The sequence below is a fragment of the Bos javanicus genome, chromosome 2 (assembly GCF_032452875.1).
Source record: "Bos javanicus breed banteng chromosome 2, ARS-OSU_banteng_1.0, whole genome shotgun sequence".
NCBI lineage: Eukaryota > Metazoa > Chordata > Mammalia > Artiodactyla > Bovidae > Bos > Bos javanicus.
In genome coordinates, this window is record NC_083869.1 from 112,720,887 (window position 1) to 112,849,825 (window position 128,939).

Consider the following 128,939-nt stretch of genomic DNA (forward strand, 5'->3'; position numbering starts at 1 on the left):
TTCTATGAACTTATTATAGACAAAAAGAAGTCACATATACCGCATACAGTGATATGCACAGCTGATAATTGCCAATTTTTCTCTTGTGCAGGATCTATAGAAGTTTCACATCAGATTCTCCACAGAACACTTTCAGAAGAAGCCAACACAAACTTTCACCAAAATACTCACCAAAACAATCACCTTTCGGATCCAAATCCGTCAAGTTCTGTCCACTGCCTGTCGAGACCACCGAGGACACACCAACACTCACTGGAAGCACGGGGTTTGGACTCAGAAACTCGGGCCTGAACTCCTGCACCTCATTAGCTCTAAGTGGGCTCGTGAGTTTTTAGATCACTAGTTCTGAGTTTTTTCCCATAGGATGTTGAGTCAAGAGGACAAAAATAAGTATTTAATACCATCTGGAGCAACCCAGCAGTTGATCTGCATTTCCCACTTTTTACCTAGTTAAAAATCAAAGGTCAAGTGATTTCATTTATAAAAGTATAAAATATACATAACCCTTATACCATATTGTCATCTCTCCCTAGTATGAAGTATGAATTTCATAAAGCTCAATTCTTCTAAGACTTTCTTTCAAATCATTTCGTGATTATTGTGCACATTCATCTGAGATTTACTGAGTGCCTACACCCACCACATGCCAGACATTATGCTGAGGCATTTCCTCAAGAATCACAACTACAGAAAGAATTTTAAGGCTTAAAATTTTAATTTTCCCACACTGTAAAAATTCCTACAGTTTTATGTATTATTTGAACTGTACTTTACCTGAATATTGAAATTTGACAATTTCACTGTGACTAAAACGTTAAGATTACTCTGAGCTCTTCACATACAGAGTTATTTTGGTGTGGCTTACTGGAGGTTCACTTTAGACCCCAATACTGAGGATCAAATCACTCAGATGACTCATTCACAAACAAACTGGCTATATCTAAAAATTATTAAATGAATGGGGTTTTAAGTTGTTGTAACTGCTCATGTTTCTCCAAGTTAGCTTCATGACCATTATTACTTGTTAATTTTTAGGTCTCCTTTTACTTCTGGCTAAATGATTTGGTACAGGACAGGCATACAAAAAGTAAAGTGTTTCTTTAAATCCAAGATTTAATTTTAAATAAAGCATCTATCCATGTTGCCCACTATAAGAAATTCACTGAGACTCCAGAATAGCAGCCATTACCTTCCCTATCACCCTTCCTACTAAAAACTGTGACCAACAAATAATGTTCAGTCGCTTAGTCTATCTGTGACCCCATGGACTGTAGCCTGCTGGCTCCTCGGCCCATGGGATTTTTTCCAGCCAAGAATACAGAGTGGGTTGCCATTTCCAACTCTATCAACAAATAATATAGACAATAAAAAAGTCTTTTAAGTTCCATGCTCATGGGTAACAGCCTTGTCCTGGTGAAGGGGTTGGTGCAACTCATGAAGCTATGAGCCATGCTGGGCAGGGCCACTCAAGACAGACCAGTCTAGTGAATTCTGACAAATCATGGTCCACTGGAGGAGGAAACGGCAAACCACTCCAGTATTCTTGCCGTGAGAACCCCATGGACAGTATGAAAAGGTAAAAACATATAACACTGGAAGGTGAGCCCCTCCAGGTCGGAAGGTGTCCAACATGCTATTGGGAAAGGTGGTGGTTTAGTCGCGAAGTCGTGTCCAACTCTTTTGACCCTGTGGACTGTAGCCTGCCAGGCTCCTCTGTCAATGGGGTTCTCCAGGCAAGAATACTGGAGTGGGTTGCCATTTCCTCCTCCAACTGAGGAAGAAGGCAGGGTGATTACTTATAACTCCAGAAAGAATGAAGTACCTGGGCCAAAGCAGAAATGACTCTCAGTTGTGAATGTGTCTGATGGTGAAAGTAAAGTCCAATGCTGCAAAAAATAATATTGCATAGGAATCTGGAATATTAGGTCCAGGAATCAAGGTAATCTGGACATTGTCAAGCGGGCAATGGTAAGAGTGAACATCGAAATCTTAGGCATCAGTGAACTAACATGGACAGGAATGAGCCAATTTAATTTAGATAACCACTGTATCTACTACTGTGGGAGAGAATCCCAAGAAACGGAGTAGCCCTCATAGTCAACAAGAGTCCAAAATGGAGTATGTGGGTGCAACCTCAAAAACAATACAATGACCTTGGTTCATTTCCAAGGCAAACCATTCAACATCACAGTAATCCAAGTCTATGCCCCAATCACTGATGACAAAGAAGCTGAAGTTAAGCAATTGAAGAACTAGAACTAACACTTGCACACACACAAAATGTCCTTTTCATCATAGGTGATTGGAATGCAAAAGTAAGAAGTCAATGGATACCCAGAACAGCAGCCAAGTTTGGCCTTTTGAGTACTAAATGAAGCAGGGCAAAGGCTAACAGAGTTTTGTCAAGAGAACATGCTGAGTGTTCATTAAGAACACTTTTCCAATAACCAGAGAGATGACTCTACACATGGACATCATCAGATGATCAATACTGAAATCAGGTTATGTTCTTTGCAGCCAAAGATGGAGAAGGTCTATACAGTCAGCAAAAACAAGACATGGAGCCAACTATGGCTCAGATCGTGAGCTCCTTATTGCAAAATTCAGGCTTAAATTGAAGGAAGTAGGGAAAGTCACTAGGCCACTTAAATACGATCTATGTCAAATCCCTTATGACTATACAGTTGAGGTGATGGGTAGATTCAAGGGATTAAATCTAAGAGTGCCTGAACTATGGACAGAGGTTCAAAATACTGTACAGTAGGCAATGACCAAAACCATCCCAAAGAAAAATTAATGCAAGAATGCAAAGTGATTGTCTTAGGAGGCCTTACAAATAGCTGAGAAGTGAAAGGCAAGGGTAAAAGGGAAAGATACACTCAATTCAATGTAGAGTTTCATAGAATAGCAAGAAGGCCTTAATTGAACATTGCAAAGAAATAAAGAATAACAATAGAATTGAAAAGACAAGATCTTTTCAAGAAAATTGGAGATATTGAGAGAACATTTCATAAAATGATGGGCACAATAAACGACAGAAAGAGTGAAGACCTAACAGAAGAAGAAAGAACTATACAAGAAAGATCTTTAAGACCCAGATAAACATGATGGTGTGGTCACTCACCTACAGCCAGACATCCTGGAGTGTGAAGTCAAGTGGGCCTTAGGAAGCATTACAATGAACAAAGCTAGTGGAGGTAACAGAATGTCAGCTGAGCTATTTCAAATGATGCTGTTACATGCTGTATTCAATACGTCAGCAAATTTTGAAAACTCAGCAATGGCCAGAGGATGGGAAAGGGAGTTTTCATTCCAATGCCAAAGAATGTTCTAATTATTATACAATTGTGCTCATTTCACATGCTACCAAGGTATGTTCAAAATCCCTCAAGCTAGACTTCAGCAGTATATGAATCAGTAACTTCCAGATGTACTAGCTGGGTTGCAAAGAGGCAGAGGAGTAAACGATCAAATTGCCAACATTCACTGGATCACGCAGAAAGCAAAGGAATTCCAGAAAAACATCTAGTTCATTGACTATGCTAAAGCCTTTGTGTGGATCACAGCAAACTAGAAAATTCTTAAAAGAAATGGGAATACCAGCTTACCTGTCTCCTGAAAAACCTGTATGCAGGTCAAAATGCAACATTAGAATCAAACGTGGAAAAACAGACTGGTTCAAAACTGGGGAAGGAGTACAAGGTGCCTGTGTATCGTCACCCTGCTTATTGAACTTATATGCAGAGTACATCATCCAAAATGCCAAGCCAGATGAAGCTAAAGCTGGAATTAAGACTGTCAGGAGAAATACCAATAACCTTAGATATGAAGATGCCACAACCCTAATGACAGAAAGCAAAGTAAAGAGCCTCTTGATCAAAGTAAAAGAAAGTGAAAAAAGCTGGCTTAAAACTCAACATTCAGAAAACTAAAATTATAGCATCTGGTCCCATCAGTTCATGGCAAACAGAAGGGGAACAAGTACAAGCAGAAAGATCTTCTCTTCTTGGTCTCCATAATCACTGCAGATGGTGACTGCAGCCATGAACTTAAATGATGCTTGCTCCTTGGAAGGAAAGCCATGACAAACCTAGACAATGTCTTACCACCACTTTGCCAGCAATGGTCCATATAGTAAAAGCTATGGTTTTCCAGCAGTCATGAATGGGTGAGAGAGCTGGGCCATGAAGAAGGCTGAATGCCCAATAATTGATGCTTTTGAACTGTGGTGCTGGAGCAGACTCTTGAGTTTCTAGGGCTCTAAGATCAAATCAGTCAATCCTAAAGGAAATCAACTCTGAATATTCATTGCAAGGATTGTTGCTGAAATTCCAATACTTTGGCCACCTGATGGAAGAGCCAACTCTTTTGCCCATTGATGCTGGGAAAAAGGATAAAATGGTTAGATCACCACCTCAACGGACATGAATCTGAGCAAACTCCAGAAGACAGGGGAAAACAGAGGAGCATGGTGTGCTGCAGTCCATGGGATTGCAAAGAAACAGACACAAGTGACTGAACACGCAGTATTAAGCTTGGGCAACACTAGTATAATCAACAGTTCTCATCTCATGGAGATCATGTTTCAACTACGTTAAATAACATACACAAAGCACTCAGAATAGTGTCTGGCACATGGTGATAAGTTATTACATCACTGTTTAACACCTATATATTTGTTTCTGCTTTGGGGAACAGAAATGATTTAAACTATACCTGACCTGCCTCTTGAGAAACCTATATGCAGGTCAGGAAGCAACAGTTAGAACTGGACATGGAACAACAGACTGCTTCCAAATAGGAAAAGGAGTGCGTCAAGGCTGTATATTGACACCCTGCTTATTTAACTTATATACAGGGTACCTCATGGGAAACGCTGGGCTGGAAGGACAAGCTGGAGTCAAGATTGCCGGGAGAACATAACGTCAGAAATGCAGATGACACCACCCTTACGGCAGAAAGTGAAGAGGAACTAAAAAGCCTCTTGATGAAAGTAAAAGAGGAGAGTGAAAAAGTTGGCTTAAAGATCAACATTTAGAAAACGAAGATCATGGCATCTGGTCCCATCACTTCATGGCAAATAGATGGGGAAACAGTGGAAACAGTGTCAGACTTTATTTTGGGGGCTCCAAAATCACTGCAAATGGTGGTGATTGCAGCCATGAAATTAAAAGATGCTTACTCCTTGGAAGGAAAGTTACAACCAACCTAGACAGCATATTGAAAAGCAGAGACAGTACTTTGCCAACAAAGGTCTGTCTAGTCAAGGCTATGGTTTTTCCGGTGGTCATGTATGGATGTGAGAGTTGGACTGTGAAGAAAGCTGAGCGCCGAAGAATTGATGCTTTTGAATTGTGGTGTTGGAGAAGACTCTTGAGAGTCCCTTGGACTGCAAGGAGATCCAACCAGTCCATTGTAAGCATCACTGACTTGATGGACATGAGTTTGAGTGAACTCCGGGAGTTGGTGATGGACAGGGAGGCCTGGCGTGCTGTGATTCATGGGGTCGCAAGAGTCGGACACAACTGAGCGACTGAACTGAACTGATTTTGCTAACCTGAAATGGTTTAATGTTCTTACTGATAGTGTACAAAATACTTATTGCCTGACTATATGCATCATACTGAATACATGATCTACAACTGTGGTACGTTAACTGCTCTCCTCCCTAGACTTGGACAAAAATAGCATTCATGAGATACCAGGTGATAATCAAGGCTATAAGGCAGGCAAAGATAAAACCCTGTAATGCTTATTCAAAATATGTACTTAAAACTGCAAACAAAAACAGCATTATTTGGAATGAACATACAATTATTTTCTAGAACTGGGAACTAAATACTTAGAAAGCTGAGATCATGCAAACTAGTCTCCTAGGGATGCAGACGTAATTGTAAGATCACTGCCTGTCACCTAAGCCTTTCCTGCTACCCAATGTACATTCTGGCGGGTGGAGCATCATCAGTGCTTTGCTGACAAGATTTTTGCCAAGAGAATACACCAGCGTCTTTGGGGGTGGTGGTGATACCGGTCTATGTTTACAGTGCTACATGGGTGATTTTAGTATATTCTTTAGCAAGAAATACATCCCTCTCCCGCCCCCTTTTAAAATTCACTGACATAAGAACCTTACAATCACAACCACAGTTTATTTTGTGAGGCTGTGTGTTCCCTAATTGCAATGAGTTTTCAATCTTTAAATAATATAACTATATAACAATTCAAAATAAACACTGTCCTGGATTCAAAAATGATAGCAGAGAATTACAATTAAACAAGTGAACAAAGAGTACATCATTTTTGCAGTTGAAAAACTATGTATCCATCCTCCTTAAAATTCTTCAAGTAAGTCACCAATATCTATTCACATCAACAGGATTAAATGAATGGTTAGGATCATTGTTTGAGATTAAGACATTAAAAAACAAAGAAGAAAAACAGCATGAATGACCTCTCCTGAAAAGAAAGCAACGTCAAAATGTATCACTATGAGCTTTATGAACTAAAATAAAGCCAATGCACTAAAACATTTAAAACATGTTGGGTGATCCAATTTTGTTTTTCAGTACAGCATCATTTTCTGACCATTCAACTCAACTGCAATTGACTGAAATGCAACTGAATGCAAAATGGCTGCATTCGCTGACTGTTCAACTGCAATTGAGAAATGTTTTAATGTATTTATAAGCATTTAGAAGCATAGATATCAAACCTGTTCTCCAAAACTAACAAGTGTGTCTCTGAATTCTACATGTGATTTGTATATCCATACTTGAGACAATGATACAAATTTAACTTGACTGATTTTTAATTCAAACCACAACCTAAATTTTTGTTTTAATGTCTCATTTAGACTTCAAATGGAAGTTTTTACATCTTTCATATTAACTTGACAGTATTCTATTCCCTAAAGTTTTATATATATATATATCAATCATTTAATTGGAAACTGAGACCAATAAAAAAAATAATGAAATGTGCAATACCAGTATTTTCTTGTAGATAAACACCCTATCATTATAGAAATTCCAATTGTGTAGTCTGAAAGGGAAACCTTTCATCTTCCCATGTCACACCTGACTGACTACCGCTCAAGTATGGTCAAAGCATCCTGAGAATAATGTTCATGATAGCTTTCACTTGTATTTTAACTCTATCATGCAAAACTGGAAAGCACTGAGAAGAGCAGGCGGCCTGTATTTCTACAACACAAATGGAGACGAAATTAAATGCAATAAGAGCATATTTCCAAGTCTGAAAGGAAAATTATAACCCAAGACGCATGGGGAAAAAATATTGACGTGGAGTTTTTAATCCATATTAGAATTCAGTTTTAACTTGACCATAAATTTAAACAGATATCATCTTCTGAGACATACATTCTAATAAATGTATCAACAGTTTACCATAGTCAACCAAGGGTCAGTTGGTTACTCAAACTTATTAGTAACATTTCATCTTTCTATCAACAGAAATCTATAGTGGTTTGCCCCAATTACATATCTGAAACATTGTCTTATGAAAACAGAATGAAACAAAATTAAATAAAATTGAAGATAAAAATACTCTGAAGTTAAAATAAAGCGAACTATAATCCTTGGCAGATCAGTCAGGTAAAAAATATTGGTGAAAGTTGGAAGCACAGGATAACTGACGTGAATCTTCAGCACAGAGCACATCTTTGAAAACATAAAATGATGACTCTTTGGATTATAAGAGCTAAATATCCAAGAATCATCATGTTTGAAAAATATTGCTTAATCACTTTCCAAATTGCAGCTGTAAGAACTGAAGATCTTATTAAAAAATATTAAGGTAATCATATTTATTGCATCTTTAGAATGCATTCTGAAGCAGAAAATTAACAGTGCATCCCAGCTTCACCAAAATATATATATTTGAGAGGGGGAACCTAAGATATTCAGAAACAAAGTGTAGACCACATGTGCTTTTCAGAAGGGCTGAATTAAATATAACCAGCTGCCAACTTTGTGCTCTGACATACTTGAATTAGTGAGTATATGTATACTAAACTCATTTATGTTTGCCTACAATAAATGAAATAAAACACTGCCCTATACAATCCACTATTAGCAGTGAGTACAACAGCAAAAAATTATTGTACAATTTATACATACTAAAATATTTTCTTTCTCTAGAAATAATGCAGAATAAAACCTAATCATTGTTAAGAATTTGGGACATCTCAAATTACAGTAGGGAAAAATCAAATCAGGGTGTGTACTGAGCCCAAAACAAAGGTTCCTGGTCATAAGGCTATTAGATTAGTAAGTGCAAGTGGTAGAATAAAGCATGCTCAAATTTTATGCTTGGGTCTCTGTATATAATCAAACCTTTAAATTAAACAAGACGAGCTAAAGAAATGCCTTAAGCAGAGCGAGATAACTGGGAATCGTGTCACTGCTTTTACCATTATTGTTACCCAACTTATACAATGTGCAAAGTGCTAAGCAGCGCTACAAAAACACAATTATATGAACACTGAAGACCTGGGGAAATGAAATCCAACAATTTTTATTTTAATGAGCTGTATTTTCTAAATTTTGTTTTATTTTTTCCTGTTTTCATACAGTATTGAAAACAAAACTCAGCACATTCACATTTTCCCGAGGAACTGTAAAGATGATCTCTACAGGGATAAACGCTGTAAAGCCTGAAGCTCAATCAACTGATGTTGAAAACTCTCAAAGGGAGTAAAGGCTTGATCTGAATGGTCTAGAACATGTACTGTAATTTAATAGAAGAGATGGTCGTCTTAATATTTAATGATTTAAAAGAACTTCCCAGTCCATGCGAAGAGTACAGTCCAATAATAAATCAAGTTTCTGAACGCATTTTATGCTACATATGTGTATACTTTGCGATCCTCAGGTGTTCGTGCCAAATATTCTCTCTCAATAAGTCCTTCAATACGTTTTTTAATAACAACTGGACTTGGTAAGAATCGAGCCTTCAACTGCTGAGTTACCTAAAAGAGAAGGTTAAAAAATAAACTAATTTCTACCAGAAAATCGGAAACAAAAAATATTTCCATATAAACACACAATTATCTTTGAAAAGAAATTGCACCGTTTTAAGACTCAGATCAAACTTCAGTAATTTGATTATGAAAATTAAAAATGATACTATTGAAAACGTCCTGTGTGGCTGGCTAGAACATATCTCCTCATATGAGGATGTGAATGCTCAAATGGATTAGTAGATGAATTGGAATATATTCATATCAATTTATACAACCTTATAGTTTATCCACTTTGAAGCTATAATTTAATGCCTTCTAAGTTACTATCCTAATTCAGAGATTCAAATTCCAGCTCTCTCACTAGCTCTGGGTCCTTGGGAAATTATTAACCTCATCAAGTTGTGTGTATTAAATGAGTTAATAGATGTGATGCAGAATAATGCGTTGTCCCACAGTTAAGTGCTACTGTTAGTATTCTTTTCTTCAACAGCTGTCAGGATTTCAGGTCTTGTTACATCAGTAATAACCAAACAGTAACTCCAGCACAGTAGCTGCAACCTGAGTATACACTCTATATATATGTCAGTTTTATATATATTTATTTGATACTCTTAACCCTGCAAAGTTGGCTGTCTCATTTTACAAAAGTGGAAAATAAGCCAGAGAAGACAAATGATAAGTTGTAAGTAGCAAACAGAACCAGAAGAGATGAGAATCTAAATCTTTCTGATCTTGCCTCCTTCTTTCATGTAAGATCACTTTAGCTACACTTGCAACAGTACCTTCAACTCCCTGATTCCTTTGGTTCTATTCCATAAGCACCCATTCTAGAACACTCCAAAAGCCACTATTCAGTACTTTACTAAGTTGTAGTTTTTATACCTTTTGTGTAGACCTGGAGTCAACAAATTGCACCCTACAGGCAAATATAGCCCACTGCCTGTTGTAAATTTTTCCTGGAACAGCCACCCTCATTTGTTATCTACGGGTGCTTTCATGCTACAACTGGCCATTTAAAAAAGGCTGCCAATCTCTGCTACAGACTGATAACACAAATTTATAGTATTCAAGTATAGCAAGTTTGCAAGCACCATAAACTCACATCCTGTTTTACATAAGAAAAGAAGTCATTTTCATTTGAAACTCCTCTAACTCCCACCACATTGCACTTAACCAGTTTATCCAAGCATGTATCCACCTTTCATTAGAACCACCCGTGCCTCCTGCCCTGGGTTTCAGGAAGAGGTATTCAGTAGCATTCATTAACATTGACTGCCTGTGCGTTCTCTACACAATTCTCTTGTCTTTCTTTTTCTAGACTTTAGTACATCAATTATCCCTCATCCCTGTTCTTTCCTTTTGTTTTTAAGCATCCTTTCTTTATCCTTAGACTATAAATGCAACACAAGGTGTTCCGTGTTCCCATTTGAAAAAAAACTGTTCAGATGCCCTCATCTCAACACATAATCCTCTAGATGTTCTTCTTCGTGCCCTTTCCCACGAGACAGCATCCCAAAGGACAAGCCACTCACTTGGTGGTTTCAGCTCCATTTATTCTCAAGGCACTGCCACCAAATGCTCACTCTTACCAGTCCAATGAAAATGGGAAAACTAATCAGTCACCTAATTGCCAACACATATTAAATGTTTACTTGATTTGGTTTTTAAATGATGTTCGAAATTACTAACTGACCACTCACCCATAATTCTCTTCCTTTGTCAACATAATACAAAGTCAACTTATAAAAAAGATTTTAACTGACCTGTGGAACACAGCAGTACATACCCACTCCCTTTTCAGTTAAAGAAACCAACCTCTATCTAGACAATCAAGCTAGGGGCCTAAGAGTCACCTCCACTCCTCTTTTTCATTTCCCATGCTGTCAATTTCTCTTCCCATTTGTCTTCATTCGGTTCTCTATCTTCACCCAATACTTTATTCAACCCTAATCACCTCTTTCCTCACTATTTCAATGGCTTCACATAGATCTTACATCTTTACTACAAGCATGTTTGTTTTTAAGGTGTGCACATAATTTGATGCTCAGCTATGTTTAGCTATCAAGAAAGTGCCAGATGTTTAATACTGTGTGAATTGACTACAGTTTTCAAATTTGAAGATTGTATTTTAAAATACAACAGTACTTTCCTAAATTTAAGCTGTTCAAGTAATTTTGCCTTTTCCACATCAGTGCTGTCTGGAAGAGTCCTCACCTCTGCTACTAACACATTGTGCTGCATCTTCTTCCTAGATTTCATTATCCGCACTATAGCAGCTTCTATCTCATGTTTTCTGTCGTCGTCTACTTTCTGCCTTGTTTCTTTCCTTTCTGGGTCGGATTCACCTTGCTTGGCAGCAACTAAAAGAGAAATAAAGACATTTACCATGTGATTATCATGCAAATTTCACACACAATGAAAAATTATTTATAAACAACCTTAACCTAAAAAAATCAATTTCAACCTCTGAATATACACTACACACATACTTCTATTCAAATAAACATACAAAAAGTACCTAATTCAAAGTTTACTGATTAAATTTAATTCTGGATTTTTCTTTTTAAATATTAGGAGCTTAAATTTATAGAGATAATAAAACCAATTTTATTTTTATAGACTAGAATGATTCCTTTCCTAGAAGAAAAATGGAAGCCACATTTAGTTAGCAGTAAAATTATCAGTAAAGAATTTTCACTGCTTGTGACTTCCAGAAGTTAAGTAGTATCTTACCAATATGACTTCAAGTTAAGTCTCACCAAAACCACCTCAAATGGGAGAAACGTGGGGACTTTCAGAGGACAAAAGAGCACGTATTGCCAAGATTTAGCTAGCTAAATTAAAAAATTTTCAAGTATCACCAGAATGTCTCTTAACAAAACTCCATTTGGACACCTCATCAATTATTTAACAATTTCTTGTTATTTATCTTAGTAATTCCTAAATGTCACAATATCACTAATTTGGCTCCAAAATCACTGGGGAGGGTGACCACAGACATGAAATTAAAAGACACTTGGCTCCTTGGAATACAAGTAATGACAAACCTAGACAGCACATTAAAAAGCAGAGACATTCTTTGCCTACAAAATCCATATAGTCAAAGCTATGGTTCTTCCAAGTAATCACACAGATATGAGAGCTGGACAATAAAAAAGGCTGAGTACCGAAGAATTGATGCTTTAACTGTGGTGTTGGAGAAGACTCTTGAGTCCCTTGGAATGCAAGGAGATCAAACCAGTCAATCCTAAAGGAATCAACCCTGAATATTTTTACTGGAAGGACTGATGCTGAACCTGAAGCTCCAATACTCTGGCCGCCTGATGTGATGATCCGACTCACTGGAAAAGACCCTGATGCTAGGAAAGACTGAGGGCAGGAGGAGAAGGGGGCGACAGAGGGTGAAATGGTTGGATGGCATCACTGACTCAATGGACATGAGTTTGAGCAAACTCCGGGAGATAGTGAAAAACAGGGAAGCCTGGCATGCTGCAGTCCGTGGGGTCACAGAGTCGGACCTGACTGAGCAACTGAACAACAATGTAAACTACATTCCACTCTTGCAGAGTAGTCTTGTCTTACTGTGTTATTCCCCAGTCTTCAAGCCAACTTCTCAAGAATTAAGTATACAAGTTCTTTCTCTTATAATTTGCTCTAATTGAAGTAGCAGAGAAACAAAGTGGTAACTGATGCAGTTTATTTGGTTACCAACAGTAGACAGATGTGAAGTTTCTGGAGTAAAAACTGAAATATTACAAAGAACCACATAAAATATTGCTGACTTAGGCCTGGGCACACCCATGAGACAGCAGACTACAATTCAGAAGATCATTCTGGTGTGCCCATTCAGTTATTTCTAATTAGAATTCCTTGGTTAAGAATTCTACTTTCAGGGTCTTCTCCCAAGTTATCCACAAACTAACAAGAAAAGAATAAAATTAGATTAAAATGCTCAACTAAAGGAGAAAAATGCTTTTCTTCAATAATTCCATACCATAAGGGGAAAAACAAAGATAGAAACAATGGTTTAAATAGAACTAAAGAAACATTAAAATCACTGTAATGTGGAGCTCTTGAGTGAATCCTGGACCCAAAAAATAAGATCATGAAAATTAGACAACCGTGGACATGCAAATATGGGTAATGCATATAGATGTTTGGAATTTCTAATTAATAATTAATTTCTAGGTCTGATATAGTACAACAATTTTGTGGTAAAATCTTAATTCTGAGATAAGTATATTCTCAAGTATTTAAGGGATAAGTGCTATGATGTTTGCAAATTATGTTATGATGTTTGCAAATTAAGTCCAAACGCTGTAGGAACTATAAACATGTATGAACGGAGAGGGAGAATGGGAAGGTAGAAATAAAGATAAATACTCAAAATTTAATTGAGTATCTATTACAGCATTTTTCACTTTTTCTGCTGATGTGAAAATAGATAAAACAGTGGAGGGAAAAAATTTTTTAACAACTCACTTAGTTCATCTAAATTTGGTCACCTAAATAAATATACTCCAAGACTGTGGATTATGTTTTTAAAAACGTGAGGACAGAGCTCACTCCCAGACGCTGGCATAATATTATGTGTTTAAGAGAAGCATAACAAGGATATTTGCTGCGTAAGTGGGTACGTAAGTATCTAGATGTATCAGGAGAAATATACTTAGCACCAGAGAGAAAATTTGAACTTCCACAAAAATCAGTAAGAGCCAAGATAATCTAAGTACCATTTCAAAAATAAAACATATTTTTCTTTACGGAATTTGATAGCTGAAAAGAATTGTAAAAAGGGTCATCTAGTCAAATTTTTCATCACATTTAACTGTATTTCATACTATATACTTAACACCAAAAATTAAAAATCTATGAAGAAGACTTTTTAAAATAATCATAATACTACCTGACAATATTAGCTGGGCATGATAGAATCTTGAATTACAAAGACATTTATTTAGGATTAAGCAGGCTGAGGCTAGGTAATTCAGATCTGTATCACCACACATCCTTCAAATCTGAGATACAAGTAACTTCTGAAATCCAAAACCTACCTCTGCCCAAAATTGCAGTCTTATGTCTTACACTAGTGAAAAAGATATTTTATTCCACAACCACCCTTTAGCACTGTTCTATTTTTTAACATACATCTGTGTCCCAAACATAGGGATCAATGATATGGTTTCCAATGAATAAACCAAGTAGTCATGGCTGTAAAAAGATACCACTTTGCTGTGAAAAAAATATCCTATTTAGAGTCAAAAAGAAAAACTAAAGTGTATATACAAAGTTCTTAAATCAGTGTATTCTGGCAATCAACTGTATACTTAATATTAAAAAAATTTTAACACTATCTTTTATTATTAATATATAAAAATCAGAAAAGTGAAGTCATTTTAAATGCTTAACTTATTTTAAAATATGGTTTTATTACACAGATACATTACATGTATTGGATAAATTATCACTGGGAAGCTCACCTAAAAACCAGGTAGCAAGCAACACTAAGACTTTTAAATATTCAGCAAAGGTGAAGTACCTTTTTGCCTTCTTAAATACATAGAAAATATACACCTTACACTGTTAAATATACAACAGATAGGATGTTTACTGTCATCCTAAAAAAAGCTGAAGCAAAAACTGTTCACAACAGGGTTATCTCTGTTTTTAAGTTAGAGAAATCATACGGGTTTTTAAAGTTTTGAAATTTAACAAATATTTATCAGAATATAAATAGCTGCATCGAAAGATTAAATTTTAAATAGATAACTCACAATTTTGAAAAATTTGTACATCAGTTTTAAAAACAGACTTCACTATTTGTTAACCAGTTAAAAACAATTTTTTTATAAGAAAACATTCATAAAATTGTATTTCACTTGCTGAAAACCATATGAAAACAATACTTGTTCACACTATGAATTACTTTTTCAAATGCTTACTGAACTTGGATTCAACTGCATTTTGACAGGAACATACAATGATAAAAGTCACTTTATCTTGTAGGTCTATGTATCATGCAGCACACAGAAAAACATTACTTTTTAAAAAATAGAAATCCAACATTAAGAACTTCTAAGAAAAAATATGTAATTTTTAAGAGAAAAAGATAATTTCAGATACCTGTTTGAATCTTGACTCTGTGTAGTTTGGACGTGAACTGATCATTAACTGTAAATATGTGACCATTTTCTATCTCCTTTGACTTGGGCTCCTTGGTGAGGACCCGCTGTGTTGGTTTACCACAGGCAAGGGATTGCAGGGCTCTAACAAGTTCTCGTTCAGGGATATCTGTCTCCTGTTGAATTTCCTGAAATTTCACCAGATTAACAGAGTTTAACAGGCCAGATTAACAGTGTGAAAGATTAAAATAGTTAATTAGTAAGTAAAATTGACCAGGCAATAGTTAAGAGAGTTAATTCCATTTAAGAAATAATTCACAACAAAAATCTTTCTATTATGACACTTCACTAAAATCTCACTTATTTGAACACACTAGAGAAAAAGGTGGTTCAAGTCACTGAACATCGAAAAGCTATGTTTTTTCCTGCAGGGATATAAAGCCCAGTCTAAGAATGTCATCCAACAGAGATTAGTAGGGGCCTACTTTAAAATTTAGGTAAAAATAAAGTGTTAACCAACATACTAATGCTAACTTTAGAAATAGTCTACAATCTTCCTCCCAAGTTTATCCATACTACTCTTTGCTTAGCAACTTTTTCCTAGAAATAACCAAAGTATACCATCAAAAATTTACAATCCAAGTTGACCATATTTACTGCCTGTATAACCAAATGAAAAAAAATTTAAATACTTGGTAATTTATATTAAACATGAAAAGCAGTAAATTCGTTGTATACTTTTTTATGTCAGTGGGACAGGAAGAGAATTGTACATGTATATGATATACATCGACAGGTACTGCATGGCTCAAGTCTTCACATTGGGATGTATCATTTTGATTCACTGTATAAGGCTGTTTTTTCCCCTCAAATGGAGCACAGGAAGAATGGGCATAAAGACGGTGTTATTTAGACTGTGTAACCGATCTGGAGCAAGTCGTCGTCCTTTCACAAGATCCTGAGGAAGAGTTTTAGGCTTTTTCAGAGGACTACAGGTAGGTGAGGACTGAGAGACATGTCAGTTTTAGTGATGATGATGCACATCCCTTAGCTTCCAATGATCTCAGTATGTCTACAAACTTTAGACACATCAATGTCAATCCTAGCAAATTAAATACGTGCTCTTAATAAACAATGTTAATTTTAATTATTATGTACATGCTAAAAGTGGCTTATTTATATTATTGTTTAACCAGAGTCAAAGAACCAGAAATGCCTTTTTAGGTAGAAATTCATGTTCCATCAATAAATTGGACAGTGTCAAATCTCTATTATCTCAATAGATCAGTGGAATTTGATTATGATTTTGCATTTAATATGACATATGGAACTACTCTCTTTCCATTCTCACAAATGAATTAGCAGTTATTTCAATTCCATTTATTAGAAATGGCAAATTTATCACATCCCAAACACTTCTGTATATAACACTCTGTTTCTGGACTCTGTTTTGTTCAAATTGAGTTATTTGTTCACACATGTTAAAAACAATTTAACTTCGAGTTATGTTTGGGTATTAAGACATATTCCTTTTCCTCTCACTGGGCTTTCCCATCTCCAAACCCCTGCCCCTCCTTGCCTATTCTTGTGCATTCTCTTGACCAGACGAATTTTGGGATCAGTTGTCAAATTTCATAGAAAATAAATCTACAGGTTTGGATTGAGACACTGAATTTATAGGTGACTTAAAAAAAAAACAAACAAATTCCTTTATAACACATAGCTTTCTCATTCAGATACATTTACCCTTCCGTATTCTTTTCTCTTATTGCCTTTTTGGTTTAAGTCTTGTACTTTCTGTGTTTAGAATGATTCCCATAAAGATTTTAATTATTAAAATATCTCTTTCCTCATGTTATTTTCCAATTAATTCTGATGCAGAGAGAAGGGACTTACTAACAGTAAGTCTGATTTATAGAAAGATTTTTCAACCCCAAATTCTCCTCAAAAAACAATTTCTTAGTTATTATACTTGACAATCATACTGTCTATAAACTTTGTCAACTCTTGATATTTGTAAATTTCATTCCTTTTTCTTTTTTAGTGTGTTCATTAGGACCTGCAGAACAAGGCTGGACAGTAGGAGTAAAGGCAGGTATAAATTGTTCCTAACCTTAAGGGGAAGGTGTCTAATATTTTAATACTAACTACTGCTTCCTTATTAGATCTCTCATTAGGTACACCTTTATACCATTAAGGTACTTTTTCTATTCTTAGGTGGCTAAGAGTGCCCCATCTGGAATTAAGAAATCAGGACTGACCTTTCTCATATGCTTTGCGTACATCCACAGACATCATTGATTTTTCTCCTTGAACTGATGTCTGCTCAGTTAATTGTATTATTATTATAAAATCTCAATAGCTCTCGGTTGACAAACTCCTTCTCTGTATTCCAGGAAGAAACCCCACTTGGACAGGGTGGATTATTATTTCAATACACTGCTGAATATAACCTGCTAATAATATTTTATTTAAGATTTGTATATTTATTTTGAATAACCTATAGCTTCCTTATCTTTTTTGTATTTTCCTAGTTCAGTTTTAGTAATAAGGTTATGTAGCCTAAGGTATTTCTCAAGAACAATTTGTGTATTTTGTTTTCTGGTTCAAAGTTCCCAGTATAACTTTCAATTTTAATTTGCTGTGTTAATTCAGATCTTTAATATCCTTTTTTATTGTATAGTCAGTACATATGTGAGGGCTTTCTGTAACAATGGAGTTAACCTATTTCTCCTTGTACTTCCAATCATTTTCCTTTATGCACTGTTATGTCACAATAATGATATAATTTCTCGGTGAAATACCACTGGCGTTTAATGATTGTCTATGCAAATTCTGTCTGACATTAATTCTGCTACTGTCAATAATTAGCTTTTAGTCTCATACTCAGAAATTTTTCAAAAGTATTAATAAAGAACATTCAGAAAAACATGTATTAATATCCATACCTCTTTCAAAAATTAAATGCTAGTTACTAAAATCTAAGGTACAGACTACCATTAAACATATATTTTGGTATTTTAGCTGTTCTACATCACAATATGGACTACATTCCAAAAAATACATAAAAAGAGGAAAAAGTCTCTGCAGCCTGACTACTATGGATTAAATGTGACACTATAATAAATGCTACCTTTTGAAGGCAGTTCTCAAGATGGCCCACAGTGACCTTGGTACGTTTTAATCTTGTGTGGTCCCCTCACTTTACTGGGGTGATGTTAGTGACCAACAAAATAAGGAAGTGATAATATGTGATTTTCAAGGCTGGATCATAAAGGCACTGCAGGTTCTGCCTGGGTCTCTTGGATCACTCACTCTAGGGAAAGTTAGCCACCAAGATACAAGGACAATCGAACAGCCATGTCTGGTAAAGACCACATGGAGAGAATCTAACACCCCCTAAGTTTGGTTAACAGCCAAAACAAACTTTCCAGTCATGTGGAAAAAGGTGCATACCAATAGTATTTTCCAATCCTGACAACATTAGATGACTGAAGCCCCAGCTGACATATTAACATAACCTCATTAAAGGTTCCAAGCCACAAGTCAATCAAGCCGCTCCTGAATCCCCAACCCAAAGAAACCGCAAAAGATAATAAATTGTTAGTAGCTGTTTTACAACATGAAGCTGAGATTTGTTATGTAGCATTAAATAAAAAATACTCTATTTTATGGAACTCATAAAGAATATTTGAAGAGATCAGCTTCCTTTAATAATTATTAAATACTTTTAACTATCTTTTCTAATATGTGAAGATTTTTGCAAAATAGCTGTCTAATAAAACTTATGCAGCAGACTCTAAGCACACAGTGTGAATGTGTGTCATGAGCCTTTTCACCATTGCCTGGTTCGAGATGCAAGCAGAGGTTTTGGAGCCACAGGAATGGCATTTTACATATGCCACTTATGCTCAGGATTCTGGTTTGACACAGCTAAAATTTAAAATATTAGAGCAATTTTCTACTTAATTTTTCCTTCTACCTAAGTCACTTCTTGTTAAGCCTCAACAATCCCAACCAGACAGGGAAGGAGAAAAGCCTGAACCACTAAAATTACTAGCAATTCCAATAATGGTTTAAGAAAATGCATTCATGATTTTGTTTATCCTATTATTTTTACCAGCTCTTTATAAAGTAGGACTCTGAAAACCAAATCTAGTATTTATTAAGCAGCCTATTTGTTTAAAATATATTATCCATGATAGCTCCAGACTAAAACATCCAAGCTGTTATAGATAATTCAGTTCTACCTGCCTGAAAAGCTTTACAATGTTTGGGTAAGGTACTCAATACTTACTTGAAATTAATATTCTTAGGATTCAATCACATATAATTTTGTGTTTGGAAATTAAAGTTATTCCCGAAGTTAATACACACCTGGAAATTTACAAGAGCAAAATCTCTTGGCTTAGCCACTGACTTAAAACACTAAGGTTTCAAAATATTTCTCTGAAGCATTATCATGTAAAAATAGTCATCTCTGAACTATATTATCATCACATCAAGAGAATATGAGTATTAAAATAGGCCTAGAATTTAATTGTTCATTTCAAATTTAAAACTTCCAATGTTCACCTGTATCTGAAAATTCTTTTTCAATTAAGTGTAAAAATGGCAGTAACTCTACAGCTTTTAAAATATTCATTATCTTTCATTTAAACTTAATTTAAAAATATCACATGATCCTCATTTCAACTCCAACCTACTCATTAAACATATGGGAAAAGACTAACTGAATATAATTCAATCAAATCATGACTTAATGGGAGAAAAAAGTAATAAGAAGTATATTTTTATAGTTACTCTAAAAGAAGAAAGTTGACACTATCAAGATAGTGTAAAATTACCAAAAGGACAGACAGAAACTAATGAAACAGAGATCAGAGTGTGTAAAAATACATACATATGGTCAACTGATTTTATTTTTTCTAAATAAAGGGGCTAAGGTAATTCAATGAGAAAAGAATAGTTAGTGCTTTTGACAGATGATGTTGAATGAACAAGTGAATATATGTGGGCAGAGGAAATAATTCTTAATCCTTCCTATAACCATACCAAAAAAATTAACTTGAAATTGATCATACATCTAAATGCAAAAAGCTAAAACTATAAATCACTTAGAAGAAAATGTAGAAGAAAATCTTTGAAACCACACAACAGTCAATAATTTCTTAGACTATCAAAAGTACAAACCATAAAACAGCGGCTACTGGACTTTGTCAATATTAAAAAGTTCTGCTCTTAGTAAAATTAAGAAAATAAAAGGGCAAATAACAGACTGTGAGAAAATATTCATAGTACATAGAGGTGACAAAGGATCTGTATCCAAACCTTATAAAGAATTTTTAAACAACCCAATAAAGTTATATGAACAAAGAACTCATCAAACAAGACACATTAAGTGGCACATGAATTAACAAAAAAATGGTCATCACCATTAACAATCAAAGTAAGAAATTAAATTCACAACGAATAGGTATAATTGCACACTAGCTAAAATGGCTAAAATTTAAAAGACTGAGAATATTAGATTTTGGAGAATATGTGGGGCAAGCAGAACTCTCCTACATTGCTGGTAGAAATGGAAAAAGTAAAATCACTCCAGGATGCAGCCTGGTAGCTCAGTGGTCTGTGATGACCTAGAAGGGTGGGATGGGCGTGGGAGAGAGGCTTAATCAAGGGGTAGAGGATCTATGTATACATACAGCTTGATTCATGCTATGCCGCAGAAACAATACAACACTGTAAAGCAATTATACTCCTCAATTAAAAAAATAATCGTTTTCAAAAATTGGATTTGCAAAGCACAGTAGTGCAAAGTGCAAAAAAAATTTAAACATACAGCTCTATTCACTACGATCTAAATTCAACCCAACAATCGAAATGCCTATCAAGAGGTGAGTGGATAAAGAAACCATAACAGATCCATGTAGCAGAGTTATCACTCAGCAATAAAAATAAACTACTGAACTATATACTCAACAACATAGATTAATCTTAAAAATACTAGACTACGTAAAAGAAGCTGTAAAAAAGTGCTATGTATCATTTGGTTCCAATTATAAGAAATTCTAGAAACCCAAACCTAATTTACATTGATACAAAGCAGACAACTGGCTGCCTGAGTCTGGAGATACTGTGAGGGAAATGACTGCAACAGAGTATAAAAATTTGGGGAAGATATTCTATGGGGGCTTCCCTGGTGGCTAGGTGGTAAAGAATCCAACCGCCAATGTAGGAAATGTGGGTTCCATCCCTGGGTGGGGAATATGCCCTGGAGAAGCAAAGGGCAAACCATTTCAGTACTCTTGTCTGAAAATTTCCATGGACAGAGGAGCCCGGCAGGCTACAGTACACAGGGTCACAAAAGAGTTAGATACAACTTAGTGACTGAACAACCAAATAATATTCTGTATCTTGAGTTCAGTGTTTGTTACAGAGGTGCATATATCTGTTAAAACTCATCAAACTGTGAACTTAGATGGAGTTATGTTTTACTATATAAAACGTACTATTTCAACAAAGTTGACTTAAAAAACCAAATGAAACATGACCCAAGAAGCGTATAACGTTCATAGTTTCATGGTTCCATGGTCCAATTTTATGCTATACATATTTCTCCGATTATATTCTGAAAGGTTATTACTCAGATCCTTTTCAATAATAATTCTGCATTAGGTTATTCAAACAAGAAAAAGACTCAAGTAACAACACAACAAGGTAAAATCCACAAACCAACCCATACCTCAAATGTGTATTTTTCTCTATTATTGAAAAGCATTAATATGGTCATCTGGAAAGTGGAGACTTGCAATATATGCTTCCGTGTATTAGAGCCAGTTACTTGTGCGCCTCCAACGCCAACTTCAGATCCATCTTCCTGTTTAATTTTTAAACATAAAAATAGAACCAAGATATAATTATCTTCTGATAAGTTTACCAGTATGTTTGTGAAATAAGCTCTGCATTGCCCAAACCCGCCTTAACAAAATGACAGGACTCATTCCTACATAAAAAAGAAATGTTATTTTAAAAGTGTATATGTATATATGTGTGTGTAAACACACACACACACACAGTCTTTATTTGGGACTGTCTCATTTTTTCCCATTATGAACACGCTAATGTATCTGAACAAGTAATGAATCAATAATTCCTTTTATTTATAGCTAAAATTCATGGTAATAGGACATACAAGGATAAAACTGGACTTTTAAGATATCACTGCCATTATACTGCCACCCTAAGTAATAGGGTTAGGTTTCTTTTTGCATGATCTGATCATTGTAAGAGATTAAATAATAGCATAGGGTGGAGAGGGGGGAATCTGTCATCCTTAAAGCCTATTGCTGCTCTATGATTTAAAAGTACAAATTTAGTCCTCAATAATTAACATATGAATTATCTTTTCAAAACCTACTTATCTGTTTAATAAAACTGCAGAAGCTAACATGATTATTTAAGAAAAAACCTTTTCCTTAAAAAGAAGCAATCAAGCAAGAAGAATTAAAAGCTGAGTGAGCCTCGGTAAATTCAAAAAAATAGAAATCATTCCAAGCATCTTTTTTGACCACAATGCAGTAAGATTAGATCTTAATTACAGGAGAAAAACTATTAAAAATTCCAACATATGGAGGCTGAACAACACGCTGCTGAACAACCAACAAATCACAGAAGAAATCAAAAAAAGAAATCAAAATTTGCATAGAAACTAATGAAAATGAAAACACAACAACCCAAAACCTATGGGACACTTTAAAAGCAGTCCTAAGGGGAAAGTTCATAGCAATATAGGCATACCTCAAGAAACAAGAAAAAAGTCAAATAAATAACCTAACCCTACACCTAAAGCAACTAGAAAAGGAAGAAATGAAGAACCCCAGGGTTAGTAGAAGGAAAGAAATGTTAAAAATTAGGGCAGAAATAAATGCAAAAGAAACAAAAGAGACCATAGCAAAAATCAACAAAGCCAAAAGCTGGTTCTTTGAAAGGATAAATAAAATTGACAAACCATTAGCCAGACTCATCAAGAAACAAAGGGAGAAAAATCAAATCAATAAAATTAGAAATGAAAATGGAGAGATCACAACAGACAACACAGAAATACAAAGGATCATAAGAGACTACTATCAACAATTATATGCCAATAAAATGGACAACGTGGAAGAAACGGACAAATTCTTAGAAAAGTACAACTTTCCAAAACTAGACCAGGAAGAAATAGAAAATCTTAACAGACCCATCACAAGCACGGAAATTGAAACTGTAATCAAAAATCTTCCAGCAAACAAAAGCCCAGGTCCAGACGGCTTCACAGCTGAATTCTACCAAAAATTTAGAGAAGAGCTAACACCTGTCCTGCTCAAACTCTTCCAGAAAATTGCAGAGGAAGGTAAACTTCCAAACTCATTCTATGAGGCCACCATCACCCTAATATCAAAACCTGACAAAGATCCCACAAAAAAAGAAAACTACAGGCCAATATCACTGATGAACATAGATGCAAAAATCCTTAACAAAATTCTAGCAATCAGAGTCCAACAACACATTAAAAAGATCATACACCATGACCAAGTGGGCTTTATCCCAGGGATGCAAGGATTCTTCAATATCCGCAAATCAATGTAATACACCACATTAACAAATTGAAAAATAAAAACCATATGATTATCTCAATAGATGCAGAGAAAGCCTTTGACAAAATTCAACATCCATTTATGATAAAAACTCTCCAGAAAGCAGGAATAGAAGGAACATACCTCAACATAATAAAAGCTATACATGACAAACCCACAGCAAACATTATCCTCAATGGTGAAAAATTGAAAGCATTTCCTCTAAAGTCAGGAACAAGACAAGGGTGCCCACTTTCACCATTACTATTCAACATAGTTTTGGAAGGTGTGGCCACAGCAATCAGAGCAGAAAAAGAAATAAAAGGAATCCAAATTGGAAAAGAAGAAGTAAAACTCTCACTATTTGCAGATGACATGATCCTCTACATAGAAAACCCTAAAGACTCCACCAGAAAATTACTAGAACTAATCAATGATTATAGTAAAGTTGCAGGATATAAAATCAACACACAGAAATCCCTTGCATTCCTATACACTAATAATGAGAAAACAGAAAGAAAAATTAAGGGAACAATTCCATTCACCATTGCAATGGAGAGAATAAAATACTTATGAATATATCTACCTGAAGAAACTAAAGACCTATATATAGAAAACTATAAAACATTGGTGAAAGAAATCAAAGAGGACACTAATAGATGGAGAAATATACCATGTTCATGGATTGGAGGAATCAATATAGTGAAAATGAGTATACTACCCAAAGCAATTTATAGATTCAATGCAATCCCTATCAAGCTACCAACAGTATTCTTCACAGAGCTAGAACAAATAATTTCACAATTTGTATGGAAATACAAAAAACCTCGAACAGCCAAAGCTGTCTTGAGAAAGAAGAATGGAACTGGAGGAATCAACCTGCCTGACTTCAGGCTCTACTACAAAGCCACAGTTATCAAGACAGTATGGTACTGGCACAAAGACAGAAATATTGATCAATGGAACAAAATAGAAAGCCCAGAGATAAATCCACGCACATATGGACACCTTATCTTTGACAAAGGAGGCAAGAATATACAATGGGTTAAAGACAATCTCTTTAACAAGTGGTGCTGGGAAAACTCGTCAACCACTTGTAAAAGAATGAAACTAGAGCACTTTCTAACACCATACACAAAAATAAACTCAAAATGGATTAAAGATCTCAACGTAAGACCAGAAACTATAAAACTCCTAGAGGAGAACATAGGCAAAACACTCTCCAACATACATCACAGCAGGATCCTCTATGACCCACCCCCCTGAATATTAGAAATAAAAGCAAAAATAAACAAATGGGATCTAATTAAACTTAAAAGCTTCTGCACAACAAAGGAAACTATTAGCAAGGTGAAAAGGCAGCCTTCAGGATGGGAGAAAATAATAGCAAATGAAGCAACTGACAAACAACTAATCTCAAAAATATACAAGCAACTCCTACAGCTCAACTCCAGAAAAATAAATGACCCAATCAAAAAATGGGCCAAAGAACTAAATAGACATTTCTCCAAAGAAGACATACAGATGGCTAACAAACACATGAAAAGATGCTCAACATCACTCATTATCAGAGAAATGTAAATCAAAACCACTATGAGGTACCATTTCACGCCAGTCAGAATGGCTGCGATCCAAAAGTCTACAAGCAATAAATGCTGGAGAGGGTGTGGAGAAAAGGGAACCCTCTTACACTGTTGGTGGGAATGCAAACTAGTACAGCCACTATGGAGAACAGTGTGGAGATTCCTTAAAAAACTGGAAATAGAACTGCCTTATGATCCAGCAATCCCACTGCTGGGCATACACACCGAGGAAACCAGAATTGAAAGAGACACGTGTACCCCAATGTTCATCGCAGCACTGTTTATAATAGCCAGGACATGGAAGCAACCTAGATGTCCATCAGCAGACGAATGGATAAGAAAGCTATGGTACATATACACAATGGAGTTATTACTCAGCCATTAAAAAGAATACATTTGAATCAGTTCTAATGAGGTGGATGAAACTGGAGCCTATTATACAGAGTGAAGTAAGCCAGAAAGAAAAACACCAATACAGTATACTAATGCATATATATGGAATTTAGAAAGATGGTAACAATAACCCTGTGTACGAGACAGCAAAAGAGACACTGATGTATAGATCAGTCTTATGGACTCTGTGGGAGAGGGAGAGGGTGGGGAGATTTGGGAGAATGGCATTGAAACATGTATAATATCATGTATGAAACGAGTCTCCAGTCCAGGTTCGATGCACAATATTGGATGCTTGGGGCTGGTGCACTGGGACGACCCAGAGGGAGGGTATGGGGAGGGAGGAGGGTTCAGGATGGGGAACACAGGTATACCTGTGGCAGATTCATTTCGATATTTGGCAAAACTAATACAATATTGTAAAGTTTAAAAATAAAATTAAAAAAAAAAAAAAAAAAAAGCTGAGTGAGTTCTTTAATATCCTTGACCTTCCCACTTACAACTAAACATGTAACAGTCTTAAACCTAATTCAACTAAATGAATTCTAAGGAATATTTCCCACTTCAATTAAATATAAAAAACTACAATATGTAGTTTTGTAACTATAGGCATTTTCAACAATATTAAAAAAAAAACCTTTGGTGTTACAGTGACATATAAAAAAAGTTAAGATTTTAATTAAAATGTTTAATGAAACTTACTTGCTGCCTAGATAACAACTTGGGTATTTTTTCCTTCAATAATTTTTTTAAAAGCTTTTTATTATTTTGCCATTTTAAGGCAAATGACTGATTTTATTTATACCGAGCAATGGAAGTAAATTAAAGCTCACAATTTTACATACAAAAAAGAAGTTACTTTTTTAAAAATGAAGGCAATTTACTAGTGTATTGCTAATTTTTAAATAATCACTTTGGTAACATTTTGCACATTTCACAAATCTTGTTAGCTTTCCTGATTTCAATTTATTGGAAATAAGGATTATAGGAGACTGAGAATTCTGAGAAAGGACTGATGGGTTTTGTATGCTCTCAAATCAATTTGCATTTTATTATCTTAAGCAATACTATCTCAAGTCTAACCTCATAAATAATGTAATTATATTACTTATTCCATAAGGAAGGCTACTGGCATAGTCTTCGTAATGTCAAAGGAAGTTAGTAACTGAAGGAATAGAAGTAAAGAATCAAAGCTGATGTTTCCTTCTTCTAAATATTTGAAACAGGCAGGGAAATAAAAGAAATAAATAATTTACCCAAATCAACAAAACTCACTAATCAGTTCTAAGTTATTAAGTAAAAATATGCTCAAACTATTAATATTTACCTTTTTAACTGGTCCATAGAAGGTGGCATTGAGATCTGCAGAACCCATGTGATGCTGGAGTGTGAGCTGTCGACCACTGTGTTTGGCTAAGTAAAACCTTCAGCAAATCAAACCAGGTTTTTGAGAATTACACAACTTATTTATTTGAAATTATAAACTTCCAATCTTTAACAAACATTTATGTAAGGGAGACTTCAAAAGCAAAAAAAAAATCTCAGGAATCAAGTTCAGTTCCAATTTTTTATAGAAAAGAAACTATAAATTAAGGGGTGGGGGAAAAGAGACAGAAAAAGACAGACCTAAGAAACTTAGCTAGACAGTAAGTGATAAAAGTAGTACACTAAATACTTTCTACTTGTATATTTATTTGTCCTGGCTGCTGCTCAGCCACCGCAGTTCTTAAGACAACCTTTCTCCATAATTAACCCCAAAACAATTCACCCCCACCTAGTGGAAAACATCAATACAAAATATACTCCTAACTATGCACTAATGCTGAAGAAGGGTATTAGTATTCCTCTGAAAAGAGATTATGCAATTCATCCTTACATATTGAAAGCATAAAGGGTAATAAGATTAAAAAATGGAGTATATTCCTCTTCAATCAGGGACACTACTAACTGCTCCGATTCATCTCAATTCTGGACAATTTGTACTTAAAAATACAAAGTTCGATCTACATTTACCTTCTGAATATCTCAAAAGCATGTCTTGGTGCTGGTGGGATGTTGCACTTTGGTGTGGCTGACTGAGTGGGCCAGTATCCTGTTGTGAGCACCCGGACTGTGAGATCAACACCACCTAAAGATACCTGCGGCAAAAAGAAGAAATTGTCCCCCCGCCAAGTTAGCTAGGATGTGCTATCTGTTGCCAAGCCACTGTGAGAGTTATCAGAGTTATCAAAGTAGTTATCTCCAGGTCCAACAGCCAGCAAATAAAACACATCTTCTTAAAAGTTAGACTCATCCAATGTTTTCCTAATTTTAACTATGGTAAATTTTATTGCTTAAGATGTTTGCTTAGTCTTACTGGTGTCACTGAAATGTACAAAGTTTGAGGCCTTTAAGATTTTTTCCAGATAAAATGCCAAGGGGTCATATCAGTATCATTTTAGAGAAAACTCCAGAATAATACCTTTCATCTCAGTTTTTAAGTACTCCTGCCATCTTAACACAGAAACAACATATTTCTAACATCCCAATCACATTTCAACTAAACTGACCAAAACTTTCAGGTTTTCACATGTAGCTCACATTCTATCAATCTCTGCATAGGACGCTAGGCCCAGTTCTACACAGTCGGTGCTCTGTAACTATTTGCATGTTTGACTACCTCTATAAAATACATGCTAGCATTACTGTCACAATGAGGTTATTTTTTCCCTTTAAACAGATCTCTTAACAAGATAATTTTTTAAGAAAACAGTAACAAAGCATATCAACAGACATTATTAAGGGGAAAAGCTCCAATACTCTGGGCCACCTGATGTGAACAGCTGACTCATTGGAAAAGATCCTGATGCTGGGAAAGATTAAGGGCAAAAGGAGAAGGGGCAACAGAGGATGAGATGGTGGATAACATCACTAACTCAACGGACATGAGTTTAAGCAAATTCCAGAAGATAGTGGAGGACAGAGGAGCCTGGAATGCTATACTCCATGAGGTCGCAAATAGTCAGCTGAACAACAATCACTGTTCAGCTTTATCATTAAGATTCACAGCTTGTTCCATTTTTATGTATCCTGAATGATTCAGTGAAATTTAAAAAAAGAAGAACAAGTTTATAAATATCAAGATGTATTCCACATTTAGATTACTTCATAATTATCTCTTAAATGGGTTACTCCATTTTAAAGAATTGAACCCAGAAACCTTAGATGACACATAGGAAAGATCACAGCAAAGATGCTTAGATGATGAATGGAAGAGGCCTGAGAACTGTTTACACATTTGCAAGCAGGGAAGGGGCACCCAAATAACAATGTCTTTTATCTCTTTTCTCATATCCCCAGATATCTTGCTCCCTAATCTTCCAAGTCTTTCTTCAAAATGTCATTTTTTAAAGGAGGCCTTCTCTGACCACTCTTCCTGGCTACAGTGTTCCTCTACATCTCCTACCACCAGCTGAAGTGTTCTGTAATTAGAAAGAAAGCTCCATCAAGGTAGGGATTCTTGCCTATTCTCTGCTGTATACCCAGTGCCTAGAACAATGCCTGGCATAGAAACAGTGAATTATTTGTTAAATTAAAAAGAGAAAGAACCTCAAGAACTATTGCTCTAATGGTTTGGACATTTATTTCTAGCTATTGTAGTAGTATTTTTAAGCCATTCAGCTTATTTTCAAAGACACTACATGACAGAGACAAGTACACAAAGACAAGGTACTAGAAAAGTCTGTCTGGATACAATTTGTTGATATAAATGAACAGAAATACGACAGCAAGGTGGTTTTCCTGTCCTTATCCCCATGAAAAAAGTAAAACACAGGAAATAATGCACAAATACTTAAATTTCCTTCAGCATAATAAATATGACTTGTCTAAATAAAGTATACTACAAGTATTCAGAATTTTAAGAAAGTACTTGTTACATGACTTCTGAAAGTAAACAGAAGAGTCATTCTATTTCAACAAGTCAGGAACCTTTAAGATAGTAACAGAAATATCTGAGGATTGGTGATGTTTTAAAAGGGCTCCAAGATTTCACAAAGTTCAAGATTTGTTTTTCTCTGTCACTTTTCATTAAATCTTTCTAATGAAAATAAAGGTTTAGGAGACTTAAAGCTTAAGATGCTTATTGTATAAACAATTACAAAATAGCCAGGAATTGTACGCAAATAATGGCTCTACAAAGTGGAAGATGCAACAAGACCAGCAGATATATAACTCTGAGCATCTCGACAAGTACTCTACTTAATGGGTTAACAATTATAAAAAAAATATTCCACCATAAAGTGCAGGATGTATCTGAACAGTCAAAATGAAAGAAGAGAAAATGCACAAACTTCACAGAAAGAAAACAGAAAACAGAATCTGATGAAATGATCGTGTTGAACAATCCCGGTGCAAAAGAATCAGTTCAGTTCAGTCGCTCAGTCATGTCAGACTCTTTGTGACCCCATGGACTGCAGCACACGAGGCCTCCCTGTCCATCACCAACTCCTGGAGTCTACCCAAACCCATGTCCACTGAGTCAGTGATGCCACCAACCATCTCATCCTCTGTCATCCCCTTCTCCTCCTGCCCTCAATCTTTCCCAGCATCAGGGTCTTTTCAAATGAGTCAGCTCTTTGCATCAGGTGGCCAAAGTATTGGAGTTTCAGCTTCAACATCAGTCCTTTCAATGAACACCCAGAACTGATCTCCAAAGAATGGTCAACAGTAAATAAAGATGGCAATTTTTCAATCAAAAGACCTTCAACTATCATAGAAAAGGTACTTGGACACTTAAAACAAACAAAACAAAACAAAACAAACAAACAAACAAAAAAACAAAACCTTAAGGTGAATGCAGAGTTGAAAAACACTTTAACAAAAAACAGAAAATTCTGAACTTCATCATACCCTACTGAAATCTTCTCAAAAACTTCACTGGACTCCAAAGTCTTACTGTAAGTTGCAGCTCACTGAACTTCTGGCAATCACAATACAAAAGCACACTTACAACACACCAGCATCAGCATTGCTATTCTCAGCTCACCCTTTACCAACTCTGAGGATGTCAGGCCCATTTATCCTAATCTTTCACATGAATAAGAATAATGAGGTACAAGAAGCTCAGGTAACAATTATAAGACAGTACCATCCTAGGGTAAAGAAAAAGTATTAAAACTCAATAAGCTTGCCTAGGGAGCTTCCTTGGAGGCTCAGCAGTAAAGAATCCGCCTGCCAATGCAGGAAATGCAGGTTCAATCTCTGGGTCAGGAAGATCCCCGGGAGAAGGAAATAGCAACCCACCCCAGTATTCTTTGGAGAAGGCAATGGCAGCCCCCTCCAGCACTCTTGCCTGGAAAATCCCATGGACGGAGGAGCCTGGTGGGCTGCAGTCCATGGGGTCGCAAAGAGTCGGACACAACTGAGCGACTTCACTTTCACTTTTCACTTTCATGCATTTGGAGAAGGAAATGGCAACCCACTCCAGTGTTCTTGCCTGGAGAATCCCAGGGACGGGGGAGCCTGGTGGGCTGCCGTCTATGGGGTCGCACAGAGTCGGACACAACTTAAGTGACTTAGCAGCCAGTATTCTTGCCTGAGAAAATCCCGTGGACAGAGGAGCCTGGCTGGCTAGAATCCACAGGGTCACAAAGAGTCAGACACGACTGAGCGATTAAGCAACAAGAAGTTTGCCTAAGCCTGGTATTGTTTCCATAATCTGTAAATGGTTATAACATAACTCTATTTATTAAATACTCAGCGCATTCCTTCAAGTAGGGAGGATAAACTAAGTTGTTTAAGAATAAGAGAATATATTTTAAGAATAGAAAAGTTAGAAAAACAGGTTGTATGGGTGAAATAATTTTTAAAGCACTCACAAATACATATGTTGTCTCTAATGACATTTAAAGAAATGACACCAGCAATTCAGTTATCTAAATGGATGAAAATGCCTATTACAAAAGACTATATATAAAAAACATTTACATAAGTAGAAATTAATGAAGAGTCTCACCCCAGTAGCCTGTAGATGTTGCCTGAACTCATCCATAGTTGTGTTTGAGATGCTCATATCCCTAAACATTCCTTCCAGTTTTGATGTGAATTGACATCCACATTCAGTCTAGAAGAAAAACACAAACATACACAAACAAATGATGGATTCTGTTATGAGGAAACATACAACCTCTTCCATGTTACTGTCATCCTTTCTAAATCTTTCTAATAATAGTTGTTCTATGCGTGTAGGCACCAACTTTAGTGGGATTAATAACCTAAGAATTTTATTTTAAAACGCAAATTTCCAGACTCTGAGATTTTCATAAAGCCAACTGAAGGTAGGGCCCAGAACTCTGTGTTTTTAACAAGAAACACCCGTATTAGGTGATATGTGTACAGGTGGCCTGTGGATCACACTGTGTGAAACAGAAGTGTATGTCATATTCCACTTACTGCTTTCCTTGTACTGATCCTCCCCCAGATCGCCATAAATGTATCTGCCTCACCAAGAGAAATTTCAGTACACTGTGAACGTCCCAGAACTTGAACAAATCGCAATACAACTTTCTCTTTAAAAAACAAAACAAAAAAACCACAGGTCCCTCAAAATCTAGCTTTGTTCATTTACAGAAACAAATATTTTAAATCAATTATTTCCCAATTACTTGTTTGTTGGTGCTCAATTATGTGATAAACATTAGTTAAGGGCACTCCATTCCATCCTAAATACACCTTACCTTTAACTTAGAAATCATATTTTTTTCAGAGTCATCAGAAACACTTTTATTTGTAAGAAGTCTCCTTGCCAAGTGTTGCTTATAATAACGTTCAAATACATCTTTTTCTTGCATAAATCTAAAAAGGACCATTGCCTTATCCAATATTGTTTCTACTTCTTGTTCTGTTAGCTGCAAATCAATTAGAAGACAATTAACAATTACATAGCTTTAATTCTACAAAAACAGTATCACAGTTCAGTTTTAAAACAACATTAATAACAAACATAAATATCTGGTTGACCATGTCAGAAAAGAGATCTAACATGAGAAAATATGGCCCACTTCCTACAGCTCGGTTCTTACATTCTGAACCAGTGCAACACGAATCAGAAGTTGGAATGGCACTCCACTCCCCAGTGGGCTAACTCTGAAAGGGAGAGGCTGATACATGGCTGGAGGATGACTGAGAATAGCTGAAATGAAATTTTAATCACATAAGAGAATTTTACAGTGCCCTTGTACTGTAAAACATATTGGCCAAAAGACAGTTATTTTTATATGAGCTCATTCAAAATCTAAATTGTTCAAACAGAAGCATAACAATATGTTATATTTCCCAAAGCAAAAAGGCCTCTTGCCCCTAATCTTTTAAACAAGGGCAAGATGATACTGTGGCAGGTTGTATTCAGTTTATATTAAAAATTACGGAAGACTATTTAGATGTGTCTCTTCTATTCGGTGTCCATGGTAATATTCCTTGTTTCTGTTATTACTACCTACTTGATGCTTTGCCCTTATGTCTCACAAATCCCAAGATGAAGTCAGCAAGACCAATTTACACATAATCCCAATCTGTTTATTTTGATTTTCTGTGCTATAGTGCACTTCCAAGATCCCAGATACATTATAAACACTTGAAACTGAGCTGCCATATATGCTATCAAAGTATTTTCTGATACTTATTCTAGACTAGGTCTTCAAATTCTTGACACTCAAGTACTACTGGATAGATAACCTCCGGAACCAGATAAGAGTAAGCAATATTCTATGTGCAATGTATACCTGTTTTCTAGTTTCTTATTATCACTTATATATAACCCTCACAATCTAAAAGTTTATGGCTGTGTGGTTGTTTCTGACGCCAATGACACATTAAGTGAAATGTCAAAGCACTTCTGACCACTTCAAGCACTTAAAACAAGCCTTTCAAATATCACAGTGCACATTTAAGCATAGCAAAAGTGAAAAGTCAAAGTGTCAGTCGCTCAGTGCTGTCCAACTCTTTGCAACACCATGGACTGTAGCCTGCCAGGTTCCTCGGTCCATGGAATTCTCCATACAAGAACACTAGAGTAGACTGCCATTCCCTTCTCCAGAGGATCTTCCCAACCCAGGAATCGAGCCCAGGTATTCCACATTGGAGGCAGATTCTTTACTTTTTGAGCCATCAAGGAAGCCCAAGCATAGCAGAAGACTTTATATATACAAAATTGTCTAACCTTATGTTTTATTTCCTAATGTTACATCTACAAATAAAACAATGTACTTTCAAATGCTTTAACACTTACCCCTTTGACTCCCTTTTTCAGCTTATCATCAATAAATAATGAGAGGTATTCAGGGGACCTGGAGTTGAGGTTGAGAAAATACTCAAAGTCACCCGCAATAGTCTGTTTAAAGAGCCTGTCGTTATTGAACGATTCCTGGAGGAAGCGATCAAACCTACTCTTCAGATCCAACAAGCCCTTCCAAATAAAAAAAGAAGAAAGAAATTTAGGATACATGTTAATATATGTTCTATAAACACCACATGTGTAACTACACATTTACCTTTGACTTCGCTAGTAATAAATGTGTGCACTCAGTGTTAAATTTACAGATTCTACGTTGTTATTTTCGAGCCTGTATCTAAAAGCCTGTATTAAAAACATCAGTGGTGAGAGAAGTATTCTATCTTCCATTTATGTATTACTCTACTGAAGGTGAAACAAAGATCCGTTTCACCGTTTCTCCCTACCTTCCTCTATCTTGACTGAATGGGTGAGCCTAAGAAAATCAGCTTTAAAAATACACACAGAGAAAGCTGACTGTTGATACTAAAACATGAAAAATTTGAGAGCATAATATATTCATAATACTGTTTGAAAGCAAAATATCTTGAAACAAAAAGTCACTAAAACAGTTATTTTTTCTAACACATGAGGGTATATAAACACTAAGGCATACAAAGAAGAACAAACTTTCATTCTTGACACTATTTAAATAAGGTCTTCATCAGATAAGCTAATACATAAAAAGAAGTGGCTGAGTTTGGCTCCCTGATATAAACATACGTACTTTCCAAAATTCCTGAAATATTTACGATAATTACACATATTAACCTACCACTGGAACAATTCAGTCAAAATACATACTACATCACTTTGTAAAAGTGATCTTTTTAGCACGACAAAACTACTTTATGATAAAGAGAATCTTCTGTATTTACTTACCTGGATATAGTCTACCGGATTCTTTCCTTCTCCTTCCTCAGAAACAAGGGCTTTACCTTGTTCCCTTAAATAGGAACTCATACACTCACACATCGTTTTCAAACCATTTGGCACACGACTAAATAACTTGTACATGCAAGCAAGGTCTGCAATCAGAATGAACACACAAATTGGCTACATTAAAGATTAAGAAAAAAAAAACTGAATATCTGTTCATGCTGATTTGTGATATTTAAAGAAGCTCCATTATGATAATTTGATGACCACATAAAAAAACTACTAAAAAACAAAATTGCAGCAAAATGGGGCTGGGATGGGGGAAAACTAGTTAATGATTATTATTGCAACTTACAAAATACATCATACAGATGAGATACTAAGCATCAATAAACGGTTGTGGCAAGTTTTGGTTTGCATGGAAGAGATGTCCAAATAGCATAAGAAACAAAGTCACAAAAAAGGAAAACTGAACTTTTGGGTTCCTATGTAATTTATCCAATATAATTCTAATTTAGAAACTAGTAATACAACAAAACAACTATCAAAAGAATAACTTTAAATTTGGTATGTCCAATTAAAAAAATAAATGTGGTTTAACTGACAGTTAATGTAAAAAGAGGAACTTTAAAAACCAAGAAAAGTCTTACAGGTATTTTTGAAGCATGTCTATCTCAAAAGTTCAATGCCAATAGTGGCAAGAAATAAATTTCATTACACATCATGGTAAAATTCATGTGAAACTTACAGTATAAACTCCTATGTTTTAGTATTTTCCTCGGAGCAATCCCTGGTATTTTTTAGGAGGTGATCTAAGCCAATATCTGTATTTGAAAAACTGGCGTATCTCACTACATTGTTTTTATTTAGAATGAAAATTCTAGACTGCCTTTTACAGAAATAAAAGGTGGAGTTGAGATACTGCTTTCCTGTATGTCTAATGTATCTCTGAAATAAGAACTTACTGGAAGAATACAATGTCAAAACTTTACAATGATATAAAAAAAGGTTTTATAACTGAGAACTTTTAAAAATGGAGTTAGAACAGCACCTTCTAGATCAGGGGCTGTTTTCTGTAAAGCATCAGACAGTAAATGTTTTAAACCATGGATCATATGGTTTTTGTTCCAACTACTCAATGTTGCCATTGTAGCCAGAAAGAAGCCATGGCTGATACATAAATGAATGGTCATGACTGTACTTCAATGAAACTTGATTTATAGACACTGAGATCTAAAACTTATATAATTTTCATATGTAATGAAATATTACTCTTTTGACTTTTTTTTCCAGCCTAACTGGTAGTGGGCCAGATCTGACAGGCTGTAATTTGCCCACCTTGTCTGTATTTATAAGAGCAATTTAGATCCTAAAAATACATGGATGCAACTTTTATAAAAAGGGCTTCAAAATTTGTTTCAATGACTTTCAAAAGTTTTTGGACAAACTTTTTTTGAAATGACTTTCAAAATGACTTTCAAAAGTTTTTGGACAAAATATTCTCATCAACAATGTATGTCCAAAATAATCCACACAGAGCAAATCTTATAGTATCTCACATTTGGTATAAATTATAACCAAGTTGGCCCATGTTAAAAATAAATATTACAAATGCAACAGAAATTTATGGATATGTACTACAGTAAGCTTTTGTTATCAAATACCTCTAACAAAACAGTTTCTAATTTTGTATTCTTTATTCCTATGCTATTATAGTTCTGTTTATATGTTGTATATTTAACTGTATATAAACTAATAAAATTTCATTATATGTAATCCACTGTAAATAAATGGATGGCATAGTGGAGAAAGTGAAAGAGAAGAAAAATTATTTGGCAAGCAATTAAATATTATTTGTTTACACTGAAACAATAAAATGATACTATGTGAACTTAATTTCATAGTGCCATATGCATTTCATGATCAATCCAACTAATCCTCTACTCATGGTGGGAAAACACTTTCACTTTCTGATCTATAAGACATTTGGCTTCATAATGGTGAAGTTGCATCTCTGACATATTCTTGACATATTGTTCAAGAGCAGGTCCTAGCATAATTAAGACATTTTGCAATTAGGTTTCTAGTGGAAAGCCAGGAAAACTGAAGCCATGATTTTTAAATTTAATTTAGCATCACAGAAAGCTGCTTACTTGCTGAGAACATTAAGCACTAAACAGAAACTATGGTAAGTGGCTATTCTGATACTCCACCATTTAGGTGCTTATTAAGCAGTTGCCACGTGTTAGATATACTTAATGCCTTTAACACAAGTCTCCATGCAGGCTACAGATACTATAATTCAGGTGTGCTCAATCATCTCTCCATCAAACATTTCCTAGCCTCTTAATCTTCAAGCACATTTAATCTCCCAACTCTTAGCCACCCCCACCAAACATGAATAAGAAAGCATTAACTCAGTAACTAAACAATACATTAGAAAATTGATTCTCATTCTGTTTAAGTAAGGAAAATTGCTTTTCATAAAGTCCTAATCTGCCAGAGATCATTAAGATTGGGGTCATCAAACTATAGCCCATGGAACAAGTACAGGCCACTGCTTGTTACTAAACAGTTCACAAAATAAGAATGCTTTTCACATTTTAAATGGTTGAAAAATAAAAATCAAAATTTTATAAGAATACAAGTTTATTCATTTATGTTATTGTCTATACCTACTTTCTATTATAGCAGAGATGGGTAGTTTACTGTATGGTCCACACCCCTAAACTATTTATTCTCTCTCCTTTTAGAAAAAAATTTTGCCAATCCCTGACTTAAGACAATGGGCATCCAGGAGTAGCTTATTTTGGAAAATATCCTTAAAAATGATTTTTGTTTTGCTTTTACAAAAAAGCTTTATCGGAGTGTTTTTAAAAAGTAACTTTCTCTAGCTTAATAAAGACAACAAATTTACACGCAACTTTTCTGGAAGTTAAAACATATATAGAAACATAATCATCTGAAAATACAAGGCAAAGATTCCACTAGAAGAAGAATGGAACAACCTCTCTTCCTACTATCTTTCTTTTCCCTTCTCTTACGTCTTCCTGTCTTTTAAATTATTAACTTAAAAAATTGTTTCACTCCCTACCTAGGGAGTCAAGGTAGGGTCATAGGTCATAGGCAGTATGTATTTCTTATAAGTACGTGGCTATAATGTTGCTAAGACTTCACCCAGCACCAGATTTACTTTTTAATACCATGTGCTCTATGTGCTCGTCTGCTTAGTCATGCCCGACTCTTTGCAACCCCACAGACAGTCCACCAGGCTCCTCTGTCCATGGGATTTTCCCTGACGCAGGGACTGAACCCACATCTCTTGTGTCCCCTGCACTGGCAGGCAGATTCTTGATCATTAGCACTACCCTTTTATTACTGTATCAGTGACTTAGCAAGTTACAGTTTTAATGCGAAGCTTCAGAAATTAAGAATGAGGACAACATAACTGTTCTTCGTAATTTGTCCCAGGGTATTCCCTATCACTTCAGGAAAATAAGGTAAATAGTCAAAAAAAGAGTAAATGTTAGTTATCTCCAAAATGTTTACTTGTAAGCAATACTCCTTTCTCCTTGTTCAGTCTATAACTTAAGAGTTCATCTAAACATGTCAACATGGAAGACACACAAATTTTTGCATTTTTGGTACCCTTATCACAACCAACTCCCCAAAGGAATGCATACAAAAATTTAAGACTGGAACTTCAGACTGTGGAGAGTGTGGATGAAAAAAAGACTCTAAATGCCCTGGCATAAAAAAATAAAGTACAGGAGCAGGTCAGGAGCTCACCAGCCTCATCAACATCATTAGGCTTTATCTTCTGGGTTAAGAAAAACACAAAGTGAGGAGACTGAAGATGAAAGAAAAAATCAGCTATTCAATTCACTAGCAACATCTAGAAACCTTATTAAGTGTAAAGCTTTACTGTAAAATCCTATCAAAGTACCAACAGTGATAAAGTGATCAAACATCATGACTTCTTGAAAACTGATATTCATAATCTTCAATAGAAAAAAAAAAAACAACCGAGAACCTGGGAGACCTACAAGAATTTAATTGTTTTTCAATTGCTAACACTTACCTTCTGTCTTGCCATTTTTCAACATATGTACTAGTCCCGAATTCTCCATTTCTACTATAGTTTTCATGTGCTTGGAAATGAGTTCCCTCTCAACCACCTTTACAATCGGCTCTTCAGTTGATTTGTCAAGGCAGTGCATCACTCGTTCTATTTCTTCATTAATTCTAGCTTCTACTTTCTTTATATATACTGAAGCACTGTTTTCTGCTAGAAATTTCTGGCTTTCCATCTGCAAACAAAAAGCATGATTTTTTTCTTTTTTAAACAAAGCAGCAAAATGTGCTTCTGCTTTCAACTCGGTTTCTACAGTGTTTCTCATAAACCAAACTAAATATCCCAAGCACTATTAACATTTTATGTACTGTCTATAAATACTCCTAGCATCAGCATATCCTTTAAAGCATTACATACAACTAAATTAATACATTATCCTTAAGCAGCATTTTTCAAACTTTGCCAGTGTATTCCGAATAGCAGAAAAAGTAAGCATATGCCAGTAAAAGTTGAAACTACACAATGAAGCATCTGACCTCAAGTGAGAGTGAAAAATTATTTGTTTTAATGTAAAATTATGCCTAAAAAGATTCATCCTATTTCTCACAGTTTTGCTGCCATACTGGTAGTTACTAAAGTCCTCCTGCCACCCTACTCCCACTCTCAAAGGAATATATATAAAGTCTGAGAAAGAGCTTTTCAATAACTATCAATCTTGTCTGCTAACACCAGTCTTACAGAGAAATCTCAGTAAGTTTTAAATGCTGACCCTGACTTTAACCTCATAATAAAATTAACAAATATATCTAAAAATTATATAATGTTAGACATATTAATATAAATGATATACAAATGTAATAGTATTTTCCATTCTCTTAATAAAAAGTAGTTTGAAATAATTAAGGTTTTTAGGTGTGTGTGATAATGGTGTGATACACATTATCACACCAAACAAAAATCATGGTGAGACAACCACTTCACTATTACATTAATATATATATCACTGTAATATATTTTGGAAACCTGACAATTTTCTACTTTATTTCTACACTGTAATGAAAGAAATTAAAACAAATGCAAATGTAAAAACACTGTAAAAAATATCCAGAACTAGTTGTTGCGTTATTAGAAAATAGTTTCCTACATCATAAAATTAGTATTTCATAAAGCATGGTTCAGGCTTACCAGTACAGGCCATAAAAATCTTCCTGATAGGTTACAAACTGATTTTTAAAAACCGTGGCGGGGGTGGTGGTAGGGTGATGTGGGCAGCAGTGTGCAAGTACGTTCGTTTCTTTATTGGTAAGTGACAGCAAAATTTCAGGAGTCCCACATTTATATACACCCAATGCCTGGAGATGGAGAAGGCAATGGCACCCCACTCCAGTACTCTTGCCTGGAAAATCCCATGGGCGGAGGAGCCTGGTGGGCTGCAATCCATGGGGTTGCAAAGAGTCGGACACGACTGAAGTGACTTAGCAGTAGCAATGCCTGGAGAATCCCAGGGAGGGGGAGCCTGGTGGGCTGCTGTCTCTGGGGTCACACAGAGTCAGACACGACCGAAGTGACTTGGCGGCAGCAGCAGGAGAAGGGGACGACAGAGGATGAGATGGCTGGATGGCATCACCGACTCGATGCACATGAGTTGGGGTAACTCCGGGAGTTGGTGACGGACAGGGAAGCCTGGTGTGCTACGGTTCATGAGGTCGCAGAGTCGGACACGACTGAGCGACTGATCTGAACGGCTCTTAAAAATGACCTACTGTAGAGTAATTGTAACTTTCTGCTTATTTTTAAAAAGTTTATTACTGAAATTGAATAGTAAAGTTTTAACTGAGTCTACTTTAGCAGTACTACAAAGCTCCTACTATAAACTGCTCAGATGGTTGAGGCTTTCAGGAAGAATGCCCAATTACCATGACTCTATAAAGACTGTCTTGTCTGTCACAGTACTCAGTCACTGTTATTTCATTACAAATCAGTACTAGTTTATCCTTACTTTTGGCCATTCAGTTGGTTTGGGGTTGTAGATACAGCTGCAAATTTGTATCTTATAATTTCCTCATCAATAGCTTTTAAGACATATAGATGCACTACGGGATCATACCTATTATCTTATCTATATTTACTAGTAAATTACCAAAAGCCTGAATAATAAGACTTCATTGGTGATGTACTGCCTGTGAATTTATGGCAAATTACAGTAACATATAAATATTATAAAACTTAAGGTTATTCCTTAGTTTCTATGTTTTAGAAACATATAAACATAAAATTTGTTAAAGATTTTTCTTTTTGATGGAGACCATTTTTAAAGATTTAATTAAATTCGTTACAACACTGTTTCTGTTTTACATTTTGTTTTTTGGCAGAGAGGCACGTGGGATATCAGCTGCCTGACCAGTGACTGAACCCACATCCCTGCACTGGAAGGCAAAGTCCCAACCACTGGACCATTAGGAAAATGCATATAATTTCAAAAAATCATAAAACAATGAAATCCTATAAAGCAATTATCCTTCAATTTAAAAATAAATAAATTAAAAAAAATCATATGTCTAAGTCCAACCTCTTTGATTTATTTCCAATAAGCTCCTTCACTGGAATGTGAGCATGTAGGGTTGGTGTGCTGAAGGGTATAAAATTTGCATTCTTTTCCCCAATGGGCCTCAGGACATAAAGGTCAAAGTGTTTAAATTAGTAACTATATTTGGTAATCTTAAGAACATCTTAAAAGTATGTATTTATATCTTATACAAATAAATACATAAGATATTTGTATCTTATAACTGATTACCTGAAAAAACTCTGCAGACATTTCCAAAAAAGGAGCCTCAAAATCTTCTTCATAGACTGATCGTCCTTCGAGACCTAATATCATTAACATCTGGCAAGCATTTCTTATTGCGCCTCTGTCAAAAGAAGTTAAACCACTTGATAGTAAAAACACATTAAAGATTCACGTGAAACATGCAACAGAAGTAGCGAGAAAGACTTTCAGAACAACTTTAACGAAAGTGCTCAATTTCCCATAAGCAACCGATTTATAACATGAGGATTTAGAACAATTTTAATTGGAAAGCACACGGTACAGTTATTTATCTCGAGTTGTCCTCATGCTGTTGTAACTTAGAATACGACTTAACAAAACGGGTACAAGTTCTCAGTCATTTTAGACTATGTTCGACATTTTTTTCTTCACATACATTAAGAATAAATGCTAACCAAAAGCCCCTTCAAAAAAAGACAAAGAGACAAACATGTTATCAAACAGAAAAAAGAAAAAGAACAAAATGTCAGCATTAAAAAATACACAAAAAATAAAAAAGATTAATGGTTGATTTGCTTCTTAAAGATATATTAAACAAAAGCTTTAGGATGGTTTCTTCTAAAAATAAATGTCTGCTTTTCAGTTAAAATCTAGCTAACTTTGCTAACTGTGACATAACGTTTTTGAGTATTTTTATAACATGCTGCTGCTAGACAAACTTAAAATTAAGACAGTGAATCAATTCTCAAGATATAACCACTAAAAACCGAAACCCAAAGAGTTTAGAAAGACTGTCATACCGGTCTACAACCTCTCCTTTCCGCTCCCTGGCAATCATATCCAATAGCGTCTGCCGGAGATGATCCCTAATACACCCATAGCGTACAACTTGATCTCGGAAAATAATTAATCCCAAATTGTAGACATTCTCCACATTATTTTGTTGTACATATACACGGTCCTGCAGTTAAAAGAAAATCGTAATATAAACATTAGTAAACTCTTGCGTACAGAAAAATAATCATTTTGTGTTACAAAAGCAAAGGAAATACAATTTCAAAAGTGGTCAATTTTTCAGGTGAGAAACACTTCAGGCAGCACGGAATTTTCTAGTACCTCCCAAGTTATATAAAAGTTATACATAGTTAAGTATTTACTATTTACAATGGCTACTGAAACAATGGTGATAGGTGAAGATCACCTATTTACCATAAGTAAAAGGGAGGGAAAAAAAGCACTCCACCCAGGGAGAGAGACAAGTCAGCAGAAAGGAGACAGGAGAAAGGTAGACAGCAGGCAGGCAGGTCTTCCCTTTTCCCCAAAGCCATACCCTGCATGAACATGGTTCTTATTTTCCTAAATACTGTACCTGAAGGTGATATTCTTTAAATAAAATCGAGAGCTAAATGAAATAGAGATACATGTGACTTAAGCTGGCTGCTTATTGGTAAATGTTGCTGCTAAGTCGTTTCAGTCGTGTCCGACTCTGTGAGACCCATAGACGGCAGCCCACCAGGCTTCCCGTCCCTGGGATTCTCCAGGCAAGAACACTGGAGTGGGTTGCCATTTCCTTCTACAATGCATGAAAGTGAAAAGTGAAAGGGAAGTCGCTCAGTCGTGTCTGACTCTAGTGACCCCATGGACTGCAGCCTACCAGGCTCCTCCGTCCATGGGATTTTCTAGGCAAAAGTACTGGAGCGGGGTGCCGTTAAATGTTAAAAGTTCCTAAATGCTTGTAACAGAGCAGCATTCAGTATTACATAATTAAAACACCCCTGGCTAATGCCATTTCGGATTATTTACTAGTAGTCAGTCATCTAACTTTCAAGTTCTTACCAGCATGTTACCAGTGTTTCACTTAATATAGCACAGATAATCCAAAATTATTGGTCATGGAAGGCTCATTTTGTGAAATACTTAGAAATCTGTATTTACATCAAGATACACTGAAATAAAACTACTCTTTTTCATTCACAAAAGGATTAGTAACAGAATTCCATTCTGTTCTTAACCAGGATGTCTCTGGGCTTTGGTGGGCCTGCAAACTTTGGAAGTTTTAAAAATTATTTTGTGTTTGTTCATATTAATACGTAAGTATTTTGGGAAGAGTCCATAGCTTTCACCAGATTCTTAAAGGAATCTGTAATCCCCAAACAAGATCCACTAAACTGTATCTCTGAACTTTCAAAGGAACACTGTACTAAAAGCAATACCAAATAAAGTACAAGCTAAGTAAACATGAACATCATATCATAATAGGCATTAAATGGCACTCATCTTTTTTTTTCCAATGGCAGGAAATGACATTTCTGTTTTTATGTAAAAATACAAATATACAAAATGCAAACATATAAAATTATAGTTGTACATAAAATATACATGTACTCATGACCTTTCTAACCAATTTTTATCTAATTTTTTGAGAGTAGTATAGCCTCTCTTCACAGACACTATTCCTCCAACTTTCATTCATCTCAAACAATGGTCCATTCCTACGCTACAAGGAAAGCTGCTCTTTTGTTAATCTTTGGTGCTTACTTTCTACATTTTATACCACATTTTTCAAACTGTGGTAGCAACTTCAGTTAAGTTCAAAATTTTCACCGGTGACTTCAATAAATTCCTGAATTTCACACTTCTTTCCTTGAGATCTTAAATTCTAAGTTTCACCCTGTGCACATACCTCTTTTTTTAACGGACTCACTTTTACTGAAGCTTACTCATGAACTTCAAGGTCCAACTCTCCCCCACCCTCCAGTATCATCCTGATTCTGGCTTACTTTTCAGCATAAAACAAAACGTATTCAATGAAAACTGACAAAAACCCAGTAATTCATAAAGCAATGAGAATTATTTTTATTATAAAAATAGTCACTCCAATTAAAGCATAAATTATTTATAAATTTTTTTCAATTTTGAACATAAATATCTATGGCACAGAATCTGGACCAAATATAGAATCACTCTTACCCAATGCCACCAAAACCAGTTAACTGATTAATTAAAGTGGTGAAACAGGAAAACCATTACATACATACACACACCACACTTGCACCTTAAACATTTTACTTTAAAACATGTGCGTGTTCACTAAAATACTTTTTATTTGAACATGCGTCCTGTTATTAGAGGTCAATGCTGTCTTTTTCAAATATACTCATTCAATGTAAATTGTCTAGCATTTCCACTTTCAGTTTTATTAAGATGGATCGTGACCAGAGACAATCGTGAGGCAATCTAACTGTAAAAGGCCTTCTAAATTTTTAGTTTCCACCCTAGACTTTTAAATTACCAAATAACCCAATACTTAGCGATTTGCCTTTGTCAAGTCTTTCCAAAACATTCAATCTAGTCTGCCAAATAACAAACTGTATTGTTTTACACACTATTCTACTGATTGACACAATATAAAATTATGTAGAAACAGGAAGTACAATTAGCATAATTTGAAAACAAATACAACTGACTCTCAGTAAGGAAAGCTCAACTGAAAAGAACAAGACAAAGATATACTGAAAAGTAGTGGGATAGCACTGAGAGAATGTCTACCAATCAGGCTTTTCACGGCTAGAGCAGAAAGTACTGTCAATTCCAGCAAGTACTGTCAAGCTTCAATGTATTACATGCCTCTGTAACCGTCAGCACATCTTGTAGGAGATATATAACATATATATACATAATACATATTAGCAAAGTTAACATATGCCTTCTAAAATACCTCTTTCTTAAGAAACCAAATGTTTCTAATTTAGGATAAGAGAAATGTCAAAGAACTAGATCGGATTTTATTGGTTTTGGAGAAAGGCAATTACCTTTAAGAATTACAGAACAAAAGATGCAGCAATGTAACCTTCAGAGTAAATTAAAAGTGTTAAAGTGAAAATTTTTAACGTTCCCCCTTTTGGCTTTATTGTAGTTAATTTATATGCCATAAAAAATTCACTCATTGTTAAGAGTATGGTTGAATAATTCACAGTCCATTTCTATACTGTGTAATCACTGCAATAATCCAGTTATAGAATATAGTTCCGTCACTCAAAAAATCCCTCCAGCCCTTCTGACATTAATTGTCACTATCAGCACCTCTGCTTTTTCTATAATTTCCTTTCCTGGACATTTCATAGAAGTGGAATCATATAATATGTAATCTTTTTGAGTCTCATTTTTTACTAAGCGTTAAGATTGCTAAGGTTCATTAATGTAACACATATTAGTATTTCTTTCCTGTTCAGTGCTGAATAGTATTCCACTGCATGGATATGCCACATTTAGTTTACCCATTTATCAGCTAATGGATATCCAGGGCTGTTTCAGTTTACCAGTTGTTTCCAGTCTCCTACAGGTAATGTTGCTATGCACACTTGGGTACAATCTTCTTGTAGGATGTATGCCTTTTTTTTTTTGGATAGATTTCTATGAGCAGAAGTATTGGCCACATGGAAATAGCCAAATTGCTTTCTAGAGTGGACATGTCAGTTACAGAATTCTTCTTAAGATGTCTGGCCCTACCATTAACTGCTGGTTTGATTCTGAGTAAATCATTTATCCACTCTGGTCCTGGGTAACACAAAGGGCTGGTAAAAATACTCTCTAAAACTCTGATTTCCTTTGAAGCTTAACTCTCTGATCAAGACTTAGCATATACTAGGGATCAAGACATGTATCACTATTACTTCTTTCCTTCTGTTATCAGTCTCCTCTGGCCTGGGTTTTTCCCCTCTCAATCCTAAACACAGTGATGCTATCATTCTATAACCATATGGCCTATGCTATGCTATGCTATGCTAAGTCACTTCAGTCGTGTCCGACTCTGTGCGACCCCATAGACGGCAGCCCACCAGGCTCCCCCCGTCCCTGGGATTCTCCAGGCAAGAACACTGGAATGGGTTGCCATTTCCTTCTCCAAATGCAGGAAAGTGAAAAGTGAAAGTGAAGTCGCTCAGTCGTGTCTGACTCTTAGCGACCCCATGGATTGCAGCCTAACAGGCTCCTCCATCCATGGGATTTTCCAAGCAAGAGTACTGGAGTGGGGTGCCATTGCCCTCTCCGCATATGGCCTATAGAAACTGCTATCTTGAGTCTTCTGGCAAAAAGACAGAAAGGGAGCCTGGTGCAGCTAATAAGCTCTTCAGGTATACTGCATACAGAGACAAACAATGCTTCAGAGTAGGAGAAGCCAGGTATAATGGGATCACATGGCTAGGGTATTCAAGGAAATCACACAAAATTTACATCCATGGAAAATAACTGAGGACATGGGAAATACTGATGCTAAACCCTGTCTTTCAATGTGAGACTGTCAAGGTGTATATAATGATCATAATTAAATGACATAATATTAAGAAAACCTGTTAACCCTGAAATTTGACTATGGATACCAGAGAACTAACAAATAGAGAAGGAAAACCTGCAACCTTGAGTGTGGCTACTTAAAATGAGTAATACCAAATGGTCATTTATATTGTTTGGTACATGTGATTGATAGCCATCAAGCAAAGTAAAAGCTACACATGCACACATTTAGGTGTTTACATGTGTATGAACAATAACGCAGGCACACATTCACAATAAACTTGTGATCTGCACATGATAAATATTAAAATATTTGCTGAATGAACGTGCTAAATCTTTTTACTGTTTATTAAGCACTATCAGAAGGACTTCAGCCTGTGGGTACACAAGAGCATTTCATAACAGATTCTAATAGAAATCTTTGTTAAAAAAATAAATGGCTAACTTTATGTTAATACAGTATCTATTTAGCTGTAATCATTTAAATCACTGCAGGACTTTTTATTTTGTATATGTGTCTATGTGATATCTAATTTGACCAAAATGTAATTTGTATGAGTTCAACTTCAGTCAGTTATCTACTAGAGAGATAAGCACAGGTAGAAAGTTGGTGGTTGCTTCTATTTGACTTTTTAAAGCCAAAATAAATTCCTTTTTAAGGCATTTTGAATTCAAAAATGTTCTGAAAAATCCATGTTTCATCACTACAGAGATAAAACTACATTTAAAATCTCTATGGTTCCCTCTCGGGAACTGCTATTCCTAGGCTAAGCAAACCTTTTCCCCTTAACTGACAGCTTCACCGAGACACCTAATTCACCTCGATACCTAAATACCTAACTAATATATAAGAGGTCAAACTCAGAATGCAAAAGTATTCTCAGATGGTCCAAGACACACTATGCAAAAAGAAAATTTTTTAGGAAAGCTAAATCTATGCAAAGTCAAGAAATGACTGTGTAAGTGGGCTAAACAGTTTCATGGAGTCAGGGATAAATAAAAACAGTAACAAAAATTTGGTAATGAAGTTCAAAAAGTAACTCATACTATTTAATTTACCCACAATAAATGGTTTGGGAAATATTTTCAATCAACAGTCATCACGTCATGAAACAGCCAAGGAAAGAACAAATTATAAGCTCTTTCAGTATCATTCATATCTAGTCTCACCGAACAATGTTTTCTTGTAAGATTAAATGGGTACTCAGGGAGCAAATTCTAACCTTTGGGTAATATTCAAGTCTGAAAACTTAGTACTATAAATATATATACAACATTCCTTTGCCTCAATTATAAAATTTAGGGCAGATCTTCATCATTTTTTTGCTTCTAATTCCAGTAGTTCAGTACTTTCGGTAACAACACTAAGGAACTAGGAGCAGTTATGGTTTAGTACTCGTTTGTCTACACTTCCTGCTTGATCCCACTTATGACCAATGACAGCTCTTTAGGCAAAGAGCACTTTTTGAATCTAAGTGTATAGCTCTGAAAGTTGGTTTATCAAGTACATTGCCAAGATGGTTAATAAAACTTAATTCTTCTCTCACTTTCACTCATTTTTCTTTCCCACATCTCAAGGCAAGATGACCTATAACTGCTTTCATTTATTTTTTTTTACAAGAGAACAGAAAAATAGGAATGTAAATCAGGTTAAAAATCTTTATCAATACTAAATATTTATCCTACTCATAAACTAGAGATAAATCCTGAAAAATTAGACTCATTTAAAAGAAAAGACACACACAAGAAAATACCGCTATAATAAGTAGCTACTGTAGGTTTGAACCTACTTTCCCAAATTTAATCACCAGGCAATCTTTTACCAACAAGTAATAAATTTAAGTGTTTTCAAAAACAGGGTTCACTTTCTAACCACAAGTTAAGATGGATTAACACAATGAAGATAGAAATAGAAAGTTTAAAAACAAAACAAAACCCCAGAAAAGCAACAAAAAGGTTCTATGGCAGAGTTTACAGTAGGGGTAAAAAAGTCTAATCAGAGCAACGGTTGAAGAAGTGTCCCGATATTTTTACAGAATGCTAGTGTCTGACTACATTGCTGAAAAGGCATCCATAAGATATGAAATAGTAAACTGCCCAGATTAATACTTCTGAATTTAACAGAAATGTTACTGGTTAATTCTGGATAAAGTGAATGAAAAAGCACAGGATACAGTGTCCAAAAACCTGGCTTGAAAACTTAGCTGCATAACTAAAGTTCAAAGTCATAATTTCCACCAATATAAAATGGGCCCCAATCTCCCTCTTGGGAACATGAAGGCCGTTTAAGGCTGTGCAGCTCCAAGAAATTCTATTATTTAAAAAAGTCTTTTTACTGAATGTTACAATATTACTTCTGTTTTATGTTTTGGTTTTTTGGCCATGAGGAGTGTAGGATCTTAGCCCCCTGAGGAGGGATGGAACCCACAGGTCCTGCATTGGAAAATGAAGTCTTAACCACTGGAACGACCAGGGAGGTCCCCAAGAAATTCTACTTTAAAATAATTCCCGTTCATCTCAAGAACTGTATCTTAGGATATGTGACAAAACAAACCCCTAGTCATGTTTCTCTAAAGCTATATAACTTGCACCGAATCACAAAATAAAAGCACTGTTTCCTACTGCAAAATTTCACCAATGTAATGGTGGGGAATAAAGCAACAACGCTAGAATACTGTCCCTATTAGAACCATACCAATTTTAATAATGTGATTATAAGATTTTTAGAAAAGAAGACCTGTATCAGAGAAGCGATATCATTCAGTGTTCATAAGCACAGATTTATGAGCCAGACAGGCTGTCTTGATCCTATCTCTACCATTTACTAGGTGTGACCTTAACATCTGTGTTTGTTTCTTCAATATAAAATAACACCTATCTCAAAAAGCTATTATCACGTACTTTCACTCTTTGTCTTGAAAGAATACCCTTTATAAAACAAACTCCTTTCACAATAACTATAAAAGTAAGCTACAATATTACCACCTCACAGCCATCAAGATAGTTACTATTAAAAAGGAATAATTATTCAAAAAGATACATGTACCCTAATGTTCACTGCAGCACTACACGGAAGCAACCTAGATGTCCACTGACAGATGAATGGATAAAGAAGACGTGGTATATATATACAAAAGAACATTGTTCAGCCATAAACCGGACTGAAATCGAGCCATCTGAAGGGATGTGGAAGAACCTAGCGGCTGTCATACAGAGTGAAGAAGTCAGAAAGAGAACAACAAATACTGTATATTAACACACATATATAGAATCTAGAATAACGACACTGATGAACCTATCTGCATGTAGAGCATGAACTTATAGACATAGCAGGTAAAGGAGAGGGTGGGATAATGAGAGTAGCACTGACACATGTACATTACCATGTGTAAAACAGATAGCTAGCAAGAAGTCATTATATAGCAGAGTTCAGCCCAGGAGGAAATATACTATGTATACATACAGCGGATTCACACTGCTGTACAGCAGAAATTAACACAATATTGTAAACCAGTTATACTGCAACTTTAAAATAAAAGGTAAAGAAAGGAAAAACAACAAGCACATAGTGAGAATACGGAGAAATCGGAATTCTTGAATATTGCTGGGAATGTAAAATTGTTCAGCTGCCATCGAAAAATAAGATGGTAGTTACTTAAAAATTAAGAATAGAATTATCATGTAATCCAGCAATTCTACTGTCTGGGTTTATACTCAAAAGATGGGTCTTAAAGAAATATTCTTACACTCCTATCCATAGCAGTGTTATTCAAAATAGCCAAAGGGTGGGAAAAAAATCCAAGAGACCATTGACTTGCGAATGGAAAAGCAACTGTAGCATATCCATATGACTGAGTATTACTCAGCCTTAAAAAGAAAGACAATTTTAAAAACTGACGTAACACATTTCACGTGTAAAACATTATGACTTCTGTATACACTACAACGTGCTCACCACAAGTTCAGTTTCACCATCTTGCCTTGCCCTCACTCCCCTTTCCCTCTGTTAACCACTAATCTGTTAAGGAAAGAAACTCAGACTCAGATTACAACATGGATGAAACTTCAGTTGCAAAAGGACAAATATTCTATGATTCCACTTTTAAGAGGTAGCTAGAGTGGACTAATTCATACAGTCAGAAAGTACAGTGGTGGAGACCAGGGGACTGAGGAATAGGGTCGGGGGGGATGGGGAGTTACCGTTTAATGGGTATCAGTTTTGCAAGGTGAAATTCTAGAGATGAATGGAGGCAATGATAGCTGTGTAACAGTATGAATGTATTTAACATCATATGTATTTTAAAATAAAACAAACAAACAAATACTGTTTAAAAGCATCAAAGAGCACCAAAAGCCATCTGGATTTGCAGGACCAATGTTCTGGGAAAAAGGCAAGTATACTGAGAAGAGTCCTACATTTGCCTTCACTCATTCCCTTGGGTCATCTGTTGTTCTCACAATACTTGGAGGCCAAGCAGAAAGTCACAGGTGGAATGGCTATCAAGTAGCCAAGGCTTCTGAGGCAAAAGTCTAAAGAAAAGAACCAAAGTTGTGCAAGCAAACTTCACTGAGACGTTTACTGACACATCATCTAAGCATGGATGAGACACCAAAACTCCAAACAGAAAGCAGCGCAGGGAGACTAAGAGCTGAACAGAGACTGCCAGAAGACCTGCAGTGGGGTCAAGTCAGTGTTATCTTAAGGCGCACTAATGTGGAGACCAAACCGTAAACAACTCAGGCTTCTGACTGAGACCCCAGAAGGGATGGTCTGAAGAAAACAAAAAGGCAAACTAAAAACAGATCAACCTTAACAAAGCCTAAAAGCCAGTTTCATCTAGATTATGGTGATCTGCCCATACTGTGCCTGTCTGCCAGAAGAAAACTGCATTTCCTAAGAAGGAAGGTTATCATCACTCAGGGCCTCCACAAATTTTCATATACAATGTTGGAAAAGTTACCAGGCACAACAAAACAAACACCCCAGGATCCAATGTCTAAAAACTAAGAGGAAAAGGCCCCCAGAAGTCAAAGTATTCTATACTCAAACTATCCAGAAGTGTTTAAGAACAAACCAACGACAAACAAATTTAAGTAAACTGTAAATCAAGGGTCTGTGTTTTAATCTCTAAATCCCTAAAATGATAATAATAAAAGCATATATAAATAATAGCTAATGGGGGAAGGGGGTATAGTAATAAAACATACTTGACTCACCTAAAAGAAGTAAAGAAAACTGAAAGAAAAAAATCAATAAAGAACAGATGAGACAAATAGAAAAAAGAAAACCACAGCAGGATGGCAAACATAAACCCCAATGTGTCAGTAATCACATTAAACATAAAAGAACTACATGCTTCATTTTAAAAACAAAGATAATCAGATGGGGTTAAAAAGCATGTTACTATTTGGTACTTACAAGTGACACACCTTAAATATAAGCAGACAAAAAGGTGAAAAGCAAACAGTTGGATGAAGTTTGCTATGAAAACATTAATTATAAGAAAGCTCATACTAATACTAGACAAAGTAGTCTTTTAGCAGGAAGTATTACTAAAGATAAAGAAGGATATAATCCTAAATTTATATTCACTGTATAACAAAACTTAAAAATATATAACCTAAAAGGAGAAATAAGACCCAAATCAAATCTGAAGATTTTAATATTTCTTGGTAGTTGATAGAACAGGCAGACAAAAAAATTAGTAAAGATGGGTAAGATCTGAACTTGATTAGTAAATCTGACCAATTGATATATACACAACACTTTCTCCAACAACTGCAGATTGAAAAACTGAAACCAACTGAAATTAAAAACTTCTCTTCAAAGACACCATTAGGAAAAAAGATATCTAGAATGAAAGACAATATCTCACAATACATTTATTATTTGATGAAGTATTTTTATCCAGAACATACAAAGAACTCTCTCAAATTTTTTAAAAAATCAGAAAACCCACATTAAAAAAAAATGGGCAAATGTGTAGTTTAATTTGTTATACACAAGTGTTCATCATTCAGTCATCTCCGACTCTTTGTGACCGTATGGACTGTAGCCCGCCAGGCTCCTCTGTCCATGGGATTCTCCAGGCAAGGATACTGGAGTGGGTTGCCATTTCCTTCTCCCTGTTATAAATTGTTTTTAAAAAAATTAAAAGGGGACTTTTGAATTAGTGGTTAGAATAACTGCTGTAACTGCTACAGTATCTAATATTTTTGCTGAGTTTCTAAGTATTCTAATAATAATGGTTTTAAATAACTTCTGATGACAATTTTTGTCTAAATCCTTAGAAAATCACTTCTTTAATGAGAATTTTACCATCAGATTCAAAATTTAAAAATGAGAAAACAGTGCTAAAATTTCTAATATGCTTTCTTAGCTTACACTTGGATCATTGATAAAAATCACTTTTCTTAAATTATAGGCTTGGGAAAACAGGATTATCTACCCAAATGCGATGTCCACATCATAAAACTGCCCAATGACAGAAGAAATTGGAAAAAGAAACCCAGTTGTTTAGATAGTGTTTGACATATAATACACATTCACAGCATACCTGCTGAGTGAATTTATCCACATAAGCAACAAAGGTGAATAAATGTTAGCTCAACTCTGTGTAAATAAATTATCATAAACATATAAGTGTGTGTGTATGTGTCAGTGTGTGTGAGTGTGAAGTCTCCTTTATTGACAAAGTTTCATCTTCCTTTCCTACACCAAGGTATCTGTGCTCTATGAGTGCACCTCCACAGGACCTACCCATGATGGATTAACCTGCTTGCAACCCACTCCTGTGTTCTTGCCTGGAGAATCCCAGGGACAGGCAAGCCTGGTGGGCTGCCGTCTATGGGGTTGCAGAGAGTCGGACACGAATGCAGCGACGTAGCAACAGCAGCAGCAGCAGTAGCAGTAGCAGCAACAGCAGCAGCCTCCCTCCCTAAACTCAATGTCATGGATTGCTACATCATCACTGCACACACAAAAAAACAGTTCACAGGGCATAAGTAATCAAAAGTGTTCATGGTTCTGTTAATTTGCTGAAAGGGGAACTTAAATGGATGGCAAGGAAGGAAATCCAAACTATCAAGCCCAATATGCTTAACCTTTACAGTACTTATGATGTTGCCCTGGTTTTATTTTACATAAATGCCCAGTACTCGGCTTCTGAACTAACCATAAAAAGACACCAAGGTATTATACTATCAGTCACAAATGCAAAAACTAGAGCACATATGGGGAGCCCGTCTTGTACAGGCCCTTCTTGCAAAAGGAGTAAGTTAAAGAAAAAAAAAAATTAAAAAGTGTGAAGCTTAACAGCCCAAAAGCCACATCCTATTTTCCTCTAAGATATCATTTTGAAAGCAGAGAAAGTACCAAGAAGACTTTAAACAACCTATCTGTGCTCCTCTAGAATACAGCTGTTTTCAAACTTTCCTCAGTGCTCAATCTAGAATACAGTAAAGAAGAAATATTTTTTTGGATCTAAAAAGTACCAAAATCTACAAAAGAAAATGCAGACTCTCAAATTCTGTGATCTCCATGTTCTCATCCTATCTTCTGGTATCCAAGGACATACAAATCCTTGGTAGCTTTAGCAAACAGCTTATATTATCTCTCAACTTGGTTCCTTGATATCACCTCTGATAACTGTAATTTCCATAATAATGACCAATTTGACACACTCCTTACAGATGCCTAAATTTTCATCTCCCATCTTATCAGGAATCCCTTCACCCACATATTGAGATGGACAGACTTTCAGCTTCATCATTATAAGACCTCAAATATCTCTTGTATTAAAGGTCCTCTTTTTCCTCCCACCTCTCCCTGTGTACATTTCAACAGCTCCTCACTTCAACTAGAACTTCATGTCTACTGATCTCTAACATGGAACACTTGTTTCCTGGGAACTTGTGATTCAATTGCCCGCTTCTTAAAATAGCACAGATTGACAACCAACAATTTTAACAATGCTACGATCTTAGAATTATTCCCCGTACCCAATAAGCCAAATTGAATTCGTAGGTTTTCCTTAGCTTTTGAATATTCTTCTCTGAGATTGCTAAGTCCCTCCAAAGAAAGTATGAAGGCTACTGACTGCCGTCACTATACAAACTTTGTGCCAACTTACTTAAATTATCCCCTCACAATTACAGATGACCCACTTAGGTGGCTGACCCAGCACAGGGGATATTCCAAACCTCCCTGTGTGTTAGTTTCCTATTGTTGCGGAACAAATGACCAGCTTCAGTACCTCGTTTACTCTGTAACAGTTCCAGAGTTGACAAGACTGAAAACAGTTTCACTAGAAGAGATTATGATGTTAGTAGCACTGGTTCTTTCTGGAAGCTCTGAGGAGTTTCACTTCCCTGTCTCTTTCAATCTCTAGTGGTCACCTGTATTCCTGGACTATAGCCCCTCTATCTTCAAAGCGCATCACTCCAATCTCTGTGTCTGCCATACTGCCTTCTCTTACTCTGACCCTCCTGCAACTCTCTTATAAAGACCCTGCAGCAGGATAACCTAAGACAACTATCATCTCATGATCCTCAACCTCACCACCTCTGCAAAGTTCCTTCTGCCGAATATGGTGACAACCTCTAGGTTCCAGAGATTAGTCGTGGGCGTATCTGGGAGTCCATTACTCAGCCTACCACATTCCTCAGCACCTCACATGATTCTGCGACCAGTAACGACTGTCGCATGCTCTACTTTATTAAGGAGACCATCCTCGCTTCTCTCCTCTTCACAAAGTTCTTCCTACATTCTACTTCACCTCTTTACCCATTCTAATGACTTTCCTAATAGCTCAAAGAAGCAGTGATCCATTTTTAACCTGGGTCAACTCTCCCCCCATGACTTTGAATTTATAGCTTCTAGTCTTTAAGGATAACCTCAACAGAACTGTATCTTTATTATTTGTAAAAATGACTGGGAATATAGATAAATAAGTAAAAATATGAAAGTATCTTGGAAAATCATCACAAAGTTTTATGCAGAAAATTCTATTAACCTTCCACACAATAGGAAATGCTTTTCTATTTCTTTTGAAATGAATTCTAATTGCTCCAAAGCAACCTACAGAATGCCATCCATATAATAGCTATTTTATAGTTTACAGGGGGAGAAATGCATGAATATTAATATATCTGTGGATTATTTTGATAATTAAAGCTATTATATAACCTATAACAAATTTTCTTCATAAAATTACAAAACTTAAAAGATAACATACTAAGTAGCCCCAAACCAATCTTAGAAGTTTAACATGTTAACTTTTCTTAAAGAAAAGGATGAATTAAAAATAAAGCAGATTACAAACTCCAATGCTTTCAGGGACAAAACAGGTAAATTAAGTCTCAAATGTTAGAAAAAGTATAGTGGCAGAATCACATGTTCCATTTTGAGATATGTGTACACTTTTCTTTCCAGAACGCTGAACCTGCCAACAAAGTGTTCAGGGACAAATTTTGACCAATAGCTGCCTCCATGTAACCTGTGATTCCATTTTCACTTTTAAGAGCCAGTGTTTCCCACGTTATCTATACACTGAGGCTGGTGCAGGGCACTTTAGATACAGACATCTCCCTGTCAGAGTAAAAGTCAGCTAGCTGAGGAGGAGGAAGGTGGAAGACAGTGCAGCATCTTCTCTTCTCCCATGAGCCTAAGTTCTAATATTCCAACAGTCAGAGCCAGTCTTCACAGGAAGAAGAAATCTGCCTAGGTATATGTCTTATCTAGCAGGTAAAGTGATCTGATAAGTCTGGAATGAGGGTAAAAAGCTTCATAGAAAATAACGGGGATGTCAATATAAAAAAATTGGGGGGGAGGAGAGGAGTTTTGGGAAAATTAGAAGAATTTATCTTGACTGAAGCTCTGGTTACACATGTGCATACATGTGTCAAAAATAACTTTGTACACTTTAGTTCTGCACATTTCAATGTTAACTGAAATTAATTATACTTTAATTTAAAAAAAACTTATTTAGTTAAGCCCAGAATACTACACATAAAAAGGCAAAACGAAGAGAATGAAAGATGAAAGAATTATACCTGTGGAATATGAAAATACATTATCAACACTTTAACCTCTTTCTAAATCTAAAATTTTGCATTTTTTAATAAGCATTTTGAAAAAAATGCACCATCTATTAAAACACAACGTGTATAGTAATTCTAAGATGTAGTGAGTGCCCAGGGTGTGCAGGAGGCTGTGCTAGGTGTTGGAGACAGAGCCGTGATACAAACACTGTCCCGTCCCCACCCCTCCCAGTCCAGTCTAGTGAGGAACTGAGGCTTTAAGCACTTGTTAGTAATGATAAATACTACAAAGGGAGTAGCGCTAGGTACAATGAGAGCAGCTGGGGCCACGGGCAGTACAAAGCATGGAGCAAGGAAAGCTTACCAGAAATCTAAGCAAAGTCTTAAAGGATAAGAAGAAACATATGACAAAAGAGAGGAAACATTCTGGAAACACTTCCCGACAACACAGGTATGAAAATTCCAAGATGAGAGAGAAGGATAAGAGAGAATCACGCACTTTAAAGTAATAATTCTAGGAACCATGTGAAAAAGAAGAGAGGAGAGCATGGTTAATGTTCTATGACTAGCTACTGAGAAATCAAAGTGCTCTGGTCTTGAGTGGCAGATATGAAAATAGAGAAATTACACATTCTAGAAATATATGATGTGGGAAAAAAGGGAGAAGAAACTGACAAAATAATTCCCAGGTTCCTGTCATGACCAAATGGAATAACACTGATTATGAGCTCACTTGGAAATGCCAAGTTTGAACTATCTCTAGACAGTGAAGGGAGCCACCAGCTAGATCAATGAATTTATGAGTCTGAATCTCAGAGCATGAGACTGGAGAGATAAGGTGAGAATCATTTACACAAAGGCACTACAGAGAGTCAAGGTAAGTAAAAACCATGTACCAGGAGAGGGAAGCCTAGGGTAAGCCCCAAGAAAGGCTCTATTTTAAGGGGCAAGAAGAGAAAGAAGAGTGACTGAGAAGAAACAGTCAGAAAGGCCAGAGGTATACCAAGGGAGTACTTGATGACAGAAATTAAGCACTCAACCATGCCAGAATAATAGTACTCAAGTGTGCCAATGCTGCTGGGAAATCAAGGCAAGTGAGGATTAGCAGTGTGCTTTGTTTTCAGAGATGTGCAAACATGGTGATCCTAGTAGGAGCAAGACAGAACAGAAGAGCTGAGGTAGAAGCGTGACTGAAACATACTCAAAATGAATGGTGGTGGTTTAGTCGCTAAGTTGTATCTGACTCTTGCGACCCCATGGACTTGCCCACTAGGCTCCCCTGTGCATGGGATTTCCCAGGAAGAATACTGGAGTGGTTTGCCATTTCTTGTTCCAGGGGATCTTTTTGACTCAGGGATCAAATCTGGGTCTCCTACCTTGCAGGCGGATTCAAACCGATGAGAAAAGAGAGAAGCAAGTGTCAACACTTCCTATGAGACATTTAGCTGTGAATAGCAATGGGAGATCCCGGGTGGCAGTGGAGGGAGTCCAAGAGAAAATTTAGTGGGATACTATTCTGAGAAGGGGGAGAAAATAGAGGGAAACTTGCAGACTCAGAGGCAAGAGATGAATACAGCTTCTACCTGATGCTTTCTCTTTCTCTAAAAGGCAGATGAGATTGTTTATTAAGAGTAAGGGGACCAGCAGGATAGCAGGAGGCTTGAAGAGAAAGAATTGTTTCAAAATGGTAGAATGAGCTGACTAGAGACTTCTGGGCAGTGTGGAAGGTTGATAGAGGACGTTCACGAAAATGGACACATAGTATGAGGTTTCCCAAGTGGGGTTTCTACCAGCAGAAGCCCAGGGAAGGCAAGTGGCTGGGTTTATCCAGGGCTGTTACACTACTAGATGGATTCGATGAAAAGATGAAGGGAAATATTACTACCAATTTTTACTGAACACAATACTGCAGTCCAGGCCATATAAATGCTTCACATGAAGGGCTCCTTTAAGCCTCACGGCTACTCTACCCATGAGTACAATATTATTTTCATTTTATAAATGAAGCTAAGGAATAATAATTAGTTCCCTGATTATCATAATTAGCTCCCTGACTACAGTCACGTAACAGCTAGGATTCAAAGTGTGAGATTTCTTTTGTGCCCCCACCAACAAAAAATGTGGTGTGTGTGCTGAAATAAAATAGAAATTCTAAAAAATCACAGGGTATAAAGAGTAAGTATATATTATTTCAAAATACTCATCAATAGAGCAATGGACTATAAAATCACAAGTGATTTTCTATCTCAGTGTCTGTGTTGAAACTCAAAGACTCAACAAACTGGAACTTAAAAAAGACAGTAGTAAGCGAAGTCATTTCACATTTAAATCCTAAACATTATAATATGTTTTCACAGGCTACCTCATTTACCTCAAAATGTCTACACTGCGATCACTATTGTGAAAAGGAAAATGAGGCTCAGAAAGGCTAAATAATCTGCTAAACCTTTCCCCAAAACCCTGAAAAATGAAGTAGCCCCTCTTTGATGCTCTTGCCAATCAGTTCAGTTCAGTCACTCAGTCATGTCCCCACTCTTTGTGACCCCATGGACTGCAGCACTCCAGGCCTCCCTGTCCATCACCAACCCCCAGAGCTTACTCAAACTCACGTCCATAGCATCAGTGATGCCATCCAACCACCTCATCCTCTGCCACCCCTTCTCCTCCCGCATTCAATCTTTCCCAGCATCACAAATCCTGGGGTAAAAGGACTGATTGAATTCACTCAGCAGAACAAAAAACTTTATAGTTCTTTGATCTCACTGGAAATTCTTTTCAAAGACTGCCTCATTCTACCAAGTAAAGAAACTAGGATCCACTCTCACCATTACAACTAATAATCAAAAACTAAAGAAACTGAAAATAAAAATTCCAAAGCAGAGAGTAAAATCTTAGAAGAAAATCATTAAGTCCAATTCCCAAACATAAGTTCAATTCCCAAGCATAAACACTGAAGAAACAAGTTATTGGGCTTGGTGACTCTGCAGACACAATAATTAAGCTTGACGAATCTTTAATAATTGTATTAAAAAAAAAACCTGACAGTTTTTAATCTCCTTGAAAGCTATTAAACAGTCTAGCTCAAGTCAATGTTTTCCTAATTGTTCTGATCAACAAGGTATTTTTTTTTGAATGATAAAAACAAAAAAGTTATACGTGAAAAAGGGAATACATATCTGAAGAATATATATATACATATGTGTGTGTGTGTATGTGTGTGTACATGTACACATATACACACACATCCCTAGAGGAGAAAATGGCAACTCACTCTAGTATTCTTGCCTGGGCAATTCCATGGACAGAGGAGCCTGGGAGGGCTACAGTCCATGGGGTCACAAAGGGTAGGACACAACTGAGCACACACACATACCACTGGGAGAGACAGATGGCAACTATTAAGAGTACAGTTATTACAAAAAAAGTTGCATTAATACGGTAACTGAAAACATAAGGACATTAGGGTTTAAAAATCTGCAAGAGAATATTTAGCTTTCATCTCTCATGTTGTCACTCAACTCCCCTTACTCAGAGATGGGCTTTTCAGTATTTCCCATATTGAAGCGTAAGTGCTTGATTACATCTTTTCCTTTCTAATCCTTAAGTATACGAACTAAGATTTTATTCATATAAGCTAAAGTTGGCCCTTATGACATAAATGGTATTAAAAAAAAGAAGAAAAGTTTCCCACACCGAGTTGCACAATCTAACTAAATGTGACAGAAATAAAGACAATGTGTTTTGAAATGCTTAATTTAAAAACAACAAAGCTCTACTTACCATATACATTAGTATGTCTCTAATCATCACCATAGCTGTCTGATGATCATTCCAAGCTTGATTTAGCGTTTGAAGAAAGTTGTTATTCAATGAATTTAGTACATCTTCTCGCACCTATTAACAGAAGGGTTCATTACAGTTTGTTTATACACCTAACGCACACTCATATGTATACGTGCACATTATCTGTTCAACAAAATAATGAAGTGAAATCTTCGATTTTAAATCAAAGAAACATGTTACAGACCAGTAGAAATATTTTAAGCTATAATATAACCTATATACAGATAACTAACAAAACATGTTTTGTACAGTCCAGACAGGTCTCTTGACCTCCAGAATCATAAAGCAATCTCCTGGGCATTTCTCAACCCTCCAATGATGTAACTTGTCAGCATAAAATCCTAAAGACTTACAAAAGAACTACAAAGGTGCCACAGAACTGGTCCCAGGCTCTATCGCTCCAGTTAAACCTTCTACTACACTACCCCTCCCCATCTTTGAAAAATGGTCAATAACACTGACTTTGGAGTCAAACTACCTGGGCTTGAATCCCAGTTTCCTCATTAGGAGTGCAACCTTGGGTAAATTATTTCATCTCCGTGCTTCAGCTGCCTCATATCTAAAACAGTATCCATTTTATAGGACTGTTTTAAGGACTGAATTACCACTTGAAATACACATAAGACAGTGCCTAACACTCAGCAAACACTCAACAAGCATAAAATACATTAACTTAATGTACTCCAGCTACCACAAAGCTGCATACTGCAAATGTGCTCTGCCATCTCCTCTGCTTAGTTCACACAGCTCACTCCCCTCCTTTTCTTCTACTGAAGTTTAACCTCCACAAAAAGGTCTTTCCTGACTATCCTATTTTAATAACAATACCTCTACTTCTTCACCCTGCACTTTATTTTTCCTCACAGTATTTGTCACTAATTACCAGTATATTACATATTTATCTCTTTACTATTGCTCCATTGCAGCAGGGATTTTCTCTTCTCCGTGTGTACCTCCCACATCTACAACAGTGCCTGGCATATAAAAGACCCTTTATTTCATACCCACCCTCCAATACCATGATTCACCTCCAACAAGGTATGTTCTTTCACCATTTCCGCCTTTGCATAAAGTTCCTTCCAGTCTGAAATACCCTTTAAAGGCAATTCTGATAAGAATTCAGGAATTTTTTTCCACAATCCACAAGTATATTCACACCTTCTCCAGTAACAGGTTACTGCCCATTACTTCTTCCTGCTATGTTATCAGTTCAATGGAAAAATTCTTTGACTAGGAAACAGAATCTAGACTCTGGTTTTGGCTTCGTCATGAAGTACTGCATCTGTCCTCTAAGTTCCTATGACACTTTGGGACTATTAATGCCAGTTTTTCAAATCCAACCAATCTTCCACGGTCCACCTCAACTCTCAGTAACTCCAGCCTAAAGAGACATATTTTTTTTTTTTAATCTCTAAACATTCTTCACCACAGATAATCTACAGCAATGGTTTAACTTTTTCAGGCTGGAAGAATCTGAAGGCACAGTACTTTCTGACACCTAAAACCCAAATTATAAACACATGTAAATCAAATGTCATTGTGTATTAGAACTAGAATAAAGTGATTTTAAGTGCCAAAGATTAAAACACACACACGTTATTCTGAATACATGGGAGAGAAAGCTGCATCTGAGAAAACTGTAATTTATTTTTTCTTACATGTAGAGGAAAAATAGTGGGAGATTTTTACTGGTGGGACAATTAATCTCTTCTACCAAACATACAATATGAAAACCACTAGTCTATACCACATAATTCAAAATTTCATTATATACTCTTGTTCACAAGACTCAGCTACTTGACTTTAAATATATCACTAAGAGATTACTCTATAAATATGTTGACAATATTAAAAGTGATAAACACCCATGTCAGTTGACAGTACTATGTTAAACATTTTCATGCAAAGTGGTAAAACATCATATTTCAAGTAATTAAGTCTACCACACATCATATGCAAGCTCCCATATGCTAAACAAATAAAAAAACCCAGCAAGCTGAAAATGTACCTATTTACAAAATTCTTCATCAAGCTTCATATTCTTTAACTGACCCTCTAAACTCTGAGTAGCAATTAAATTAAAATCATGACAATACTAGAGAAACTGTATTAGACATTCTAAACACTGGAAAATCTAGAAATTAATCATTTGAAAGGATTTAAGTGAAAATATTCCCTTTCTTATAAAATCAAGTTATATGTTAACTCTATTTATAAAGTCATTCTGATTTTGGAATGCAAAAACATGTTTGGTATATTTGCTGAATAAATGAAAAATTTACCTATTAAATTTAAAAGTTATAAAATAACGCATGTTTTCTAAAACCACTAATTTATACACTAAAAATATTATCAGCAAGTATAAGATACTGCCTTTCAACAACATTAAAATGTAACCAACTAGCACAGTGTGTCAGAAATAATAACACTGCTTTATTTGCATTATACTTCAAAAAATTATCCTGACAAATCAGTAATAGTGAATTCTACTTAGCAGAAAGGAAGTTGCTATTAAGAGTTAATTTTGTTAATACTTATTTTTGAATGATCACACACAGAGATGACTAAAAGATGAAAGATAAATGCCCTTAAATATACTTGCTGCAATCATCTCTTATTCAGATCACTCTATGATCAAGAAATTGTTCCTTTAAAACTGTTTCAGAAAAGGATCTTTGTACTGATACATGAAAAGTGAAAGATTATTTGTCCCAACTTACAATAAAATGGTAGAAGGAGATGAAAATTTAATGTTTATGAAGATCAAAACAGGCTTTTTCAAGACTAAGCTGGCATATAAAGCAAAATACACATAAAGTGACAAAAGATTTAACCTTTATCTTACAAATTATTAACATAACAATACAGAAAGTTTAAACCAGAAAGTGGGGGATATGTAACATTATCAATCTCACACCCTACCAAAACCATAGTTAGTTTTTGCACTAGCAAAGGCAAAGGGGAAGAAGAACCCTGAGATAAAGGTGGTACCAGAACCAAAGGGTCCTACCAATCATATTGTGACCCGATCCATTACTTAAAAAATCTATATGAACATTATGCAGATGAAAAGCTGTAATGTGAAGAATGAGATGATGAACAAGTTTAATAAGATCATGGAAGCTGAGAGCAGGATGATGCACCAGCTGTGACAAGAGCCTAAAGTAGTAGCTGAAAACTGATGACTTTGCAAAGCATCTAGCCTTGCAAAGGAGAAAGCAAGACACAGTAATTTAAAACAATAGATCATAAACCTGGCAAAGAGACAGAATCCCATAGAGACTAAGAGATTTCAATCAAGAAAATGAAAAGATAAGACAGACTGGAAAAAAATATTTACAGAAGACACATACACCTGATTCGATTCAATTCAGTCACTCAGTCAAGTCCTACTCTTTGCAACCCCGTGAACCGAAGCACATCAGGCCTCCCTGTCCATCACCAACTTCCGGAGTCCAGCCAAACCCATGTTCATTGAGTTGGTGATGCCATCCAACCATCTCATCCTCTGTCATCCCCTTCTCCTCCTGCCTTCAATCTTTCCCAGCATCAGGGTCTTTTCAAATGAGTCAGCTCTTCGCATGAGGTGGCCAAAGTATTGGAGTTTCAGCTTTAGCATCATTCCTTTCAAAGAACACCCAGGACTGATCTCCTTTAGAATGGACTGGTTGGATCTCCTTGCAGTCCAAGGGACTCTCAAGAGTCTTCTCCAACACCACAGTTCAAAAGCATCAATTCTTCGGCACTCAGCTTTCTTTATAGTCCAACTCTCACAGCCATACACGACCACTGGAAAAAACCATAGCCTTGACTAGACAGACCTTTGTTGGCAAAGTAATGTCTCTGCTTTTTAATATGCTATCTAGGTTGGTCAATAGATGGGGAAACAGTGGAAACAGTGTCAGACTTTATTTTTCTGGGCTCCAAAATCACTGCAGATGGTGACTGCAGCCATGAAATTAAAAGACGCTTACTCCTTGGAAGGAAAGTTATGACCAACCTAGATAGCATATTCAAAAGCAGAGACATTACTTTGCCAACAAAGGTCCGTCTAGTCAAGGCTATAGTTTTTCCAGTGGTCATGTATGGATGTGAGAGTTGGACTGTGAAGAAGGCTGAGTGCCGAAGAACTGATTCTTTTGAACTGTGGTGTTGGAGAAGACTCCTGAGAGTCCCTTCGCCTGCAAGGAGATCCAACCAGTTCCATTCTGAAGGAGATCAGCCCTGGGATTTCTTTGGAAGAAATGATGCTAAAGCTGAAACTCCAATACTTTGGCCACCTCATGCGAAGAGTTGACTCACTGGAAAAGACTCTGATGCTGGCAGGGACTGGGGGCAGGAGGAGAAGGGGACGTCAAAGGATGAGATGGTTGGACGGCATCACTGACTTGATGGACATGAGTCTGAGTGAACTCCGGGAGTTGGTGATGGACAGGGAGGCCTGGCATGCTGTGATTCATGGGGCTGCTAAGAGTTGGACATGACTGAGCAACTGAACTGAACTGAGGTTGGTCATAACTTTCCTTCCAAGGAGTAAGCATCTTTTAATTTCAATACACTTGATAAAGGACTGTTAATCAAAATACACAAATAATTTCTAAAACTCAGTAATAAGAAAATAAACAATCCAACTTTTAAAACTGGCTAGACCTGGACACCTCACCAAAAAGATATTCAGATAGCAAATACGCATATAAAAAGATGTTCAACGTCTGAATTAAAATAATGGGATGCCACCACACATCTATTAGAATGGCCAAAATCCAAAACAAGGACAACGACAAATTTGGTGAGGATGCAGAGCAATAGGAACGAACACTCAATCACTGCTGGGAGGGATACAAAATGATACAGCCACTTGGAAAGACAGTGGCAGTTTCTTACAAAACTAGACATACTCTTACTATGTGATCCAGAAAATTATGCTTTCCAGAATAAACACCAAAGGAGTTGACAACGTATGTCGACATAATGTTTATAGGAGCTTTACTTTAACTGCCAAAACCTGGAAGCAAAGAAAATGCCCTTCAGTAGGTGAATAAATAAACCGCAGTACATCCAGACAATGGAATATCACTCAGCACTAGAAAGAAATGAGCTATCAAGCCCATGAAAAAAAAAGATGCAGAGGAACCTTAAGTACATACTACAACGTGAAAGAAGTCAATCTGAAAAGGCTACATACAATATGATTCCAACCACATGACATTATGGAAAAGGCAAAACTAAAGAGACTGTAAAAAAGATCAATGGTTGCCAGGGCTTAGGGTGAAAGGAAAAATGAATATGCAGAGTACAGAGGATTTTTAGGGCAGTGAAAATATTCTGTATGCTATTGTAATGGTATTTCATTATACAGTTGCCAAAACGCATAAACACCACCAAGAATAAACATCATGTAGATGATGGACTGTAGGTGATAATGATAAGTCAGTGTAAGTTCAATACTGTTCGCACCACTCTGGCAGGGATGCTTGTGGTGAGGGAGACTGTACATGTGTCAGTGGACATATAGGAAATCTCTATTACCTTTTGCTCAATTTTGCTGTGAATCAAAAACTGCTATAAAAAATAGAGTCTATCTTAAAAAGCTTCTCTGGCAGCTCAGATGGTAAAAGAATCCACCTGCAATGCAGGAGACCTGAGTCAGGAATATCCCCTTAAGAAGGAAATAGCAACCCACTCCGGCATTCTTGTCTGGAGAACTCCATGCACAGAAGAGCCTGGCTGGCCACAGTTTCATGGGGCCGCAGAGTTGAATACAACTGAGGGACTAACACACACACAAAAAGTCGGGGACACACACAAAAAGTCGGGGGCCCACACAGAATCTAAGAGAAAGAGAATCTGGGTATTCTTGTTTTTAAAGAGCTACCCAGGTGATTCTGATATAACAGCCAGGATTAAGGGACCACTGACTTAAAGAGCCACACCAGCTATTTTTGTTCCTTCCCTTTGCAAAAGTTCCTCAGTATGAATGTTTTTATATAGTTATAATACCTATATGTGGTTCTAAGTCCTGATTTTCTTAAGCCACTGTTAAAATTCAACATTAACCTTTACTTTAGGAGACAAGTTTCTTGCTTTATCATTTCATTTCCAAAGCACAATAATTCAAAGAAAAAGGGTATAGCAGAATGAAATGTAAGGAAAAAAATATTATCTGAGATTTAAACAGTTTTCAACCTAACACCAAAATCATGAGCTATAAAAGACAAAAATGATAAAATGGGCTCCATCAAAATTGAAATCTTTTGTTCTGCAAGTACTGTTAAAACAATAAAAAGACAAACTATTGACAGGGAAAAAGTATTAAATGACTTGTACCAAAAATAAAAACAAAAAACCCCAAAACTCTTATAAATCAATAAAGAAAGCAAACAGAATTTTTAAATGGGGAAAAGACTTGAACAGACACTCAACCAAGTAAGATATAAAAAGGCAATCTGGCACATGAAAAGATGTTCACCAACATTAGGAAGGAAGGAAAGGCAAATTAAAAGCATGATGAGATACCACTACACACATCCATTACAATGGCTACAATATTGACATTACCAAGTGCTGGCAAAGATTCTGAATAGCTAACTTTCATACATCGCTAGTGGGAATACAAAATGGCACAATCCCACAAGCAGTCAGGCAGTTATCTTATGAAGTTAAATATACACTTACCACAAGACCCAGCAATCCCACTCCTGGAAATTTATCCTAGAGAAAGGAAAACATGTATCCACACAAAAACTTGCACAAAAATGTTCACAGCAACTCTATTCACAACCAGAAGAAACTATACAACCCAAATGTCTTGCAATAAATAAATAAGTAAAAGGATAAGCAAACTGATACACTGATAACAAGAGTATCATCCAGAAATAACAAGGAACAAACTATTGATACACACAACAGACTGGTTCAATTGTAAAATAATTATGTGAATGAAAGAAGTTAGTCTGTATGATTCCATTTATACAACATTGTTGACAAAACAAAACTACACAGACAGATCAGTGGTTGCCAAGTATTAACGGTGGAAGAAGGACGTGACAACAAAGGAAAAACAGAAATTTTCTGGGGCTGAAGGATATTCCATACTGGCTGTGATAGCAATTACATAAACCTATACATGGGAAATAGATGGGGAAACAGTGGAAACAGTGTCAGACTTTATTTTTCTGGGCTCCAAAATCACGACAGATGGTGACTGCAGCCATGAAATTAAAAGACGCTTACTCCTTGGCAGGAAAGTTATAACCAACCTACAAAGCATATTGAAAAGCAGAGACATTACTTTGCCAACAAAGGTTCGTCTAGTCAAGGCTATGGTTTTTCCTGTGGTCATGTATGGATGTGAGAGTTGGACTGTGAAGAAGGCTGAGCACCAAAGAATTGATGCTTTTGAACTGTGGTGTTGGAGAAGACTCTTGAGAGTCCCTTGGACTGCAAGGAGATCCAACCAGTCCATTCTGAAGGAGATCAGCCCTGGGATTTCTTTGGAAGGAATGATGCTAAAGCTGAAACTCCAGTACTTTGGCCACCTCATGCGAAGAGATGACTCATTGGAAAAGACTCTGATGCTGGGAGGGATTGGGGGCAAGAGGAGAAGGGAACGACAGAGGATGAGATGGCTGGATGGCATCACTGACTTGATGGACGTGAGTGTGGGTGAACTCCGGGAGTTGGTGATGGACAGGGAGGCCTGGCGTGCTGCAATTCATGGGGTCGCAAAGAGTCGGACACAACTGAGCGACTTTTCTGATCTGATCTGATACATGGGTTAAAATTCACAGAATCGTACATAAAAATTAAAAGGCTAATTTTATTGTATATTGATTTTTTTAAATTGCAACGTTTATGTTCTCAAATTGGGTCTTGTTTCCTTATTGTATAAGCTATGATGCCACAATTATTATTCATAAAAGCAACCTGAATGCCAAACAATGAAGAATCATTATTTTGAGTACACCAACCTTTACAGAGTCCTCTGCAATAATTCAAATGGACATACTACATCCTCCATTTCTGTGAACATAGCTTTCCCTGTCCTTTTTATTACACCCTCAGCAAAGATTAAAGTGGATTAGTAAATCAAAACAAAACCTTTATTTTTCAATGCCATAATAACATAAGTTCACTGTGTTCAATGATAAACTGACATCCAAGTTGTAAGAAATACATTCTCACATCAATCAAATTACTGGCGAAGGGAAGAAGGTGGAAAGGGTAATGACAGGAGAGGGCAGCAGGTAGGAGCATGAGTGGGAGCTCAAAGGACAAGGAGGCTGCCCTTGGGCCAGCAGCTCATGGCTAGAGAGTTGAAGGATTATTAATAATCTATACATTAACTCCCCACCCTCTAACACACACACACATATTTATTCTTAATCATTAATTAAAACTTTTTCATGCTCTAAAGTTTAAATGCCTGGGGCAAATTCCAGCAAGCCCATCCTAATATCTAGGTAACACCAAGAAATTTTATCAACTAAAAGTAATAACTAAGATTTTAATTCTCAACTTTACTGAAACCAGAACTAAGCCATATAATTAATGATGATATGGAATACTGAGAAGGACTTTCTTCTTTAAAAAATCTTCAAACTCAGGACAAAACTTAATTCCAATATAGATAAACCTATGAAAAATACGGACATTTGTATTTGACATTATTTTCCACTGAAACATACACCATGTATTAAAACATCAAAAGGTACATGACTAATATGGTTCATGTGCTAAAAAAAAAAAAGAAAAAAGAAAACATTTAAGGATACCACAGAGAGACTATCATGTGACTTCTTAGAAATCTGTAGCATTTCAGTGTTCACTCAGGAACTAAAGAATCAAATTTGTATTTGCAGACAGTTACCCAGGGCAGTTACAAGGACTTTGATCAAGTTACTTAACCTATATATTCTGTAGTTCCTCTTCCTGTAATATGACAGGTTGATCAGATCAATGGCACTCATGCAATGCCTTAGAACCATTCCAGGGTGGGCTGTTTCCCCTAATTAATATCATTTATACCAGTGACTATGCCGAAGCCTTTGACTGTGTGGATCACAATAAACTGTGGAAAATTCTGAAAGAGATGGGAATACCAGACCACCTGACCTGCCTCTTGAGAAACCTATATGCAGGTCAGGAAGCAACAGTTAGAACTGGACATGGAACAACAGACTGGTTCCAAATAGGAAAAGGAGTACGTCAAGGCTGTATATTGTCACCCTGCTTATTTAACTTCTATGTAGAGTACATCATGAGGAACACTGAGCTGGAAGAAGCACAAGCTGGAATCAAGATTGCCGGGAGAAACATCAATCACCTCAGATATGCAGATGACACCACCCTTATGGCAGAAAGTGAAAAGGCAGAAACTAAAAGGCCTCTTGATGAAAGTGAAAGAGGAGAGTGAAAAAGTTGGCTTAAAGCTCAACATTCAGAAAATGAAGATCATGGCATCTGGTCCCATCACTTCATGGGAAATAGATGGGGAAACAGTGTCAGACTTTATTTTTGGGGGCTCCAAAATCACTGCAGATGGTGACTGCAGCCATGAAATTAAAAGACGCTTACTCCTTGGAAGGAAAGTTATGACCCACCTAGATAGCATATTCAAAAGCAGAGACATTACTTTGCCAACAAAGGTCCGTCTAGTCAAGGCTATGGTTTTTCCAGTGGTCATGTATGGATGTGAGAGTTGGACTGTGAAGAAAGGTGAGCGCCGAAGAATTGATGCTTTTGAACTGTGGTGATGGAGAAGACTCTTGAGAGTCCCTTGGACTGCATCCTAAAGGAGATCAGCCCTGGGTGTTCTTTGGAAGGAATGATACTAAAGCTCAAACTCCAGTACTTTGGCTACCTCATGCAAAGAGATGACTCATTGGAAAAGACTCTGATGCTGGGAGGGACTGGGGGCAGGAGGAGAAGGGGACGACAGAGGATGAGATGGCTGGATGGCATCACTGACTCGATGGACGTGAGTCTGAGTGAACTCCGGGAGTTGGTGATAGACAGAGAGGCCCCGCGTGCTGCGATTCATGGGGTTGCAAAGAGTCGGACATGACTGAGCGACTGAACTGAACTGATACCAGTTTTGTGTGATTTTAAAAGTAGGGTTTTCCACTGTTTTAAAAATATAGGCATACCTTGAAGATACCATGGTTCTGATTCCAAACCACTGCAATAAACTAAGCATTGCCAACAAAACAAGTCACACAGACATTTTTTGTTAAAGCAAGTCTCATGAATTTTTTGGTTTCCTATTGCATATAAAACTTACGTTTACATTATACAGTAGGCTATTAAGTGGGCAATAGCATTATGTCTATAATAAACAATGCATATCTTAATTTAAAAATACTTTGTTGCAAATAAATGCTAACATTATCTGAGTCTTCAAGGTGTTATAATCTTGTTGCTGGTGAAGATCTTGCCAAGGTGTTGATGGCTGCTGACTGATCAGGGGTGACTGGTGAATGCTGGGATGGCTGTGGCAATTTCTTCAAATAAGATGACAATGAAGTGTGTCACGTGAATAAACTCTTCCTGTCAAGAATGATTTCTCTGTAGCATGCAACGCTGTTTCACAGCATTTTACCAACAGTAAGAAGTGGAGTCAGTCCTTTCAAACCTGCTTCATTAACTAAGTTTATGTAACAAATCCTTTGTTGTCATGTCAACAGCCTTCACAGTATCTGTACCAGAAGTACATTTCATCTTAAGAAACCATTTTCTTTGTCCACCCATAGGCGTCCCTGGTAGCTCAGCCAGTAAAGAATCTGCCTGTGATGCTGGCGATGCAGGAGACGTGGGTTCAATCCCTGGGTCGGGAAGATTCCCCTGGAGAAGGAATGACAACCCACTCCAGTATTCTTGCCTGGAGAACGCCATGGACAAAGAAGCTTGGCAGGTTACAGTCCTTGGGGTCACAAAGAGTTGCACACAACTGAACGACTAACACACTTTAAGGTTCCAATTGTAATTCTAGTTTTTCTGCTACTTCCACCACACCTGAAGTTACTTGTGAGCCCTTCAAAGTAATCCAAGGAATTAACTTCTTCCAAACTTGTGTCAATATTGGTATTTTGACCTCTTCCCACCCATCAGGAATGTTCATCAGAAACACGCTGAAGAGGGTTGCCATAAACCTTCAATTTGTAAAAAATGCTGTCATCCGCTAAGTGCAATAAAGCAAAAGCACAATAAAACAAGGTGTGCCTGAGACTGACAGAGCCACTGGATACGCGCTAAGTATCTTTTTCTTGACTCTAAATTTCAAAGCACACTGCTTGTTTCACTTGATGAAACCAAGTATTTACAAAAATATGAAACATTTACCATGACCAAAAATAGCATTTAAGTTCTCACAACATTTGAATTTTTCAGAGCCCTGTGTATATAATCTGGGAACTTATCATTTTACAAATTTTACCAGTTATATAAATCCTGTTTTTCCTAAAAATGGACTACCCTGGTGGCTCAGTAGGTGAAGAATTCGCCTGCAACGCAGGAGTCACAGGATACACAGGTTCGATCCCTGGGTCGGGAACATTCCCTGGAGAAGGAAATGGAAACCCACTCCAGTATTCTTGCCTGGAGAATTCTATGGACAGAGGAGCCTGGTGGGCTACAGTCCAAAGGGTCACAGTCAGACACAACTAAGCAAGCAGGCAGGGATTTCCTAAAAACGTCATTAAAAAATAATTCCTGAAGATCTCAAAATATGAAGTGATGTGATATAAACCTATCAATAAACATGGCTTAATATATAAGCGAATCTCAACAGAAGCCAAGCCATAAAGTGTAGAAGATATCTCTCCTAATCTGATGCAGCCTTTGAAAAAATGCTCCACAGCTTTTCCCCTTATGCAAAGATTCTTGATCTAAAAGATTACATGGTAAATAAAGGCAACACAGGAATACAGATGCTTTTTAAAAAGCCCATCTGCCTGATTCAAATCATAGAGCTGACATCAGGTAGATGTGTGACCCTGAGACTTCATTTGTGTGAAAGTGATAGTGTGTGTTAGTCACTCAGTCATGCTCGACTCTTTGCGACCCCATGGACTGTAGCCAGCCAGGCTCCTCTGTCCGTGGGATTCTCCAGGCCAGACTACTCGAATGGGTACCTGTTCCCTTCTCCAAGAGATCCTTCCAACCCAAGAATCAAACCCAGGTCTCCCACACTGCAGGCGGATTCTTTACCAAGCCACCAGGGAAGCCCAAGAACACTGCAGTGTATAGCCCATCCCTTCTCCAGTGGATCTTCCCAACCCAGGAATCAAACTGAGGTTTCCTGCATTGCAGGTTGATCCTTTACCAACTGAACTACCAGCGAAGCCTTCATTTGTATATCAGTTTTTATAAAACAGCACTTATTTCAAGGAGTTATTGTGTGGATAAAATGAGTCAACATGCACAAAATACTTAGTGCCTAGCCCACATTAAATGCTACATAAGCATTTGCTTCCATTAAAATATTACTTGTGTTACATTATTTATAAAATTATTGGAATCTTGCTGAGAGTGTCGTCTGCACAGGGTAGAATCATGGTCAATATCCTCATCACCACATTCATCATCTGTAAGCTTGACCCACTGAATCATAATCTGCATTTTAACAACATGCTCAGAAAATTTTCTGAAACACAAACACACATACATATATATTCACATATTTTATACACTGTTGATTCTCAACTCTCCATTTCCACTTGATTACTGCTTTCTTTCTCTTCTTTTAAAGAACAAAATCTCTCCATAACTAGAAGGAATTACTTTACTTCATATTTTGAGGAGTTCATAATGCAGCCAACCTCCATTAAATCTGATGAATAGATATAGCTAATTCAAAATACATATAACAAGCTTAAGACTTGTATTTCAAAGCAAACTTCTACTAATGGTTGCTTTGTTTAGTTGACCAATCGTGTCCAACTCTTTGCAACCCCATAGTCTGCAGTATGCCAGGCCTCCCTATCCCTCACCATCTCCCAGAGTTTGCCCAAGTTCATGTCCATTGCGTCGGTGATGCCTTCCAGCCATCTCATCCTCTGATGCCCTCTTCTCCATCTGCCCTCAATCTTTTCCAGCATCAGGGACTTTTCCAATGAGCCGGCTGCTTGCATCAGATGACCAAAATAGTGGAGCTTCAGTTTTAGTGTCAGTTCTTTCAACAAGTATTCAGGGTTGATTTTCCTTAAAACTGACTGGTTTGATCTTGCTGTCCAAGGCACTTTTCAGGAGTCTTCTCCAGCACCACAGTTCAAAGGCATCAATTCTTTGGCGTTCTGTCCTCTTTACAGTGCAGCTCTCACAACCACATGTGACCACAGGGAAGACCATAGCCTTGACTATATAGACCTCTGGCAGCAGAGTAATGTCTGTGCTTTTCAATACACTGTCTAGTAGGTTTGTCCTACTAAAGATTAGGAGAATTAATTTTAACTTTTGTAGATACTTTAAGAATTCACTAATGACAAGAGATTCCTGAATGGAATAAAATCCACTGCCCTTTTGATATCTTCTAGATTCACAGTACTGTTCTCATTATCTTCACTTATTTTTAGGATAAAAGTTGGCCACCTTTATCAGAGGATTTAAACCAGTATCATCAAAACTAAAGACAGCCATTTCAGGGAAACGTTTTTTGACCGCTGTCAAAAGATTCTTCTGTAAGTTTACTAATGTATACATAGTTATTAACTAAGTTTAAGAATTTCACAAAGTGTCCAAAATGAAGGTCTTAATTTAAATGGATACATAAAATTTTTTCCCCGAGCTGACAATTCTAATATTTAAAGATTAGTTTCAACAAGCAAGCAGGATGTTAGGCACCATGGGGAATATAAAATGCACTCACTCAACAATCTCTACAAAGGAGGGTAGAAGGGAGGAGCTTAATATTAGCATTCATATGACCTCAATACAAAGTAGAATTCAATGAACAGTACTAAAGAAGTCAAAGCAGGGGCACATGATGCCTATTAGGACAACAGGTTTTCATAGTTTCATAAAGAAAATCTGCTACATGTTAAAGAAGATTTAAAAAAAACACCTAAATCTGGGATTAAAAAAAAAAAAATACATTCTTACTTCAAAAACATTCTTCTTAAAAACTTTAAAATAACACAACTTGGAAAACCAGGATTTAAGGATGAAGTCATGCCCTGAAAAATGGTAGCTTTTTACCTAATGGATGGAAAGGAAAACAAAGAACAAAGCAGTATACCACAGGACAATATGATTATCATTTGTCAAGTACTTCATTCCCAATGTTTAAGAAATACATTAAATACATTACATTAAATACATTAAAAGCACCAGTACATTATAGCATTAATGCCATAGTTCAACTCTGAACAACAGGGACACTGACAAAACAAATAGTAAAACATATACAAAGTATGGCAATAAAGCAACTACACTCTCCTAGGTATCATGAAGAGAAAAAACACAGTTCTGCAAGATCACACAATCTAGAGTTCCCACCAAACTGACAGACTCCTGACTCAAGAAATCAAAGGTAGTCAGCCCCAAAACTAAACTGCACTTTAAAATGGTGAAACACTGCTTTATAGTAGTTAAGATTCAGTAACGAACTTGGGTAAGCAGAAGTATTACTTCATATACAGAAGACAAAACAGATGTCAGCGGTTCATACGGTTCATAGATATAAACCATAATGGCTTCCATTTGACTACTAGTGTTCTTAGAGATTCATTTCAATAGACAATTATTGATGCTAAGTATATGGAGAGCAGAAGACACAAAGATGAATGAAACAGGCCCTAGCTTAATAAATATTAAAAGAACATCACTAGAAAATACAATCAAGATTATGAGCACTGAGCTCACAGAATTTATAGTCTACTCCACAATTTAAGTAGGAATAGCTGGTGTTTAACATGGGTGAACTTAACTAAATAACACTCTAAACTTCGCTCTTCCCCAGCATTTCTCTTTCAATCCTTTTAAAGTAGAAACTACTCAATTTCCTACCCGCCTCATATTCTGACTGCTGTCTTTCTGATTCTCCATTAATCCCTACTCCTCACCCTATCCCTATCCTTAATAATCTCTATCATCCTATTTATATTCAAGTTATTCTTTCCACTCCTATTCCTTAAGGGTTTGTACACCTAGCTGAGAGCCTTCCTCTTCTTTCTGACTGTCAGTGTCACCCTAAGTGACTCTAACATTCAGTGGGTTCTTAAGTTTCTTCCAACAACTTTACATTTAGAAAAAAGGACAAGATGGCACGAGAATGAAAGACAAGTAGCAATGAAGGACTGAAAATGGAACTTCTATTTAAACCTTTTACTCCATCTTTTCCACTTCAGGCTTTTTGAAGATTAAAACCCAATAGCTCCTAGCACCCACAGAATAAAAGCCAAATCCCCTACAAAGTTAGGCCAGCTAACTTTATCATTCTCATTTCCTACAAATCCAAGTGAAGTCCTTTATGTTCCCTTTAAACTTATACTGGTCCACCATACTATGCTCCTACCTACCTACCTTTTTATTTATTCATGCCATTTCCCTTACTGAGATTATCTTTTGCCTATGTTTAACATGATGAATCTTCTATAATACTTTAGGCTCATCAAACATGACCTCCTCTTTCTACTTTGCCCTGAATTCTTCAGGCAAAATAATTCCCCTTCAAATCTGATTACCTCACTAAAACTGGGAGGTGAGGTTTCCTGCTGATAGGCACTGTGTCTTAATTCTTTTCTGGTGGGTAAGCCACAGGAGAGACTCAGTATCTGTGGGACCTCTGAACTTTGCTAATGAAAATCTTATTCCCTAGTGTTTCTATCAATGTCCTTTTTAATTCACAGCAATCACTATATTTACGATATATTTTGTGCATACAATGCTATTTAAAAGGTGCCTCTACATCCATTTATATTTCCCTAGAAAGGAAAAGCACCAAAAGAACTTTATTATAAAAGCTAAGTCTACTTAAGTAAGTGGCCTACAAAACAGTCTAGAGCTTACCATAAAATTACCAACTTCATTCTCTCAGGCAATTAGTACCACTATATAAACATTTAAATTTACCTATGAATAAACATAGTATTTAAAACTCCAGTTCTTCCCATTCTCCCTCTAAAGATGAGGAGAAACATTAATAAACTGAGCAAGTAGTTTACATAGAAACATCATTTTCAGCAAAATAAAAGCAGTAGCATATGTTATTCTACAAAGAGAATTTACACACACACACACACACACAAAATCAACAGGAAGTCACTTAAAAATTGAAATTATTCTCCTTCGAAGCATCATTTTTCCTACCTGAAAAACAGAGTGCTTAGAATTGATCAGGATTACAAGGCACAGATTCAAGTATATAAGTCTGTAACCTAAGTTTCAGAAAGATGGAGATCTTTGATTTAACACAAATGCATAGCCCAGTGCCTGGCATTAACAGGTCCTCAATAGGCAGTTTTCTGAATGAATGAAAAGTGAAGAGGATGAAGCTCCTCTTACTCTGCCTTGCTCACACTGATTCCAAAGTAAGACATTATTTGAAGAACAAGATAGGACTTTGAAAACCACTGGAATAAATATTTCTTTTAGCAATAATAAACTTTCTAGTAGAGTTGAAAAGTCAGCATCTTTTCTGTTCAGCTATTTTCCTAAAAGAACTAACTTTTACAGTACAGAAATTAGTTTTTATAAACTCACTTATGAGGCTATCTTACTATTATTACTAAAAAGTAGAAATTTGGGGAAAAAGGAGGAAATTAACCTTAAGGCAAATCTAAGAAACTTGTTATTCATAACAAGATTAGGATAATAAAGTTTTTTCTATATTAAAACCAAAGAGTTTCTCCTGACCTTAAGAAACAATTAAAAATGGAAAAACTTTTATTCTAAACATGTATTATGGCACATGAAAGGACAACAGTAAACTCAAAAACTATCATTTTCCTAAGGAACCAAAATTATCAAGGTACATAATCATTATATAAATTTAATGCTCATTCAGGCTAACTAATTCCAATCATTTTATACATTAATAATCTTAAGTTCAGAAAAATTTAGTAATTTGATTCAATATTTAGTGGTAGAATCAGGTCTAATGCCTCATTCTCCCTACTTTCTATCCAGTACTTTTTTCACTGCATCTACTTCTAAATTATTTATTATTAAACTATTATTATTTATTATTACGGAGTTCTTAGCAGTGTATAGAAGAAAAGCTAAGTCCTCTGTAGAGACTTTCTATGAACTTTGATACCACAGAACCCTAAACCATTCTCTTACCTTCCAGGCAGAAGGTGCAATGTAGAAACAGGCACTATTGATTTACATGCAAACTCTCTCTCTGCACATTGTATCAGTAACATCCCTAAGTCCTATTTGGGAGAACAAATGGACTTCCTGTATCAGAGGACAAACATTTTACACTACTGTATGATGGCTCTGTCAGTTAAGACTTCTGTAATAGTGTCCCCTTTAGACAGTACTGTATTTGTATGATTTTTTTCAAGTGTCTTATAAAATCAAACTAAAAATGAAATAAGATCAACAGGAAACAGAAAAATGAAAGCACAGATATCACCAGAGGTTCAAAAACTTAATTCAACTGAAACAAAGAAATCATCAGATATGCCGATACTGGCACATTTCCTAGTCAGAAATTAACTAGCTTAACGTGGTCAAATGAGTATTTGTGAAAGAAAAAAAAAATTAAAGAACATCTTCAGATGCTGCTGCTATTTCATTAATACTTATAGGAGAAATAAAAGTTCAGCAGATTCACTTTTTAATTCTTTAGCATAATCAACTTGAATACATGTTCTCTGGAATATAATGTAGAGAACTGGCTATATTTTGAAATAACAGTTAATCTTAGATATGGGACCACTTTAAGAGACTATATGAAGCTCTTAACAATTACCACAGAGTTATTGTTCACATGACTCCAATTTCCACCTAACCATGTTTCAGAGTCCAAAAATCTGTCACATTAACACTGACCTCTCACTCTGACCTTCCCTCCTCTCCTCACTTTTTGAATCAAAGCACATAAATATGGAGGTTTTTTCCCCTGCATCTGTGCCCAAGCTGCAAAGCACTTCTTAAAAAAAAGAAAAAAAAAAAAAAAAAAGGAAGAAAGATAAATCATACATTCAGGCCAACTCCCACAGAGATATCTTTTCCCTCACTTGCCAATTCCTTAGTATATTCCCCACAGGAGCTACTCCAAGCCTCTTCATCTCATTTTCAGAAGATACACTGCTTAATTATTAGATTTGCAGTAGTTTTAGAACTAAAGCATCTCAAAGATACTCCTGCCAACTCCTTGATTTTAACCATAAATAAACCAAAAACTAAAATTTAAAGGACTACAGTTTTATAAACACTGAGGCAATATTCATGAAACTCCACATGCACCCTCAATTTCAGCATCTTCATCCATTCATTATGCCTCAGGAGCAGATTTATAGAAAAGTTAGGGATTCAGCCTGAAGCCACACTGCTTGAATACTGTTTTCAGCTAGGATACTTACTAACTTTGTGAAAGTGAAATGTTAGTCGCTCAGTTGTGTCCAACTCTTAGTAAACCCATGGGCTGTAGCCTGCCAGGCTCCTCTTTCCATGGAATTCTCCAGGCAAGAATACTGGAGTGGGTTGCCAATCCCTTCTCCAGAGGATCTTCCTGATCCAGGGATCGAACATGGGTCTCCTCTATCGCAGGCGGATTCTTTAGAATCTGAGCTACCGGGAAGTCCCTAACTTCGTGTATTTGGACAAATAACCAACACTGTGTGCCTGGGTTTCTTCATTTTTAAACAGAGGTAATAACAGTAGTATCTGGCTCCTTGTGTTGTGACCATTAACTAAGTGAACACATCCAAAAGCACTAAAAGTGGACCTAGCACATAGTAAATGCTAAATAAGACTTAGCTGGGATCATTATCATCATGCCCTGTGAGAATCTGCTCCCCTTCTACCTTTACTTCTCCACTGTTCCATTTCACATTCCCTTCATATCCAAACTTCAGCTGCTCCAAACTTCTCTTCTACAGCTTTAAACAAACCTCTTCCACTCTACTTTTGTTTTTTTGATGCCAAGATTCTTAAATTAGTCTTCATTTCTCACACCTGTTTACCATAGTTTGCTTTTGAAGATTCATCCCTCAGCTCTGGGATTTTCGTTTTTCAACTCCCAACACGTATTCCTCAGTGCAAGCTACCAAATGTCAGATCTCACTCTCCAGTTCTGAGTTCCTGCCAAGCTCCAAACCCACCATATCTCTACTTGGACACCTTATTATAATCTCTCACACAAATTTCCTCACATGTAAAATGGTTTCTAAGTTGACTTCTAACTATAAAAGTTTCCAATATTAACCTAAAGCAAAATTTTTCATCTCCTCTACCCATTCTAAATCCATTTTCCACCGAAGTTCACAATAATTCTTTTGGTAGCACCGTAATTCTCTCCCAGTAACTAAATTTTATCTTATTTCAGAATTGTTGACATCACATTTTTAGACTATCATCTTAATTAGCTTTTTCCAGGTCTTCCTCTGTTTCTAGCACACACATTCCCTCAATTCTACTTTATATCACTCTCATCTTAATCTTAAAATATTCTGTCATATTATCATCCACTTAAAAACCTCCAATAAACCTTCATTGTAAAGTTCAAATTCCTTAGCTTGGCACTCAAGTTTTTCTCCAATCTATTCCCAAATCAACTCTGCAACACTACACTCCACTAATCCCCATAAATTGTTACACACCTCAATCCAACTCTACTTACCACCAAGTTTATTTCTGTATAATCATGAGACATCTGACATCCTGGAAACACCTGCTGCATCGTTCACTTATATTCGAAATTTTTCATGGTTCAGTTCAATTTCATCCTTTCCTATGAAATGTTACAGCCCACGATAGTATCTCCCTCATTTGAATAACTAAGCCATTTATTGCCTATACAACTCATTTGCCCTTTAATTATGTAATGCCACACACTGTTATCTAAATATGTATATCATCTCTCACATCAGAATAAAAACAAAAACAAACCTGGAAAGGGACAGCATCATATCTGTTTGCATCTACTACATTTTCTTAGAAAGTTGTACAGTTAGGCACTTAACAACAACAAAAAAAACTACTGAATGAATGAAGAACTTAATCCCCTTGCTTCATGAGACACTAGCTAACTGCTCATGTAATTCCATTTAAGAGAAAAGAATTACAGAAGAGTAGAAATATAAAGTGATTATTTTGTAACCATTGTAGAAATAATGATTCATGCAAGAATCATCAATGGATGCTAAAACCATCACACGAAAAGTTTCTTGGGGAACAGGATATTTACACAGTCTCAAAATATATCTGAACAAATTACTTATGAATTACAAAGGGAAAAAAGGTACCTTCACAGTGGAGAAATCTGGCGGACACCAAGTGATCAAAGTTAACATCACCAATAATGGGATAAACTGACATCATGTGCCTCCTGATGTGCTGCACTGAGGACACAACATCACTTATGTATAATTCCTGCCAAAAACGCACAACCTGAAACTAGTCATGAGGAAACAATCAGACAAACCAAAAACCGAGGGACAATCTACAAAACAACTGACCTATACTCTCAAAAATGTCAGTGTGCTCAAAGACAAAAGCAGGCTGAGAAATTGAGTCAGTGATCCTGGATGAAGATCCTGGATCAGGAAACATACTGCGATAAAGGACATCACTGCCACAAAGGACACCGGTGAATCTGAATGTGGATCATATTAGGTAATAGTTTTATGTTCATGTTAAGCTGCCTGGTTTTAAATATTGTTCTTTGGTTAAGTGAGAGAATTTCCTTGTTCTTAGGAGAAATATTCCAAAGCATTTGAGTGTAAACGAATCCAAAACTAATTCTCTGTCTGGCAATAATAATAATACCAATAATAGTAATAACAAATACCAATAGAAAATTGGCTAAAATGTGGCAAAATCTTGACAACTGGTAAATCTACAATATAAAGAAATTATTGTACTACTGATGCAACTTTTCCATTTTTTTTTTTTCAGAACAAAATTTAAAAAACAAATACCCTAATACCACGCAAAAACTCTGAGATGTTTTTATTTATCTGTGGTATTTTACATCTTATCTGACAATCTTAAAGCAGGACATACTTATAGTGGAAGAGTCTGCTTTATAAAAAACATTTGTTCTAAAAAAAAAACAAATACATCTTTTTGGAACCAAAGAACCATTTTATAATGTTAACACTCCAACACTAATTTATCTTAAAAAATTCCTATTCGTTGTAATAAAACTCAGTTAAAATGAATAAGGCCAATTTCATTTGTAAAAAGTCTTAGACATCATTTTTTAAACAATGTAGTCATCTTACTTTCAAATATACAAAGACGACAAAACTAAAATGGGCAGATAAGCATTTTAAAGAAAATGATAATCTATAATTAACTTATTCATAAACAACCATATGTATATTAAATTTATTTCTGAAATTATACTTATCAAAGATCACAAATTCCACCTTCCCTTAATTATCAAAAATTCTAATTTAGCTATATATAAGTTTTTAAGTGAGGTTTTACAACATTGCTACTATTATTTCTATAGGCTTCCTGGAACCTTTAAAAATAATTCTTCTAGGTTCAATACAGTTAGCAATAGTCCTTTAAAAGTTGGATACCTTATTTATGAGATGTTCGGTAACAACTTCTCTTAGTCCAGTGTAGAGCTTTTCTCCATGTTTATGCAAAACCATTGTATATGCATTTCTATAGAGCTCCTCAAAACTAAGACCACTGTTATTCTTACGCTGGATTTCTTGAATTGCATTTTTCAGAAGGTCCCAAATGCTGTTTACATATTTTTCATCCATGGTCATCTGTAATATCCAAAAGAGAGAGAGAGACAAAAAAAAAGAAAAAACCAATGGTTGAAAATCTTTCTATATTTGTCCATATAGTAAATATTTTATTATATGATTATGATTTGTCCACATAGTAAATATTTTATTATGATTATGATTACATATCTCTATGACTTACAAGGATGCTAACAATCTATTTTAACAGAAATAATTAAATTTAAAATACATTTAAAATAGTTTTTAGAGCTGAAAGAAGCAATTTTAAAATTTCATTTTAAGACCTCCCTCCTTCCTTATCTGCAGCACAACCCTCCACTTTAAATAAAATCGTAATTCCAGATGTTAATACTTGTTTTAGCCAAAAATATAGGACATCTTTTCCCTAAGTTTATTTAGTAGATACAAGCTCATATGTTCCTTGATGAAAAAACATTGGGGACATGAACACTATTTTCCTCTCCTGAAGATCTGCAGAGCTCCTTAGCAAATTAAAGATGAGGAGATCTGCAATTAAAAAACAAAACAACAATAAATCCACACATTTTCTTTGTTTAACCTAGTATTCTCTCATTTTCCACCTTTCCCAGTTTAGATTCCATGGTCTGTCATTTCTGAGCCCTGTTGCATACACCCATAAATAACTCGTCCCTTTCCCCCACTTCAAAATACTTGCCATTCTACACCCCAACTGCCCACCTACCCTCACAGGCACTCACAAAGCTGAATGTAACTACAGACATACATATATACAACCGTATTCAATCCATCTCAATTTAAATTCATAACCACAAACCATATGTGGGCCCTTAATACAATCCCACGGTTCTACTTTTCTAGTCTAACTCTACTTTCCTAGATGATTTTATGCTGTCTCCTCCATCCTCAACCCTAGGATAATGACTTGCTTCCTGTTCCACTGAGAAAACAGAAACAACCTGAAGAGAGCGTCATATCCACTAACCTATATGACTGTACACCAACAGAACCTGCTAGCTCTTGTGCTTGAAGTGCCAAGTTCTTATACTCAAATTACAGCACAGGTACCAGAAACAGACATCATCAAGGGACTTAGAAATGCAGAATTTCAGGCCCCATCCCAGACCAATGGAACTGTATCTGCAGTTTAACAAGCACCCCAGGTGATACCTGTACAGAACAAAGTTTAACAAGTACTACTCTAGGTCCATCCCAAGTCACCTATTCATGGACCTCCCTATAGCAATCTACCTTTCCAGCATCATCAAAATTTTCCTCTGTGCTAAGTAATTTCCATCTTCAATTTATATCCTCAGTTTCCCACCTTAAAAACAAATCCTCACAATCCCACATATTTCTCCAGCACCATCAGAAAACCTTTTTTCATTTACAACACAATCACAGAGCTAGGGAGAGGACTTCTATATCTATTATCCCCAGGTCACATTTTCCCCACTGTATCTTGAATCCATTCTAATAAGGCTTTCATATCTACCATTTCACCAGCCCAGGTGGAGCTAGTGGTAAAGAACTCTCCTGCCAATGCAGTAGACGTAAGAGATGCAGGTTCGATCCCTGGGTCGGGAAGACTCCATGGAGAAGGAAACAGCAACACACTCCAGTATTCTTGCCTAGAGAATCCCTTGGGCAGAGGAGCCTGATGGGCCACAGTCCATAGGTTCGCAAAGAGCTGGACACAACTGAAGCGATTTAGCACACACGCACACTCCACCATTTCACAGAAACTTCTCTACAGAAGGTCACCAGTGACCTTGCACACTGCTATTTCTAACAAAGTCTCACTTCTCATCTTACTTGACCACTCTGGTAGCAATTCAAAGGCCCAATTATTCAGATTGATACAGATTCCTCCCTTGCCTTTCAAGCACTACCATCTCTTGTTTTTCTTTCTATTCCACTCGCTCCTATTTTGCCAGCCTGCTTACTGATTCTTACACATCACCACAACCTCCAACTCTTGTCAGAACCTCTTATCTATCCAAACTCAGTTTTCAGGTGAAGTTAACTCATCTGGTCTCCTGGCTTTAAGTCAACCTCAAAATTTACATATCCTGTTGGGAGCCACCCTCTCCCACCAACCACTTAATACCAGGTTCCCATATCCAGCCCTCTAACTCAATACTGATACTTGAAAATCTACTAAGGGTCTCAATCACATCTAGAACAGAATGGCTAATCTTTCCCCCTAAGTTGGCATCCCTACAGTCTTCTCCAGCGAGAAGACATCCACTCCATCTTTCCTGGTGCTAAGGCCAAAAAGTTTGCAGTCAGTCCCCTTTAGTCTATCACCTCACTACTAATCCAAGAGGAATTTCTGTTGTCTCTATCTTCAGTCTTCAAGATGGCAGAGTAAAACGATGTGCACTCATCTTCTGCTGCAAGAACTCCAAAATTGCAACTTGCTGAAGAACAATCATCGACAGGATAATGTTGAATCCCACCAAGAAAAGATACCCCCCACATTCAAGGGCAAAGGAAAAGCTCCAACAAGACAGTTCAGTTCAGTCGCTCAGTCACGTCTGACTCTTTGCGACCCCATGAATTGCAGCACGCCAGGCCTCCCTGTCCATCACCAACTTTCGGAGTTCACTCAGACTCACGTCCATCAAGTCAGTGATGCCGTCCAACCATCTCATCCTCTGACGTCCCCTTCTCCTGCCCCCAGTCCCTCCCAGCATAAGAGTCTTTTCCAATGAGTCAATTCTTCACATGAGGTGGCCAAAGTACTGGAGTTTCAGCTTTAGTATCATTCCTTCCAAAGAAATCCCAGGGCTGATCTCCTTCAGAATGGACTGGTTGGATCTCCTTGCAGTCCAAGGGACTCTCAAGAGTCTTCTCCAACACCACAGTTCAAAAGCATCAATTCTTTGGTGCTCAGCTTTCTTCACAGTCCAACTCTCAAATCCATACATGACCACAGGAAAAACCATAGCCTTGACTAGACGGACCTTTGTTGGCAAAGTAATGTCTCTGCTTTTCAATATGCTATCTAGGTTGGTCATAACTTTCCTTCCAAGGAGTAGGCGTCTTTTAATTTCATGGCTGCAGTAGGAGGGGCAAAATCAGATTCAGAATCAAACCCCATACCTGCCAGAGACGCTCAGAGGGCTCAAACAAAATCTCGTGTGCATCAGGACCCAGAGACCCCAGAGACTGAGCCAGACCTGCCTTTGAGTGTCTGAGTGTCTTCTGAGGAGATTTGGGTCAGCAATGGCCTGCCACGGGGACAGGGGCTCTGGCTGCAGCAGACCTGGGTCATGCAGAGTGTGATGTTAACCCCTCTTGGAGAAGGGCGCCATTAACCCCATCACAGAGCCGCCAAGCAGATGACCCACAAACTGCAGAACAATTGTACCAAAGAAATTCTAGCAATGTTAAGAAAGTTCTAGGACCCACAACAGACTCCCTAATCTGGGGATCTGGCTAAGGGACGGAGAACGCTCGGGGAATTTGACTTTGGAGGCCAGTGGGATTTGATTATAGAACTTCCAAAGGACTAGGGAAACAGACTCCTGGAAGGCACAAACAAAACTCTGTGCACGCCAGGAGAAAGGAGCAGTGTCTCCACAAAAGACTAAGCCAGAATTGCCTATGAGAGTCCACGAGTCTCTGGTGGAACCGTGGGTCAACAGTGGACTGCTGCAGGGTCAGGGACACTGAATACAACAGTGCATACACAAGTCCTTTTGAAGGAGGTCACCAAGACTGTAATTGCCCCTTCCATAGTTTGGCCTCAGGCTAAAAACAACAGAGAGGGAACACAGCCCAGCCCATCAACAGACAATTGGATTAAAGATTTACTGAGCATAGCCCCTCACCAATACCTTCTCCCACAGTCAGTCTCTCCCAACAGGAAGCTCCCACAAGCCTCTTATCCTTATCCATGAGGGAAGACAGAATGAAAGACAGACACCACAATCACAAAAAAATAACCAAACTGATCACATGGACCACAGACCTGTCTAACTCAACGAAACTATGAGCCATGCCGTTTAAGACCACCCAAGAGAGATGGGTCATATTGGAGAGTTCTGACAAAATGTGGTTTGCTCGCGAAGGGAATGGCAAACCACTTCAGCATTCTTGCCTTGAGAACCCCATGGACAGTACAAAAAGGCAAAAAGATGGAGCAATGAAAGATGAACTCCCCAGGTCAGTAGGTGCCCAACATGCTACTGGAGATCAGTGGAGAAATAACTCCAGAAAGAATGACAAGACAGAGCCAAAATGGAAACAATGCCCAGTTGTGGATGTAACTGGTGATGGAAGTAAAGTTCCATGCTGTAAAGACCAACATAGCATAGGAACCTGGAATGTTAGGTCCATGACTCAAGGTAAATTGGAAGTGGTCAAACAGGAGACAGAAAGAGTGAACATTGACATTTTAGGAATCAGTGACTAAAACGGACTGGAATGGGTGAATTAATTCGAATGACCATTTTATCTACTTCTGTGGACAAGAATCCCTTCGAAGAAAAGGAGTAGCCCTCAGAGTCAACAAAAGAGTCCGAAATGCAGTACTTGGATGCAATCTCAAAAACGACACAATGATCTCTGTTCATTTCCAAGGCAAACCAACCATTCAATCTCACAGTAATCCAAGTCTATGCCCCGATCAGTAACACTGAAGAAGCTGAAGTTGAAAGGTTCTATGAAGACCTACAAGACCTTCTAGAACTAACATGAAAAGAAGATGCCCTTTTCATCACAGGGGACTGGAATGAAAAAGTAAGAAGTCAAGAGTTACATGGAGTTAACAGGCAAGTTTGGCCTCAGAGTACAAAATAAAGCAGGGCAAAGGCTAGAGTTTTACCAAGAGAATGCTGGTCATAGCAAACATCCTCTTCCAACAACACAAGAGATAACTTTACACATGGACATCACCAGATGGTCAATACAAAATCAGACTGATTATATTCTTTGTAGCCAAAGATGGAGAAGCTCTACACAGTCAGCAAAAACAAGACCGGGAGCTGACTGTGGCTCAGATCATGAACTCCTTATTACCAAATTCAGACTTAAAATTGAAGAAAGTAGGGAAAACCACAAGGCCATTCAGGTATGATCTAAATCAAATCCTTTATGACTATACAGTGGAAATGAGAAATGAATTCAAGGGATTAAATCTAATAAGAGTGGCTGAAGAACTATGGATGGAGGTTCATGACACTGTATAGGAAGGCAACAGTGATCAAGACTACCCCCAAGAAAAAGAAAGGCAAAATGGTTGAGGAGGCCTTACAAATAGCCAAGAAAAGACGAGAACAAAAGGCAAGGAGAAAAGGAAAGATATACATACCCATCTGAACGCAGAGTTCCAAACAACGCAAGGAGAGATAAGAAAGCATTCCTCAGTGATCAATGTAAAGAAATGGAGGAAAACAATGGAATGGGAAAGACTAGAGATCTCTTCAAGAAAATTCAGATACCAAGAAAACATTTCATGTAAAGATAGGCACAATAAAGGACAGAAACAGTATGGACCTAAAAGAAGTAGAAGATATTAAGAAGAGGTGGTAAGAATACACAGAAGAACTATACAAAAGAGATATTCATGACCCAGATAACCACGAAGGTGTGATCACTCACCTAGAGCCAGACATCCTAGAGTGCCAAGTCAAGTGGGCCTTAGGAAGCATCACTACAAACAAAGCTAGTGGAGGTGATGGAATTCCAGTTGAGCTCTTTCAAATCCTAAAAGGTGATGCTGTGAAAATGCAGCACTCAATATGCCAGCAAATTTTGAAAATTCAGCAGTGTCCCTAGTGGCTCAGACACGGTAAAGCATTTACCGGCAATGTGAGAGACCTGGGTTCTATCCCTGGGTCGGGAAGATCCCCTGGAGAAGGAAATGGCAACCCACTCCAGTACTCTTCCCTAGAAAATTCCATGGATGGAGGAGTCTGGTGGTCTGTAGTCCATGGGGTCGCACAGATGGACACGACTAGATGACTTCACAGCAGTGGCCACAGGACTGGAAAAGGTCAGTTTTCATTCCAATCCCAAAGACAGGCAATGCCAAAGAATGTTCAAACTAGTGCACAATTGCATTCATCTCACATGCTAGCAAAGTAATACTCAAAATTCTCCAAGCGAGACTTCAACAGTACGTAAACCAAGAACTTCCAGATGTTCAGGCTGGATTTAGAAAAGGCAGAGGAACCAGAGATCAATTGCCAACATCCTTTGCATCATCGTAAAAGCAAGAAAGTTCTAGAAAAACATCTACTTCTGCTTTAATAAATACACCAAAGCCTTTGACTGTGTGGATCACAATAAACTGTGGGAAATTCTGAAAGAGATGGGAATACCAGACCACCTGACCTGCCTCCTGAGAAACCTGTATGCAAGTCAAGAAGCAACAATAAGAACCAGACATGGAACAACTGACTGGTTCCAAATTGGAAAAGGAGTACGTCAAGGCTGTGTATTGTCCCCGTTTCCTGTTTTTTCAACCTCTATGCAAAGTACATCATGTGAAATGCCAGCTGGGTGAAGCTCAAGCTGGAATCAAGATTGCCAGAGAAGTATCAATAACCTCATATATGCAAATGACACCACCCTTAATGGCAGAAAGTGAAGAGGAACTAAAGAGTTTCTCTTTAGTGAAAGAGAAAGAGCAGAGTGAAAAAACTGGCTTAAAACTCCGTATGCAGAAAACCAAGACCATGGCATCTGGTCCCATCACTTCATGGCAAATAGATGGGGAAACAATGGAAACAGTGACAGACTATTTTCTTGGGCTCCATAATTACTGCAGATGGTGACTGCAGCCATGAAATTAAAAGACACTTGCTCCTTGGAATAAAAGCTGTGACAAACCTAGACAGCATATTAAAAAGCAGGGACATTACTTTGCCAACAAAGGTCCATCTAGTCAAAGCTATGGTTTCTCCAGTAGTCATGTATGGATGTGAGAGTTGGACTATAAAGAAAGCTGAGTGCCGAAGAATTGATACTTTCTGAACTGTGGTGTTGGAGAAAACTCTTAACAGTCCCTTGAACTGCAAGATCAAACAGTCCATCCACAAAGGAAATCAGTCCTGAATAGTCATTGGAAGGAATGATGCTGACGCTCCAGTGCTTTGGCCACCTGATGGGAAAAAATACCTCACTGGAAAAGACCCTGATGCGGGGAAAGACTGAAGGCAGGAGGAGAAGGGGATGACAGAGAACGAGATGGTTGGATGGCATTACCGACTTTATGGACACGAGTTTGACCAAGCTCTGAAAATTGACTACGGACAGGGAAGCCTGGCATGCTGCAGTCTGTGGCATCACAAAGAGTCGGACACAACTGAGCAACTGAACTGATCTTCAGAATGCATCCAAAACTAAGTCCTCACTTCTTCCCCTGTTACTAGCCTAATCCAAACCACCATTATCTCTCAGATTACTACAACAGTGTCCTAACTGGTCTGCTTCTGCTCTTGGCCCACTATCATAAAGCAATCAGAGTGACCCTTCTGAAAAACAAGCCAAATCATGTCACTTGGTTGCTCACAACTCTCAGTGGGTGACTTCTCTTGGAGATAAGAGTCCTAAACACTATCCTACAAACTCTTACTCGACCTGACAGTCTCTGTGACTTCATCTATCCTTCCCCCTTGCTTTCTCTGCTCCAGCCCTATAAGCCTCCTTGTTATTCCTTGGAACATGATAAACAAGTTCACTTCAAGGTGGTTTTTGCTATTCTCTCTGTCTAGAAATGGTTTTCCCCCAGGTATCTGCGTGTCTCATCCCCCTATCAAACACAAACACTGCTCAACCTTTAATGAAGTCACCTTAAAATGAAGTTTTAACTGTCTACTCTAAAGCAACAGCCTCCTCCTACTTGCTGCTGTTGTCTCCCACAAAAACATGCAACCCCATGGACTGCAGTCCATCACGCTCCTGTCATTGGATTTTCCAGGCAAGAATACTGGAGTGATTTGCCATTTCCTTCTCCAGGGGATCTTTCCTGACCCAGGGATGGAACCCGTGTCTCCTGCATTGATTGGCAGGCAGATTCTTTACCACTGAGCCACCAGGGAGGCCCCTCCCTCCTACTAGTGACCATCAAATGCCAACTTCACATTATCTCTTTTCCTGGTCTCTCTCTTTCCAGTCAAATATCAGTTCCATGAAAGCAGGGATTTTCCTCACTACTGAATAAACTCAGCCATTAAAATAATACCTGGCATTTAACAAGCACTTGTTGATAAATTTTCTACTTATCTCTGACTTAAGCAGCCCTTTTCATGCCATATAAAACCTACAAGTTCTCTGTTCACAACCAGGGAAACACTACATCAATTACTCATCTGACTCATGTCTACTTCTGACTTGAAATGGGTAAGATACTGAACGAATAAAATCCTCTCCAAAGAGGGCTGTAAGAAAATTTGGAGGTGATGGATATATTTACTGCATATACTGCGATCTCTTCACAAATGAATACTTACCTCCAAGCTCATCAAATTTCGTACATTTAATATGTACAGCTTATCTCAATAAAGAGATTTTTAAAAAGACATTAAACAAAAAAAGAAAAAAGAATCCTCTTCAAGTCCTGTCCAAAGGGTATGAACGTGAAAAGAGGAAGGAGTAGGTAGGTAGGCAAAACAGTTTTTTCAGTCAAACAATTTCAACTCTCAGTCAAGAGGATTCTTAGGCAGATAACTCAAACTAAGTCTTATTATTCTAATCTTTTCTGGAGAGTTTAAAAAGGAACTCTTTAGAAAACAACAACTTTCTTGTTTCTCAAACCTTATTCAAATCCAGGTCTATCAGAGACTTCTCTGAAACAGCCTTAAGAGACTTTACCGTTGTATCTAAAGTACAACCTAAGGGCGGCGGCGGCTGCGACCGGCACACTAAGCGCGGCCGAGAGAAGCTACCCCACGTCCGAGGTCAGGGGCAGAAGCCAGGAGGACCCCATGCCCGAAGGGCGGCGGCCAAGAGGAGTTACCCGACATCCGAGGTCAGGGGCAGCAGCCGAGAATGCCAGGCTGCGTCGGCGCAGGAACGGCCTAGAAGAGCTACCCAACTCCGAGGTCAGGGGCAGCAGCCGGGAGGAGCTACCCCACGTCCAAGGTCAAGGGCAGCAGCCGAGAGGAGCTACCCTGCGAACTGCCAAGAGGAGCTACCCTGCTAACGAGGTCAGGGGCGGAGGCCGGGAGGAGCTACCCCACGCCCCAACGCCTGAGGCCAGGGGTGGCGGCCGGGAGGAGCTGCCCTACGCCTGAGGCCAGGGGCGGTGGCCAGGAGGACCAACAGAACCTCCAAGGAGCTGTGGCTGCGCAGGCACAGGAGGGCCTTGAGGAACTATCCCACGCTGAAGGTCAGGAAGGGCGGCGGTGAGGAGATACCCCTCGTCCAAGGGAAGGAGCGGCAGCTGTGCTTTGCTTGAGCAGCCATGAAGAGATACCCCACGCCCAAGGTAAGAGAAACCGAAGTAAGACGGTAGGTGTAGCAAGAGGGCATCAGAGGGCAGACACATTGAAACCATACTCACAGAAACTAGTCAATCTAATCACACTAGGACCACAGCCTTGTCTAACTCAATGAAATTAAGCCATGCCTGTAGGGCAACCCAAGACGGGCGGGTCATGGTGGAGACATCTGACAGAATGGGGTCCACTGGAGAAAGGAATGGCAAACCACTTCAGTATTCTTGCCTTGATAACCCCATGCTGCTGCTACTGCTGCTAAGTCACTTCAGTTGTGTCCAACTCTCTGCGACCCCATAGACGGCAGCCCACCAGGCTCCTCTGTCCATTGGATTCTCCAGGCAAGAACATTGGAGTGGGTTAACATTTCCTTCTCCAATGCATGAAAGTGAAAAGTCAAAGTGAATTTGCTGAGCCGTGTCCGTCTCCTAGCGACCCCATGGACTGCAGCCTACCAGGCTCCTCCGTCCATGGGATTTTCCAGGCAAAAGTACGGGAGTGGGGTGCCACTGCCTTCTCCATGATAATCCCATAAATAGTATGAAAAGGCAAAATGATAGGATCTGAAAGAGGAACTCCCCAGGTCAGTCAGTTCAGTTCACTTCAGTCCCTCAGTCATCTCCGACTCTTTGCGACCCTATGAATCGCAGCATGCCAGGCTTCCGTGTCCATCACCAACTCCCGGAGTTCACTTAGACTCACGTCCATTGAGTCAGTGATGCCATCCAGCCATCTCATCATCCTCTGTCATCCCCTTCGCCTGCTCCCAGTGCCTCCCAGCATCAGTCTTTTCCAATGAGTCAACTCTTCACATGAGGTGGCCAAAGTACTGGAGTTTCAGATTCAGCATCATTCCTTCCAAAGAAATCCCAGGGCTGATCTCCTTTAGAATGGACTGGTTGGATCTCCTTGCAGTCCAAGGGACTCTCAAGAGTCTTCTCCAACACCACAGTTCAAAAGCATCAATTCTTCAGCGTTCGGCCTTCTTCACAGTCCAAATCTCACATACATACGTGACCATAGGAATAACCATAGCCTTGACTAGACAGACCTTTGTTGGCAAAGTAATGTCTCTGCTCTTCAATATGCTATCTAGGTTGGTCATAACTTTCCTTCCAAGGAGTGCGCGTCTTTTAATTTCATGGCTGCAGTCACCATCTGCAGTGATTTTGGAGCCCAGAAAAATAAAGTCTGACACCGTTTCCACTGTTTCCCCATCTATTTCCCATGAAGTGATGGGACCGGATGCCATGATCTTCGTTTCCTGAATGTTGAGCTTTAAGCCAACTTTTTCACTCTCCTCTTTCACTTTCATCAAGAGCCTTTTCAGTTCTTCTTCACTTTCTGCCGTAAGGGTGGTGTCATCTGCATATCTGAGGTTATTGATATTTCTCCCGGCAATCTTGATTCCAGCTTGTGCTTCCTCCAGCCCAGTGTTTCTCATGATGTACTCTGCATAGAAGTTAAATAAGCAGGGTGACAATATGCAGCCTTGACGTACTCCTTTTCCTGTTTGGAACCAGTCTGTTGTTCCATGTCCAGTTCTAACTGTTGCTTCCTGACCTGCATACAGATTTCTCAAGAGGCAGGTCAGGTGGTCTGGTATTCCCATCTCTTTCAGAATTTTCCACAGTTTATTGTGATCCACACAGTCAAAGGCTCTGGCATAGTCAGTAAAGCAGAAATAGATGTTTTTCTGGAACTCTCTTGCTTTTTCCATGATCCAGAGGATGTTGGCAATTTGATCTCTAGTTCCTCTGCCTTTTCTAAAACCATCTTGAACATCAGGAAGTTCACAGTTCACGTATTGCTGAAGCCTGGCTTGGAGAATTTTAGGCATTACTTTACTAGCATGTGAGATGAGTGCAATTGTGTGGTAGTTTGAGCGTTCTTTGGCATTGCCTTACTTTGGGATTGGACTGAAAACTGACCTTTTCCAGTCCTGTGGCCACTGCTGAGTTTTCCAAATTTGCTGGCATATTGAGTGCAGCACTTTCACAGCATCATCTTTCAGGATTTGAAATAGCTCAACTGGAATTCCATCACCTCCACTAGCTTTGTTCATAGTGATGCTTTCTAAGGCCCACTTGACTTCACATTCCAGGATGTGTGGCTCTAGATGAGTGATCACACCATCGTAATTATCTGGGTCATGAAGATCTTTTTTGTACAGTTCTTCTGTGTATTCTTGCCACCTCTTCTTAACATCTTCTGTTTCTGTTAGGTCCATACCATTTCTGTCCTTTATCGAGCCCATCTTTGCATGAAATGTCCCCTTGGTATCCCTAATTTCTTTGAAGAGATCTCTAGTCTTTCCCATTCTTTTGTTTTCCTCTATTTCTTTGCATTGATCGCTGAAGAAAGGCTTTCTTATCTCTTCTTGCTATTCTTTGGAACTCTGCATTCAGATGCTTATATCTTTCCTTTTCTCCTTTGCTTTTCACTTCTCTTTTCACAGCTATTTGTAAGGCCTCCCCAGACAGCCATTTTGCTTTTTTGCATTTCTTTTCCTTGGGGATAGTCTTGATCCCTGTCTCCTGTATAATGTCACGAACCTCATTCCATAGTTCATCGGGCACTCACTCTATCAGATGTAGTCCCTTAAATCTATTTCTCACTTCCACTGTGTAATCATAAGGGATTTGATTTAGGTCATACCTGAATGGTAGGGGCCCAATATGCTACTGGAGATCAGTGGAGAAATAACTCCAGAAAGAATGAAGGGATGGAGCCAAAGCAAAAACAATACCCAGTTGTGGACGTGACTGGTGATAGAAGCAGGATCCGATGCTGTAAAGAGCAATATTGCATACGAACCTGGAATGTGAGGTCCATGGTTCAAGGCACATTGGAAGCGGTCAAACAAGAGATGGCAACAGTGAATGTCGACATTATAGGAAACAGCAAACTAAAATGGACTGGAATGGGTGTATTTAACTCAGATGACCATTATATCTACTACTGCAGGCAGGAATCCCTCAGAAGAAATGGAGTAGCCATCATGGTCAACAAAAGAGTCTGAAATGCAGTAGTTGGATGCAATCTCAAAAATGACAGAATGATCTCTGTTCGTTTACAAGGCAAACCATTAATTATCACAGTAATCCAAGTCTATGCCCCAACCAGTAATGCTGAAGAACCTGAAGTTGAATGGTTCTATGAAGACCTACAAGACCTTTAAGAACTAACGCCCCCAAAAGATGTCCTTTTCATTATAGGGGACTGGAATGCAAAAGTAGGAAGTCAAGAAACACCTGGAGTAACAGGCAAATTTGGCCTTGGAATACGGAATGAAGCAGGGCAAAGACTAACAGAGTTTTGCCAAGAAAATGCACTGGTCATAGCAAACACCCTCTTTCAACAACACAAGAGAAGACTCTACACATGGACATCACCAGATGATCAACACCGAAATCAGATTGATTATATTCTTTGCAGCCAAAGATGGAGAAGCTCTATACAGTCAACCAAAACAAGACCAGGACCTGACTGTGGCTCAGATCATGAACTCCTTATTGCCAAATTCAGACTGAAATTGAAGAAAGGGAAAACCACTAGACCATTCAGGTATGACCTAAATCAAATCCCTTATGATTATACAGTGGAAGTGAGAAATAGATTTAAGGGCCTAGTCTGATAGATACAGTGTCTGATGAACTATGGAATGAGGTCCGTGACACTGTACAGGAGACAGGGATCAAGACCATCCCCATGGAAAAGAAATGCAAAAAAGCAAAATGGCTGTCTGGGGAGGCCTTACAAATAGCTGTGAAAAGAAGAGAAGGGAAAAGCAAAGGAGAAAAGGAAGGATATTAGCATCTGAATGCAGAGTTCCAAAGAATAGCAAGAAGAGATAAGAAAGCCTTTCTTCAGCGATCAATGCAAAGAAATAGAGGAAAACAAAAGAATGGGAAAGACTAGAGATCTCTTCAAAGAAATTAGGGATACCAAGGGGACATTTCATGCAAAGATGGGCTCGATAAAGGACAGAAATGGTATGGACCTAACAGAAACAGAAGATATTAAGAAGAGGTGGCAAGAATACACAGAAGAACTGTACAAAAAAGATCTTCATGACCCAGATAATTACGATGGTGTGATCACTCATCTAGAGCCACACATCCTGGAATGTGAAGTCAAGTGGGCCTTAGAAAGCATCACTACGAACAAAGCTAGTGGAGGTGATGGAATTCCAGTTGAGCTATTTCAAATCCTGAAAGATGATGCTGTGAAAGTGCTGCACTCAATATGCCAGCAAATTTGGAAAACTCAGCAGTGGCCACAGGACTGGAAAAGGTCAGTTTTCAGTCCAATCCCAAAGTAAGGCAATGCCAAAGAACGCTCAAACTACCACACAATTGCACTCATCTCACATGCTAGTAAAGTAATGCCTAAAATTCTCCAAGCCAGGCTTCAGCAATACGTGAACTGTGAACTTCCTGATGTTCAAGATGGTTTTAGAAAAGGCAGAGGAACTAGAGATCAAATTGCCAACATCCTCTGGATCATGGAAAAAGCAAGAGAGTTCCAGAAAAACATCTATTTCTGCTTTACTGACTATGCCAGAGCCTTTGACTGTGTGGATCACAATAAACTGTGGAAAATTCTGAAAGAGATGGGAATACCAGACCACCTGACCTGCCTCTTGAGAAATCTGTATGCAGGTCAGGAAGCAACAGTTAGAACTGGACATGGAACAACAGACTGGTTCCAAACAGGAAAAGGAGTACGTCAAGGCTGTTTATTATCACCCTGCTTATTTAACTTATATGCAGAGTACATCATGAGAAACGCTGGACTGGAGGAAACACAAGCTGGAATCGATTGCCGGGAGAAATATCAATAACCTCAGATATGTAGATGACACCACCCTTATGGCAGAAAGTGAAGAAGAACTAAAAAGGCTCTTGATGAAAACGAAAGAGGAGAGTGAAAAAGTTGGCTTAAAGCTCAACATTCAGGAAACGAAGATCATGGCATCCGGTCCCATCACTTCATGGGAAATAGATGGGGAAACAGTGGAAACGGTGTCAGACTTTATTTTTCTGGGCTCCAAAATCACTGCAGATGGTGACTGCAGCCATGAAATCAAAAGACGCGCACTCCTTGGAAGGAAAGTTATGACCAACCTAGATAGCATATTCAAAAGCAGAGACTACTTTGCCAACAAAGGTCTGTCTAGTCAAGGCTATGGTTTTTTCCTGTGGTCATGTATGGATGTGAGAGTTGGACTGTGAAGAAGGCTGAGCACTGAAGAATTGATGCTTTTGAACTGTGGTGTTGGAGAAGACTCTTGAGAGTCCCTTGGACTGCAAGGAGATCCAACCAGTCCATTCTGAAGGAGATCAGCCCTGGGATTTCTTTGGAGGGAATGATGCTGAAGCTGAAACTCCAGTAGTTTGGCCACCTCATGTGAAGAACTGACTCACTGGAAAAGACTCTGATACTGGGAGGGATTGGGGGCAGGAGGAGAAGGGGATGACAGAGGATGATGAGATGGCTGGATGGCATCACTGACTCGATGGACGTGAGTCTGAGTAAACTCCGGGAGCTGGTGATGGACAGGGAGGCCTGGTGTGCTGCGACTTATGGGGTTGCAAATTGTCGGACACGACTGAGCGACTGAACTGCACTGAACCGAACCCTTATACAGAGGATGCCATCCATGTGAAATATAAATAAGATGTGACTTTTTACAACTTTGCACAAATAAAGGCCACAAGACAATGTGAGAATGATGGCCTCGAACAGTCCATACATGTGCAATGTGGTTTTCTTAACAGTTTGCTGACAGTATATATAGAGGTTACAATAAAGCAGACTAAGACACCATTCCTGAGGTTAAATCCTGAACATATAAAGAATGTTGAAAACACTTTCAAAGAAAGAAAAGTTAACTGTGGACTGAAAATGCCAGAGATAATTATACTGCTAAATAAAAGTTCAGCAAACCTTAAATGATCTTTTCAGGCTCTGTAACGAAGACCCCATGGAAGCTAAAAAAAACATACACGAGGGTCTCTACTCAGCATGAATTACTAAATTTTCTATTAGAAAGTAAAGTATTTTTAACATATTTTTAGTATAAAATATAGAAGTTACAAATATAAACTAAAACATAAACAAGTTTCAAATATTGTACAAATACTCTTAAAGAATCATTTCTCACACATATAAATTATTTTAAAATCCAAGATGTTATGTTTATTTTCCTCAGTATTTGTGCATTATAGGTACAAGTGGAAGACACAGGACAAAATGTTTCTTCTCATGATTGCTGAAGCATAAAAATGCTCAAAGACGAAAATAGACCCAGAGAAGTTAAATGACTTACCCAAAAATCACAGAGCTGGAATCAGAATCCATATTTTCAAATCTAGTCCAAACCACTGGACTCACCTACCATTCCTCTGTGCTAACTAGGTAAAGCAGCAGTATCAGTAATCACTGACAATCTTGGTAAACACAGTACAGTATATTATTAATAGTAGAGAACACAGATTTTGCTGCCCCCCATGCAGTGGAAACAGTGGCTGACTTTATTTTTCTGGGCTCCAAAATCACTGCAGATGGTGACTGCAGCCATGAAATTAAAAAGACGCTTACTCCTTGGAAAGAAAGTTATGACCAACCTAGACAACACAATAAAAAGCAGAGACATTACTTTGCCACATGCCTGTGGTCATGTATGGATGTGAGAATTGGACTGTGAAGAAAGCTGAGCATCAAGGATTTGATGCTTTTGAACTGTGGTGCTAGAGAAGACTCTTGAGAGTTCCTTGGACTGCAAGGAGATCCAATCAGTCCATCCTAAAGGAGATCAGTCCTGGGTGTTCAGTGGAAGGACTGAAACTCCAATACTTTGGCCACCTGATGTGAAGAGCTGACTCATTTGAAAAGACCGTGATGCTGGGAAAGATTGAGGGCAGGAGGAGAAGGAGATGACAGAGGATAAGATGGTTGGATGGCATCACCGACTCAATGGAGATGAGTGGGTGGACTCCCGGAGTTGGTGATGGACAGGGAGGCCTGGTGTGTTGCGGTTCATGGAGTTGCAAAGAGTCAGACACGACTGAGTGACTGACCTGATGCCTAGATTTGTCATGGCTTTGCTAAATGCATAAGCCACACAACCTTGGGCAAAATTACATAACTCCTCCAAATCTTTATTAAGAGGTTTCCCTAGTGGCTCACTGGTAAGGAATCTGCCTGCTAATGCAGGACATGTGGGTTCGATCCCTGAGTTGGGAAGATCCCCTGGAGGAAGAAATGGCAATCCAGTATTGGAGAATCCTTTAGACAGAGGAGCCTAACAGGCTATAGCTACAGTACACAGAGTAGCAGAAGAGTTGAATATGACTGACTAAATAACAACAAACCTTTATTTCCTCACTTTTTAATAACAACATCTATGTCAAAAGACTATCATGAGGATTAAACGCAAATGTTGGTAAATTCTGCCCAGGCCAAGGCACAGTATAGCCAGCCCTCCGTATCCACGGACCTCACAGATACAGAGCAGACTGCACTCCGGCATCTTATACAAGGGACCAGAGAACCCTCAAGGGCTTCCCTGATACCTCCGCTGGTAAAGAATCCGCCTGCAATGCAGGAGGCCACAGTCTGATCTCTAGGTTGGGAAGATCTGCTGCAGAAGGGATAGGCTACCCACTCCAGTATTCTTGGGCTTCCCTGGTGGCTCAGCTGGTAAAGAATCCACCTGCAATGCAGAAGACCTGGGTTCAATCCCTGGGTTAGGAAAATCCCCTGGAGAAAGGAAAGGTCATCCACTTCACTATTTCGGCGTGGAGAATTCCATGGACTGTACAGTATAATCCATGGGGTTGCAAAGAGTCGGACATGATTGAGCGACTTGCACTTCACTGAGCACCCGCAGATCCTGGTATCTGCAGGGGTCCTATAACCAGTCCCCTAAGGATACTGAGGGACTACTATATAATCCCTCACATGCTGACCATCAGTGACAGGATCTCTTGAACTCTCATCTATGGAAATCAAATGTCAGGGAAAAAACAGTTTTTCAAGCTTAGCAAATAAACAGCTAAAACAGAAGTACCTTAAGAACACAACTGTGATTCTGAAGCCCAAGAAAATAAAGTCTGCCACTATTTCCAGTGGGCTTTAGTCCATGAGGTAGCAAAAAAGTCAGACACAACTTAAGGGACTGAACAAGAGCACAACTATGCTAAATGCAAGTCAATAAAATGTAGCCTTCTTTCAAAAACAGTATCCCCCTACTTCATATCTCCTATTCTTCCAGTGTCATTTACATGATTTTAATCCCCAAAGCTCTGTCCTTGGTTCTTCTTTTCACTCTACACTGGGTCTGCATGCATTTCCATTTATTATAATGGTTACAACTACTATGAACACTTTCAGGATTCTAAAATGTACAAAGTTTTAGACCAGCAAGGGATTCTGAAGTCCCCTAAAACCACATAGAAAATTTTGCAAAATTTTGTGTGTGTACTTCTTTTCTGGATGGTGAGTCAATAGCTCTTACCAGATTTCTGAAGAAATTTGGTCCATATCTCAAAGAAGATAAATTAGTGGCTTACGTGTTAATTGCTCCCAAATCTATACTGCCAGCCCGGCAGTAACCCCTAAGTCTAAACTATGGTATTCAACTACCTGCTGGACATGCCCAACAAAATCCTCCAGACACAAATCAAATTTATCATATCCAAACTTTCTGGTAAACTCACTCTTCAAACCCACCCAAGTCCTCTTTCTATATTCTCTAGTTCAGTAGTGGCCAACACAAACCACCTAGTTATACAAGCTAGAAGCATAAGCCTTAACTTGTCTTCTTTCCTCTCTCTCATCCAATCATCAAGGGCTACCAACGTCAGGCTCAAGAGATTTCTCAAACATGCTTCCAATCTTTCAATCTGAATACTGCTGCCCTAAAACTTTCTTCTAGATCACTGCAACAGTCTTCCAGGCATCATGAAATGAACTCTAATAACCTTTTAGAATTTATTTTCCTCAAAATCCACCCTTTAAAATAAAACACTTGAGCATCATGGCCCTGTTCAAAACCCAGCTCCTATTAGCATGGGTGGGGGGAGGCAGTGGCCCTTTTAAAAGCGAACACAACACTTGATGATCCAGTCTATGCCTCCTTCTGGAACTTCATCTGTCACTCACTGCAACCTATCTTACATTCACTTCCTGCACTGTCACACCTCCCTTCCACACACCACCCTTTCATTCATTCTTTATACACCCCTCTTCTGCCTCTTGGTATCTTACATAGCTTCTGAACACAGTTCAAGTGTCACATCCTCCAAAAATCCCTCCCTGAAATCCTCAAGCAAAGCTAACAACTCTTAACTTTTTCACAACACTCAGGTTATATCTATCACTACACTCATACTACTCCATAATTATCCATTTGCGAATCTTTTTCCTCCATTAGACTATGAGATACTTAACAGACTGTGCATTTTTCTTCAATGTCACTTAGAAGGCCATAAACAAATGTCTGGGGAATGCTGTTTTATCTATGTTATACCAACGCAATTTTGAAAACACAAACATTTGAATTTACTAAGCACAATGAAACAGAAATATTTTGATGTGCTTATGTAATAGTGTAATTTTAATTTTAAAATAATCAACTATCTTTTTTCAAATAATGTACAAGCAAAGGATTCTCAAATTTCATATATCAAGTATTTTCATATTTTCCCATTCACCTAACTAAATGCCTCAGAAGGATGTTTAATCATTAATTTTATTAATTAACGTTAACTAGGAGAAGAATCAGAGAAGGCAATGGCACCCCACTCCAGTACTCTTGCCTGCAAAATCCCATGGACGGAGGAGCCTGGTAGGCTGCAGTCCATGTGGTCGCTAAGAATCGACACAACTGAGCGACTTCCCTTTCACTTTTCATTTTCATGCATTGGAGAAGGAAATGGCACCCCACTCCAGTGTTCTTGCCTGGAGAATCCCAGGGACGGGGGAGCCTGGTGGGCTGCCGTCTATGGGGTCGCACAGAGTCAGAACAACTGAAGCGACTCAGCAGCAGAAGCAGCAGCAGGAGAAAAATAGTGGATAAAAAAGCTCTTCAGGAGGAGTCCACAACTACAATCTTCCTCTAAATCAACTAAGTCCAAAAACCACACACCCAAGGAAATATGCTTCAAGTGCAGGTTCCTACATGCTTTGGTCTTGGCATCAGTGAACATGTCAACAACAGCAGCTAGATAACTGCACTGGTGATGAATTGATGCATGAATGTCTCACCCATCTTTGATAGAGAACACAACTTTAACTGCCAGCAAAAGTTAAAAGAACTAAATGTTAAACTCTGAAGTCATCAATGTTAACCATTAAAAAACACCAGAATCATTTAAAAGCCCTAATACTTTAAAGTAATTTTCCAAATTATTTGAGTAGAATTTATCCCATTGGAGAAACCGACTTACTCAGGTTGCAGTAACTGCAAATACACTCAGGAAGGAATGTGCTAACAATGCTTCAGCAAAACAATAAAATGCACACACACACACACACGCCTATATACACATTTAATGTTTGCTAATTTTAGGTATATGGAGCTTCCCAGGTGGCTCAGTGGTAAAGAACCTGCCTGCCAATGGAAGAGACATAGGTTCAATCCCTGTGTCGGGAAGATCCCCTGGAGTAGGAAATGGCAACCCACTCCGGTATTCTTGCCTGGAGAATGCCATGAACAGAGGAGCCTGACAGGCCACAGTCCATGGGGTCAAAGAGTTGGACACAACTAAGCACACACAATTGCAGGAAGACACTGCATGCTTCCCCAACAAGCTCACGTTACAAAGTGTTCAGCAAAATAAATTCATTTAGCAAGTAAAGAAAGGTTTAGTGAGACCTCTTAGAAACCAAATTAACACTATTTTTTAAAAGTAACCTTCAAACAAATAAAATATTAAAAAAAAAAAAAGAAAAAGAAAAAACGGACTTCCCTGATTGTCCAGTGGTTAAGACTAGAGCTCCCAATGCACAGGGCATGGCTTCAATCCCTGGTTGGGGAACTAAGATTTCACATGCCGTGTAGCCATAAATAAATTAATTTTTTTAAGTGACCTTTAAAGAGTAATAAAAAGAGAAAAGAAATAAAATAGTGAACTTCACCCCCTTACTGTACCCAATCCAGGATTATAATGTCCCCGCTAGTGAGCATAAATAAGAAAAATAACACTAACAGTCTCTTTTCTTTCACAAACATCTCTGCCTTTTCATCTACATTAAAAGATATAAAAGCATAACCTTCAAAATGCTACATTTAAAAGGATGTCAGTCTATTATATACTTACACATCTTGAAGATTCTGTAATTACTGAGAGCTGGAGAACTGCAGCATGAGCCAATTAAAACTAAAATGAAGAAAACTGTATTCTTCACATTCACTACACACAGAGGACAAGAAGTCTTTAGTCCCCTGTGAATAATTTTCAACAAGAAATTTAGAACAGGGTGGGTGGGGGGAAAGGGTGAGAATTTCAAATTCCAGGCAATTCAGAATGACACAGCTAGAAAAAAATAAACAAGGAAAAATGCTTGATTTTAATTTTGAGCTTCAGCTTCAAAAAAAAAATGTTGTTTTGGTACAAATATCTGAGGAATGGCAATATTCTAGACAAATACAACTAAAACTATAAATTTTGTAAGGACATTCCCTCCCAGATTATAAGCATCTCAAAGTAATATCAAGCCTGTTCTCTTATTTTACCGTATCCTTTTTAAAACATGTCATGACGCCTAGATAATTTGAAGGCAGTCCCGTTAAGAGTTAGTAATAATGATGAATCTTATTTAATGACCCATAGCTCACACAACGACTTATGATGTCTAAAATAATCCCATTTGCTCATCACTTAATCTTTAAGTATCCTCAACCACAAAAAAGATAGTCAAAGATCCAAGCTTTGAGGAAAACAGCGCAGTGGGACACACTCAGACTTTGGGCAAGTTATTTAAACTTTCCAACTTCACTTTCCTCATCTGCTTGTAACAAGAGAAATGGGAGAAGGTGGTATATTGTGTAGCAATTAACAAAGTTTGTGAAAGCATCTGACATATAACCCTTGCTCAATAAATTTCTTTCTTTCCTACAAAGAAACAACACACAGCCTTCTGTGCTGGAATTGTGCTGCCAAAAGTAATGACTGATGTCAAGGATGGAAAGAAAGATTATCAATTAGAAAAGCACAGTAGCCTGAAACAATACTATGAAATTACAAATTAAGTTTGACCTACACTCAACTGGCATCTAACATCACTAAATTACAGAACAGTAACATTTATAATGAGAAAGCTAAATCATCAACAGAAGGTTCAATTATTATAATCCGCATTTCAGTTCTCAACATGAGTAGGCTGTTCAAAAATCAATTTAAGATTTTGAAGTAATTTCTTTCAAAGGCATAGGTTAAGTTTTCAGATTAGCCTGTAAAGTTCAGTTAAGTCACAACTGACGAGTATGAACAGTATTCTTTCAACTGTTATCTGTCAGTGATTTTATGTGAAAAAATGTATATCTAACATTTCGTAGTCTGATAATGACCACAAGATGCAATTGTTACATATTCTCATTGAGTCAAGAAGTCTGTCACTATCCTATTGGTGCTACTTCTCTGATAAAGATATGTTACTTGGCATCCTAAAACATCTTTTATCCCGAGAATACAATATTTATATTCACTAGAACTCTTCAAAGACTCTCCTTGTTGAGAAAATTAGTTATTACACCTATAAGATCAACAATTTAAAATAAAAACATTTCCTATTTTCTTAATATACCATTAAATCCCAATCATTAACAATAAGAGGTCATGAGTATAAACTAGCTCTTTAAACATCTATCTGGAAAACAAAAATAAGAGAAAAGCAAGAATCATATATTTTGGATGGAATCTCAAAGTAGTAGTAGCAATGCTTCAGACAGAAATACTTCATGTCTAAATGCATATCTGAGTTTCATATTTCTACCCTACAATCTAAAACTATGAATTTTAATTTAAAAATGATAATCCTTTGTTCTCTGTAGCTTCATCTCTAAAGTTTCTTTTTTTTTTAGTGGGTAAACCCAGTTTTTCTAAAACTATGATAACGTGTGGGCTTCCCTTGTGTCTCAGCTGGTAAAGAATCCACCTGCAATGCCAGAGACCTGGGTTCGATCCCTGGGTTGGGAAATAATGCGTACAGCTGTATAAACTGTTAGACAATAACAAATTAGTTTACACCATTATAAGCTACACATGATCCAAAGAGGGGAAAAAAAAAAGTAAAACAGTATAAGCTGCCACAGTTACTTAGCTTTGTCTTTGAATGACTCTAATTATAAACTACATGTGATAATGCAAAAGGCCTAGCTCATAAAATTATTACAAAAATCTGACAACACATCTCAAAATTTCTCTAAAACTGACACAAAAAGAAGTATATAAGAACATAATCAACTTTTCCACTCCTTCATATTAGCATTTAATCATCATCACTGAAACATACCATTCTTATTCTAAAGAAATTCTAAAGCTGAAAAGACAAGTGACATTTGCAACATCACAAAATGTTCTAGGGCACAGGAGAACACACCAGCATTCAGTTTCTAGACTGAAATTTTAAAAACAGAAATGAGCCTAAGGAAACCCCAATTTAAAATCTCTTAATTTTACAAATGAAGAAACTGAAGCTAGGGAGTTTATCCAAAATTATTCAGTTAGTTAAAGCAATGAAGGAATCCATGTGTCCTAAGCTAAGGATCCTTCTGTTCAGTTCAGTTCAGTTCAGTCAGTCATGTCCGACTCTTTGCGACCCCATGAATCGCAGCACACCAGGCCTCCCTGTCCATCACCAACTCCCGGAGTTCACTCAGACTCACGTCCATCGAGTCAGTGATGCCATCCAGCTATCTCATCCTCTGTCGTCCCCTTCTCCTTCTGCCCCCAATCCCTCCCAGCAATTTTCCAATGAGTCAACTCTTCGCATGAGGTGGCCAAAGTACCTGAGTTTCAGCTTCAGCATCATTCCTTCCAAAGAAATCCCAGGGCTCATCTCCTTCAGAATGGACTGGTTGGATCTCCTTGCAGTCCAAGGGACTCTCAAGAGTCTTCTGTTAAACCATGTTAACTCAAATCACCTGAGTGTCTGATACTACAAAATCAATTAATAATTAATAGGCTAATATTAACACCGAATTATCAAGGCTATATGATTTTTTTTAGTTTGGCCTAGAGAAAAAAGTTTTTAACCAGAAACCAGGCTTTTAAGTCATGGTTCTTCCGTAAATTCAAGACATGAGTATCCTCTGGGTAAATCACCTTCTCCAGTTCTCCACTTCCCCATCTATTATGTAAGATCTAGAACAGATTCTCTCTGAAGTCTTTTTAGCTTTTAAAGACTAAAATTAAATATGAAAACAAATAGGATCAAATTAATTATTAAGACCAGAGATCTTTTCAAGAAAACTGGAGATATATTTCATACAAAGATGGGAACAATAAAGGACAGAAACGGCAAGGATCTAACAGAGGCAGAAGAGATCTGCTTCCAAGAGGTGGCAAGAATAAAGAGAAGAACTGGACAAAAAAAGGTCTTAAGGACCCAGATAACCACAATGGTGCACTCACTCACTAGAGCCAGAAATCTTGGAATGTGAAGTCAAATGGGTCTTAGGAAGCATTACGACAAACAAACCTAGTGGAGGTGATGGAATTCCAGTTGAGGTATTTCAAATCCTAAAAGATGCTGTTAAAGTGCTGCTGCACTCAATATGCCAGCAAATATGGAAAACTCAGCACTGACCACAGGTCGGAAAAGGTCAGTTTTCATTCTAATCCCCAAAAAAGGCAATTCCAAAAAATGTTCAAACTTTCATTTCATGTGATAGCAAGGTAATGCTCAAAATCCTTCAAGCTGGGCTTCAATAGTACACGAACCAAAAACTTCCAGATGTTCAAGCTGGATTTAGAAAAGCCAGAGGATCCAGAGATCAAATTGCCAACATCTCTTGGCTCATAGAAAAAGCAAGGGAATTCGAGAAAAACATCTGCTTCATTGACTATGCGAAAGACTTTGTGTGGATGAGAACAAACTGAAAAATTCTTCAAGAGATGGGAATATCAGACGACCTAACCTGCCTCCTGAGAAACCTGGTCAAGAAGCAACAATTAGAACCGGACATGGAACAATGGACTAGTTCAAAATTGGAAAAGGAGTACATCAAGGCTGTCTACCGTCACACTGCTTATTTATCTGCAGAGTACACCATGTGGATTGCTGGACTGGATGAATCCCAAACTGGAATCAAGATTGCCAGGAGAAATCTCAACAATCTCAGATACGCAGATAATACCATTCTAACGGCAGAAAGCAAAGAGGAACTAAAGAGTCTCTTGATGAGGGTCAAAGAGTGAAAAGGCTGGCTTAAAACAAACATTCAAAAAACTAAGATCATGGTATCCAGTCCCATCACTTCATGGCAAACAGATGGGGCAAAAGTGGAAACAATGACAGATTTCATTTTCTTGGGCTCCAAAATTACCGCAGACAGTGATTGCAGCCATAAAATTAAAAGACGCTTGCTCCTGGAAAGAAAAACTATGACAAACGACACATACTAAAAAAAGCAGACATCTCTTTGCTGACAAAGGTTTATGGAGTCAAAGCTATGGTTTTTCCAGTAGTCGTGGATGGATGTGAGAGGTGGACCATAAAGAAGATTGAGAGTCCAAGAATTGATGTTTTCGAATGGTGGTGCTGAAGAGAACTCTTGAGAGTCTCCTGAAGCTGTCAATCCTAAAGGAAATCAGTCTTGAATAGTCATTGGAAGGACTGAGGTTGAAGCTCCAATACTTTGGCCACTGGATGTGAAGAGCCAACTCACTGGAAAAGACCTTGATTCTGGAAAAAACTGAGGGAAGGAGAAGAGGCAAGAGAGGATGAGATGGTTGGATGGCATCACCCACACAATGGATATGTTTGAGCAAACTCTGGGACACTGAAGGACAGGGAAGCCATGTCCTCTACAAAGAGTTGGACATGACTTAGCAACTGAACACTGCTCATCAAAACACACTTCTTTCATATCTCATTTGCATACGGCATGAAGAAAAGCAAACTATTTTAAGTATCTGATCCTTGTACTCCAAAATTCATACACTCTTTAACCTACTTCTTAGTATATTCTGAGACACAAAAAATTATATATAAAGGTATTTAAACACATTCCAGTACTCTTGCCTGGAAAACCCCATGGACAGAGGAGCCTGGTAGGCTGCAATCCATGGGTCCCTAAGAGTCGGACACGACTGAGCGACTTCACTTTCACTTTTCATTTTCATGCACTGGAGAAGGAAATGGCAACCCACTCCAGTGTTCTTGCCTGGAGAATCCCAGGGACAGGGAAGCCTGGTGGGCTGCCGTCTATGGGGTCACACAGAGTCGGACACGACTGAAGTGACTTAGCAGCAGTAGCAGCAGATGGTTAAAGCATCTGCCTCCAATGCGGGAGACCCAGGTTTGATCCCTAGGTCGGGAAGATTCCCGGGAGAAGGAAATGGCAACCCACTCCAGTATTCTTGCCTGGAAAATTCCATGGATGGAGGAGCCTGGTGGGCTACAGTTCATGGGGTTGCAAAGAGTAGGACATGACTGAGGGACTTCACCTTCACTTAAATACATTAACTTCAAGGAATCACTTTTTAAAATGTTTAACAAGATAAATTTCTAATAACTGAAAAAAGTTTAAAAATGTGTACTATGAATCTTCAACTTAAAAAGAAAAGTGTTAACTTAGAAATACATCAACTAATGTATCTTTCTTATAGGCTATTATTTTGACTGCTTTATTACAGTCAATACACACTAGGACCCCCTTAATCAATATATATAGTCAAATTTTACTGAACAACATAGGATTCCATTGAGTCAAAGTTCTTATAACTTGTATGTGAGAGGTACACACACTTTGAATCTAGTGAGGTTTAAACTTGCAAAAGCTCCTTCCAAGACTTGGAAACTAATTTTAAGTTCTTTTTATAAAGAGAGTACTGAAGTGTATAAGCTTCAGGGGCCCTGGATTAACCCCTGGGTAATCATTTAAATGGCAAGCTTAGAATTAACTTCCCAATATATTCCTATTAGGAAAGTAAATATCAGAAACTAGTAAATTTTTTTTTTAAACCAGTACTTTTATTATATATTGCAAGGCGGTTTAGTCGCTAAGTTGTGTCTGACTCCATGCGACCCCATGGACTGTGGCCTGCCAGGCTCCTCTGTCCATGGGATTTACCAGACAAATATACTGGAGTGGGTTGCCATTTCCTTCTTCAGAATCCAGCAAGTTTTTGACTGAATATAATTAAGGCAGTGTGATGTAATGGAAAGAACATGATTTTCTGAGTCAGATACACCTGGGATCTAAATCCCAGCTCTGCCCTTCCGTAGGTGTATATGTAATACACATTATTTTACTGGAAATGGCAACCCAGTCCAGTATGCTTGCCTTAAGAATCCCATATACATAGAAGCCTGGTGGGCTACAGTCCATGGGGTCGCAAAGAGTCGGACACGACTACGCGACTTTGACTTCACTCTGAGCCACAGGACAGATTTAAAACAGTTCAGTTCAGCTGCTCAGTCATGTCCAACTCTTTGCGACCCCACAGACAGCAGCACACCAGCCCTCCCTGTCTGTCACCAACTCCTGGAGTTTACCCAAACTCATGTCCATTGAGTTGGTGATGCCATCCAGCCATCTCATCCTCTGTCGTTCCCTCCTCCTCCTGCCCTCAATCTTTCCCAGCATCAGGGTCTTTTCTAATGAGTCAGCTCTTTGTATCAGGTGGCCAAAGCAGTGGAGTTTCAGCTTCAACATCAGTCCTTCAGAAGTAACATCTAAAGATTGTTGTGAGGATTTGAGATTATAGTTCAAACAGCCTAAATCAGAGCCTAGCACAAAGTAGACATTCAACACAATGCAGTTATTAATCTTATAAAGCAATTTCTCATACTATTAAACTGAAAAGGAGAGGGGGAAGAGTTTTTCATTATTACTTTCAAGAGGATAGGGAGAAGAGAAGAGGCTAAGTATTGCTCAGTTAAGAGCTGCTTAAGTAAGAATGACTTGCAATCAGGATGTTAAAGCATTCCTCTTAGAAATGATGGCTTGCTTTTACAGAAAAGCATCTCTAAGGAATCTTGTATTTTCTTAAAGTAGGTAAAAGATATCTCTCTGAAGTCTTTATTCATTTGCTTAGCTGTAACCTTTCTCATCTAAAGAGCAAACTCAGCTCCAAGCCCTACTCAAAGTTCACTTAAATAAACGGAAGTCAAATTAATAAATTTTAATTATATTTTCAACTTTTAAAAAAGAAAGAAGGAATGTTTTCTTGTAGCAAAAGGCTCTGGACTAGTGGTTAAAGCAACTTTAGACTGTTCTCAATTTCTCATTAATGGCAGCAACTTAGGAAAGTAGGACTCTCAACTTTAAAAACACTGGATTGGTCACTGATTCTAAAACAACAGAGAACTTTTTAAAATGAAGTCTTCTATACAAAGAACAATACAAAAATGGCTCTAAATGGCTAGAGAGGGAGATTTCTGAAGATACCTACTCCACCCCTCTTAGGCTTCCTGAGTCCTAGGGCTTCCCTGGTGGCGCGGATGGTAAAGAATCAGCCTGCAATGCAGGAGACCTGGGTTTGATCCCTCGGTTGGGAAGATCCCCTGGAGGAGGGAATGGCAACCCACTCCAGTCTTCTTGCCTGGAGAATCCCCATGGACAGAGGAGCCTGGCGGGCTACTGTCCACGGGGTGGCAAAGAGTCGGACACAACTGAGGAACTAAGCAGAGACCCTGTAAGAGTTTGACAATAACTGTTCTACATTAACACACTACTCTTATGCTTGAAAATACTAACTTTATGATTAGAAAATGATTTTAGCAGTCTCAGTGATGTTACTGTTTATTAGCAAGCACTTTCTAATATTATTTCTTTTATTCCTCACAATTAATCTGTGAGAAAGATTGCTATAGTGCCCATCTAAAAGATGGGAAAACGAACTATAAAGAGTCTGTCAGCTCATTCACTCAACATTGTTGGTTGCTACTGTAAAGCACTGACAAAGATCAATAAAAGAGATCTGCTGCCTTCTCTAAAGAAAATCATATTCTAATACAGGAGATACTGACTATTCTCTGAAGATGGGGCTATAAAAGGAGATGGAATGGTAGTTACCATGGTAGAGAAGACAGAAAAAGGAACATCCTACTTCTCTGAGACCCAAGGGAAGGAGTTGAGAATAAGTAAAGATACAGGTTAATGAATGAAACTGCAAGAGATCAAAGCTGAAGGTACTTACACAAGATAACTTTGGTAGTTACATTTCCTGAAGAAGAGAGATAAGAGAATTCTCAATAAAGAGCTTGAGGACAATGACTAAAGTTTGAAATAGTTCAAGCAGGAAAAAGGGAGCCAAAGCTCACAGGGACACAAAAAATTGCCCAGAGGCACTGAAAAGTCCAGCAAGGTTAGAGACCACAATCTTGTAATTTTCTCCAGGAGTACCCAATAGTCTTAAAAAATATGAGCAGTGAAGACAGATGAATGGAATGGTTCAAGATGCTTTTTGCTGATATTTCTGGCCTTACCCTGGGAGACAACAGGAAAGAAGTGGCAACTGGTATCAGGCCCCACATCCTGGGAGAATGAAAAGGGTCTTCTTGAGATCCCACAGCACATTTAATGTGAGAAGAAAACAAGCAACACGTAGGATAGAATAATTCAATAATAACAGGTTGGATTTATTTATAGTGTTTATTATGTGCCACTTGTAAGAACTTTGTATGTATTAACCCTATCCTTACAACTACCTTATGAGGTAGGTACTACTGCTTTCTTCTCTTTTACAAAAGAGAAAACAGACAGAGGTTAAGTGATTTGCTCAAGTCCTATACGTAATAAATGAAGGAGCTAGGACAGACTGTAGTATGAAGCTTTAAGATTTCTAAAGTAGCGGATAACAAGTTTCAAGACAGAGTGAAGACCACAGTAATAGAGAAGAGGCCAGATCTGTCCCATCGTTACCATTTAGTGCCAGTAGGAACACGTAATAAACATGTATTAAAATAAATAAATGAATGCCTGCCCACACACACTGGATAAAGTTAGTTTAAACTAGAGAGAATATCTGTGAAGAATGCATGCAAGTCTTCAATGACTGAGGGAGCATGTGGAAGAAGTTAGGAGACAGTCACAGGAATCACTCAAAGAACGGTACAGAAGGGCCCAAGCCGCAAGAGTGATAGATGTTGCAATCATTAGCATCTGGGCCCAATGATTCATGGATTATAAGGAAAGAGGACACCTCAATTCAAGAAGATAAGCCTGTATCCTCAGGTCAAAGGTAAATTACAGATGAAAAGAGGGTGAAGAATTCCCAGAACAGGTAGAGATGACAGATGGTAGTCAATCTGCCGAGAAAGAAGGGCCTTACCAGCTATGGTTAACTGGCTGGGAGGAAGAAGTCATGGTGGAGGGAGTAAAATGTAGAGAAAGCTAGTGAACAGAAAAGACTAGGCTAGCAAGTAAGTCTTCCGACACGCAATCCAAAGTAACTGCTAATACATACCTACATCTTTACTTTCAAGTCACTGTTTTAGGAGACTAGGCTAACTAACCTTTAAGGAAAAGTGCCACATGATCAGTAATGACCTACAAATTAAGGCTTCACTTACAGCTGAAAGAGTTCAAATATTTTGGAATACTCCCAGAATCGACTTAGCTAAGTCATTGATTACTGTGGTTTGGCTTCAAGGACTAGTTTCTCATTTAATCAATCATTTCACTAACCATCCACACTGTGTCTAACACTTCAAGATTGAAAAGGGGATCTGGTATAAACTTTGGGCAGGAACCATAACCTAGTTCATGAGTGAAAAAAAAAAAAAAGAGGGTGGAAGAAAAGAAGGAAGGAAATAAAAACAAAATGTACTTTTAGATAAACACTTAATGTACATATCTGGAGTAGGAAATGGCAGCCCGCTTGCCTGGAGAATCCCATGGACAGAGGAGCCTGGCGGGCTACAGTCTAAGGGGTCACAAAGAGTTGGGACATGACTGAGCGACTAACACTTCCTTTAATGTACATATTAGAATGTACACACCAAGTGAGTGTTTACTCCTTCAATAAAGTTATCCCAGAAAGGTTATACACTTACCCCAATGAGTAACCATCACTATCGTATTTTCTCTTTTCAATCTACCCCCACCCCACAAGAGCCAGTGGCATTCTTTTCAAACACCCCAGCAGTGACCAAACCCATATACTTTGAGACTGATTTCTTAATGTGGTCCACAAATTGAATCTATAAGCTTCTCAAAACCTAAGTTCTAAAAATTTAAGTACCCAAAACTGGCAGCATCACTAAAATAACTGTATAAATAAAATTACTTGCAAAAATAACCTTCAATTTTAACATAAATTGTGGCATGAGTGCTCACTTAGTTGTGTCCAACCCTGGCGATCCCATGGACTGTGTAGCCCACCAGGCTCCGCAGTCCATGGAATTTTCCAGGCAAGAATACCGAAGTGCGGTGCCATGCCCGTCTCCAAAACTGTGGCAGAATCATGACTAAATACTGGTATAACAATTGTTCACTGTATGTTAGATCCAGTTCTAATGCTTGACTCTCTTTATCTCACAACAGGCATGTAAGACAGGCCCTACAACCTCATTTTACAGAGGAGAAAACTGAGGTTAGAAGTGGTTAAGTAACGTGTTAAAGGTCACACAACTAGAAAGAGGCACAGCTGACATTTAAACTCTGATAGTGTATGAGCCCACACTCATGCTCTCTAGTCTTTTTACTTTTTAGTCAGGTTTCTAAACCTATGCTGAATACTCAAATGTGAAACTAAATGAAAATTCCCTACAGACTATCCATGGTTTTATATGTAGGCAAAGAAATAAAAATTAAAACATTCAAGTACTATTTTTTCACCTATGAAATTAAAGATATCTTATCTAAGACACTGTTACAGGGTAGAAGTACAACCTTGAGAGATATAATTAATTCCTACAGCCTTCACTTTAGAGCCAGACTGCCTAGGTTAAAAAGAACCTTAGGTTCTGCTACTTCCAAGCAAAGTGACCTTAAGCAAATTACTTAACATCTGAAGACCTCTTTTGTAAAAAAGATGATAATAGAACCCTATAGAGTTATGCAAATTAAATTAGTTTACACATGCAAAGCAGAGAGAGCAGTGTGTGGCACATTATAAGCATTCAGCAAGTGGAACTATTATTATTCCTACCTTTCTGGAGGTCAATGTGGTTGGTCAATGTATCAGTTATGTTGAGTCCAGTAATTCCATAATCATAAGTGAAAAAGTGAAACTGTTTAGTCCCTCAGTCATGTCCAACTCTTTGCAAGCCCATGGACTGTATAACCTGCCAGGCTCCTTTGTGCATGGAATTCTCCAGGCTAGGAATACTGGAGTAGAGAGCCATTCCCTTCTCCAGGGATCTTCCCTACCCAGGGATTCAACCCAGGTCTCCTGCATTGCAGGCAGATTCTTTACTGTCTGAGCCACCAGGGAAGCTCCTAAATAATCACAGTTGCATTCTTTGTAATAGAGAAAGCATGTATTCACTGGAATCAATCAAACCTGTCAGCAAGGAAATGGATAAGCCAAAGTACTGCAGATTCAAAATCATGTTTTTGATATATTTAACATGGAAATAAATATATATAGTACAGAAATAAAATTAATGGAAATAAAATAAATATAGTAAGATACTGTATTTAAAAGGCAGTATATAAAAAGATGGTACCTCAATTTTACTGTGTGCTTACACATGTATGAAAGATTATAAGGAAACACATCAAAAGGTTAATACAGCTTACTTTCAAGTGGCAGGGTTACAGGTGATTATCTATTACTTTACTTAGAAGTTCAGATACTTATTAAGTTTTCTATCATGAATATGCATCACTTTTACAACTAGAAAACCTACTAAAATGAATTCATAGCTTTGCTAGACTACAACTGAATAATTTTCACAATATACTTACAGACATTAACTGTAATTCATGTTTCAGCTCAGTGATTACTTACTAGTAGCACCTTTTTTGTTGACTTTATAATGATAAACAAGAACTATTATGAAAGTTCCGTTATTTAAAGCTATAAATTGTCCAATAACTTTTTTTTTGGGGGGGGGGTGTAATTAGTTTATTTAGGAAATGATCCTAAGAAGCACAGTGAGCAAGTGAGGAAGTGAGATAGGAAATGAAGGAGAGACAATGGACAGAGCATGAATGACATTTCAGATTTGGGTTCTAGAACTAGGGCTCAGTTCTGTTGGGGGCGAGGTGTGAATAGTCTATAAAGGGCATACATCACCTTGTCCCACCTAAGGGCAAGGAAGCTGGGGCACATATCCACTAGCTTCCTCCTCCCCTGGGCTGAGGGATGCTCCTCTGCAGTGGCCAAGGATGCCAGGACCAGAGAAAACCCTGAGGCACAGAGTGGCTGAAAGCCATTGGCCTGGATGTGACCTGTCTGGAGGTGACCTCCAGGATGAGTAGACTATGAGTGGGCTGTGGACAACTGTGGCTACATAGGCTGTGCCTTCTTCCTTGCTGTATCCTTAGCACCCAGGCAGCGCTTGGCACATCATGGATGTTCAATAACCACTAGTTGAATGAGCAGATGGATAAATGAAGAGCACATATGCACAAATACAGCTTAATGGTTCCTCAAATGCTGCTCAGTTGTCAAAAAACTTTTGCGATCATTTGAAACCAGCTCAAGTGTCAGTGACAGTGGATATTAGTGGGCAGGGCAAGATAATCTGCTTGCGGTTTGAAGTCCTTGACCAGAGTAGGTGGGAAACAAGCAGCAGGGCCATCAAGTCCAAAAGAAAGGGAAGCTCCCTATAAAGCACCTTGGAAATCATAAAGTGGATGTAAACCAAAGATGTTATTGTATTATTACTTCTTTTCCTGGGTGTTCCTGGGCACAGGGGATTCAGAACCCCACTGAGGTGCCTGTTGTTATGAAACTTTGGTAGTTAGACAAGTCGTAACTATTATATTGAATCACAATTTGCCTCCTAATTGCTCATTAGTTTCCAATGGCTTCAAATGACACTTCATCTCTGTTAACTGTGGTTCGGTGGCTCACAGTTTCTGTGTGTTATCGTCCTCACCTGTAAAGTGCCTATGATAACACTGCATAAGACCTGGACTCTGCCTTTCAACCGCATCATTCAAATTCAGAACTTTTATAAAAATCTAGCAAAACTTCAAAATTTTGTTTTGCTGTTAAGATTAACAGATAATTTTTTTTCGAATAACAGCAAAAAATTATCTCTGAGGTCTCCCAATTTATAACACAATGAGAAGATACACTATTTTTTCTAGCCTTAATTATATAATCTTGTTGAAATAGAGAAAACACTATTATTACCTAGCTGCATTTAATGAATGAAACTTTCTCTATTTTGTTTGAATGAACTTATTGTGTGACTACTGTATTATTTAACAAGTCAAATTCACACATTATACTCTATACTATTAAAACTGTTTCAAATTCAGTAACTTTAGTACTAATAATTTGGTAGTAATAATTTTCTTGGCTCCTCAGAACTGCTGTCTAAGATAATACAAAATAGACACTTTGTAACTACTTATCTTTTTATTTTTAAGCTTCTAAAGCCTGTGAGGTACTAACTATAACAGCTGGCTGTCCTAAAACCATTAAATAGAAAAAAAAATCAGTCTAAGTGAAAGCAATACTTTAATGAATGCTGTATCTCCATAACATCCCTATAAGAAAATATTAAAGAATAAAAAACAAACCAAACTTGAGAGGTTAATTCCGCACCCTGTGTGATTTGCAAAACTCTTATTCAATCTCTCTGTATGTACAGTCCAGGTAGTAAATAAACCTATTTTGAACATTAAAGCTGTTCCCTTAAATCTAACAAATATCACTACAGCTAGGACAAACAAAAACATTAACTTTCCCTCTTGTCCTTAAATTCTTGTGCTCTTAAGTATTTAAGACCATAACAAATGAGTATCAGTCATTCTGTGGGTTCCATTTAACAATAACTTCTCTTATTGTCCATGCCACACAGGTGGTGCTCATCTAGAATTACTGCATGCACATCACAGACAGAGATTCCTTATCATGATTGACGATGCTTCTATAAACCAGTAAGTGAAACCATTTTCAGATCACATTCTAATGAAAATCACTTTCACAATTTGTCTCCTAAACTCTGAAGTCTAAGTCAAAAAAGGCAAATCAGAGGAGACCAGTATTCCCATTCAACCATATCCCCTCCAATACAATCAAGCTTTTCAAGCCCATGTGGACAAACAACCCAACTACAGTACAGACGGTGAGGAATGACTATTATAAAGATAAGAACAAAAAGTTCACCTGACAGCAACTAATCCTACAGAGTGAAACACATGGCAACAGCAAGGAAATAAGGGCAGGAACTTCTTGGGACAGCATTCTTTGGTCCAAAGCCACAGAGTTTCCAGGAGTTTCACAACTACAGCTTCCTTTCTTAAAAAAGTGTTGTGTCACTTGCTGTCATTTTGGGTACCAAAAAACTCCGAAAGATATGAGATGCTATATATTTTGTCCACTGCAGCAAAGTTTACAAACTGGAATAAAATATTTCCTCCATCGTCAATCTGTTACATACAGAAAGTTCTGCATTGTTTTCCATCTTAAAAAGAACCAACTTCTCAGAACCTGATTTTATTGATGAGACTACAGCTGGGGTAGGTTTACACATTTACAAAATATCCTGTACCATCACTTACTATTTTGTAAAGATAACAAAACAATCTTCAAACATATTTTTACACTGTTTCACCGATCAGTTTTATAAAACACTTTGAAAGGAGTATTTGAGGCCTCTGCTTACACTACAATTTCCCTTAGAGTAGCTGTTTATCTCAAATGGTAAAATATAGTAGTTTTGCACACATGAATACACAATTCCATATTTTCTTTATGGAATAACATGCATTTATTACTTCTGACTTGCAATCCATGCAGACTACAGTTAGGTAAATGACTGCTAACCTGGAAGGAAAAAAAAATTCTGAAAGTCTGTAAGTATTCATTTACCAAATAATCAGTGAAATATCACACCACTGAGGTTTTATGTAGCCATTCTTAATGAAAGTTCATGGTTCTCATTGTAGGAACTACTTATGAGTAATGTTAATACCCATGAGAAAATTGAAAACTCTTAGACACTTTTAAAAATTAGCAGATACTAAGTACTGAATATCAAACACTAGCTACTTGCAAACTTCATTTAAGGATTTTAGACAAACTTAAGAGGGCAACAAATTACAGATAAGAAAAGGCCTACATTAGCTCATGACCATAATGCTCCTGAAAACAAGTCAGTTTCAGTGCTGTGTGGTAACCTGTCACATACTCTGATACTCTTTAGCTAAAAGAAGAACAAAATTCTCTCCCACAGCTTCTTCCCAACAGTACAAGATCCAGAAAAGAGGGATATTGTTTTCTGAAGCTATACTGATACATCCCAAGACCCCAGAACAGTACCTGGCACACAGTCCTCAGTATTTCCTAAATGAATGGAGTGGAAGAACAGGTAGGGACAGGCAAACCAAGAGATCAAAGAGTTGATTACACATAGATAAAGACAGAGCTGATTAATCAGAATATCCACAACAGTGAGTTGATGTCAAGTGTAAGCTATTTCACCTTTTAACAATAATCTGTATTAGAAGTCAGACTTCAAGAATAGCAAACTTTTCTTAAAAATGTATAAAATTATTTTAAATTCTGAATAATTCTAGATTCTGCTCACTTAGTAGGAACTGATTCAGTAGGAAAACTATCCCTACTCACGAATTCATAAACCCAGTTCATTGTTTATCATTATAAAGGAAAACGTGCAAGTGAACTTCATTAGTGCTCTTCTGTCAACATTTCTTACTTTCTTTGTACTTTCTCACGATTACTTAAGGAAAAAAACTTCAGAAATTAAAAATCCCTTTAATGTGCATTAAAACATCTAATTCTCCTGATTATATCCTACCTTTATTTACGTAAAGTCCCAAGAGTTTTCACATAGGCATTAACATTTTTCTTATTACCATCTGGGAATTCTGCATCAGGTGTATTTTTTCGAAAGAATTCAGGGAGGTCCTCAAGTTTTCTAAGTCAGTTTCTTACTCAACTAGGACAATTATATTAATCTCTCCACTAAAGTGCGAACTACACTTTAGAAAAAGCATGCTTTAAGAAGTGAATACAAACCCTCTCTTCAATGCCCCCCACCACACAATATAATGTGCTTGTGATTCTAAGACAGGAAACCACAGCTTCTTCTCTAGTTTTCCTGGTTTAAAATCTTCTATTCAATTGCTAGTTTGTCCACCTTGACGTCTACTTGTTACAGAAGCGGCCATGAGCAAGTATGTCCAGTTTCTCTGTCCCAAGAGTACACTCTAATTGCTTGCCATTGGCTATCTGATTCAGATATGACATCCAAAGTTATACCCTGTAATACTAAACACCGCAGGGGTATGACTTAATTTAAGGCCAAAAAAGTTTCTAAACAAAAATACTTTTGCTGTCACTAAAACCTAGAGTAAAGCAACTCACGGTGGTGACTACTTATTCTTTTGGGCTTCCATGGCTAAGAAATGAAGAACCAATCGTCCCATTTGTTTTCTCTTACTTCCCCTTGATGCCTAGGCCATTCCTGCACAGGAGAGTTTGTAAAGTGCATTGGAAGGTTGCGGATGAAAGATTCTGTAAACACACCGACGTTGTTAGTGTATTACTACAGAGCATTACGCGGAACGTCTGTCAACGCGTCGAGGGTAGGTGAACGGCAGAGCCCTTCCTGGGGAGGGGAAGAGCGGGAGAGGTCCGTCCCCGGCATCTTTTAGCAGGCCATCCTTTAGGCATGGTGATTTTTTTTTCAACTGCTGCGAAACCTCACGTGAAAAGTTACACACACGCCCCACACCGGGAGGACGTAGACGGTCCCCGTCCCTGCAGGGCTGGGAGCCCCGGGGACCGAGCAGGAGCGGGGTGCTAGGGGTTGGGCCTACACCCCAAGAGCGCGGCGAGGTGCCGGGACCGGCCGAGGGGCCCCGGCCGCAGCCGACGCCCGCGGGGCGACCGGAGGCGCAGCTCTGGGGCGGGGGCGCGGCGCCGGCCTCGGACGCCGGGGGCGCGGGGAACGGCCCGGGAAGGCGGCCGCGCCGGGGCCCCGCGCCGCCCCGTTGCCGGGAAGGCTCGCGCCCCGCGGCCGGCGGCGTGGGGGATGGGAGGCCGGGCCTGCGGCCTGTTGGGGGGGAGTTCAGCCCGGGCCTCGCGTGCGGCTGTCGGCCGGGCCCCCAGACCCCGGGTCCCAAGCGCCGAGAAGAGACTCACCGGAAAGGCCCGGATCCGCATCTTGGTGTCCTTCCGGCTGCCCGTGCCTTTGCTCAGATTCGACATGGTGCTCGTCCCCTCCCCGGCGGCGGCTTCGGGTCGCACTCCGAGGCGCCGGTGTCACATTTAAGGCGGGCGGGCAGGCGAGGGGCGACGCTGGGGGCGGCGGCGGCGGCGCGGCCCCCGGGCTGGGCTGGGGAGCTGGCCGGCCCCTGGACGGCCGCGGCGGGGGCAGCGGCGGCTCGGTCTCCGGCGGCTCGGGCTCGGCTGGGGGACTGCGCTGGCGCGGCGGCTCCGCGGGGTCCCCCTCACGCCCGGCTCGGCTCCCTTTATCGCGCTCCTCCGCGATGGCGGCGGCGGCGGCGACGGACAAACATCTCACTGCGCAGGCCGAACGTCCTCCTCCTCCTCCTTCTCCTCCTCCGCCTCAGCGAGACGAGATCCGGCCCAGAGGGTGGAGAGGGGAGGAGGGAGGGAGGAGAGCCGGAGAGTGGAGAGATTGGGGGGAGGGGGGGTGGGAGGACAGGAGGGGGAGGCGGGCGGCCGCGGCAGGAGGAGGGGGACGCTCAAGTCTCGCGAGAAGAGGGCGAGCGCGCTTTCCCGGGCGGGGCGGGGCGAAGCCTGCGAGTGGGAGGGGGCAACGGGAGAGGAGGAAGGGAACGGGGATTTGGGGAGGTGGGAGGGGCCAGCGGGGAGGAGAGGTAGGAAAGGGGCGGCACTGAGGAGGGAGGAGTGAGCTTACTTTTTGAAAGGGGAGCGTTGGAGACCGGATCCTGGGTGAAGGGGCTGCTGATTGGTGGAGCGCCGGCGAGGGGGCGGGGTCCTGTTCACGTGGACCGAGTGGGCGGGGGAAGTTCCGAGAGCCGGAGCCGGACTGTAGTAGGCAGTGTTCGGCTCTGCTTAGCTGGGCCGACTTGGATGGGCTGGGCTAGAGCGGGAGGAGGGTAGTCTCGGGGTGGAGCGTAGGGTGCTAGGTGGATAACCACGTCCTGAAACTGGTTCCTGTGTTTTTCTAGGGCATGTGGACTAGGGATGGATACTTGACCAGAAGCCAGAAAGTTGAAAGAAGAGTTTGTGCAGGAGTTATTAATATATGCAGTGTCAGAAAGTAGAGTCCTCTATGCCTAACAAGGTATTCGGATTGGATGTGCACACTCCAGCTGTCAGGATTGAGGGGTGGAAATCCATAAAATTTCCTTAAACTGCACAAGCTCTTGATTCACTATTGTCTGAGACCTAGAACTTACTAGTATTAAAATTTGTATTTCTTTGCCATTGAAATAACAGCTCCCTTAACGCAGTGCAATATTTTGGTAAATGGTGTTAAATATAAAATAGAATGATAGAAACCTAACCTTAACCTGCCAAATCATTTTTACCATTTCAAGAGTATGATACATTTTGAAAGCCAAAATTTTTGTCTTTCATTTCAGTTTGCTGATAATTTGGGGGAATAAAAGTTTGGCATTGCATTCAAAAAGTCTAGTTTGATTCATCAGTTTTGCTTTTCAGTATGAATTTTACATCCTAATTTACTTCTTTGTATTGTTATATTTGGATTTCTGACTGCAGAGGAATATGTGAGTTCCCACTAAAGTTTACGATATCATTTTAAGTAAGAACCTGTTGTTGGAATGAATATTAATAGAATATTAATACTTTTAAATTTTATTTTTAATGCCTTTTTTAAGATGAAGTTTAAATCTTTTTAAGCATTTGGACTCTGGGGGTTTTTATTTTATTTTTTTTAATAAATGAACTGGAATATACCTTTTTGATTTGTTCACTGTAAGGTTGGATTTTCCCTAAATTAACTTAATCCTGATAACTAGATTCACCAGTGTTGTGCTTTCACCCCTTACTTGGTTGAAATGCCCCATTGAAAACATTTTCTTGTTTTGTTTTCTGGTATTTGCTAATAAAACAGAGCTTAAGAAACAAGGATATTGCTTGAAGCAATATCTATGTAAATACTGAAGCTAAAAATATGTCAAGAATTTTGTTGATAAGCTAACAATGGGAGGGACTCTGATTTAAATAATGGCAACCCACTCCAGTACTCTTGTCTGGAAAATCCCATGGATGGAAGAGCCTGGTAGGCTACAGTCCATGGGGTCGCAAAGAGTCGGACAAGACTGAGTGACTTCACCGTACTAAAGCTCAGTTGGTAGAGAATCTGCCTGCAGTGCAGGAGACCCCGGTTCGATTCCTGGGTCAGGAAGATCCCCTGGAGAAGGGAAAGGCTACCCACTCCAGTATTCTGGCCTAGAGAATTCCATGGAAAGTCCATGGGGTCGCAAAGAGTCGGACACGACTGAGCCACTTTCACTTCACTTCACATGAGTCTTGGATAGAAGTTTATAATCTGTGTGCTGATTGAACCTTCATTTCCATAATCATTAGATGATACTAACAACCAATGTTTTTGTATTGGTTGCAGGGTCAGGTGGCTCAGTTTCTTTCTAATGTAAGAAGACTGCTCTGTCCAAGGGATCATCCAGGCGAAAATCCTGGAGTAGGTTGCCATGCCCTCCTCCAGGGGATCTTCCTGACCCAGGGATCAAACCCACTTCTGCATTGCAGGAGGATTCTTTTTTCACTGAACCACCTGGGAAGCCCTTCTACTCTTTCACTGGATGTATTCTGTGTCTTTAGGGGCAAGGGCTAGGCTGTTTGTCTAGAGTTCCTTATCTGTGAAATGGAGATAAAAAGAATGTTTCTTCCTTGGGCTACTCAAATTTAGATGATAAATACATTTTTTAAAACCCTGAAAGCAGTGTTCAGCACAGAGTAGTCACTCAAAACCTGTTGGCTGCTATTATCTTTGGTAATTAAGGCCCAGCTTATACTGTCTTCCTTTATTCAATATGTAGGTTTCTTTAAGAATGCTGTATGCTTTTACAAAATGAATCTTACTTGGATTTCAGAAACCAATAAAGTAGTTTTTTCAAACATTAGAGAACCAGTGTTATTTGGCAAGTAAGAGTATTAAAGGGCTTCCCAGGTGGCTCAGTGGTGAAGAATCCCCCTGCCAACGCAGGAGTCACAGGAGATGCCAGTTTGATCCTTGGGCTGGGAAAATCCCCCAGAGAAGGACGTGGCAATCCACTTCAGTATTCTTGCCCAGGAAATCCCAAGGACAGAGGAGCCTGGCAGGCTACAATCCATCGTGTGGCAAAAGAGTTGAGCGCTGACTTAGCCAGTAAAACAGCAACAACAAAGAGCATTAAAAGAAAATAAGTAACCGGAAGTATAGACTAGCTTCATTATTTTATTTTGCTTTTGTATGTATTTTAACCACAGAAATGGAGGAAGATCAGTTTGTGAATGAAGAACAGTTCTTTAGAACAATGCATTGAGGTGATTTTTCTTCTTTCAGTGTGAACCTGAGAAAACACCAGCATTAACACCACACTAAAAGCCAGCATTTAGGAAACCCCCCTGTCTTAAAGCATATATCCATGTAATTGTGAAGCGTATAATGTCCTTTTGTTTTGTGAACTCAGATTTTCATATTATGGTTTTACTTAAGCAAAATTTAGCTGCATTTAAAAGAATCACTCTCTACTGTCTCCCTTTAGGTTGTTAACCACAAAGACCCAGAAAAATTCTTAAAAATGAATTTGTCTGCCACTGCCATAAAAAATTCTACTGCTCATTTATTTAAGAAATATTTATTTAATGGCTGCCATATATCGGGCGGTAAGGTAAATAAGACAGATGAGACCTACCATCACATAATATATAGTCCTTCCTCCCTCCGCCATCCCCAAAACTTGGAAACGACAGGTCCACGCTGGATTTGGCAATAACTTTTTTATACACTGTAGTCCAGAAATCAGAGCTTTTCCTTCCTAGAAAATCAACATCCTCAAAATGCCTATGAAATACCCTCTAAAGCAGCAGTAGGCCCCTAGTCCAGTCGTGTTCCCTGCCCTGCAAATAGCAAATGAACGTTCAGGATATTCCTTTTTCTGTCAACTGCCACCTGATCCAGCAGAGAAAGGAGCGCGGGACTAGGAACCAACTAGATGTTACATGCCTGCCAGTTGGTATTCCCACTTATGCTGACCGTGTCCTGACACAGGAGAATTGTGGCCCCATTTCCATTTATTTGCAGGGAGCACGTGCAGTCAGAGAAGCCAGGAGGCTGAGTGGACCAGCCTCTTTTCTACATCCCAGTCTAGAGATGGGCAGTACAGACTGTGAGAAGCCAGTGAAAGGCAATAGCTTCTTCTTGGCCATGAATTTCCAGGTATCCAGGATACCAAGCCACATTAATCACTGCATCATACCTAGTGATTTGATTCTGCAGATATTGCTTATTAAAACAGCTGACAGCCTACCAATTTATTTGGAAAGATCTGCTCATTGGCTTTAAACAGCAAAGGCTGTGTTAGGGGAAGATGCACATTCTTCAAATTGGAAGGGAAAGATCTGTAGATATTATCACGTCCTTGAAAAGAAGGGCTCAACCTACTTTCTTCCTTGTCTCCACCAGGCAACTAGTAAGTATTGTAGGCCATTAAGAGCAGTAGCATTCATGTTTGCTTTATAAGATGACATGTCATAGGAGTATTGGATTGACAACATAATCACAGACATAAAAACTGTAGATCTTTTCTACTCTTTACTGTTTTTTTATATGTATATCATCTATACAAGAGCATGTAAGACCTATGAGCATAGGAAACAAGTTACATCTTGAATTAAAATCTTAAATGCCCGTTGTATCATAAAAACCCATCTCAATTTTTTATCATATGTCATGCTAAACAAAATCATCTCACTGGAAGCTCTGGAAATCTTCTAGTTAGCCTGGACAGTGTTCTGTTTACTCCACATTTATCCAGTAAATTAATATTTTGAAAATAAAAATGTCTATATATACAACCGACAAACCTAATTTAACAGAATACATATTCTCAATTAAAAATTATAGGCATCGTGTCAATGTAATTTTATTTTGAAGACAAATAATTTCCTCTTACTGATAACAGTAACTATATCAAGAATCCTCTGGGGGACAATTATGGATATGTATTGCTCTTTCTTTCGTGATGAGTAAAACGCATGTTGAAATTTATAACTCTTCAGCTCTGTCTTTGTGAAGTAAGTTAATTTTGAAGATGAGATAAAATGCAGTTCCAAAGGACTATAAATGTAAATAGTCTAAATTTTATGCTACATTTAGTAATTGTGTGAACTATAAATACAAGAGTCAACAAATAAAATAGTATTATCTTTCAATTTCTTCAATAAACTGTTTTGAGTTCACAGTAAACCTATATTCTTTATTGTTACATTTTCAATAGTGCTGGTAGAGATGAAGAATTACCTTTAAGAAACTTACAGATTATTGTTTTAAATTGTTGGGGCCGATTTCTAGCCCCAAGTTGATATAATCAATTAATTCCCACCAATAAGTTGATTTGAAGTTAGTTACTGGTATCTGAACCTCCTGGTTCTTGAATGGCTAGTTTTGGGGCAGACAATCCACTGAATGGATGGTTCTAAGAAACGGACAATGTGGACACCCTGTTAAGATGAAACAGGCAACTTTATATCTCACCCAGGTTAAAACCTTGTAAAAATTTTTCATGTATAAGAACTTTAGATATTGTCCTTCTCTGCTAAGGGACTTTGTTGAGAAGTGCTTATCTCTGCATGAACCTTCATTTTTTGGGAAAAGTTGCTTTAGATGCTCATATTGTTAAGGCAGTTTCACGCTATTTTATTAATTTTTATAGTTATGTTTGTGCTTGTTCGGGGGGTGGTACTTCCTATTAGCATCTCTTGATTTCTTGTTTTAAAGGATTCAGCTGTTGAGTGTGGTCTTGGTGGGTAGTGGTGTCCATTTCCTATCGCAATAGCCAAGGGGGCCTGATGCCCACTCTCCACTGCCCAGCTCAACATGGGGATGTATTATGTAGACTCAGGCGAGCGGGCCTTCTCCTTGAGTTGGTGGCTGAAGGACACAGGGACATTTGGTGGGCATACAGGCAGTGGCAGTGGGTGGCCTAGGTGCCTCCCACTGAATGACTTCCGTGTCATTTCTGCTCTTCAGCTTTCCAGAGATCCCTGGGTTCCTGCTTATTCTCCAACCCTGATCTTCCCACCTCCCTGGCCTTTCTGTGACTCCTAACATGCTTTCCCCAATTTCCATTTTCACTTAAAATAGTTAAAGTTTGTTTCCACTGTGTATCAGTCAGGGTCCTGGCAAGAAACAGATGGCTCACTCATACAGGGAAATTGAGGCGAGTTTAATTCAGAAGTTTAATTCAGGCGACTATTTACAGAAGTGTGGGCAGATTTAGGGAGTGACCACAGGATGATGAAGCATCTCAAGACTAACAACAGAAGGGAGGTTTGCATCCCTTCCAGACTAGAAGGGCTATGAGAAATGGCCACCAGAACCTGGAGGCAGAATTCTCTCTGAAGCCTTGGAACAGGGCTGTCTGAGAAGCTGAGACCTTAGGAGAGGACCCAAGCTGCTGGCTTAATAGGGAGGCAGACAGGGGAGAAAATACCCGAGCCTTACTCTTCTCCTTCCTCCAGATTTCTGGCTGGTAACCTCCATTGGATGAAGCTAACTGGAAGCCAGAAGGCAAGGAAGCTCATTAATGGATCCCATAAAGGTTAGCCTTCCTGAACACAGAGCAGAATGGAGAAGGGAACAGGGAATATCTGTGTAGAGTTCTTGTGAATAAGACTTAACTGATAAAAATAAAATACACATTTTTTTAAACCCCTTCATGTAGTTGTAAAGTCTGTGCACAATAAGGAGATGCCTCGCTGAGGAGGTCAATAGAAGTGATATCCAAAGCAGGTGTGCTTGCAAGGGCTGTCATTACTTGAAGGAAGGAAACCTATTTCCTTGATCAGAAGTGCCAATTGCCCTCTAAACTATGCAGCTGTGAGTCTGTGTTTCCCTCGGTGGTGGGCAGGACCCTTTGGTCTTTTCTAATTTGTATTAAAACTATCATATAGGGTTTCCCTGGTGCCTCGGTGGTAAAGAATCCACCTGCCAATGCAGGAGATGCAGATTTGATTCCTGGTCCGGGAAGATCCCACGTGCCACAGAGGAACTAAGTCCACGTGCCACAACTCTTGAGCTTGTGCTCTAGAGCCCGGGAGCCACAACTCGGTGAGTCCCAGAGCCTGTGCTCTGAAACAAGAGGAGCCACCACAGCGAGAAGCCCACGCAGCACAACGAAATAAAATTATTTTGAAAACCTATCATGTAGACAAACAGTGATTGCATTACCTATACACTAAAGTTTTAAACTATGAAAGAAAATAGCACCGTGGTTAAGCATGCCCATGCTGGAATCAGAGCACCTGGATTCTAAACCAAATTCTGCAGTGTATCAATTTTTGTTGTTGTTCAGTCACCTAGTTGTGTCTGACTCTTCGAGACCCCATGGACTGCCGCATGCCAGGCTTCTTTGTCCCTCACCATCTCCTGGAGTGTGCCCAAGTTCATGTCTGTTGTAAATGTACCATTTATTTTCATCAGTGAAATCAGGTTAATAATAATACCAGCTTGACAAGGCTAACATGAGGATTAAGACAAACAGTGGAGGTAAAGTATTTGGCACAACACCAACATGAATTGTTCCATGGTTAATTTCTAACCCTGTGTTTTGACTTTCATTCCTGCAGCCACCAGTATCCGGTTTGCTTGATCCTTTCCTTGGTGGCACCAGTACCATCAGCACTTACACAGTAGCCTTTCTGTCATCTGTATCTGGTTACCTATACTACCATCACCCTGTCAATCATATCACTTTCCAATCAGCTTTCATTTTCCCTGCAACTTTCACTTCTCTAGGCCTATTTCCTAGCTGTCTCTTACCTATGAACGTTGCTCCCAAGGTATCTGTCTTCCCAGGGAGACCCAGGAGCAGCAAGTCTTCTAAAACGACTGAAAAGGAGAAACAATGATGGGAATTTTGCTTTGACTTTCCAGTCATGTCAAAATCTTCACTAACTTTTATACTATTAGGATATCCTTTCTGTAGTTTAAGATTTGACTTTACCACAATTCTAGGATTAAAACTGTAAATCTACTATGCTTATTTTAAGGGCTGAAAATGGACTAGGAAAAATAAACACACAAAGCAATATAACCCTACTGTCCCTTGTCATGGTCTGTCTTATGCTGTGTTCTTACCTTCCAAAGCATACAAAGCACAAACCTTGGATATATACATTACACGTGGTGCAATTCATCATCATTTGC

At 38.1% G+C, this 128,939-nt stretch overlaps 1 protein-coding gene across 3 annotated transcripts; it reads right to left on the minus strand.

Annotated features, from left to right (window-relative positions):
* Nucleotides 1-8,519: 8,519 nt before the first annotated feature.
* On the minus strand, nucleotides 8,520-120,853 carry CUL3 (cullin 3). Of its 3 annotated transcripts, none has more exons than XM_061386520.1 (16): nucleotides 120,695-120,853; nucleotides 82,606-82,803; nucleotides 60,842-60,955; nucleotides 42,529-42,689; nucleotides 41,756-41,870; nucleotides 38,965-39,193; nucleotides 34,887-35,032; nucleotides 33,963-34,139; nucleotides 32,413-32,583; nucleotides 31,692-31,799; nucleotides 27,710-27,834; nucleotides 27,024-27,120; nucleotides 21,851-21,985; nucleotides 15,107-15,293; nucleotides 11,198-11,343; nucleotides 8,520-8,989 (listed from the first exon to the last, which is right to left on the minus strand). In XM_061386520.1, exons 1-16 carry the CDS (start codon nucleotides 120,758-120,760, stop codon nucleotides 8,858-8,860), a joined length of 2,307 nt encoding a protein of 768 aa, XP_061242504.1. In that variant the 5' UTR covers nucleotides 120,761-120,853; the 3' UTR covers nucleotides 8,520-8,857. The 3 variants fall into 3 exon arrangements, with proteins under 3 accessions (XP_061242504.1, XP_061242509.1, XP_061242517.1); XM_061386525.1 differs by lacking the exon at nucleotides 120,695-120,853 and adding an exon at nucleotides 119,915-120,488; XM_061386533.1 differs by lacking the exons at nucleotides 82,606-82,803; nucleotides 120,695-120,853 and adding an exon at nucleotides 81,319-82,021.
* Between the last annotated feature and the right edge of the window lie 8,086 nt (nucleotides 120,854-128,939).

Bases quoted from the DNA above. Each gene is read 5' to 3' on its own strand.
- CUL3 (XM_061386520.1), bottom strand. From the start codon at position 120,760: ATGTCGAATCTGAGCAAAGGCACGGGCAGCCGGAAGGACACCAAGATG. The intron at 27,121-27,709 runs GTAAATGTAGAT...GATTTGCTGAAG, and splicing joins GCTTTTGAGATATTCAGAAG to GTTTTACTTAGCCAAACACA. The intron at 21,986-27,023 runs GTAAATATTAAT...AAAATTAAACAG, and splicing joins TCTATGGACCAGTTAAAAAG to GAAGATGGATCTGAAGTTGG.